At 38.5% G+C, this 144,179-nt stretch overlaps 3 protein-coding genes across 7 annotated transcripts; 2 read left to right on the plus strand and 1 right to left on the minus strand.

The window, feature by feature from the left end:
• Positions 1–34,947: 34,947 nt before the first annotated feature.
• RASA1 (RAS p21 protein activator 1) lies at positions 34,948–86,134 on the plus strand. Its single transcript, XM_027656936.1, has 25 exons — positions 34,948–35,346; positions 50,061–50,210; positions 52,581–52,716; positions 53,472–53,542; positions 56,307–56,424; positions 57,297–57,328; positions 59,567–59,619; positions 60,309–60,459; positions 64,964–65,042; positions 67,425–67,545; positions 68,708–68,864; positions 70,247–70,334; positions 72,650–72,727; positions 73,779–73,936; positions 74,233–74,309; positions 76,363–76,535; positions 76,730–76,889; positions 77,067–77,209; positions 77,802–77,917; positions 78,822–78,908; positions 81,140–81,207; positions 82,316–82,404; positions 83,218–83,295; positions 84,444–84,578; positions 85,152–86,134. The coding sequence occupies exons 1-25, from the start codon at positions 34,967–34,969 to the stop codon at positions 85,233–85,235; spliced, it is 2,982 nt and encodes a 993-aa protein (XP_027512737.1). The 5' UTR covers positions 34,948–34,966; the 3' UTR covers positions 85,236–86,134.
• A 469-nt stretch (positions 86,135–86,603) lies between these two features.
• CCNH (cyclin H) lies at positions 86,604–97,009 on the minus strand. 5 transcript variants are annotated; one of them, XM_027656939.1, is made up of 9 exons: positions 96,875–97,006; positions 96,633–96,755; positions 95,401–95,474; positions 94,946–95,156; positions 94,476–94,639; positions 92,604–92,674; positions 90,065–90,176; positions 89,442–89,502; positions 86,604–87,593 (listed from the first exon to the last, which is right to left on the minus strand). In XM_027656939.1, exons 1-9 carry the CDS (start codon positions 96,989–96,991, stop codon positions 87,549–87,551), a joined length of 978 nt encoding a protein of 325 aa, XP_027512740.1. In that variant the 5' UTR covers positions 96,992–97,006; the 3' UTR covers positions 86,604–87,548. The 5 variants fall into 5 exon arrangements, with proteins under 5 accessions (XP_027512740.1, XP_027512739.1, XP_027512738.1 ...); XM_027656938.1 differs by lacking the exon at positions 89,442–89,502 and having other exon boundaries at positions 96,633–96,746; positions 96,875–97,009; XM_027656937.1 differs by lacking the exon at positions 89,442–89,502 and having other exon boundaries at positions 96,875–97,007.
• A 9,405-nt stretch (positions 97,010–106,414) lies between these two features.
• LOC113953618 lies at positions 106,415–107,637 on the plus strand. Its single transcript, XM_027656943.1, has one exon. The coding sequence runs from the start codon at positions 106,523–106,525 to the stop codon at positions 107,579–107,581; it is 1,059 nt and encodes a 352-aa protein (XP_027512744.1). The 5' UTR covers positions 106,415–106,522; the 3' UTR covers positions 107,582–107,637.
• The last annotated feature ends 36,542 nt before the right edge of the window (positions 107,638–144,179 follow it).

Genomic DNA, 144,179 nt, shown 5'->3' on the forward strand with positions numbered 1-144,179 from the left:
AAGAACTGACATTCAGATAGGTGAGATATGGTAAACTTCAGCTTGTTCCTGCTGCTCTACTTTTTGAAAATAATGGAAAACTACAAACATAAATAAATTTCCTGGAATTTCCTGGAATTTCCTGGAATCTCCTATACTTACTAGGTAATTTCACAGTAACTATAAAGTCTGCATCATCCACTTTGTTGATGTTGATGTCAGACAGTGGAATAAAGGGATTTTTTAAAAATAATTTGTAAGTAGAAGTCTGTTGAAACTATCAGCTCTTCCTTTCCATTTTCTTCCTACATGACATTTTCCTCTCTTTTTTTCCCATCTTTTAGTCACTGCTAGAAGGCACATATAAGGGAGACACTTACCAACCCTGTCACCGTAGAAGTTTTTTATCAGGATAGTGAGCAAGTAATGCTTTGCCTGGTCACCTAGGAAATCCTAGCTCTCTTTTGCATGTGCCTCATACTTTCAAAATGCGTACACATCTTGCATGCAGAGTTCTCTTGCACACAGGTAAAGCTAATTGAGAAAAGTGACCCAAAAAGGAAGGGTTAAACATAGTCTTAGATTTTTTACACAAAGCAGAAGTCTTCAGAACAGTCTCAGATCTTTAAGGCTGAACAGAAGATATTTTAACTGAGCTGAAAAGAGTCACATGAGATGAAAACACAGATGGGGATAATCATATATGTGGACTTATCATATAATTAGGAACTGTAAGACTGATACATTAAGTCTATAAATAGTAAACCCACCATCTCTCAGGACAGGTCTGCCAACTGGAGAATCAGGGGAGAAATGTTTTTCTAACTGGCCTTCAGAGCTCTAAATACAAGGATTTGCATCACTTCCCTTTTCTACAGCTAAAAGAAATATTACCAGTTAGGCTTTATTTCTACATTTCATCCATTAACCTTAGGTATTCATCTATGCAAAAGACTAAGCACTCAATTTCAACTGATTCCATCCCTATTTATTTCCATATTACGTATTAGCTGTTAGCTATTTCTTTCATGGTTCTGGTAACTCCCATTGCATTTTTCAGCAGTTTGCCAACTTTGCTAGCTTAACCCTTTTTCTTACCTCATAAACCTTTCCTTATAATGGCCTTATCACTTCAGATTTTTTCTGGAAGTAAGTTTATTTCTAATATTCTAGTAATAAACATTGAACAGAATGTTCCAGACATTATCAAGAAGGTGGTTCAAAAAGTGATCTTATATAACACATTATCTCCTTGCTTTATTTTGTGAATTAAATGACCATAAAATTGTATTGAATGTTCTTACTGACACAACTGGTTTGTGTCAGCATTAAGGCAAGCCTACAGCTTGCGTCTGCGTGACCATGTTAAAAATTACTTCTGCCTCTTTCTTCTGCAGTAAATTCTGCCTACATTGCAGATGAACCACATATTTTGAAGCCTTCTTTTCAATGTCTATGACATGAAAAGTCATTTTGGTTGTAAGTACTAGGAAATATGACTGGACATAATTAATTATGTCTTTGAAAACTCATTTCTTGTATGATGCTTAGTAGCTGAAGTCATGTTTCGCAGCGTCACAGCCTCATGCTTCAAACTCATCTTAAAATGTAGTGGGGTTTATTTTTATTAGTTGAAACACCAGTATGTATTTTGAGGTTTTTATTCCTTCTAGGTTCCTTTGTGGTACTCCTCTTTTTAAAAAGCTCACAACTCCTCCTGGCTTAGAAAAAAATCTGCATATTTCCTCAATGTGGTGCTTGTTCTCCTTTCTGGAAAACTAATGAAATCACTGAATAAGATCATACCTATTGCCAATTACTAGTCTCCCACAGCTTGCCTATCTGCAGAAATCATTGTGCTGTAAACATAGGTGTTAATTAACTTCTTGATAATTGTTTTATATCTTTCCCTAGATAGATGCCCTTGATACAAAATAAGGATATATCATACTGATTTCTAACTCAGGGCTTAGGTGTTATTCTGAACATATCCCCTCTTACATGCTCCACAGCTGGTATTTGACAGGAGTAGGTTTGTATAGCAGGCCTTATAACAGAGCAAAAAGCATTTCTGAACTACAGCTATCATACTTTACAGCCTGAATTTTTTATTTTTTTTTAAATACCAAAAAGTGTTAATAGACTGGGCTAGACAGAAGTGAAGATACATTTCATTTTGTCCCTTCAGTTATGAAAGTGGTAACACGCAGCAAAGGAGTGAAGTAGAGAGACGGATGGGTAATATCTGAAACTCCCTCTGCTAAATGAGGCAGATCTTGAGCAAAGGCTGAGGTTGAGCCTAGATCTGGCATTTAAGAGTAATTGTAGCCATAAGTAAATAAAAAATTAATAAGTACCCTTCTCTGATGTCTTCATTAGGCAGAGTTAGGTCAGTCTACTCTATAGGCCCACATTCCAATCGGAAAAGCTACAGTAGTGTTTAATAATCAGAATTAAATTTGAACTGCCAAGGAATCAGTTGACTTCATTGATTTGGGTTACTATTGTGTCTACATAAATAGGATAAGATTAGGCTAAGAACAGGCAAGGATTGTGATAAAAGTGAAAGGCAACACTAGCTTAAAAGACACAGTTAAGCTTCAGGGTCAAGGTAGCAAGTTTGTTAACTCAGCAGACCACTTAGGGCTGGTAAAAGTAACCAGGCGAATTTTAAGGCCGTGGTTGGTTTTAGGATCCTCAGCAGATGTCAGTGAGCAGACACAGCTTTTGTGCCAGACGGTGTTTTAGAATTGGTGCTGCCAGGGATTGCACTGCACAGGTATTGATAGCTTATAAATTCACTTCCAACCATTAGCAGTAAAACAGCTACCAGTGTGTTTTTTTACCTGTTTACCACATTTCCAAAATTGTAGGCTTGGAATGAGACAGATTCACACATTACCTCTCATATGACTAAGGGTAGCAGCATTAACAGCTAAGTGAGATATTTGACAAGGTTCTGGACTTCAATGAATAGAGAGAAATTGTCTCTAAAAATATATGAAAATACCAAAGAAACAATTTTTAAATTCTAGATTGGAATCTTTACAGTTTATCTGAACATATTTTATATATAAAATGATGCAAAGTGTAAAAATGTGACTTGATCACAAAAGCTGGGTAGTCTGAGTGGATCTGCAAACATCAGGTCACAGCAGATTCTTGAAAAATACTTGGTGTGCTCCCTTGACCACTCACTTCGCGTTCTAGGTAATGGTGGCATTTTAAATTCTGAGTCCTAGCCCATGTGAACAGGATTTGCTAAGAAACTGAAAATATTCTGCTATTAGAGCTGAACTCCAAATGGCTCTGCGTGGCTCCAGTCCTCATCCAGTTAACACTTGCTGACACCCAGTGGAAGGGCTGCTCAATTCTAGTTGTGGAGGATCAGGCTATTTGGTGCCTTGAGATCAGGCCCATCCACATATGGTGAGTGTTTGCTTACTGAAGGCTCTGTCTCACAGCAGAATTTTTCGTTATCTAACACTGGTCTCAGTGATCTCAGGATGGGCTCTACCAAAGAGGTGAAACTGGCAGAATTAGAATTAGACTATTGGAATAAGTCTCAGCCTGTGGGAGAAGGACACTGTATGACTCTTCCCAACTGATAGTCTCTTACCTATATTGTTGTTGTCAGTTATACACCTCAGGTATATAACTATCTTTCTGCTACTAAAAGTATCTTTAAGTGATTGGATTTTCCATTTATTACATGATTCTTTTGGGACAATCACACCTCAGAGGCATTGTTCGCAGTGGGTGTGGGATTGTGAGTGGGACTTCAAAAAAAGAACCATCTCATCATACAGGAAAGCAGCTCTTCCCACCTACTCAAGTGAGACCCATTGATGTCAATATCTTTTAGGTTCAGAGTTGCTCATTTGACTTACAACTAGTATTGCATCATTCTGTGGTCTGAGGTTTGGAAGAATGTTTAACAAAGGAAATGTGCACTGTGACCAAAGCTGTTCAGCAAATTTGATCCAAATTTATGAATATTTTCCATCATCCTGAACAAACAAACTGAAAGAGCAATAGTGAGAAACAAAAAATTACACAGTTCTCTCATCAAGCCACAGCTCTTTAGAACTAAGAAGACAAGTATCACATGCTGGTACAAGACAGTATTATTTTTCCAATTTATTAGGCTGACAGCAACCACAGTCCAAGAGCACTTTGCTCTCTCAAATTAAATTAGAAGTTCAGTAGTGAAAGCCCTTGGAGACTATACACTAGGAAAGGTCATGACACAATACAATGCACACATCCACAGTGCAGCAACATAGAACCTTTCACCTAGAAATACACTAGTTATAGGCTATAAATCCCAGGAGTGGTATTTTTCTTTCCTTGCTCTGCTGTGGGAAGAACAGAGTTTGAATAGGGAAGGGGGAAGGGAATCAACTAGCTTTACAAAAAGTCTAGCCAGCAAGGCCGCATTCCTAGCTAATGGCCCATCAAAAGCTGGAGTGAGGGGGAGTGAAGGAGTTTCGGATTTCGGTAGCTGGCCTGGCTCACAGGGGGAGTTGCTGGCCGCCTTCACACAGGACAGGTCAGACTGCTGAGCTCTCTCTCTGGGATGGATACGGGGGTCTGCGTGGGTGCATTTAGAGAAAATGCCTAGAAGCCTGTCTTTCTGGCTTCTCGCCCTGGTGAAGCCGGAATCACTGGTCTCGGCTGGCTTTGCACACTGCCTTGAGGCTCCTACTGTATTTTCATTGTAGGCTCTGTGCTCACTGAGGGAGAGAGAAGAGGAGCCTTGAGACACCGTCATCTGGGAACAACAGTGAGTTTCATGGGAGTGGACTGTTTTCCTTTCCGCCTTCTCCCATTGGGGGAAGGGTCCCCATTTTCTTTTTGGCTTCTCCCGTGACCCGAGACCCCCCCCAGACCCCTCCCTGTGTGGTGACCGCCAGAGCCCAACAACGCCCCCTGCAGGCCAACACAGAGAACTGCAGGCTCTGTACCTCCAGTGACCCAACAGTGCCCCCTGCAGGCCACGATTAGGACTGCGCTAAAGGACAGAGAAGTATTCAGACTTTTTTTCTTTTGTTTGAAGGGGACTTCTGGGTACAGGACTGTTGTTTAGTTGTTTTTATGTTCTGTTACTGTTCTTGCCAATATACATATATCTTTTAATAAAGGCTTGTTATTTCTTCTTTTTTTCCATACTTCCTTGATTAAAGCCCCTAATTTTTGAATTTACAATTGCTGAGAGAGAGGAGTTTGGTCTGTCTCATAACTCATCCTCTTTAGCAAACATTCAAGTCTCTTCAAACTGAGACAACACTTCAACAGGAAACACAGAGGATTTTTTTGCCAGGTGATAGCAACATCACATCATTGAAAACAGCTTGGAAAATATCAAATAATTGCCTATATTACTTCCCCTTGAACAGAAATTCTATCAAACCTAATGCATAACTTTTGGTACTTGCAAGACTGCTAATATTTTGTCACTTCCAGGATTTTTTTTTTGCACTTGAAAAGAAGGTAAAATATTAGCAGGGTAAAATATTAGCAGTAGCTGCTGAAACAGCCACAGTAAGCTTGTGTAAAAGTATTCTTAAAACCAAATATAAAGTCTTCCTTGGGGGTGGTTCACCACTTCCTTTGGCTGTCCTGCAGGAACTCATTTAAGCAGAGAAGATAAAAACAACAGCTACGTGCAGAATAGTTTAATGTTAATAATTACTCTGGAAGGGGATTTCTTGACACTGTGTACTGGAGAATGACATTGTCAGTTGTTTGTGATGCATATATAGGATAGTCCACATTTGCTGTAATTCATTGTGGATTATTTATTTCTCTGTAGTATAATTTTGGTTTTATGATGTGCAATGACGGTTTCCACTTAGGACATATATAAACTGCAGCATAAAGAGAATATTTAAATAGAAGATCACCCAAATAGAAGTAAAACTCATAAATCTTTGGCCTATCTGCAAGAGGCATATTTATGGTGATTATTTCTCAAAAAAACCCTTTGTATTTGCATCACACCCAAACAAAACAGTAGAACTTAGAATGCTAATCATAAATGTCTTCACTATCTTTTCTGTTATTTTCATATTAATGAATTTCCTCTTCATGCTAGAAGCATAATTGAGGACCACAGACAAAGAGCCATTGAAATGGCATTCCTTTTCAGGTAAAAACTGTGACATAATGTTTATTTTGAAGGCAGCCTAAGGTGGTTGTAGAGTTTTCAGTCTAGACACTCAACCAGAATGAAAATTGTCTGGTTCTCTTAAAAAGAATTCACTCAAATCCTATGAAAGGCCATAAAACCAGGTGAAATAATTACTCTTTGAGGAACTAAAATGAAACCTGGCCCATGAAATAGGTAGAAATCACTGTGCTAACATAAGGTCTGAATACCTTTGAAGTGAAAAATCAGAACCACAACTAGGAGTTAAATCCCAGTAAAGAAAGGGCTGCTTGTTACCATAAATTCTATAGAGAATATTTAAACTAAGGGAGTTTGAATACCACTCGGTGTGATGCTCAGAGAACATTTACTGATGGGAAGTTTAGACAGAGCCTAAATGAGAACATCACTCAATGTAATTTTCAGAATACACTTTAAGAAGTCTCCTTGAAAGGCTTGAAAACAATTTCCCATTCAGGAATTTTAAGAGAATTTCTTTTCTGAAATACATGTTACCTGAAGGAGGGATATAAAGTTTTGGTTGGTAATATATGTAACTCTTCAACCTCATACAGCACTGATGTAAAATTGCCGCCATTCAAACTTACAAGCTATTTTAAATTTAAATGTTATAATTTATCATCCCATGACCTTCCATTGTCTTCATGGATGCTCAAATCCAGTTTAGATACATGACCTTTGGGGAGAAAAAAAATAAAGAAATGGTTATTTTGGGCACATTTCCCACAATCACAGTCGGTAGATAAACATTTGAGGGCATATCAAACCTCCACCACAAGTACACTAACACTAACACTAGCACTTCAAAAGGGCACTAAATAGCCTGATCCTCCACAACCAGAATTGAGCAGCCCTTCCACTGGGTGTCAGCAAGTGTTAACTGGATGAGGACTGGAGCCACACACAGCCATTTGGAGTTCAGCTCTAATAGCAGAATATTTTCAGTTTCTTAGCAAATCCTATGAACCAAAACCACACTAATTTTAACAGTTTTTGAGTCTTAATACCAGGGCAGCTGTGCTAACTCCTTAAGTCCCAGACCACCTGCCCTCTCGGAGGAAACACTGTGAATTGTTATTGCCACCTGGTATCTATCTAGATGTCCTCCTTGAATACCACATGTACAGCAGGTGCTTTAAAGTTGCTGCTGGAATGCACCACACCAAGCACATCAGGTTTGTATTCTTTTAAATCTGAACTCTGTGAACACAGAAATTCCAAAAGCAATCTCCAACAAACTGTTCTGAAACAAAACCAACTGAGCCAAAAATATTGCAATGCCCCACAAGAGATTTGGTGTTATTTAATAGAATTAAACAGAGAACAACATTGACACTACCATCACGGTAGTACAAGAGGCTTCTCTGTAATCATTTCCACCTTTATAAAGGTCACTAGGAAGAAGGAAGATGGCTACAGGCATCTTGAAAACACTGCTCCACTCAACATGTTACTAAGGATCACAGAACGGCTCCTGCTGGAAAGGTCCTCAAGAGATCACCTGGTCCAACCTTTCATGGAAAAGGGAGCCTAGATGTGATTATCTAGCACCCTTTCATTCACATCTGGAAAATCTGTTGTGATGGGGAATCTTCAGTCTTTTCTCATTCTCCAGCCCTTTGATACATCATGGCTTAGGTCGTATGCATCAAGCAGAGCAGTAAAGACAAGCTTAGCATGTGTTACCATGGTGGCTGAAGGCAGTACAGTCCTTCTGGAAAAACAAATGTCATCCCTGGATGCAAACCTGGGCATTTAGATACAAATCTTTGAAAAGTAAATGTAAGTAATCTTCCATGTTTTGATGCCTATAAAATTACTGACACATACTGTATATACAGCTTTAAAGTTTTCACTTTTCACCCTCAAAATATGTTTCTAGAGTTGTTACTACATGGCTCTAATGATTCTGTTCAGTGTACGGATGTCCAGAGGCTGCAAATATTCAATGCAAATTTTTTCAGCAGTAACTTTTAATATTGTAGGCACATCCTACCTGTCAGCTGGTTGAGGCTTCAGAAATGCACAAGGAAAAATGAAGGAATGCATTTCAAAGATGTGTGCAGAAGATAAAAAACTCACATCTCGTTTTTTAATGAAACTAAGCAGATATTTGTGCATTCCTTGCAGATTACTTTGTTAATCCAACTCTTATCATGTGAGTGGATTCAATACTTACACTAGCATTGCTGTGTTCACATAACTCTGAGACCAAGTCCTACTGCACAGTTGCACTGTAATACTCAATAAAGCATCAGAAACCACATTATTTCCTCTTCTTATGGAAAGAACTCCATTTATTTTTTAATTTTTTTTTTTTTTTACTTTTGCATCTTGTGAGGTAATTTGTATGTTTCCAAAAAGAGTCAGAGTTTTCTATACTGAATTCAGACTTCAGTTCTTCATCTCTCTTAAAAACAGCTTTGTAAATTGGGAAAGATCTTTCTGCCCACATCTTAAACAAAACAAACAACAGATTATTTCTCAATTATTGCAATTTGTTGTAGCAGCAAGAACTGAGATTGTGAATATTTAAATATACATGTGAATGGATTTAACTTCAAAATTCCATTTTATTAGAAATTTACTAGCAAAACAAACAGCCATGCTCTTAACAGGATAACAAACATGGATATAAAATGGTGTAATAATCTTTCATAGATGCTAACTTTGTCAGTTCTTAGAAGAAATAAAAGATTTTATAACTTTTCTTCTCTTAAAGGCTATATTGACTTCATCCTTACAGTAAGCAAACAGTAGGACAAAAAAAAAGGACATAGAATCTGTTGGGTTTTTTCCTCAGATTTTCACAGGGTTCTAGATAGAATCAAACAAGGACCCAAAACTCTAAAAATTTAAAATATCCAACTCCTTCAAGCAAGGAAAAGTGTAGGTTCAGATTTGAAAATCTACAGGTTGAATTAATAGTCATTAACAGTATCAACTGTTTGAGTAGCAATGTTCTGTGATGATTTATTCAGGTTATTCCACTTTTAGTGTTTCCTTCTCCTGACTTGAAAATAAGTTCAACATCAACTCTTGTATTCACCTGGATTTTTCTCATTTTAAAAAACAGATAATTTCAGATTTTTTTTTTTAATGAGCTCTATTTGTATTAAACTAGTGCTGGTATATGAAATACCACATTGTACATTGGGAGTTTGAAGTGGCTTTCAGATCTTATACTTAAACTTTTCTTTATTTTCCATTCTCTTGAACCCAATTCTTCAAGTTTCTGACACTCGGCACTGAAACATGCTTACCGTATACTGAGAAGCCATAGTGTTGCTAGCTGGAATAAACTTACATGTATATATAACTTAAGTAAAGCTGAATCAGATGGATTTTAATGAAAGTTTAAAATTTTAAACATAAATTGTCCCCAGGTCAGCAATCAGGAGGTTGTTACAAAATCTTTCAACTGTGACAGACACAGTCAGCTGGGAGGGGACACAGCCAGGTCAGCTGACCCAAAGCAACCAAAGTGATACCCCCTGCCATATGACATCATGATAGCATTAAACTCGGGCAAGAAAGAACACTTTGTGAGAGAGTTGCAAGTCTGAAAAGACTTAGGACTGATCCAAATGATCAGTTAGTTTTACTGATCCCCTTGAAGCAAACATTTTGTAGAAGAGAAGACAGAGGGTAACAGACACTTGGGTCTACCAATTAATTATTCCACTGATTTATTTTTCTTAATATTCCCATGGCTATACTATACTATATAAATAAATATAAAAGGGAGTAAGCTAAATACAGTCTTACACTGAAAAGCATTAAGATATGGGGAATAATGTCCTTCCGCCAGCATTTTGGGTCTCCTCTTAAGAAGAATAACACAATGTTAAGTGTAAGAATTTAGTTTTAACTGGTAGCTGTGTGATAGCCTCATGAATGTTTTCAGTGGCATCCCTAGAGGACAAGGACTGCATCAGAGAAACCACTAGAAGAGCCAGATATTTCTATAAAAAGTGGAAGCTAAAACCTGAGAGAAAATGATTGCTGAAATATCAGGAAAGCAAAGATCATCTTGTTCCAAGATGATCCCACTGTCATTGGCAGGGACACCTTCCACCAGGTGTATACTTACTTTCAGTGAGTATAAAATAAATAAAATCAGAATCATATAATAATTGTACGTTGTAGAAGACACTGAATATGATAGAATGAAATTAACAGCAGTACTAAAAGGTATGTAAGGCTGCATGTCATGCTTGGAGCAAACAAAAATACTTTCACTTTAGAAAAAGATGAAACGAATTTGAAGAAATTGGGCTGCATTCCTATGGGGATGTTTGCTTCTGTTTCTTGACTTTGATTCTCTTTCAAATATATGTATTTCTGATACTTTTACAAAACAAATGAATGAAGGATGATCTGCTTTACGTTTATTACTGTACTGCACCCAGACAGCTCCTTGGTGACTAACACAGACACGAGTTGATTTACCCTCACCGAGAGCAATATTTTCTCATTTGCTGTAATATGACATTCTAATGTTCCAGCAACCTAACAATCCTCAAAACATAAGGTCTCAAAGACAAATGATCTTATGAGATGAAGCTTTGACCAATTTTGTATAGCAAGCGCTAGTACTTGACACCATCGATGAATCTATTTACATGGTCTCTTGCTAACATTTGAAGGCAAGATTCAAAGCCTGCTAAAGTCAATGTACACCTTTTCTTTTTCTGCATTTCACTGCAGCTATAAAATCCTAATTCACACTTCATTATAAAAAAAAGTGTTTTCTCTCTTTTGCTCTCATCAAAACATCATGACAATAAGTAGTTTAATAATAGAAAAGAAATAAAGTTCATATTAGGTCAAATGACATATTTTACTTTAACATCACTTCATGTTGCCTCCACGGGAATGAGATAAAACACATTTCCCACTATATCAGTGCAAGACAATTCTAATACATAGCTGTATCAGCAGAAAAATCTGATTTCTACCAGCATGGTGAGTCTGAATGCATCAAAAATAATTACAAATTCTCTGACAGCATTTTGTAAAGGTGGTGCAAATGACATGTCAATTCTAATGACTCACTATTAGGTACAGGGTAAAGCCATTATCATTGAAATGCATCATAATCTGAGGAAAAACTAGGTATTTTTGAAAGTTACTCAGAAATAGCTAGCACCTCTTGACTAAAAACCAATACTATAACCCCCCAATGAAATGGGCTCTCAAGTTTTAGATACATTTCTTTCTTCATTTAACTGAATTTTGTTCCTTTGCCATGAACTCTGTCTTTCCTGTTAATATCGAAGAGTATTAAAGTGTGGCAATTGCTGTGGCCATATCCAGGTGTCGGGCAACTTTTTCCTTCTGATACAGAAACAGCCCACCCCTACCCTCACGTGAACATGAGCAAACACCCAGGTGTGCTTCACCCAATTTCCAGAGAAAGCCAAATGCATCTTCCTGCCTTTGCCACAGAGTGCTGGGCTGTTACTACACGTCTGCGTGGGTGGCAAACAAGGCTGTCAGCTGACATGTCACCCCAATTTCCTGCTGGTTTTGGGAGCCACCATCCCTGGCCTTCAGTAGCCAGACTTGCTGGTCACGACAGATGAATAATCCTAAGTGGACTTTCCAGAACACAGCTGTAAAATGAAAAATGTACTGTGATTCCTGGGTGTTTAAACAAGAAAATGTAAATTGGGAAGAATATGGTAACATTTTGTTTGGTGGCGGTGGCACTGGTGCTGTGTGTGTTCTGAAAAAAGCGAGAGACCTCAATGAAGAGTGATATGCAGCAAAGTTCTCATGGTTGATATTTCTCTGATATCTTTTATTTAGCTGTTTCTATTTACATATTTTACATGACCGAAGTCCAAATGCACAATGCATACTGAAAGATTTAAAAGTATATAATTAGTTTAAAACTTGCAAGATCAGCTACAAAACTATTTGCTTCACAGTGGCCAGAGTAACATTCCCATAAACTACTTGAGGGCTGTATCTAAGTTTTGTTCATCTCATATGCTACATCAGAATGCCCAATTTTCAAGCATACCTTACTCTCTGAAGCAAAGATCAAATATTGTCATACATAAAATGTAACAATACAGATAGTAACGTAATTGAATTACAGAAAAGAGAAGACTGCTACAAAGCAGAAAAGGATGAACAGCAATAAACAATTTGACTGTCATTGCCAAATCCACGCCAAGCAACGAAGGGTGGTTGCACAGCAAACATTTCTCCACAAGAATGTATTACCTTGAGTAACATAGAAAGTGGCACTATTTTAGCCTTCCACTGTGTTGCCTAGAAGAAATTCAGGGAGAAAAAACTCCGAGACAACTTAGTTTTGAAGGTGAGATGTTGCCGTGGGATTTAGGTGCTGAAAAAATCTCCGGAGCAGTTAATTAGGGGTGAGATAAGAAAGGGTTTATTTGCCAAGGCAGAAGATGTTACAAGACGCGCGCGTATACCTGTGCCCGAGAGGTTACATTTTATAATGCCATCCATCCAATCCCAGATGTGTCCACCCTGTGGCCTTTACTCTGGACCGCCCCGGGGTCCACCCCCTTAAAATGGGTCTGGGGTGCATTTCGGGACCACCTACTTCATCATCTTCACCATCATCAGAGCACAAAGGGTACATAGTTACCTAATTCTTGACCTATTCTGTGGTTTAGGCCCTGATATGCTGTTCTGTCAACCATCTAGGCCTTGCCTTGACAAAAGACTAAACATTTCTGCTGTATTCAGAAGTAGGATTGATATGGGGAGCATAGAATGGGGTAAGAGGGTTAAGGAATGTATAAACAAGGGTGCTGGAGGGAAAGGGAAAGGAATGAGGGACAAAGGAGGGAGGGTTGCTGCTTTTAGAATCTACTTATAAAACTTACAAGGCTTACAAATATTAGAAAAATAAAAAACCCCATTAGGGGCTTAAGGCATCAGTGATAAGGAAAGGATTTAATTTGTGCGTACGCATAAAGTTACAAGGTGCACGCTCTCTATCTCAGATGTTACAATTTTATAAGACTCTCCATCCAGTCAATGATTTTATCCACCCCCCGGCCTTTGCCCCGATCCACCCCCATCCTGCCCCCTGGGAATTAGGGCCGGGGGCTTTTTGAGACCTTCTCTTCATCAATCTTCATCTTCTTCGGAGTACAGAGGGTACACAGTGACTCAGTTTCTGACCATGTTCTGTGGTTTAGGCTAAGATACAAACAGAATGGCCTATCTTAGAGTGAGACTAAACATGTTCTAATGGAATCTAGGGGTAGAATTGATATGGGGAGCGTAGAATGGGGTTAGAGGGTAGTTTTTGTGCTAAGGGTAAGGGAATAAGTCCTGCTTCTCAGTCTACTTCTACTATATATAATTACTTATAAAACTTATAAAAATTAGAAAAATCAAAAAACCAGATGGACCTTAAGGCATCAACTGTGACATAACTGAGGTTGATCAGCATGGTGTGAGATATTGTACAGAAACTGGGGAATTGTACAGAAATTGTACAGATATTGGGGAAAAAAATCTTCTTGGTCCTGTTGCTGTGGAATCTCAAAAAAAAATTAGTATCTTTAAGCATAGGATTGCCTCAATCTTTATCCTCTTCCAGATAATATTCTTAGTTATGAACATCCATTTTTTTCAGATCTACCTTGGTACTTACATAGCAATTAAACACTGGGTATTATTGAGTCATGTATCTAATGGTCTGTAACACAATTTATTACCTTGCTTGTTAGGCTTAGATAAGAAAGCACACTTTTTTTTTTTTCCCACATGGGTGCATTTTTTTTCCCCAGGTACTCATTCTGAGTAGCTTTTTGAAGACCTAAAAATGAAATGAAGAAGTAATTTTTAAGAACTAGGTTCTATGTCCTCAGTGCATTTTTAATTATTAACCTGCTCTATCAGCCTTTTAATGTATATCAGTCTTTCTAGAGCACTGCTATATCATATAATCACAGAATCACAGAATGCTCTGGGTTGGAAGTGATCTCAAAGGTCATCTAGTTCCAACACCCCTGGATGGGTAGGAACACCATCCACTAGACTGAGTTGCTCCAAACCTCATCCAACCTGGTCTTGAACACTTCCAATATATCTCAATACACTACTAATGCAAAATACTATGTCTGTAAAAAGGAGAAAGAAAAACATCAGTTATTGTACTCTTTTCACATAGGCTGGGGACATATCTAATTGCTTTACTCTTTTTAGCTATGCACTCAAAACTCTGAATAGTATAGCCCAGGAGATGCTACTGATTACTGATGTTATGCATTATAAAAGCTTAAAGTTTTGAGTTAGTAAATATTTTTGTTTCTTATGTCACAGCTGAACTGAAGCTCCAAATGAGCTGAGAATATTTAGAGCTGAAGGCATCTGAAAGAAACTCAGGCAGATGCCCAGCTCACTGGAATTTGAATAAAAACAGCAAAACTTCCTTTTATCTGTAAAAAAGAAAGAGACACTACCACTGAAGTATATGAGGAAAAAGAGGGGGTGGAGGGTGCCACATACAGCCCTGAAATAACTAACTAAAAAAAAAAAAAGGCAGGACTTCCAGATTATTTAACACAAATAAAAAGGATAAACTAACTTCAATTCAGCACAAGTGGCAGGAAGAAATTATTTCTTTGTTCTTCTTTATCTTTTCTGTTTCAGAAACATTAAATGAACTGAGAGCAAGTTCTTTAGGCTTCAAGCTCTAACTCATTACCTGCAACAAAAAAAATCTCAGATAATGGAAAATTAAAAATAAATAAATAGAACCAGATGAATGTTACTTTTATAGATCTTAACCTGACAGTGGCAAGAAGGTGAACAATTAAATTAAATTTTTTGTTTATGTAGTATATTTGGTCCCATTAATAAAGTAGCTTCACAGGAAAGGCTAAATATGAATGCCATAAATTATATCTATATACAATCTCAGACTTCACATTGCACTAAACACTACTTTGGTATTTACTAAAATGTAAAAGTAATATTTCTTTGACTCAAAAAAATCTCCCCAGAACAAAAACAAATTAACAAAAATACCCCACAAAACTCCACAACACCAAACTCTATTAATTTCAGGGAGTTATTGCTGATTATTTTTACACAACATAATCAAATCCTATGCAAGGTCTTTTTTTTCTTCTCTCTGAATGCCATGCATAGGAATTGAAATATATTTTCATTGTGCAGCAACTGTATCAGCATGATTCGGGAACTGAAAAGTCTGGTGTAGATAACTCACATGTTAAGCAAATCACAGAAACAGCATCACGGCGGAAATTACATTCTGAGACGGACCCTTAATGACTCAGATATTCTGAATTACCTTTCAAAAGGAAGTGGTTATTTCTGTAGGGGAGGAAAGGATATCAACTGACACATGACACTTCACCATATTTATACTCAGGGCTCTAATGAAATCACTTGTGGTTGCAAAAAAACTGCACAAAGTACTTAGCACATTTCTCAAAATTGCCATTGCAGGAGCAGGAGAAAAGAAATTTGTACCTTATCTTAGTTCTTCTGCAACAAAAAATTATCTTTTCCCTTCTTTGCCTGGAACTAGCCTTCACAGCGAGAAAGTTCTGGCTTTAAAGGAGAAGTTGCAGACTCTTCTGATGAGACTTGATTCCTTCCCCTAACCATTTGCTTGAATAAACACAGGATCAATGGAAACAGCAATGGGTCATAGCTTATGTTGTTTTGTTGAACCTCCAGCCTGGTGGGTTTCAAATGTTAGAGCTCACAGCTTTCATATGGATGGAGGACTTGCTGAATTCTGTCTTGCACATAGACTTGCAGAAGAAAAGTCAGACATTCATTCTCTATCATTTAGAAAGGCATTGGACTCTGGAGGAAGACCCTAGTAAGCTAACAATATTATAGAATTTTGTATGATACAAACCTCTTAATTTAACCTCAAAATCAAATGACAAACCAGCCAGTTATTATTGATCTTGTAAGATTGCACTTTTATACCTGAATTCTTACAAGAAGAGGTAAATAACTCATTAATTCAGTGCTTGCCCACTCTCAAGTCACACGAAAGGAGTTAAGATCTCTGTAAATGATCTGTGTGGTGGGAGAGAGTGCACCTTCAACTTGCTGCTGCTACTACACTGGGAGGGTTGGCTGATATTCGGAGAAGTGCCTTATATTCCAAGGGGTTGTTTTGTCATCCAGAGGGATGGAGAAATGGGCTGACAGAAAGACTGTGTAGTTCAACAAATGCAAAATCCTGCACCTGAGAACAACAGCCCCAGGCACCAGTATGTACTGAGAAACACCTAGCTGGAAAGCAGCTCTGCAGTGAAGGACCCAGGGGTCCTGTTGGACTAGAAGTTGACCATCAGTGAGGTTGTTAAAGCAAGCACCCCAGAGTCATAAAATGGCAGAACTGAGAATAATGGTCCAAACATTATTTTTTTCTTTTTTTTTTTTTCTTTTTAATGTGTATATATGTTATGAAGTTGGTTATTAACTACTTTGTACATTTTCTTCCCTGTTCCTTCTGGGATTTTACATATAAAAATTACATTGGAGCATTTTGCTTCATTTTGTAAAATCTGCTAGTGACACTTAATACAAGGAAAAGTTTTTAATGATTAATTATAAATATATAGCTCAGTATACAAGAAATAGTAGACTTATTCTTATAAACCGAATTAACATAACCTCCTTTAATGCTACAGCACTTCATTTTTAATGTCCTTGACAGCTTTTTCTCTTTCAGGTTAATCTCCCGAGAGCCAGAAAAATAGGTTCTCTGTATTCCACTAGAAGCATTAGGTGTTCCCTTGCATTTGTTAAAAGCTGGGTATATTTCACTCAGAACGGCTAGATTTGCTCTTTGTAGGAACTGATATTTCAATATTTCAATATTGTAAAACAAAACTAAAGGTTAAAAGACATACTTAGGAAAATAAATGTTATCCACATAATAAAGAACTTCAAGCGAGAAGAGAGGACCTTTATTTCCACTTCTTTTTTGCTTTTCCTTTAAAGAGCAATGTGATAGACCAAACTAAACCCATGAAAGACAACAAATGGAAAGAGAAATCACTATCTTGTTTGATTAGCAATCAAACAGTTATTTTAAGAAGGATGTGTGTGAACAAACATCTCCCTTTTCTATAATGCTAGCTCTTATTGGACAAATGGAACACTAAAAAATGACAATATACCTGTACTGCAGTAAATGTAAAATATAAACAAATAAACATGTAAAAGCTACAGTCTTTCACCTGCAAATGTAAAACCTTTACTGTTACCTTTAAAACTGAGTGGGAGAGAAAATATAAAGAACAGTAATTCTCTCATCAGTGAGACACAGTGGCATTCTTCTGGAAGATAAGTATAACAAAAAAAAAGTTACTGAGGTTTTCAGTGAAAAATAATGCCTTTGTTCAATGGCACAGTAGCTGATTAATGAAGGCTTTGGGTTTTTACTAAGAATTGCAAAGCTGATTTAAGAATATTCCCAAATAAAGGAATCAGTTAACACAGTGTCTTTAGTCATGGCTTCCTCTAAAACTACAGATGGACAGTGAGGGATATGGTTCTGTCAGACAAATGACAGACAGACAGCTGAAAAGAAATCTTAAAACAAATACTATACACAAGTCTGCTATTTTTTACTATCAGTCCATCCACCTTCTGAACATGAAAGCTTCACCTGCCTCCCCCTTTTTACTCCAATGGGACAGCTGTATTGAAGTACGGCCAAGTATAACCAAATATATGAAGTGTGTATTTGAATATACACATATATATAAAGTATAGCCAAGATCTCAAGAGAAGCAAATACACTCTTCCTTTGGTGGACCGTGATTTTGCCTGAGTGAGAATGCTTAAAATTAAATTTCACATGTCAGTTATAATGTATATTAAATAATTGCAGTAACATTTATTAATTTGAAAAAAAATATTCCCACATTTCACATTGATTAAACATGAAGTATGGTTTTTTTAATAAAACCAGAATTAAGTTGTAACTGCCACAAGCAGAAAAATAACTCGACATCAGTCATCTAAGATATATAAGATCTTTTTTGTGTTGTTGTCCTAATAGCAGCATATAGATTTAAAGCAGTTTATCCAGTCTCCTCTTAGTCTTTCTCAGTTATCTCCTTTTCATGTACTTTCTCATCTCCTGTGCTTCAAATGTACTCACAACTATTCAAATAACCATACTTATTCAAGACCTATTACGTATTGGTTTTAGGGAATCTAACCTGCTCCTAGATGCACACTTCAATAGATTTTAGTGTTGTGTTTCGCTGTAAAGGATTTGAATGTTTTAATATAAATTGTTTTGCTATTTTTGTAGTTCAGATATACCTCTATCCAGTAAGGGACTACAGATGTACAGATGCTTGCACTCAAAGAATTGAAGAAAAGGCTGCGATATAGTACTTCAGATGGAACATTTGTACATTTTTTCTTTCAGACAATATTTTGGATTATTTCAATCCCTGCTCTCACAACCACCTTTTCTTTTGTTTCCATGTAAATGTCAGCCAATTTGACATGTGTCAAACTGGCATACTTCCAAGCAGTTTGTGTTATCTGCATAAGAGACAAGCTGAGGAGAGGCTATGATGCCGTTTTTATCTATATTGAGTGAAAATCTAAAAAGGTTGAAATATTTCTTAAAATACAGAGGCTTTGACAGTTGGCTTTGCTTGAAGTCAGAATGAAAATCTGGCTCTATCAAATTCTCTGAGAAAGAAAATTCAACAGACTGATCAAAACTTTTCATTATGATAATATATTGTATTTGCTATGCAATATGAAAATCAAAACAGAACCAAACTATTTCAAATGAACACAAACATTTCTTTTCAAAAGCAACAGAATCGTGAGCAGTCAAAACCAGGGTGAGTCAATATCCATCCTTGGTTCCAGAGCTTAAAGATTTGAAAGTGATCCCAGAGGCTTTCAAAATGTTTCAGTATTACCCATTTTGCATAACTCTGATGTTCCACTGAAATGACTCTTCTAAATTGAATGGGTCTGTACTGGAACACTGTTAGAAGGCTTTGTTCCTTATCTTACCTAATAGGTTTTAAGGAATGACACATCCCACCTGGATCTCTTGGTCACCCTTTATCTTGCATTTTTATGAATGATGTGAAACAGTTCTAGAAAAAAGAGATTGCTTAGAATAGGTTAAAAAATTACATCTTAAAATTGCTGAGACAGTCTTGAAGTGTCTTTAAATTGAAACATCTATTGTTTAATCCCACATCAAGTATATGATTTTAGTGAACTGTTTTTTCATAGCTGATTTGCCATCATCCCACATGAATTTCTTATACACATTACCATGCCTTTTATCTTTGGCACTGAATGGCATATGGTGGTGACAGAACTGAGTAAGGCAACACTTTATATGTTTTACTAGTTTGTGTACATGTAAAGTATTGGTTATATCAGTGAAAAAATAAACCACATTTAAAAAATAAGACATGAAAAGTATAAATAGCTTTTAAAAGTTACTATATGCTCATATCACTTTGTATTAGCTCATGCTCAAAATTAATCTATTCCAATTTGCTGTGTATTAGCATCTGAGAAATATTATATATAGTATTATAAGAATTGTCTCTTGGTCATTAAGTAATTTATACACAAACTTCTAAGTTAGAGGAACCAAATTATTCAAACTCTAAGAATTGCACTATAGTTCTTTAACAATGATTGCTTCTCCTGTTGTGGAAGGAGTTATACGGGTTTACATGTGACTTGAGAAAGTGACATTTTTTGTACATTTTTCTGTACTTTCAAGAGACTGGAAAAACAGTTGAGACTGGTGGTCTGTGCATTATTTGAATCAGTCCATTTACACATGGAGAGAGCTTTACTGAAAGCATTGTGCATAAACCTGAAGCATTGCACAGATTTTTAGGTAATTCTGTGAATTCTGCCTACATACTCAGCTTTATATATAATCCACAGTGAAGAGATCTTAATACTGTATCCAACTGCATGGCAGTGAAATTACTTTAATTGTCTATTTTCCAATCTGACAATTAAAAAGAGATTATAGGCATATACTAACTGAACCAACACATTTACAATATTTCTATGCAGTAAAAACTTCAATTTTTTTTCCCTTTTTTTTCTCCCCATTTTTTCTTCCACTGGAGGTCTTACTATACTTGGAGGAATATTTAAAAATACGAACACTAACACCAGCCTTTGATCCTAGCTGTCCCAGTCCAACCAAAGAGCTGAGTTTATATATGAACTCTTTTATACTAAGGTACTATTCTTCAGCGTCTTCTAAAGCCTCATTGCTTTTAGAAGTTCCATTAGCATTATTGCTCGTCAGCCTAAAAGCTGAAATTTCACAGCATTCTCACCTATTTACCATAATGGAAAAAGACTGAGTTGTCAGCAGAAGTTGTACTTTGGAAACAAATGGTGTTGGCATCCTTTCACTATTCCAGAGCTCTTTGCCTGTCCTCCAGCAGTATGACAGATGGAACCTTTTAATCAGATTAGAAAAGAATTAACTGTCACAAAATGAGATGCAGTATGACAGAGGGGTATGCTCTTGGGAAACTGATGGGTAAACAGTAAGCGTGATCAGGAATCTCAAGGCAGCAAGCAATACCTGCTTTGAAAAATGAGAATGTGCATCATCAATCCCACGTGACACCTGAGAAGAAAAGGAGAAAATTTTGCAGAGCTGAAATCTGTTTTCTATGGCAGTTCTCTCTTGGCTAGGAGCATGTCTGTGTTCCTGCTTCAGAAAATAAGCACTTTTTTTCAAACGTATTCACAATTTTACTCTGTGATGTGCATTTATGGCATTTATTTCCTATAACATTTTTCTGTAAAGTTAACATGCCTATCAGGCTGCTGTGACTGAATCAGAATTCCAGTGACGAAAATGGTGGAATGTGGCCCCATGGACCACAAACACCAAAACCAGTATTTACTTGCATGTCACCAGTACCCCCTGCTAACATAGTCAGCATAGCTAACAATTTTATGAGACAAGCCGACACTTTCTGTGACTGAGTAGGTCACATATTTTTTCCCTTCCCCTCATTATCAAGGCCTGAGAGTCTTGTGCACCAATCAGACAAAGCCCTCATCACCAGCCTTTGACTCCCTACTCTGCTCTGGCAAGACCCCACCTGCAGTACTGTGTCCAGCTCTGAGGTCTCCTTTTTAAAAATGATGTGGGCCTGTTGGAGCTAGTCCAGAGGAGACCACAAAGATGGTCAGAGTCTGGAGCTCCTCTGCTACGGAGACAGGCTGAGACAGTTAGGATTGTAAAGCCCGAAGAAGAGAAGGCTCTGGAGAGACTTTAGAGCCAAAAGGGGCTCCAAAAGAGCTGGAGAGAGGTTTTTGACAAGTGCATGGAGTGACAGGACAAGGGGAAATGGCTTTAAATTGTCAGTGAACAGGTTTAGATTAAATATTAAGAAAAATTTTTACCCTGTGAGGCTGGTGAGGCACTGGAACGGGTTGCCCAGGGAAGCTGTGGTTGCTTCATCCTTGGAAGTTTTCAAGGCCAGGTTGGACAGGGCAACCAGGTCTAGTGGAAGGTGTCCCTCCCCCATGGCGAGGAGTTGGAATGAGATGGTCTTTGAGTTCCCTTTTAATCCTAACCATTCTGTGGGTCCATGATTCTATGAATTACTGAGCTAACTTTTCACATTCTTCTAAGTTTTCAGTAGTTCTATTAGCCTTTATTATGCTGTTGCCTTTTTAAAACAAATGAGCTGCAGCTAACATTAGTGCTTTTCAGGATTTGGACAACAGTCCGCAATATTAAATTTCCATAACACTAAAGACTGAAGAATGTTAGCACAACTTTTGTCTTCCCAGAACTTTGCTTGTGTTGCTTGGTTCTTTTGTTTGTTTCATTTGTTTGTTTTTAAATAATGGAGGTAAATTCCTCTCTACCTCTCTTTCTGTGTACTTTAAAAGCATGCTGTGAAATCACCTATCTCGGGGATATTGCCATTAGCTGAGTACAGCCTATATGTCATATTGGACACATTTGATTACAGATGTGCTGTTGTCATGGTTTGAGAACCCCAAAATCCAATTCCCTAGTCCAAACCCCCTCCCACATCTCAACCCAGTGTGAGATGGGTTTTCCAGACACCACACGAGACTCAGAATGGGGGAAAGGGAATATATATTACAATAACTGTACAAATAAATACTACAATACATTATATACAATCTTAGCTATCTCTACCATGACATAAGTATTTACAATGGATCAAATCTCTTCTCCCCTCCAAATAAAAGTCCAGGAGGGAAGAAGGAAAGATCCCTTTCCACTCTCAGAACAGCAGTCTCTCTAGGGCAGCAGCTTATCTTCTTTTCATGCAGGAACTGTAGCTGGATCTCTGCCAGTACACACGAGGGGGTATCCAAGGCCCCTCGGCCACTTGTTTCCAAGTGAGGGTCTTCTTCCGTGGGCTACGTTCACCTGGACAAGGTCGTCTCACCACGGTCATATCATGAAGCTCAGGGGTCTTTGTGACGGTCTGTATCTTCAGGGGATTCAAGTCCCTTTGCAGAGCTCTGTGTTCTGTCTCAAGCAGCGGGGGGGGCCAAGGTCACCCTCTGCATTCTTCTCGGAGCTTTTCAGCTCCTCTCTGTAGTGCATGTTGCATCTTAGGACTTCCATCCAGTAGGACTCCACCACCCCAACTTAAGAGGGGTCTCAAAAGAGTTTGGGGGGTCTGGTTCAGTTCTTACCCCCAAAAACTATGTGTAGAGCTAAGTCCTGCTCTCTCTCTCTCTCTCTTCATTAGACATTTCCGTGTCTTCTTGCCTGTCTGCAAGCCGCCTCTGCTGCTTTCTTATCTCTTGGCTCTTAGCCACAATCTCTGGACGCTGCTGCTGCTCTGTCTCTGCTCACTCACGGTGGAGAAAACTTCTTTAGCTTTCAGCTACAGGAACTTAGCCCAGCTTTATGCTGTTCCAAGTCCCTGCAGCCCCCCCCAGCCGGGGCTGGGGGACCAGAGCCCCCCCAGGGGTGCTCCTGCTCTCACTCCTTGTGGCTCCTACAACATGGCTACTACTTCCACAACAACTACCACTAACCTTCTCTCACATTCTGCTTGTGATATGTTTATATTTTGCAGAAGCACTCATTGGGTAAAACCTCAAAACTTCAAGGGTCACCACCCCCTGGGGTTTTACCATTTTGTAACTGCAGGGGGAAAACTGTTTTCCCCTCCCACTGTTGTTCTGCATTTAAAATAATGATAACAACAAAGGTGGCACAGATCTTGGGTGCCATCTTTCAATTCAAAAGTAATTAGAGCATGGCATCAAGTTAAGGGTAGTTTTCCTTCCGAGGCTTGTTTTTTTAATCATTCTACATGATTCTTAATGTTGAGATATTTTGCTAATCCATGCAATGAAACAGTAAAGGAAATAAATCACTCTTTATGAAGGCTAAGGAAGACATGACAAAAAAATACAAGCAAGGGTAGAAAAATAAAACTCAGAAAAATATGGTTCCCATCTCCCTACTTTCCCCTCTGTTGACAATAAAAAAAGTGTTAATGGATTTCATGACACAGCTAAGCAACACTCCTTCCATGTGTGGGCCCATATTGGCCCTTTGTACGAATTGCTATCACCCAACAGAATGCTTATATTCTGGGTTGCTGGAAGGCATATTTGCATATTTAGGAACATGGAGATAGGCAGTTCCTACAGCTTTAATATGGCATTTTTTACACCTAAAATATGATGTCTTGTACCCTGTGACTGGCTTAAAGTGTATGTTACCAGGATTGTTGTTTTTCAGTGAGTTGCAGCAATTTAGGATCTTAAGCCATTGTTAACATTTAAAATTCTCCATGTGACACAACATTGATATGAATTTTTCATATTGCTCTGAAAGCTTTTTAGTAAGCTAAACAAATACAGATGGGAATTTCTTTTGATTAAAATACCCTAAAATTGATGTTACTAAAAGGTAACTTACTAAGATTTTACTTACTGATAAAATGTTTTGGGTAAGTTACAGCAAATAACTGGAGTAATTCCTTCCATGATTAAAACCTGCAGGTACTGCATAAGCCAATAATACTACCTATAACATTTGACAGGCAATCATTTTTAGCCTTGCTCCCTAAGAATATATGACCATGCTGTATGTGTTTGTGAAAACATATGACTTCTTCAATAGCTTTCAAACCTAATGGCCCAACGCTGACCCAACCTTCATCAGGACTTGGAAGTAATCACTTTTCCACAAGTTACAGAGAAGCTAAGGCAAGGTGAAAGGACTCCTAAAAGCCAATTCTCCTTCCTCCTGCCCCTGAGAGAAAAGACTCAAGTCCACATAAGGCTTTCAAACAGTTCACTAGTAGTCCAGAATTCCCTACATCTTATCCCTTCTCCTTTGCAGTCAGTATTTAGAGAAGAACAAAAGAGATGGTGATCTTGTGGAAGTTGCAGGAGGTACAGATGCATATGGTAGAGATTCATAAGAAATCTCTGTTTAAGGAATTGCTGGTACACTACTTTCACTATAGCACTGCATAGCAATTCATCTGAGGCCTTGCTCCTCTGCGGACATGCTACTACTCTCAAATATGCCCTATTTTCTGTACCTGCAGGATTTGATTTAATTTCTTCCTAGACTCTGATATGATCTATGGTCTTAACTTAGGTCAAGAGGTATAGTAAAGGTCTAATGAAAGTAGTTTATTTTCTAGCTATGCTGGTATCGAAACTGAGGGATAGAAAAAGGCAGAATATGGCCAGATTCTGGCATTCAGACAAGGAGGTCATGTCAGGCATTCCTGTTGTTCTGGTACTCCGTTCCCTGGGAAACAGAGGTGATGTTAATAGGTGGACTGGCTGGTTAGGACAGTAAAGTGGTTGAAAGGGTGAGAAAGTAAAGGTGGAAGACAAATGCAGAATTGCTAGAAAGTTTGGCACAGCTGTAACTAAACAAGTTTATGTCGATGCAAATTACTTTTCATTCCCACAGGAATAAATTATCCATAGGAAATCTGAGTTACAGAAATGTGAGTTCAGTTGTAGAGTGGAACAGTAGCTTTTGCACTGCCCATAACTTTTTCAATTATCATTTGCTTTAATTGAGGCATGGAATATCCAGACATTCAAAGGCAAGAGAATTAAGGGTAGGAGGCTACTGTAGTAGGTGATCTGCCAGTCCACAACTCCCCTATTCATACACAAAACCTCAGAAGCACCAATGTTAAAAAGCATTCTTTGTCAGTGAGAAGGGACACTTTGACTTCTTGTGCAGATATAACACAAGCTGATCTGCTGCTAGAGAGAGATCTCTCCCTGCAGGAAAAATCAGATTTTAAATGACAGGGCAGTAGTCACAAAATCCTACATAGATATGTATGCATCCCTGTTTCACAAACTTCTTTTTACCATGTACACTGAAATTTCTCATTAGTTAGGAGGATACTGGCATTTACGTAATTTTTTATTCACTGTGCTAAACCCTGCTACTGTTATAAATTCTATGTATATACTGCTGTTTACACAGCACGACTTCCGGAATAGAGCCAAAGCCTTGTGTATTCATATCATACACTCTGTGACTGAAGTACCTCTCCAAGCAATTCACCTTCCACTGTTTCACGTAAATACAAATAGAAAAATGAATGTGTCATTGCTTATTTTGAGGAAATGGTTATCCTTGCAAATTGTGCCATATCAATTAAGGTCGCAAAGCTATTCACGGGAGCTTAAAAAGCAGCAAATGAACTAACTACATAGAGTACATTTTGGAAAATCTTAATTTTTTTTTTAATTCTTTAAACTTTTTGCATAAACTATCATTTAAATGTCAAGTGAAACTAGTATTATTTATAATTAACTGATAAGTGCTGCTACAATAATTGCCCTCATGTAGCAGATGCCATACATCAGATGCAATATTCAAACCTCCCATTTTCCTAATCATCCTGAATGTCATGCTGAAGCACATGTATCAGACTTCTTCCTCTTTCAAAGAAATTAGGTTCAGCAGTGGTTTCACTATCAACATTAAATCCTCAGGTATCTCTGACTTAAACAGAATAGTGAGATGACACCTAATAATTTCTTGTTTAATACCTTTCAGAATTTGATCCACAGTAAATTAAAATTGAGTAGTCACTGTGTGAGTATGTTTAAGTTATTCTAGAATGAGTTCCAGCATCCGTTAAAACTACAGTGAACTACAAATGTTCCTATTCCTAGTATTTTCTTTCTTTGGAACGGATGTCAAAGTCAACAATAAAGATACAACTAGCTTAAACAAATTGCTTCATACAAGTAAATTCTATCATAAAGTAATGGAAAGAGTAATAAGTGGACTATCTGAGAAGTATATGTTTAGATTAACATGTTAAAAGGTCAAGAAGTTTAGGAGTCTGGGCAACCACATAATATAAACCATAGCACTTCACTATTAAATTTTGCAGTTAGATTAATTCACTGTGTATTAAGTCATAGAATCCTATAACAAAAAATAGCTAAGAATTGGTTTTAGCATATTGGATTTTAAAAATTTCCTTCTTGTTTCTTATTGAGAAACATATTAATGGAAAAATTCGTTCTAGGATGGAGAATGTATAGGAACTAACCTGTAAGTAGAAGAATATGACACCTAAACTATCCCACTGTGACACCCGAAGGAACTTCTTCCATGGGAGTATATACCTAAGGAAATAGGAATCTTCTTACATAGAATGGATGCTTTACATGCGTAAATATGACCTCACACACAATTACTATTTGGAAATTTGGAAATATATTTTATATGTCTCTCATGCAAATACTAGTTTCTGTACAGTCAGCAGGTGTATATGGAAATTTTATTGGCACTGTGTGAGCAGACATTTTAAAACATCACTGGCTTCACACAGGTCTGATGTTGATGAAATCAGATTCAGCTACATCTTAGATAAACAAACATCTGTTGCATGACACAGTATTTTCTTTCCTGACTCTTCAGTTTTCAATGGCACAATTTGTAAAGATGTTAATTTAAAAATATAGGTAAAAAAGAGTTGATTGTTTTTTTCTAGTAACTGGAAACTTACATGAAATTTTAAAATTCAAAATAATTTCCATTGTTATTATTTTATGAGCTCCATTACATAAATATTAATTGAGAAGACCATTATATAGCTATATATATTACCTATATATAATACCTATATTACAGCTACATCTAGAAATAGTCTTTAAATTTTACTCTTTAATTGTTCTGTTAAGTGAGGACATCAGTTTTACTATCAATGCAGATTATGAGCCTGCTGAGTAATATACGCATTATGGATTTTTGTGGATTTTTATAGGTTATACATATGGCTATGCCTGACAGAAATATCCCTTATTTAAATACAAGATAATGTGGCTTATATTATGTGGCTTATATTATGTGGTGTATATTAAGTCATTGGAACTAATAACCACAAACAGAGAAATTATTTTATTGAAATCAGTGAGAATTATGTATACCTCAACAGTGTGATTAACTGTTTGTTTAAAAATTTCAAAGTAAACAGAACAAAAAATTACTCAAGGTTGAAATGAAAGACAGTCCTCCATGCAATGGCTGAGATTATCCTGCACAGGTTACATCATGGGTCTCAGAGGAAGTTCTGTAGGTATTAAGAGTGTAATCACATTTTCCTGTTTGTTCATTCTTATTAGGTTTTTTTCCTTTCCATAGTTCCTGTAGAGCACCTATATAAATACCCAAACGACACCTAAACAGCTGAAAAAATACAAAGATGTTTGTCAACATGTAAATTTTTGTCCATCAACAGCTACAGAAGCCCATGGTCCTTCATTACTGAGAACCCTTATGGAAGTCAGCAGTAATTACCTAAGAGAATCATTACATGTGCAACATTTTCAAATTCAGAATTAAAAAAAAAAAAGTGGTTAATTCTTTGTAACTCATTTTTTCATTTCTTCTTCTGAAAAAAACTCAATAACTAACAAATCAGCTTCCAAAAATGAAGACACTTTTGCTGTTGCTTAAAAAGTAACATAATTTTCAGTGTATCTATACATGGAATCAATATTTACAGGCTCAGGGGAGAATCCAAAGGTGCTTTTTGTGAAGGTATAAACTACAAATATAGGTAAGTATAAATAGTCAGGTTTCTCTCACATTTAAATATAGGCAATCATATAGAATTTTAATACAAGGATCACAGTCTTTAAGTAAGACATACAGAGTAATCACCCAGCACTTGTTTCCATGCTACTGAAGTTAAAGGGGTGTTGGCCTGACAGGGTCTCATGGTTCAACCAAGCCCTACAGAGCCCCTTTCTCACTTTTCCAGTAAGGAGATTATGGAGAGAACCAAAAGGGTAAAAGCTGGAAAACTAGTGGGTTGAGATACAGATGGTTTAATAAGGAGAGCAAAAGCCATCAACATAAGCAAAGCAAAATGAGGAATTCATTCACTGCTTCCCATGGGCAGGCAGGTGTTCAGCTATCTCCAGCAGAGCAGGGCCCCATCCCATGTAATGGTGACTTGGGAAGACAAGCACCATCACTTCAAATGTCCCCCCCTTCCTCCTTCTTTCCCCCACTTTATGTACTAAGCATGATGTCATATGGTCTGGAATATCCCTTTGGTCAGTTGGGATAACCTGTCTGGAATGTGTCTCCTCCCAGGCTCCCATGCACTCCCAACTTCTTGCCAGCAAGGCAGTACGAAGGCCTTGTCTCTGTGTAAGTGCTCCTCGGCACTTACAAAACATCTCTATATGCTCAGCACAAATGCAAAACATAGCCTCATATCAGCCATTGTGAAGAAAATTAACTCTACCCCAGCTGATACCAGCACACAGCAACATAAACTTCAGCTCTCATAAAAAAGGAAAAATGCTAGTGCTGCTTAATTAATGACTATGTACTAAAAAAGGCAGTAAATATGTCAGATAAGACACTGATAAGAACAAAGTCATCTGTGAAAAATCGCGTAAGAGAAAATCACAAGCAAATAGAATAAATATTCTTATGTGTGTTCCCACTTGCCTCCTGTGCGCTAAGATAGCATGTTACCACCCCTGTGATTGAAACTTACCTCTTTATTGTTTTGGGTTTTTTTTAATTGTCATGGTTTGAGATAGCTCCAAAATCTAATTCCCTAGCTCCATTCCCCCCTCCCACATCTCAACCTAATGTGAGATGGGTTTTTCCAGACAAAACACAACCAGACTCAGAATGGGGGAAAGGGAATATATTACAATGACTGTACAAATAAATACTATAACACATTATACACACGATCACGACTATCTCTACCATGACATATAGTATTTACAATGGATCAGATCTCTTCTCCCCTCCAAATAAAAGTCCAGGAGGGAAAGAAGGACAGATCCCTTCCAGTCTCTCAGGGCAGCAGCTTCTTCAGAGTAGCAGAAGTAGTCTATCTCTCTCATGCATGCAGCTGTTGCTGGATCTCTGCCAGCACTCACGAGGGAGGTATCCAAGCTCCCTCGGCCCCGTCACCAACCATCCAAGGGGTCTTCCGTGGACTTCATTACCGCAGACAAGGTCGTTCCACCAAGTCATATCACGAAGACGCAGGGGGTCTTCTTGACAGTCTGGTATCTCCAGGAGATTCAAGCTCCTTGCAGGGCCTCTGTGCCCTGCTTCAGGCTGCGAGCTTCTTTGTAGCTTGCAGCAAGGGAGGGCCCCCAAGGCCAACTTCCCACACTGTCCTGGCTCAGCTCTCAGGACGACCGAGCTTCTCAGCTCTCTCTCTCTCTCTCGCTCTCTCTGGTGCTGCATGTCTCTGTTGCTCCGTCTTATCTCTTCTGGCTCTCTGCCACCTCTTCTCCGGTCAGTGCCGGCTGCTGCCTTCTCCGGCTGCTGCCCAGTTTGGAGAAAACATCTCCCATCTCCCAGCTACAGACACATAGTCCAGCTTAACAGTGTTCCAAGTCTCTGTAGCCCCCAACTGGGGCTGGGGGGCCCCAGAGGCCCCGAGGGGCTCCGGGCCCCTTTCCTCGTGGCTCCTACAACATGGCCACTTCTTCTAACAACTCAAACTACAACTCTTCTCTTCCGGTCAGCTTGTGGTATGTTTACATTTCTGCAGGAGCGCCCATTGGACAGAACTTCAAAACTTCCAGGGGTTTCCACCCCTTGAGGGTTACCACTTTTCTTAGCCTCTGGGGGAAAACAAGGTTCAAACCACTACATTAATCTACAACACTCTAAAAGTTTATGGGTGGCAACCTGCAGTACCTTCCTCTGGAATGCTAGATCTATGAACTGCAGTTCCACTTTACTGACAAGTTTCATCGACTCTCTACACTAGATTTTGAATTTTTAGGTTTGTCTGTAAACTAATGTAATAAGTAAGCAAAGGTAAAATTTACTTGTCAAAATATATATTGTATTTTCTGTATATTATAGCTAATGCTTGGTTGGGACTAGGGAGTTTTAAGATGCGGAATAGTTAATTGCTGTGTTACTATTATAAGTTGACTGTCCTGCAACTGGCAGTTCCCTACCTAGTTGGCAAAGATAAAGTATCTTGTTTTACTGAGCACGTATACCATATCCTGCTTTTCTAAAAATACTGTTTAAGTATACTTATTAGAAAAGAAGAAGAGAACAAGGATCAGAGGGTCAAGGATGAAAATGATAAAGAAGAGCCAAGGAGAACATCTGGACACCATAATTCATACCCAACTCCAAGGACATTGAGTTAATTAAAGATACTGATGGAAAGTCCCTGGCAATCAAAATGGGCCTGCAACAGAACCAACCAGAACGAAGCCCGCGAACTCAAGCCCAATCAAGAGCTAACAAGTGACTATGGGAGGGGGTTGAAAAGAGTATAAAAGTAGCTGTTTATTTGTATTGCGCTTGTGGGCTGGTGGAGAGCAGGGGTCTCTCCAGGCCACCCAGCGCGCTGATTTGCTTATCTGCACTTTATATAAATCTTACAATAAAATTTTGCTGCTAAATTTTGATTTGGTTCATTTACCTATAACACTAAGACATAACATTGCCAACTCCAAGTTAGCACCAACCCAGGGCTGTGCAAGACCATATATTTTTGCAACTGCTTAAGAGACAAAAATAAAGGTACTGATCCATCAGCATTTTCTTAGTGAATTTCAAATTTATAAACATACTGATTCTCAAGGTAGGATCTATTAGTATAGTCTTTTATTTGTGCTTAACTCATCTCCAGCTTAAATATTTATTTGACAGGATACAAACTATGCAGGAGCAAAATGAATAGGGACAAAAGGTTATGGAAGAGTTTGGAGTTTGAGAGTGATGATTTCTCGTGTGACAAAAACGTTCTTGAAAACCAAAAATAATAACAAAGTCACTGACCAAAAATACCATTTGAAAATGGTTTAACTTTTAAAATGAAGGCTAATATACTAAAAGTAAGTTATTGTTGCTAATCTATTCAGAGATGCAATGTAAACAAAATATACAATACAAACAAAAATTTCTAATTCTAACAAGCATGGGAGAACTGACAGCACAGACACAAAACTAAATATGCAGACAGTGATGATGATTGTTCTATTATTACCTTATAATAATCTGTCTGGGAACACAGCCAGATTTATTCAATAAAAAGAAAATATAAACATGATGGAAGTAAATAATTTGAGTCACAGGAAATAAAAATATCAGTATTCAAGTTCTTGCCCAAATTCTGCCCACCTTTCCACCTCTTCAGCAATACACATGGCATGACAGCTATGCAGGCAGGAAGAAACATCTCTCACTGTAACTGTTTATTATATAGCTGTGGGAGTATAAGGGGAAGAACTGGAATAATTGGAGCATTCCAGGTTCTCCATTACAGGAAGGCTGCTTTTGTATCACTCCACCCTAGAAAAGAGAGATTTAAAATTCCTCTGTTGCTATTTATTTCTGAGATAGGATAACACTTTGGAAAAGTGGAAATAAACAGTGCTCAGGTAGAGGAGAGATGTGGGTTTTTTAATAACTGAAATACTGGGTCACACTTAATGTGGCTTTTATCCTAATAAGCATTGATGTTTAATGGTTTTCAAATGTTTTAAAAAACCTAATTAATCCTCTGACACATCTGTGAAATAGCTTCTTACTCCACTGATGGAGAAAGTGTAACCTTGCTCAAATGACTTGCCTCAGGCCATGCACATCAGCGACAAACCCAGCCTAAAAACTTGAGTTCCTAATCATGTATTTATCTGCCTGAAATGTCTCACCACTGTCAGCGTTCCCATGGTATGTAGTATTATATTAGCCTCAAACTAGGGAACATGCAAATAGACTTTTCAGAGAATCTAGGCTGACACCATTCACACAGAAGGGATGAAGAACTATCATTTATACCAGGGATTTCAGAAAAAGACACATTTGCAAATGTCCAAGAAGCATCAAGAAAAACATCGTTATGCTTGCTCCTTTGTCCAAATACATTTATGTAAATAAGTCCCTCAAAGGCTGTAGTTTTGGATAGTCCTGAGAGGAGCAGGCAGTTGGACTAGATCCTTATTGATCCCTTCCAACCCGAGATACTCTATGATTCTAAAAAAGGAGTCAACTTTCAAGACTTAAGAGGTGACGCAGGGTGATGTTTACAACCTGAGTGTCAAGCGACTCAGGATGGCAACTTTGCCTGAAAAGTGAACAGAAATGGTGTGTCAGGGGCAGAAAGGCAACAGCTTGGCTGATCTTACCAGGAGCTCTCTTTCTGTGGAATCCTTGCAAAATTTAAAATTGTTCTCCCCCAAAAAAACCTCCTGAAGAAGTGCTGAAGCCACATCACCCCCTCCTGTGTGAAATTCTTAGCACAGTTGTATTTCTAGTCTGCACGTCCTAATCCACACGCTGCTGCCCTGAAAGGCACTTAGAAAAGCTTGCCTCATAAAGGGAGTCTTATAAATATTTACACTGCACTTCTATATTTAGGCATATTGCTACTACAACAGTGACAAGGCTGTGTTAAAATTATTTTGTTTAGAAATCTGTAAGGGAAAGCAAACAGCAGTAAAGAGGAACCCACAGAGAGAGCAGGCTACAACATTCTTTGAAATTACAATTTCTTTAAACAGAAAAGCAGCAGCAAATGGATGTGTTTTGATTCCATAAACTTAGGGCTAGAGTCAACTTCTCGTTTCACTGGCCCTGGGCACAAACCCAGCATAATTCCACAGATCTCAGTAGCGTAACTGGAAGCGGAGCTTGTCTTTAGAAGGCAAGATATGAAAAAATTTCAGCAGATAAAAAGAGGTTGGCTGGAGAGCTGTGAAAGTGGGAGCAGTAGTTTGTTTTAGTGGCCTCAGGAAAAATTCACTTAATGCTTTTGGGTAATGCAAAGCTTTGAAAACCTGAATGTTTAGATGCCTTCTGAGAACTCTAGAGAGACATGCAAGTGTCAACATGCTGCTATTTGTCAGTTCTTTTAACAGTGGGAAAAAAAATAAAATCAAAATATATATACATATTGTATTAGCTGGTAATGGCAATCACATGATGTCTTCTTGACCCAAGAGGTACTTAGATATGAAGTGAAGCTGATACACAAAGCCACTTAAGGGAGAAAAATTACTGATGACGAAAATACATCTGAGGGAAGAAAGTGTGTAATGAGAGCTTGCAGGCTTCAGTAACATGAAAAAAATTACAATTTCAGGAGAGTAAGTACCATTTAATAGCAATGGAGTCACAGCTCTTACAAGGTAAACAGTACCTTGTGGACTCCAGGACGGAATTTTTTTTTTCACTCTTACTGTTATAATAGCATAATAGAATCAATTAAGGTGGAAAGTACCACCAAGACCATGGGAGTCCAACCATTAACCTAACACTGACAAGTCCAGTACTAAAAGATGTCCCCAGGCACCACATTGACATGGTTTTTGAACACTTCTAGGGATGGTGACTCCATCATTACCCTCGGCAGCTTGTTCCAGTGCTTGACCATGTTTTCAATGATGAAATTTTTCCTAATGCCTGCCTGATACTCCCCTGGTGCAAGCAGAGGCCGTTCCCTCTTGTCACATCAACACCTGAACGGAGGCTGTGGTGAGGTGGGGGCCAGTCTCTCCTGCCGTGCCTGCAGTGAAGGGACCAGAGGAAATGGCCTCAAGATGAAACAAGGTAGATTAAGATTATTAAGATTAAATATTAAATTTTTTCTGTTAGTGAGGTCAGGCATTGGAATAGGTTGCCCAGGTAGAGTCACTGGACTGGAGTCCTGGAGGTGTTCAGGAGGAGTCTGGATCTGGCGCTGGGTGATGCGGTTCAGTGGTTTAGGGGTTGCACTAGCAGTGCTGGGCTGACGTTGGGCGTGATGATCTCAAAGGTCTCTTCCAGCCTTGATTATTCTGCGATCCTTTTTAAGACCCCGAGCAGCTTGGCCCCCACACGCAGGCAGCCGCTGCGCTGGTGAATCTCTCCACAGCCCCGTGCGTTCCCGCCCCTCAGCGGCGAGTGGCTCCCTTTGTTACCGGATGGCCCCGCGGCTCCCTCCGCTCCAGCTCCCGATCCCTCACGGCCCCGCCGGCACCGCAGCCCGCGCGCAGGCGCGGAGGGGCCGCGCAGGCGCGGAGCTCCGGGGCACGCGGGCGGCGCTTCCCCGGGGTGGGCGCGGGCCGAGGCACCGCGCGGGGCGCTCGGAGCGGCCCAGCCCCCGCCCAGCCGGGCATTGTTCCCGGCCCGACTCCGCCGGGAAGTTTCGGCCGCGTCCCGGCTCCGCTCCCCGCCGGGGCGGGGCGCGGGGCGGGGGCAGGGGGCCGGGGCCCCTTTGTCGCCTCCTCCCCGGCGTGCGGCGGCCGGCGCGGGGGGCGAGGCTCACCATGATGGCGGCCGAGGCCGCGGGGGAGGAAGGCGGCTCTGGCGCTTCGGCCGGGACGGCGGTGGCCGGGGGGCCCGGGGAGCCGGGGCAGTGCCTCGCTGTGTGCCGGGGCAAGGCGCCGGGGCCGCAGGGCCCGTTCCCGGCCGGCGGCGGCCCCCCGGGCGGGCCGGCTTTGTGCTCCGTGCTGGGGCTGCTGGAGCTGGGCGCGGGGCCTGCCCCTACGGCCGCCGATCCCGGCACCGCCGGCTTCCCCCCACTGCCGCCGCCGCCGCCCCCCTTGGCCGGGGGGCTGGGGACAGTGGACGAAGGGGACTCGCTGGACGGGCCGGAGTACGAGGAGGAGGAGGTGGCCATCCCGCTCAACGCGCCCCCCACCAATCAGTGAGTACCCGCCGGGCCTGGGGAGCGGGGGCCGCGCCGGGGAAAGTGTGTCAAACGGCTGGAAGTCCCATAGTAGTTCTGCGTCCCACCCCCTTCGCCTTCCCTCCCTCTCTCTCTCGGTTCCGCTTCAGCAGGAAGGCTGGTGCACCGGGACACTGCCCGGGGAGCCCCATCCCGGGCGAGGGACACCCGCTGTCCGCAACCCGGGGGGTGAACGGCGGCAGGAGAGGTCGGATTCCTTCCCCTTCACCGAGAGTTGATGTTCCAGTGGTGATTGGGATCAGCTCCTAGGAAATAGGGCGCTCGAGTTAGTTTTTTGCAAGTTTTCATTGCGATAGTGCAGGCTGCCAGGAAGAGTGAGTTATTCCGGTTGTGGATTAAACTACCTATCGGGGAAACTTTTCCAGTCTCTGGTAGCGCCTTCTCCATAGAGCCATAAACTTCATTTTTTTTTTAATAAAAGGAAGAAAAGCTAAACATGGCATAGAATACTCAATATATCATGTAATCATGTTGTATTGCATTGCCTTCTACTCAAAAAAGTAACGCTTTTCTTTTCCATTTCATATACGCACACAGCCAAAGTAATGCGCACGTTTGGTCTTTTTAACAGTTCATACAGTCTGGGACAGTGGATTTAAAATGGATTAAATTCAGTTCCGTATTTTAAAGTGTTGACAGGGGATATTTTTATAAATGGTGTCTAACTGTCTTGATGCTCAACTAATTTAAAATAAAGTTGTTTGCAATTAGGTGATGTTTGGTGAGAGGAGACAGTTGGAATAAATTGTAAACCTGTAGTTAGGTTTTATTGTATTTATCCATACATTAGCTTAATCAGGATTCCTGCAGTTCTGATAATAGAAGGGATCTTGCACTAGAGGCAGACTATTTCTTTGTTTATATTGTGTGAAATATAAGATCAGCTAATGTTATGTAGAGTCCATGTAATTAGTAAGTACTCTAAAAGCAGTCTTTGGGTTTCACTATAGAAAATCTGCAGGTTTACACGAAGTACTTGTAGGGCTTGTATCAGAACAAAAAACAACTATTTTCTTCGATATTCTTACCATATTCTCCCCAGAATGAAATTGCTTCAAAGGCTTCCATTCTTTCGTCAGTGTCTAAATATGTTGTTCCTGAAACTATGGCAAGTATATTGAATAATGTGGGGAGTTAAGATACATGGGGTTTATATATATATATATATATATATATATACAGGTCAGAAAGATAATTTAAAAACCCATCTGAATTTTGGGGTCTTTCTTAAGTTCTCTCATAACTCCACTGTCACTTATCTTCTGCATTGTCACATACTTTCATGATTTCAGGAGCTAGTGTCTTTGTATGTAGAACATAAACTGTAACACTGTAGTATTTTTTTTTTTTAAATTAATCTCTCTAGCCTTGATAGGCTTTCTGGCAGTCCATTATTCTTTTAATTCCTGGATTTGTGGAAGTTTGTAGATATTAAGGCCTTGCTTTGTGAAGACAGTCTTTGAATAGTCTTAAACTTGTAGAATTCCTTAGTGAGCTAGAAATAGGACTAGGCAGATTTGACAGAAATGTGGGAAATAGAAGCATGTAAAAAGCAAATGCTTTTCAGTCTTGTGTACCAAGCTGGTGAAGTACAGGATTCTGCTTTTCTGGTTTTCTCTGAAAGTTCAGACTGCTTTTGTCAGACCTGGCTAAGTTCCTCAGCGAACTGAGGAAAAAGCCAAAAAGCAAGGAAAGCAGGGTAATTATTTATGAGCAATCACTTGTTTGATGCTAAATAATTGTTACCACACTGACAATTTTGAATGGGTTTTGCAGTTAGATTATTGTCTTATAAGTCATATGCAAGCATGATGGTTTAACTTTCACAAAAGAGGACGTCAGGTTTCTGACAAGAAGGACAGGCTAGGGGAACACTGCAGCCCTGATTTTGTCTTGCCTCAGAAGGCTACTTACCTTATTTAAGGGGGCATTGATGTTTATAGAGCACCAGGGCTTAGCTCTGTGGCTCTAAATATTTTTCTCTTGAAGATTCTTAAGTACAGAAACAGACAAGAAGTAAAATACACTTAAAAATTGATTCAGAAGTTTGTGCCTCCAAATATTTAGCCTTTTCCTTTATAGTTTTTATCCTTGATGTGTGACTTTTCCGTAAAAAAATTAAATTGGCTGATTATTTAGAAGCTTTTTTCCCTTTCATTCATCTCTTATTTATTCTATGCAGTGTCAGTTTTTACCGTTCTCAGTTAAGTCATACAACTGGCATATGTCAATAGTAAATTCTGTCCTTTCAGTCCTGCTTTTTTATTTTGGAATTTCCATTTCTTTGTAGTTATACCATCTGCTTCTGTGGAGTTGAACTCTTGATTTATTACCAAAGCCACAGATCAGTATTATCCATCATTGCATACAAGGAAAGCTCCAATGTAAGTCTTTAAGAATGGAAATGGATCTTGAAATTTAAACTTGTGTTCAATTTCTCTAGTTGAATGTGACTGCAAACTGCTGTTCCATTTGTTTAAATATGACTGCCGGCTCCACCCTTTCCCACTTCCTCCTAATTCATTCAGTTTTTATAGGAGGAGTGCAGGGTGGCTTGATGGATAATTCCATGATTCTGTCACGTGGTTTTGTCTTAGTTGCTTATAATATGTTATGGGTACATCAGAAAATTAAGAGTGCTCTTCACTCCTGGCCTTGCTCTGTGTGATGCAAAATTACTGTTCTCCTCTATAGGAATGAGAAGGTGTTAATTCTTTTATAATTGTGAGGACTCACTAGGCTTCTTTTCCTTCCCATAGATGTGCATCATGTTTCAGGATTTGCTGAATGATTGGTTACTGACTGCAGGGAGAACTATCTGGTAAATGTTGCTGCTGTTTTTTTCAGGTTCATACTACAATCTTAGATTAGACTTTTAAGTTTAAATAAAAAAAATTAAAGCATTCTTCACAAACTTAGACACAGCTTTATCACTTCTTCTTCTCCTAGCTTGTTTTACAATTTAAAAGAAAACCCAAAGCAAACAAAAATGCCTAAACACAAAACAAAATATGAGCTCCCAGTCTCCAAGTTCTAGGCCATAAAGATGTTATAGACAAATGCTTTTTTAAACATGAAAAAGCTTTTAAGTACTGTAAAGTTGACATTCTATCTTTCACAATAAGTAACGTGAAGAGATGGGAAGCGAAGCAGATGCAAGTTCTGCACTTCCCATCAGGATGCTGTAAATATAGTTTGTTGTGGGAGGTCAGGATATGTCCATCTTTGCTAGCAAGCACCTAATGTGCTTAATTTCCTCTTGTCTTTTTCATGTACCTAAGGAACATGTTAGTGTTAGCATTTTCTTTAATTTTGGAGCAGTGGGAGAATGTGTTACATATGTTAGTGTGTAACACATCCTCTTTACGCATGAACTCAAAATCTCCCAGTAGGGTTGATTTTTTTTTTTTTTTTTTAATCTTTTATCTGGAGTGAAACTGATTTAAGTGTCTATGTGTGTGTTTTCATATTTTTCTGGAGCACAGCAGTGGTGTGTTTATGTTGCAGCTTAATGCTAGGTGGGAGGCATAGGATGCTAGGAAATAAAATGAGCAGCTTTGTGCTTGTTTAGGTCCCCTGCCTTCTATCCCATTTGCAAAGCTCAGTGACAGGCTGAACTAGTGTAAGGAAATGCCTTCAGATTTAGTGAATGAACGCTGGTTCAGTTATTTATATATTTGATTTAAAATCTTAGTTGACAATATTGATTTAGATCCTAGTGTAACATTAAGATGCTAGGAACAGTTCCAGTATTCTAGGAAAAATGGCATTTTCATGTGATGGTTTTAAGCAGTGTTTATCAGTTTGAAATGGAAATCAGTTGAACTGTGAAAGTGGTCAATCACATAAAATAAAATAGGCTGTCAAAATACCTGGTTAAAACAAATCTTGCCCAAAGCAGATGTACTCTTACAATCACTCTTGGTGCCTGTTGAGGCAAGATAATGAGAAAAAGAGCTGAAGATAGAGGTGGGTAGAGAAATATAAATAAGCATGGATTGCATGAAAGTAGAACATTTTTCCATCTGAACATAGAGTGAAGTTCTAGTATCTTCACATGAGTGTTGGAAGTGTCAAGTCCAGAGTTCTGCACCATTTGTTTGTTTCGGAAGATCATGGAAAGAGATTTTGTTCCGAATAATGGTGAAAGGCCCTTTTACAGACTGATGAATGAATCTGTTGCACTGGAAACTGAGGGGAAATAATGTTGGCATGTTCAGTTAGGTACTGTATTAAAAAAAAAATGAAATGTGATATAAATTGATTTTGGCGTACAAGGTTTCTTCTCTTTTTAGCACTTAATGTAGTTAGCAGTGGATATTTTCCTTTTTAGGTAATGAGTTTCTTTATTAATTCCTGTTCTCTCTGGCAGAGAAACACCTTATTTTTCTCAAGTTGGTGGATAATGTACTGTTGGGGCTACTTACAGAACAGACCTGAATATAAATCTGTTTCTAGTTCTGACTGAATGTGTGGTATTAGAAGTGTGATCTTCACTGAGTGGTTAAACACAGTGGGGCAGCATCGTACCTAACCCCATACAGGAAGTGAAGCTGTAAGTGAACCGAGCTACATAGGTAAATGAAAGCTTCAGATAAAGAAAACCAGAAGAGGGACAGCATTTGAAGCCAGAAAAAGTTTGAGGAGGATTTTTGAGTAGTCTGTATTTCTAGTTAACTTCAGATGATGTTATTTCATTTAAACAGTGACGAGAGTCTCTTGACCTGCTCTTTATATATGTTTTATTTTGTGTCATAGAGTGACTCCCAGAATATCAGTGTGGGACTTCCACACTTCATCAATTGGCCTGCCCTATTGAGAAGCATAACATCATGCTGTATTTCTTGATCTTTTTTTTCTAAATGTTTTATGGCTGTGGAAGAAGGAGGAACACAAATTTTACAGTGGGGGAGTGGGTCTCTTCAGCAAAGGACTCCATTTTCTTACATACCTATCTTTCTACCTTAACAAAACCAAAAAAAAAGTCTTGATATTTGTCTTGCTGGTAGACACAATAGGAGAGAGGAGAAGAGATCTTAACATGATCTTAGTGCTGCACTGAAGTATTGCAGTATGGATTCCTCAGTGTCCCTCCAGAGTACAATCAGTACAAGTAAAATGTTATCAATGCTTGACAAGGTGTAGATGCTTGACCAGCTTTATATAATTTTATATACTATATAAAGACTGAAGGTAGTCTTTAACAGTTTTTGTTTTTAAGTAAAATACCTGCTTTATCACTCTGGATAGTGATAGAGCAGAAAAAAGTTTCTGTTATTACTTAAGTCTGTGTATAAATTTTGGTTTGTGCTGAGAGGATTTGTGAGGGGAAAATTGTGCTTAACCAACCTAAGAGCCTTCTGTGATGAGGTTATTGGCTTGGGAGAAAGGGAGAGAATTTAGCTTAACTTTAGTAAGGCTTTTGACACCTTCTTCCATAGCCTCCTCACAGACAAGCCCACAGTGTACAGGTTAGGTAAAAGGACAGGCATCTCACAGAAAACTTGTTGAATGCCTGGGAACAGAAGGTGGTGATTAGCAGCACAAAGTCCAGGTGGAGGCAAGTCACTGGTGGTATTCCCCAGGGTGCATCCAGGGGCCAATACTATATAAGACTTTGATTAATGAACTGGATGCCTGGACAGAGTGTTTGCACCCTTAGCAAGTTCACAGACAATGCAGAACAGAGAGCAGCTGCACCAGGTGGGTGTGCTGACATCCAGAATGATGTGGACAGGCTGGAGAATTGGGCTGCAAGAGTTCTTGTGAAGTTAGACAAAGGAACTGCAAAGCTCTGGCACTGGGGAGTAGTAACTCCAAGCACCTGGTGGGGCAGAGCATTTGGAAAGCAGCTCTGCAGAGAAGGCCAAGAGAGCTGGGACTGTTCTGGAGGAGTCTTGAGTGGGTCTTAAACATGAGTATAAAGATCTTATGGGATGGGATGAGATGAGAGAACCAGACTAACCTCAGTGGTTGCTGTGACAGGTCAAGAGGCAATGGAGACAAATTAAAAAACTTGAATTTCCATCTAAATACAAAAGAATTATTATTTTTTTTAATGGTGGAGGTTGTCAAACAGTGATAGAAATTGCTGAGAGTGGTCATGGAGTCTCTGTAGTTGGAAGATGTTCATAACCCAATGGAACATGTCCCTGAGCAACTGGATGTAGCTGATCCTACCTGTAGAGGGTGTGGGGGGGCAAGGTTGAACTGGATGATCCCCGTTGGTTACCTGTGGTGATTCTATCTAGATGTATAAAAATACTATTTATAGTTGAGGATCCATGTTACAGACCTATTTGATGAAAATCGTTCCTTGAAGTAGTCAGGCATAAAGTCAGGGCAGTAGCTAAGAGGGAAGATTTGTAATGAAAGTACAAGGAATATTTAGGTTGGCAAAAAGAGTATTTCATTACTTTCTATATAGGCATATGTCTTAATTTCTGCTGTAAAAGCTCAAGAATTTGCCTTTAAAAAAGGGTCTTTCTAAGCTACCTAACAGTGCTATTTAAATATTGATTAACTTGTTTCAGTTACCTACCATTTCCTTCTAAAGTATGTTTTGATTACAATTGGCTAGCATGTAGAAATTAATGTATACAAACGAATGTTGCTAGATTAACTTTAAAGCTCCAGTTGTATTTTAATAATGGAGTATTGAGGTCTCCAGGACACTTAGTGTATCCAGTGGGTGTTATGGTAAGTTAGCAGTCTGATTCTTATGATGATCAGACCCTAAAAAATTCATTTTCATGTTCAAATTTCAGTATTTTCAACTGCTTCTCAGGCCACCTTCACACCAAATCAGTTGTTTTTGTTAGTGTTTTGGTTTTTTGCCGAACTGAAATAGCAATAGTTTTTCATCCTCAAGTGGTAATTGTTTGGGTTTTTTTGTGAGTATAAAGTTTCATCAGGCTTGGAATATATAGAACCATAGAACCAAAAAATGGCCTAGATTAGGAGGGACCTTGGAAGATCCTGTGTCCCAACCTTTTGTGGGAAAGGGAGTATAGCTGAGATTATCTGTCATCCTGTCCAATCACATCCTGAAAACCTCCAGTGAGGTTTTTCTTCCTCCTGAGGGAGTTTAAATAAATAACTTTAACTACTGGAACACTGTGATGGGATGCCCCTGAGCCTTCTCTTGTTCAGAGAGAAGGGACCAAGCTCATTCTTTTGTCACAGGGCAGGTTTTCCAGCCCTTTGTTCATCTTTTTGGGCCCTCCTTTGGGCCCTCTCCAGTCTGTTCACATCTTTCTTGACTTGTGTGGAGCAGAACTGGACACAGTCCTCCAGTGGCAGCCTCACAGCTGGGTGGAGTGGGAGGCTGGTGAAGGGACTTGAACACAAGTCCTATGAGGAGAGGCTGAGGGAGCTGGGGTTGTTTAGCCTTGAGAAGAGGAGGTTCAGGGGAGACCTCATCACTCTCTACAACTGCCTGAGAGGAGGTTGTAGCCAGGTGGGGGTTGGTCTCTTCTCCCACACAACTATCAGTAAGACAAGAGGGCATGGTCTTAAGCTGTGCCAGGGGAGGTTTAGGTTAGATATTAGAAAGAAATTCTTTCCAGAGAGGGTAATCAGGCATTGGAATGGGCTGCCCAGGGAAGTGGTGGATTCTCCGTCCCTGGAGGTTTTTAAGATGAGGCTGGACGTGGCACTTAGTGCCATGGTCTGGCAACTGTGGTGGTATTGGATCAAGGGTTGGACTTGATGATCTCAGAGGTCTGATTCTATGATTCGATGATCACCATCTAGATTTACCCAACCTTTAATGATCAATTCAGGAATCATATGGTAATTATGTGTAGATTTGTGTAAGATGTTTCTATGAAATTTTGTTCTCCTTCTTTATTGTTACTATTTTTAGCCCACCTCTTGCTTTCCATAAAATTATGCATATGTATGTAAATATTCAGCCATGTATGGCACATGCACAATAGGATATTCTGTCTATGGCTGATTAGGTTTTCTGCAGTTATGTTATAGATAAATTGCATCATTTTTTGTATGTAAAATTTAAGAGTAACCATAAATCAATGAATTTCTTCTCAATATTGCTGTCTTAGAGTTAGCACCAGAGATGTTACAAGATTCAAGCTTGGATACTTACATAATTAAAAGGGATGGTAGAGAAGTGTCTTTATTGCTCTAGAAGCAAAATACTACCAAACCTCTGTAGTAATCATCTCAATTATTCAAATCTAGAAACAGGTTTTTTTTTCTTCTTAGTTGTATACACGATTTTATGTCATGCCGTTGTTGTGTATGGGTTGTACTCTCTAGGTTATATTCCCCCACTGTTGTTCCTAGTGCATGTGGGAAGTTTTGGACAATGCAGTTCAGGCATTGCACCCCTCTTTGATTTCTAGTATATAACTGTCAGGGTTTTCTCATTATAGAAGCAGTTATCTATCTGTGGGCGTGACACATCTCTCTAGAGAGGCAATCCAGCTTGCAGGAGGAGGTGAGAGTGAAACACAAAACCAAAACCTGTGCTTTGTTAGTGAGAGCGAGTTGGAAGGAGGAGAGAAAGGTGGAGGAACCTCTGGTAGATTTAATGAGGGTAATGGCTGACAAGTTGAACAACATCTTAGAATTTCCTTAATTATTGTAAAAAAGTATCTGCCTATTTGTGTAGTAGTATTAACAGTATTTCTGTAGTAGTTACTCCCAGTTCAAACAGAAAAAGGTGCATTTTTGACCTCAGGGCCCAGTTAACATAGCATGTAAAAATGGGAAGTTTCTAGCTAAAACCTTTAATGAATTCCAGAACTCATTTCCTAATCTGATCCTGCAGTAGGCAAAATGCAAGCTGTTTCAAGAGCTATTTTTCATCAGGTTTAGCTGTATTTCACTTGCTTATTGGTGGCTCTTGCAAAAAATGAGATAGTCTTTTCAGTGCTGGATATTATGCTGTTGTCACATCTCTGTCTCTTAAAGTTATAGCACTGTTTGCTACAGCAACTGAAACTTTTAGAACCTTTCTACCCTTTGTGAAGTTATTTAAATGTATTCGTCTTCTACTGTATGCTTATCTTACTCTTTCATCTTTGTGTAGTCTCTTTGTTAAGACATACTGAGGTTTTTGGTTGATCTGTTTTGTTCATCTCAGAACTCCTTTATCTTAGAGGTGCATCCATTTTAGCATATTTGCAGATCTTTTTCTGGTAGCAAGTTTTTTGTGATGTGGAGAGCTGCAAAGACTTGGTCAGAAATTGGTAACTACTGAATAGTAACTAACAAGACAGGAAGAGGAGGTGAATTTAGTAAAGTCTGACTGATATTTAGTTTAAGCTCTACAAATTATGTGCATAAAGGCAGTAATCAGCCTTACAAATCTGATGGAGATAGGGGATAAAGTGCTGAAAGGCAGAGTCTGGAAACAAATGGTAAAACTAAAAATGCATTTTAGGCTGAGAGAAGCTGTAAGACTGAAATGAAACTTGAACAGTGAATAGGAACATTGAATCTTCAGATGGAAGGCTTGAGGGGAGAATGGTTGATGTTAACAGAATATGACATTCAAGATGTTTTGTTGTGTAATTTTCTCCTTTGTCTTCATGAAATTGTACTTGAGACTTCTGTGTGCCTTTTGAAATTGAGGATTTTCACCAGTTCTAGGTAATCTTTGCTATTTTGCTTCTAATTGGAACAGAGCTAGTAGTCTCAGGAGGTGGTAACAAGAATCTCTAATGTGTGAAAGGCGCTAAGGCAGTGTCTGAATTGCTAAAAGGGTGGCTCTGACTGTGACTCCTTCAAGTTCTCTGTTGTTTTTAATGGGTTTTCTGGAAGCAGCAAGTTATGGCTGAGAAGAGCTGTGAGTGAAGTGAATATGACTTTTTTTTCTGTGCACCATAGCTTTTTCTAGATGGAAATAGAGAGGTCTGCAGCTGTTATCAACATCTGTATTTGTACTAAAATGCTGAAATTCACTTTTTCCCCCCTTCTGCAGTTTATCTTTTATTGTCTCATCACTAACCTACTGTGTTCCCAAGTAAAAATTGCAGTGTACTGTAAGAGCAGAATTCTTTAGTGGAACAGCAAAGCTTCATACTTGTGTTTCCCACATGTAAAAAGGAAATATGTAAATAAAAGGACTTGCTTGTACAATGTGACATGCTTCCACGCACAATAGCAACTGACTCCTTCCACATGGTAAATTCACCATCTGCTACCTCTTTGTGAGCAGCCTGTGCCTTGCATGGGCCTTGTGTGTCCATGTTGGGGCCAGGAGCCCTGTTGCTGTACTGTGGGCTTGCTAAAGGGGTGCAGTGTAGCTGCAGTCCTGCTCACAGCAGAGAGTGCTGGCTGGGCCAGATGGGACTGGTGTGGCTGGGTGTGTGGTACCCAGCATCTTCCTTGGAGCATACGAAAATTTAAGGATCTCTTGTTTGCATGCAGACCAAAGGTAACAGCTCTGACTGCAGTGCAGCTCATTCCATGAGGTTTATGATTTGGCATATGGCTGTCAACCACTGGATGTAGCTGTGACTGTAGTGTAGGGACCATTCTCTTCCACAGCTCTGTATTTCTTGGGTTGATGCATAAGCTGTTTGTGATATTATTGCTTCTGCGTTCTGTCTGCTTGCTGTCATTAAGATCCTGATATATAGGATTGGGGTTTTGAACATGCTGCTTTTGATTTAAACTGGCAGATGGAAGTATTTTCATGCACAGTTTTTGACTGGTTTGTGACACATGGAAGCCTATTATTAGTATTCTCTTAGAAACAAAATAAAAAACAATGATACAAGTTTATTAAAGCAGATAGTTAAACAGGTGGTCAGAGAAACAACCACTGGAATTGTGATTTGTAGTTGGTAGGACATTTTATAGTTGAATCATTTCATAACATTCTCTTACAAGGCTACTTATGTTTTCTCTTTCAGTCCTTGTTGTAAAATCAACTGTATTGTTAGAGCACTAGCTGTGATTCAGAATGTCATTGAATTGTTTGCTCAAAACACACTGAAAATAGTGGATTGTCAGCATGTAAGAAGTTGCAAAGTTAATGTTAGAAATACACAAGTGTTCCTAGATAGGACTAGGCAAGCAAGCCTGCCTAGTTTAATTTAAGGATCTCTCTTCCCTAGAAATTATAGGGATCTTGTCTTTTGCAGTGAGGGAGGATATACATCTAAGTGGTAGCGAATTATTGTTTTGAGTGCAGGCATTTGATAAGTCATAGCCACGTGGCAACTTCATGTTTGAAGAGCAAGGCAAATTTCTTAAGTGATACCTTCCAATCCAAATCGTAATTCCTTTCATGAGACTTACAGTGCACTGTACATAGCACTTCCTTTTGCATCTGTTAAGAACCTGTATGGTTAAGCATTGCTTCTGACTGTGAAAACATTAAACTTGAAGCTGTTTTGGTTGAAAAATACTGAAGTTGTTGGTCTTGACTTACAAAACTCAGAGGGAGAGGTGGTTTCTTTTGGTGTATTTTTGCAGAAATAATGAGCTCAAGCTTCGCTAATATACTTGATTGAAGGTTGAAACCAAAGAATCTGGGACTTCATTTCATTTCAGAAGTTATGGTAGTGTGGTCGTATCCTTCATCGTGTTTGCAGTCTATTCTCTGATGAAATTACGAATATGGCAGGTTCTTTAATTTACTCATTTCTGTTGTACTTTCTTTGGCACTGACTATTGAATGGATCTTTCTGTGTAACTGACAATACCGCATAAGTGTTCTTAACATTTTTCATCAGTGCTCGGTACATGCGTCAGTATTCACAGAAAAATTGATCTATGGATATATTTCAAAGCAAAAAAAAACCCCACAGCAGTTTAACAGAAGTATTAAGAAAATATATAATGCAACTCCTTAGCTGAGCACTTAATATCCTTAAATCAAATCAAATACTTCAGTTTTGTAAAACAGTCTTTACTGCTTGCATCATTACCTTCAAGAACTTTGATAGCATAGTTGCAGAGTGCATCTTTCTATAACACTGAAAACAGGCGATAAGTAGATGAATTATAAGACGTGCGCTTCTGACTATGAAGTCTTTCAGCACTCTTAGATTGTATATTGCTTGAATAAACTGTTTTTGTCTAGTGATAAAATTCTGCTCTCTGGAAAAATGTAGTTATTTCTTGACAAGCATTTTGCATACTCTAATGGTATCATACATACTTGCACTTGAGTGTGTATCCTGTTCTTTAAAGATGTGTACTATCTACAGAGGCTTCCTGAGGATGATGTCACTTGAACTGTTCTCTGTTATCATTGCTCAACACTGAGTGCTTTGCTGCAGTTTGTATTAAATTTAGGGTTAATATTTATCTCTGTGAGTAGTGCTATATAGACTAATTTGTACATTACACTAATGCACAGTGAGCTGTAAAATACGGTGTTTTTTCCATCAGAAGTTAATATTTCAAATACCGACTCAGTGACACTGATTTTAGTTGCACTCAGAAGTTAACTCGATATTTTTATTTCAGAAAACAAACTTTTTCCTAAATGGGGCAGCAAGTAATTTTTAACCTTGCTTTACCAGGTAATAAATGTTTTCTGGTAGGGTTGATATAAGACGGTTGAATGGGACAGAGTGCCTGTTCAGTGTTAGAGAAAGTGACCTCCCATATGTGGGCTATACTAATATATATATTGCTGTCACCAGCAAGGAGGGTGTTCTCCTTGTTCAAGGCTTCTGGACTGAAAATTGGAGCACCCAGGTTTGTGCTGTCATTCTTAGAAATCCCTGTCCCTTACACAAAAGTTGATTGTTTTGTTTGCATATTTTTTTTTTTCTCAGTAAATTTTTTATTGGTAATTTCTGTTCTTACTAAGATTTCCACCTTCCTCATTTTGAAACTGTGCCTTTTTTTTTTTTAGTTTGGCACTGTAATACAGGTGTTTCTCAAAAGAATTAAGATTATTTTTCTCATGTGGGTGATAAATAGGAACAAATAAAAGCTCAGTAAACCTATTGTTAATTTAAAATAGACTTTATGGAATGTTGGTTTCCTTGAATTTCTTGATCAGGAAAGCTTCTTAGATCTCTGGGCAGTTTCATACTTCACGAAAGTCAGGCTATCCAGGAAAGCAGAGCCCATCAGTGACATGTGCTGGGAACAAACTCACTCGAGTTTCACCTATGCTGTGCACACTGACAAGCAGAGTATTTTATCGTAGGTACTTCAAAATTGACAGTCTTGATTTTGTTTCATTTCCTAAAGGACTCTTCTGGGAGGGGAAGTATGATCCACTTTTTTGTGGACCATCTTTGAATGACAGGTTTCTGTTCACAAGGCTGCTGTGCCCTGGAATGGGATGACACAGGATCTCGGTAATGTAACTTGACCTGCAGCAGTCTTAAGTGCTGTGTATTGCACATACACAACAGTGCTCTTTCTGGTTGAACTTGTTTTGATCAGGATGAGGAAGAGAGGCAAATGAGACCTGTATTAGCAAGCACATGGCTTTGCCAGGGTAAACAGTATCTGTGCTGGTGCTGCTTCTACTGGTAAAATGATTTTTACTAGTTTAGTCTATCTGATTTTAATTTTGACAAAAGCTTTCAAAGCTTTGGCTTCAATTTTGTAGAAAAAAATGTATCTGGTCAGATTTTATCAACAGTTTAGCTATTAATTTTTTTTGGAACTGCAATCTATGACATATTTGGTATTCTTGTATATATTAGTTCAAAAGGTCATTTACATATCTCTTCCAAATTGCATTTTTGTGACTCTTGCAAGACATATGCAAAGTGTTAGAATTAAAAGGCACATTATCTGAAATAGTGAAGTATTTAAATTGTCTAAAACAGTGGCTGTTTGGAAGGTGATGTTTTCTTGAATGTAAAAATTAAAGTTTGAATTACTCAGAGTTAGTTGGTGGAGCTAATGAATTATTACAGTGTATAACTCTGGAACATGCTGTGGCTTTGTGAAGGTGGTGAGAGCAACGGTTGGCCCTATTTGAAAAGTACTCTCCATTGCTGCCTTTTTTTTTTTTTTTTTTTTTAAGGAAGTAATATTTGATCATTTTGGATAGAACGAGGGTTCTCACAAAGGCTTGTAAATAAACTGAGGTAAGGTGATTGAATGCTTGAATGATAACAGTAGGTTGAAGTATTCCCTTGTTGTACTGTGCAGTCTGTGATTTGCTGTGCATCAACACTCATTTTCAATTGATAGGGTACACATCGTGATTAGGAAAGATGGCTTTGGGGCTGGATGGTGGTCTGGTGACTGCTGTCCCATTCACAGGCTTGGCTGCAGTAGTATCTCTGTCAGCTGAGAAGCAGGCTGATACCATGCACTTCTCAGTTTGTGCTTTTGAAATATCCAGCCTGAACTAAAGCCTGTGTAGGCTTAAAATGCAGGAGTCTTTCAAGTCAGATCACTCACCTCTGTTCCTTTTAAAATAAGCAAATTAGGGAAGAGAAAAAAACTGAGGATACATATAGACCTTCCACCTCTTAGGGTGGTTCCTTGGGAGAAGCAGGTTATCTGAAAAACTTTGCTGTGTTAAAAGTCTTGTTTATTAGAAATAGGTAAACTTGGAGGTTAAACTTGTAGCAATCTAATAACTTCGAAACAAAGCTTTGAAGTTACATCACTTTTGACTGAAATCTTTTGTTAGTTTCATAGGTCTGCTGCGTGAGAATAAACAAAACCCTTAAGTTCTAAGGACACCCATTGTTACTCTTTTTCAGGTGGTATCATGGAAAACTTGACCGAACAATTGCAGAAGAACGTCTTCGACAAGCGGGAAAACCTGGAAGTTACCTTATTCGAGAGAGTGATCGGAGACCAGGTTCATTTGTGCTTTCATTCCTTAGTAAAACAAATGTCAATCATTTTAGGTGAGAATTAAATGTTTTATTTTGAATACTGTGATCCATTTATTTTTTGTTTCAGAACTCAGTAGGGTGCAAGCAGAAAACTATCATTGTATTATAATTCAGTATTTTTTACTCTTTATGCTTATGTCGTACAGCTTTTTACTTGTGTTTAATTGTTTTAAAATATGATGCTTAAAATTACTTTATAAAATAAAGAACAAAAGTGTCAGGAAACCGAAAATATCTGTATACAGAAGCTAGTCTAAAGTAGTTTTGAACAGACTTTAAGCAACATACAGGCTTCGTTAGTCAGTCAAGGAGATTGTTTTGAGTCTGTTCCATAGTAGTCATTGTAGCTCACATGGCATAGTTAAAGTGCTAGCACATCTGTTTGCTTCCTTAATTTGGAGGGGAAAAAATGAAAAAAAAAGAACCCAGGAGAAAAAAAAAGGAAGAAAAAGAAGAAACAAAGAGGTATTTAATAATAAAAACGTTTGCTGGAAACAGCTCTCAACATGTGTTAGAATTAGTTGTTTGTAATACAAGTAGCTCTTTATCCAGAGTGGTAGCTTGGATTACTTTACCATTGTCAAACAAGTCTGCATTAGTAAGTTCGTTTATTCCTTGGTGTAGATGAGGTGTATTCTTAGAGCAGCTTGAAGGTTAGTCAGCAAGTGGAGTGCTGCAGTGTAATGTTCCTCTTTACAGAATAGGAAGGCAAATGCATTTCTTCAGCAGTAAAAGAAGTATTTGTCAGTTGTCTAGGTCCTAACAAACAGGTCGGAAGCAAATACTTCTTATGAAGTTGGGAATTATCCAGAATACTGTCTTATGAACCACTGTGTGCATGGCTTGCAAATGTAGGGAGATTTTGGTTGCATCTACTGTGTGATGAAGTGTGATTCAGAGGTCCTGATGTACTATAGCCATGAAGGCATAATTCTACTAAGTGCAGACAATGTGACACGCAGATAGTACCTCATGTTTGCATCTTGCCATCTGAGCTCTCATTTTCAGCTTCTCAGCTGTACTGATACACATATGGGAACTGCTTCCTGTGTAGCAGTAGCAGAAAAGGAAACTCTGGCCATACTTGCCCTCTAGCGCTGTTTTGGAGTCTTGGATTATTTTTAAGATCTTCTCCATTCAAAGTCAGTGTCAGGCAATTGGCTCTTGGTTTATGCACCCTGTAAAAGTGGGTGCATCTCGTGTAGAAAATACTCAAATGATTTCCAATTCCCTAAGAAAAATATTTTCAATCCTTAAGGAATCTTTCTTTCAGTTCTTTTGGTGTCCCTTGAAAGTTGTATACAGTCATATATGCAGCATGTTTTTGGTGAGTCTGTGATAAAATATACTTTGAGAGAATATATTTATTTTTAATCTTTTCCTTCAGAGTTTTCGATGATTACAGAAGTCTTTCTGTATTTGCTAACTCAGTGTTCTGAAGAAAGGTTTCATTTAAGCTTGATGAAATAATAATCCAAAACACTAAATTTCATTTAGAACCTAATCCCTATTGAATAATTTGCCAAGGAATCTTAGAGAAAATCTGCTAAAACACCTAGCCTGTGTCCTTAGAGTTGCATTGTTTTCTGACTCCCCTTGCAGTGCTATATGCTTATAAACTTTAGATTTAATCTCTGAAGATTCATCTCTATGTACATTTTATGTCACTGTTTGGGAGAAATAATTTAGTTCAAACTATGCATTAAAGAATCTCTGCTTTAAGAAAAATCACCAACCTTAAATAATAATAAACAGTTCTGTAGGAAGTTAAATTACTGAAATGGTTGTGTAAGCTTTTTTCCATTAGTTATCAAATTTTTAATTTGAGTATAAAGTACATACTTTGATTATTCCGAAGTAATTTCTTAATGATTAATATGGATGCTAAGCTAACTGTAACGAAGGGACTAATGTTTGAAGGTGTTAGTTTTCTGTATTGTATAATCAAATGCAGTAATTTTTTGTTAAAATACTTTGCTACTTCATTAAATTTGTCTGTGATCATAAAAGGTGTATGTCCTGTATGATACAAATAATAATACTATTGTGTTTACCAGTGCATTGCTTCAGTTTTCCAGGACAGTCAACACATTTTTCTCCTTTTTTGTTTCAGTTAGTTCTTACAAATGTACTGCCTTTTCTGTAAATCAGCACTTTCTTTAGATAGAAGACTGGTGTATTATGCAATATATATCTGTAATTTTTGATTAAATATTTATTAGCTAAGGTTTAATTAAATGTTTATAGAGATCCTGTAATACTGCATTTTGCTGCATATAGGCACTGTTTTAAGAATCAAACATGATCCTAATCTCCTTTTCCTTAAAAAAATGGTAGCAAAAATTTTTCTAGTGTCAAACTTCTGTTTTTTTTAATTAACAGGATTATTGCCATGTGCGGGGATTATTACATTGGTGGACGTCGTTTTGCTTCACTCTCAGACTTGATCGGTTATTACAGTCACGTGTCCTGTTTACTGAAAGGGGAAAAGCTGCTATTTCCAGTAGCACCTCCAGAGGCAAGTAGTAACGTTTTATAGCAAAATTCTGAATTGTAACTTAACCTAAGTGTTCTTAACTTTAATCACCATTCATAGTTATCTTTGGGAAAACCACTTTAGAAAGTTTCCTGTAGTTCTGCAAAGGCATGTGTGGAACTATAGGGAATATAAAAATGCACTTTTACTGATACAAAGTAGTGATTTAAAAAAACCCCACTATTTATTGAAAATATATAATAAGGAAGCTAGAGGTGTTGCAGTTATCTCCAAATGTAGTAACAGGATTTTAAGTAGACAGAAATAAACAAGAAAGTGTGCAGATCTTGGCTAATAAAGAGTACTGTTGTAATGTAACCTTCACTGCTCTGTGGTATCAGGTGATGGTTTCAAGATATGCAGTCTGGAGATAACCAAGGTTTCTTTCACATGCCCATCCTTTAAACAATATAAGTAATTAAAATGAAACAAAACATTGCATAATATCCCACACAACAAAACCCAAAACCTAAATAACAGTGTTTCTAAATGTTAAACTTCTGGACATTTCTTCCAGTCTAAGTGAAAAAAAAGTTTAAAATGAGAGCTCTCTTAGCTAAGTGTATGAATTATGCATTTCCAGCTCTCAGTGGTTTTGAGCTTTGAAAGTTCAAAACTGGCAGGGGAGATATAAGTGATGTTACCAGTCCTTTGCCTCAGAATAGCATAATGCTGGGGAGAAGGATTCTACACTATAGAGAAGAGTATTATCTTTGATCTCTCCTCTTACATTGTAGCCTGTGGAGGACAGAAGGAGAGTTCGAGCAATTCTACCTTACACCAAAGTGCCAGAAACTGATGAAATAAGGTATGTTTGAATAATAGTAGTAGCTGCAAAATTCTCAAGAGTACTTACGAATACTGAGGATTTAAGTAGATGTTCATAGGCAAATACTGCCCAGCTGCATCTTTAAACTTAACACAGTTAGATTATGCCTCTCTGTTCTTTCTTTGGAAATAACAATAAGACTTTTTATTCTCAGTATTTGTTTGTATTAGTTGTAAGGGAAGGTACATTAAGTTTATAGAAATAAAATTAGTAATTTTATAGTTTTTAAAAGCCCTAGATTTTTACCAAAAAAGTAAGTTTGTGTGAAAGAATTCTGTGCAGAAATGCCTTACGTGAGTATGTGAAAGAAGTGAGCTAGGCTTTTTTCCTGAACTGCCACAGAACTGTTAGTAGATAAATAGTTCAAGGCAAACAATTCAAACCACTAGAAAGTGAACCTTGACTACTGATAAATTTAAGAAAAGGAAAAAAGGGCTTTTCAGTAGAAGAACATTTTCTGGTTACTTAGAATTGGTACTGCTTTCTTTAAATGGATTTTTTTTTCAGATAGAAAAATAGGAGTATTTGAAAGAGATTTGTAGTGATTTCTAATCTTATTAAGGAGTAGTTCTGGTTTCTTAAGTAGACGTAATACACCAGAATTGGGAATTGGCTTGGCTTTGGGACTATCAGCCTAAAATGTAGCGAAAGGTATGAGAGCTTTCTATCCTCTTTGGAAAGAAAATGTATCCCAGGGGTTGCAGTCCAGTCCTATGTGACCCTTTAAAAGATGATATGAGGATATTTGTTTTTGCGATTATGCTTTTTAAGAAGGTGGTAAGACAAGGAAGGGCCTTTCCAATGGCATATTGCAAATAAGGCTTCCTATTATGTGTGAGAATAAGAGAGACTGAGTCCATTAAGTGTCTTATTGCACCTACTAACTTAAGAGGAAAAAGCATTTTATTACTTTACTAATATAACAAAAATTGTAGAAAATTAAACCTTTTCTTCCTCTTTTAGGATAGAGCTGAAATGCAAAGTCTCTGTTTGGGTTTTGAGTTTATGTGGCATAGCTGGGACCAAAGTTCTCATTTTGTTCTAGATTGAATTAATATGCTCATGAAGACATTATGCATTTCAGAGGATCTTGACTTAGAATTTTAATATCATAGTTAGTATTTAGCAAGTTTGAAGTATTACTGAGTTAGTTTCAGCCTGTGTTCTATGTAATAACAGTACAGCTGATGGAATGTGTTCTTGTTGTCTGTCTTCTGTTAAGGTTCAAAAGCAGCTGAATTTATTCTTTGTTTTCAATAGCGGTTTGTTGCTTTTTGTTCTTTAATTCTTGCTGTGTGCTATTGTTGAAGTTAATGCCTTTTCTGTTAGCCTGTTTCAAATAACAGAAATGCCATAGACATTTGCTATGTAATTTTTGACTGAAATAGTAATTAATGAGCTTTGATCCTTTATTCCTTTTCCTGTACCCTAATGTGTCATGAAACTTGATTGAAAAATCGGTGCTGCAGTGAAAGGTTTTCATATGACCTGAGTTTGGGGTAACAGTTAAGGAGTGACCTACACTAACCTTCCAGAAATGAAACTCCCGTAGACTAGGTGCTGGGTCCTACAGTTTGAGCACAACAACACCATGCAGTGCTACTGGCAGGGGGAAGCAACATGAGCCAGCAGTGTGCCCAAGTGGCCAAGAAGGCCAGTGGCATCCTAGCTTGTATCAGGAACAGTGTGGCCAGCAGGACCAGGGAGATGATTCTCCCCCTGTACTCAGTGCTGGTGAGGCCACGTTGAGTACTGTGTCCAGCTCTGGGCCCCTCAGTTCAGGAAGGATATTGAGGTGCTGGAGCAGGTCCAGAGAAGAGTAACAAGGCTGCTGAAGGAACTCAAGCACAAGTCCTTTGAGGAGACGCTGAGGGAGCTGGGATTGTTTAGCCTGGAGAAGAGGAGGCTCAGGGGAGACCTCCCTGAAAGGAAGTTGTAGCCAGATGAGAGTCAAGCTGCTCTCCCAGGCAGCTAGTGACAAGATGAGGTTGGACATAAGGAGGAGTTTCTTCACAGAAAGGGTGATTAGACATTGGAATGGACTGCCTAGGGAGCTGGTGGAGTCACCATCCCTGAAGGCGTTTGAGAAAAGACTGGATATGGCACTTAGTGCCATAGTCTAGTTGACAAGGTGGTGTTCAGTCATAGGTTGGACTTGATGATCTCAGGTTTTTTCTAGTCTTGTTGATTTTGTGATTCTGTATGTTAATGCTTCCTATGCATTTCATGAAGTGAATTGTGCAGCTTCTCTGGTAGCTGTTCTACACTCTCTTTGTATCATTTGTCTTCATATGTAAGAACAGAAAGAACAGATACTCCACAGCTTCTGTTATGCAAGATTATTTTTCAATGAAAGGAATATTATTTTCTTATGGACTACTGAGGGTTATTTTACTTGTGTTTAGTATTTGACCTCTCTTGATAAAAGAACAATGTTACTGTCTTTTAATGTTGTTGTGGTGTTATTTTTGTTCTATACATCCTCAGCACACTTTGAAGTTGATAGCACTGAAGTATATATTAGATACCAAACATAAATAAAAAATACAAAAACTTGTATATAGCAACCTCTTATCTGTGAGGAAAAAGGTGCATGATATGCTTGGGGTTTGAACTCATGCATTTTTCACAAATAGGTTTTCCCAAATATTTTGTGGAAATTATACTCAAGAATTCACTGTGTTTATTAAACTTTATATTACGATTGTATCTCTGACTTAAATCTTGCTGTAACCTTCTTCAGTTTCCTTAAAGGAGACATGTTTATTGTCCATAATGAATTGGAAGATGGCTGGATGTGGGTTACAAACCTTCGGACAGATGAACAAGGTCTTATTGTAGAAGACCTGGTAGAAGAAGTGGTAAGTAATTTTTGTATTCAAATTTCTTAAATGAATGAGATGCTTTTTGTAAAACAATATTTGAATGAACAAAAACTAGTGACATTTAGTTGCTTGTTTTCTGGTTACGTACTTTTGTAAACCAAGTAATTTGATCTAGTAGCTCTAGAATACCGCAACAAACCTTTAAGCCTAATTCAGTATCAAAAATGCCTATTCATGTGTTGTCCAAATACAAGTAGAAACAAATGGTACTGTAAATTTGCTAAACACTTCCCTAAACTTGACTGTCCTGATGAAGAACCTGCTACTCATTTCAGTTACATTTCTTTCTTACCGTTGCTATGAAATGTCAAACTCCACAAAATGTAATTTTGCATCGTGGTAGGTCTTTCTCTTCATACAAGGGTGAAATTTGGCTTAAAAATTTATTGACGAGAGGAAATAAAAGAAAAATATACTTTTTATAATATTTTCCTGTACAGTACATGTATTTTGCTAATAGCAGTGTTACCTGAGATGCTTGTCTCAGACCTGTGTCAGGATGTGAATGACTAAATTGAAGTGGCAATACTAGACTTGATCTGTAGACTTGTAGGTCAGTGGCTAATTTAAGCTTAGGAAAGTTGAGATTTTAGAAGGTTACCACCTCTAAAAAAGGACTTGAAACATGAGAGAAACAGTCCTCCAAAAGAACATATTTTGGCTGAATTTCCACTTAATGAATGAAGAGGAAAACTTTTCACAGAATTGTAGTAAGCCCTTTAGTTCAAAAATGCCTCAGACTTCTAAGTGTTTTGTATATTTTCTACAGAAGGTCTTAACTTATGACATTTATTTTTTGAATTGAGCTGTACTGTTGTTATGCACTTAATATGTTAATTTTTTCATAGGGAAGAGAAGAAGATCCTCATGAAGGCAAAATGTAAGGATTTTTGTTTTGTTATTAAAAGCAATCATAACTGTTTGTAAACTTCAACTATGAAATTTCCAAGCTTTTTTTTTTTACCAAAGAGATTTGTTTTTTCATTTCAAGACATTTTTATGTATTACCTGCTGAAGATGCATGGATAATTAACATGAAAGGGTCCTGTGATAGGTGTGCCTACTGCTAATGGATATTGCAGTGTTGAATTCTTGGATGAGTCCATGTATAATCACTTTCAGCCAAAATATGCCCAATTGAGTATTTCTTGAACAGAGTTGCTGTAGAGTGCTCTAAGTACTGGAGAGAGAGCAAAGTACGCGAAATACTAAAATACTAGAAATAGTAGAGTGTTAGAAAAGTGTCTGTTAGCCTCGTGGGTGGTAGAGTTGATCTACTGGAGGATGGGAGGGTTCTGCAGGGGGATCTGGACAGTCTGGATTGATGGGTCGAGGCCAGTGGTAGGAGATTCCACAAGGTCAAGAGGTCGTTCCTGCCCTTGGATCACAACACCACCAGACAGCAATACAGTCTGGACGAAGAGTCTCTGGAAAGCTGCGTATGGGAAAAAGACATGGGGGTGCTGGTTGACAGTGGCTGAGCATAAGCCAGCGTGTGCCCAGGTGACCAAGAAGGCCAATGGCAACCTGGCTTGGATCAGCAGTAGTGTGGCCAGCAGGACCAAGGCAATGATTATCTCTCTGTACAGGGCCCTGGTGAGGCTACACCTCAAATCCTGTGTTCAGTTCTTGGCCACTCATGGCAAGAAAGACATTGAGGTGTTAGAGCAAGTCCAGAGAAGGGCAACAGAACAGGACAAGGGTCTGGAGCACAAGTGTGATGAGGAGTGGCAGAGGGAGTAAGGGGGGGCTCAGCCTGGAAAAAAGGAGGCTCAACTTCTCACTCTACAACTACCTGAAAGGAGGTTGTAGCCATGTGGGGATCTGTCTCTGCTCCTAACAAGTGATAGGACAGAAGAAACAGCCTCAGATTACACCAGGAGAAAATTAGATTGGGTATCAGGGAAAATGTCTTCACTGAAAGGGTTGTCAAACCTGGGAATACACTACTCAGGACAGTGGTGGAATCATCCTCCGTGGAGGGATTTAAAATGTGTGTAGATGTGGGATTTCTAGATGTGATTTAGTGATGGACTTCGCAGTGCAGGGTTAATGGTTGGACTTGATGAACTTAAAGGTCTCTTCCAACCCAAAGGATTCTAAGGTACTACAAAATGAAGATGAGTTGCAAATAAAAAATTGCTAGTGGCTTGGTTATTTAATCTGATGTCCTCATTTGTCAGTTTACACTTGCTGCTTTTTCACTGTTGCCCACTTTTCAGTCTCCAAGAGGCTGGTGGCTGAAGAAGGCATTTCGCTGGTATGTTTGTTGTGTACTGAGTTCTGCTAATCAATTTGGCAGTATGGAACCCTTCAAATGTGGAATTTTTTATTTGCTTTTTTGCAAAGTAGCTGGTAGCAGATATTTGGAACTTTTATACTGTCTTTCAACATTTGTTTGCCTTTCAGAGAAATACAAAGGTGATTGCCTTGAGCATACCCTCTAAAGGTAGTATAGGAAGAAAGAAATTGGGCTCTTTTCTGATGCATAAAGAAGCCATATTTTTAGCTTTCATTTGAATACAGAATATTAAGCTGCAGCATGTAGCAGTTGTAGCAACTGAATAGTGCTAAGTATCAGGCTAAGACTAGGCTGCTGAACTTTTATGGAATACTGCTCTGACACAGAACTCTGGGAAGGTACAAGGTGTGTGATCAAAGCAGTTTGTATTCATTAATCTAACAAAGCTAGGTTTTATTTCCACAGCTCTGGCAAATTTGAGTTTGTGGTTTTCTCTGCAATGTTTTAACTTCCTTGTCTGAGCTTTGGATTTCATGATTCGAGTAAACTGCTGTATGATACTGACTTCAGATAATGCCTATCAAATTGTCTACTCTTTAGACAATTCATTTTGATCTCTAAACAGAGTTGGATTTGGACATCAGCTCCAAGTGTTGGATATTTTTATTGAAATTATTTATATACCTGTTAATGTTACTTTTTTCATGCTATTGGTAGAACAGAATCTTTAAGTAGCATATTCATTGTCTCAGCTATATATATTAGGTCTGTTTAAATAAAGATTAATTCATAGGTACTAGAGCCTTGAATGTCACCACAAGCAAAACAGAGAGCTGGTAGTCTTGCTTTCTGATTTTTCTCTTCATCTTTGTTAAGATGGTTCCACGGGAAGATCTCCAAACAAGAGGCTTACAATTTGCTGATGACAGGTACATGTATTTCTGATTGAAATAGTGATAGTAAAATGGCACAAAAGGGATCCTTTTAATATTAGAGTGTGGCAAAACTTGCTTTTATGTCAGAACATATGTAAGTATCTTAAGAGTCTCAAATCCCTGTGGTTGTTACTTCAGTAGAAAACTACACTGGAGGAAAACTGTTGTGGCTATTAGTACTGTTAATGTAATAATTTTTTATTTAAATAATTTTTAAATAAATAAATGTGTAATCAATTATTTCACTTTTTGATGTCTTCTTCAAAATGCTGTGGAGACTAGGCTTTTATATACCTAAAAGAAAATATATTATAAACATTCTTTGCACTTTCTGAAAGCAAATATTTCTTTAAATGAAAACATCAGTATTTTTCAACCATATTGTTTAATAGCTTACTTTAAATATTGGAACAGAAATTCTTATTTTTTGAAAACATTATCAAACCTTTTTAGTGCTTTTTTAAAGACGTGGAAAAGATGATGTGAGCTACAACTAAACCATTTTTCATTAATTTTGGTGGCTTAGTCCTAGTTCACCTACTTGGACATCACTGCTGGAATTTACCTTACAGGCTTTGTATTTCTTCAAGTGTGCAATTCTTCCTAATTTAGGTGGAAATGGATTTAATAGGGGTTTGTAGAGAACACTTAAGAAAATTAACACTGTTACGATATCTTTTCAGTTGGTCAGGTGTGCAGTTTTCTTGTGAGGCCTTCAGATAATACCCCTGGGGATTATTCACTTTATTTTCGGACCAGTGAAAATATTCAGCGTTTTAAAATATGTCCAACATCAAACAATCAGTTTATGATGGGAGGCAGATACTATAATAGGTAAGTTTTTGATGGCAAAAGGAATTGTTTGTATTTTATACTTGTATAACTTGATTCTGTTTATAATTACTGCTATGCTTTTAAGACTATGGTTTTCTTTATAGAAACTATTTTCCCTAACTTCCTTAGTAGTTACCTGTAACTGAGCAAGTTCTTAAAGCTTAAAGAGCCCCAGTGTACCTTTTTTCTCTTGAAGTATTAGTCCTTCTGCAGACCAGTTCATTCACACTGTAAATTGTAGATTGTAAGGGTCATGTGGATCCATAGACTGTGGATCTGTAATTAGGAGAATGCTCTGTTGGAAGTAGCTTGGAAACTACTCAGTGTGTTCTTGGCTATTTGAAAAGGGATAATAGAAATGTTAATTTTATCTGAGACAATCAGTAGAGTTTTCAAATGATAGAAATGGGTATTCACAAGAAAGGGGAAAAACATCTTCATTGTTAGAAAAAGTTATTAAATTGGATTTTAACATGTGTGTTATACCTGGAACAGAAATACAGATCAGTTCAGAGAGCAAATTTGAGATGTACTTGTTCTGCCGTTGGTGCAAAAATATAGTAATTTGTACAAAAAGAAAGAGAAATAATGAGATAGCTTCTTCCACAAAAGGGGATATCAGTACACCTCCATCCTTAGTAGTCTTGTTTTTAGAGTTCCTGTAGGTGGAAGACTTCTCAGTAGAGAAAACTTGCCTTTCTCTTTTGACGGAGGTCATTGCCTGCCTCAAAAAATCAGCATTTTTCCAGTCTTGGTCACTTAGAACCAGGGCATTCTTCATCCCAGTAGAGAATTTCTCTCACTTCCAGCTTGGCTTCTGAGTGGGTAGACATCCAGCAGCTGGTGTGTCTGAGAAAATGTCAAGGTCTCCTCACTAAGAAGTTCAGTGGACTTTGTCATATGACTTCACATGGACGATGGTTTGAGGCTAAACAATTGGACCCTTATGAACCTATGCCTGTGCCACACCTAGGCTGCTTGAATACCTTCTTCATTAATCAGTCTGGCCTCCAGACATCCTCATTGAAAACCAGGCGAGCTGCAGTGTCAGCCTTTTGTGAAGGTAAATGCTCTTTTGCACATTTTCTAATTACGTGGCTTATTAGGAGGACGATAGGCCAGGACCCCTAACCCTAGGTGATGTCAAATTTGTCAGCAAGTTAGTGGAACTCTTATTAGTCTCAAATGGTTTTGCAGCATTAAATAGTGTTACTTCAGAAAGTTACTATATGAAGTTACTACAATTCTGCTGGATTTACTTAAGGAATGGATTACATTTGTCTGAAGGAGATTCTATGGTGTTGAACAGAAAACTAAATTGTGAAGTTTAGTAGCAGTAAGTTATGACAATGCTTTAAGCATTTTTTTTTTATTATTTTTTTATTTTTTTTTTTTAGTATTTTGGTACTTAGTTTCCAGAGATCTTCCTCACTGTGAAAGAGAATCTGATTCAGTTTTGTTGCATGTTTTGGAGGATTACTACTGTAATCACATTCAGTCCAACTTAGTATGTGTGGCAGGTTAGTAAATTTGCTGGAAATTCAAACATGATGAAGAATGCAGTGCAAGATAAGGCCCCAAAGTGAAGATGCTAACTTGCCCAAATTCTGTGATGTAAGATCTACTGCAGATGGCATGAATTAAGGAGCAGGAAAAAGTGAATAACTCTGTGGGATTTTAAATTCTTGTACTAGTTCAATAATTGGACACTGTAAGAAGTATTTTAACATGGGAAGACTAACGTGGTTTTGTTGTATTGACTAATTAGAAGAGTCTGAAAAATGATAGGTATTGAACAATAGGTATTGAATCCAGAACAGAAATATGAAAAGCATGGATTTATGTGCAAGGTAATGAGACTACAAGCATTTCTTGGTGCAGTGAGTTCGTCGTGGATTCTGTAAAAATGTAGTGTTTTTCTTCAAGGTGAAAATTTTGGCTCTGAGAAGTGCTGCTTCTTGGTTACCTGCATCTGTTTGACAGTGTCCATTAACTATAAGCTTTTTTATATTAAGCTGTTTCATAAGTGCTCTCAAAGTATGTCCTTTGAAATCTGATTAGATCTTTACAAAATCATCCTTGATAGTATTTTTCATATTCTCTTACAGTTTGGCGATTGTAATTGGGACAAAAGATAAAATGAAAACAACCTGCTCTTTGTTTGCAGAGTACTGATTACAGTTATAGTATCAATAAATGGTAGACTAAGATTTTCCATATAAAAGTAAAAAGTAAGTATAGTAAGGAAACACAAACCAAAAGAAGTTGTTTTATTTATTGGATATTTTGTATGTCAGAATGTGGGACTGGAATCACAATAACCTATACAAGCAACAGTATGTCTGCTTGTATTCCAGAAGAATTTATCTTGGGTGATCATCTCATATTCTTTACTGCGTAGGCTGACTTAATTTTTTCCAGTAACCTACTCCTTTTGTGTGTGCTCCCACCATTCTTTATGTAAATTGCTTTGTAGAAGACAAGCATTTATTAGTGTTCCAATAATTTTTCTAATTTTAGAACATGTGGTTAGGAAAAGCATACCAGGCCCATTTTCTGTCCTTTCATTTCCTCTATCTGCCTTTTTCCAAAATTTAACCTGTGTAACAGGTGTCATTCAGAAAAAGCTATAAAATTAGAGATGATTCTTTGTTTCTAGAGATTCTGTGTCAAAGGAAAACTTAAAAAACATTGACTCAATAGTTTATAGAGTGAACAAGCTTTCAAGTTACCTTGAATTTTGATAGACAGCACAATTTGAAAGTTTAATAGATAACTGGAAGATAATTTTGATTCAACTGGTGGATTGATTGTATTGTGATCAGCTGAGTGATATGGGTTTAATGTTTTTTGTCTTTGTAATTTAACAGTGTATAGAATTGGTATCACTTAGTACTGCTTTCTGTATTCTTTGTTATTTGAAATGTTTGCTGTTGTAATAATTTTCAAATCATACTTAAAAAAACCCATACTGTTCACGATGGTGAGATACTTTTCAGATCATGCAAGTAGCTGAGACCTGGGGAATGTAACAAGCCCTATGCTGAGCATTTTAAAATTACCAAAGTAACTGTTATGTAGTATTGAGATCCATTTCTGTTTATGTCTTATAAAACCAAGTCTAGCAGTTTTGTTGATTTTTTTGTTTGGGTTTTTTTTGTGGGTTTTTTGTTTGTTTTGTTTGTTTGTTTGTGGGTTTTTTTGGTTGTTTTTTTTTAATCCAGGGTTATTTATGCCTTCCTTTACGTGGTTTGTATAAGTAGGATTTCTGTTCCTGTCAAATGCGGAAGGCGGCTATGATTCATTTTCCCCTAGATAAGTTTTGTGGTCAGTGTGATTTTATGCTTGCTGTTTCACACGTTAGATAGCTCTGATCACTTGCAGATTCACATTCAGTAGTGTACATGTCTGGAGATACCTGGTATCTTTGTTTCAGCATTCAGGCATTTGAGCTGTTGTAGTGGTAAGGTGGGTGACCATCTGAGCTGAGTGGGAGCAGAGGCTGCAGAGCCTCTATCAAGGCATGGAGTCTTAGTCTATATGGTACTCTTAACTAGAAAAGGAGTTTTAAAATACAACTGAGTTTGTCCTTCAACCCATATTAAAAAGTAGGAAGAAATTAGGCACCTGCTCCTTACACTGGCATTTTTAATCAAGGACAGAGAGGATGCATTGATGGTCACGGCAGTCCTGATTAAATGAGATAAAAGTTATGCAATGCTGTTTTATTGATTACAAAATGTTGGCAGTAGCTATTGTTAAAAAAAATGATGAAGTCATTATTTTATGTCATGTTACACATTTTAAATTCTTATGCAGAAAATGGCTTATGCAGCTCAGATATAATTGAAATTAATTATTTGATTTCACTGAAACTGAAACAGAAATTCATGTCCTTCTATATACCTGAAAACTAAAAGTACATGTGGGAAGATTGTTATATCAAGCTTGCACTAGTTCATAGCTTCAGAAAGAAAAGTGAACTAAAATGCCTTGATATAGCTTTATTTAGAAGTTTTTGAGGTTACTTTTACAGTATCAGCTGTTGTTCCTGTGTTGAACACATGCCTTGTTTGTTATCTTTGCACACACAGCCTAGGAGATTGCACTTCGAGTATCTCCTGTTCTCCTTCCCTAGTTACTCTAGGACCTGGAAAATTATTGCCAATGAAATAGCAATTTTCAACTTAGTTGGAAAGTGGGTAATGCACGTGTGCTACTTAAACGTGGAAAGTGCAGTGGCCTCATTTGGCATTTTAAGCAACTCATTAAAATATTTTGCAGAGTTTAGAATTAATATGTGCTGAATACGGTTTTGTGAACTTTCTTGACTTCAGTATATTAGCAAATTCTCATTGCTACAAGGAAGATTATGATGATTAACACTTGATTTTATTAAAACTCTGTGAGAAAGTTTTGTATGGTTGTATGGAAAAGCAGACTGTCAAACAGAGGAAAAATTAATGAGTTTAACATTTCAATCTTCTTTTTCTTATTGAAACAGTATTGCTGACATCATTGAGCACTATAGAAAAGAACAGATTGTTGAAGGATATTACCTAAAAGATCCTGTTCCAATGCAGGTGAGATTTCATCTCTGAGTGTTTATGTTGAAGTTACATACTGAATCATTATCAAATCAGTTTATGAACTGCATTACAGCAGAGATACAGGTAGTTAAACAGCTTCATCTCCAGTTTTAATGTTTTCAGCTGGTCTGTTTCTTTTTATTTTATCCTCAAATGCATTCGCATACCAAAGGTTGGCTTGTAGTCAACAGAAAATATGGTAAGCTCACTCTGTCCTGTTAGGTGTTCAGCCTCTGCTCTGTGACCCTTGCTCTGGTCCGTGGCTCAACCGTGCTGTGACTTAGTCCCACATTAGGGACTAAGGGAACCAGTCTGCCCTCCTTTCTTCTGTGTCTGGGTTTTTTCTCCTGTCAGAGGAAACCTGTACCCACAGAAAAGCTTCAGGGATGATTTCAGGGCTGGGATTGCAACATTTGTTCTGGAGCACCCTTGCCCCATAGCAGATGTTGATTCTGAGAGACCACTAGTATTAAGCACACCACGTCATGTAGGTTTTCACGAGCTTATATTTAGTCGTAACATTTACATGCATATTTTATTCCTCCTTTGTTCCCAAGCTTTCCTATTTCAATGGTTAGAAATTTGCCTTCTGTCCTCCCTAAATAGAGTTACAGTCAGTTCATATCCCTTTGGGAGCTCTTTCATATTAATACGAGAACATTTCTTCTGTTCACCAAGCTAAGCACACCAAAACTGATCCTGTCACTTTCTGTAATGTTCTTGTAGCTGCCCTGCTGCCACCAGTTTTGGTGTGAACTTGCCTTTCTTGAACACAGTGGACCAGAATAGTTTTGAGTACCATGTCATGGGTAATTCCCTTTCTTGTTGAGGAAAGTACTCAACAAATATCCTAGAATACTTGTAGTTTTCTCTGGTGGGTTGACCCTGGTGAGCAACCAAGGACCCGCACCTTAGTTTGCTCACTCCCTATTCCTGTGGGACAGGGGCAAAAGGAGAAGAACTCCTGGGTTGAGATAAATACAGTTTATAAGCAAAGGAAGGGGTGGTGGGGTGATGCAAAGGCCATCGCTCCCCACCTCCCACAAGCAAACTGTGTTGTGTCCTCAGTGCTTCCCTATTGTTTGCTGCTGTTAACTCATGCTTATTAATGTGGTTGGAACAGAAAGCAAATATGAATTCCAATACTGCTCCTTGAAAAACTTTACTAGTAACTTTCCTCATGCTCTATCATTCCTCTTGAATCACAGCAGTAACTCTTCATTTTAGCTTTTTGCAAATGCACTTACAGTTCTTGTATTAATAAACTTTGCACTGACTAATTCTCCATGTGAGAGTACTTCAGATCCTTTTAAACTAGCCAGATACACTTGTTTCAAAATTTAGTTGTCAGTGGTGCAGTTAATGTTCTGCTTTGTCTTACCTCCCTTTCACATACCACTACGCTCCATTTTGAGGGGAAAAAAATTCTCAAGTTTTGCTTTCTTTTAGGGTCAGTCTGATTCACTTCCCGTGTCTAATATGAAATTTACTTAAAAATATGTGTTGCTAGATTTGTTGTTTTGTGCACTGCTCCTTGTGTAGTTATGTTATGGACATTATCTCGAGCTCATAACATTTGGATGTTGCTTCCATTGTAGGTCCTGTAATTCCTGTTAGTATTACTAGATTATTTTTCATGTTGCTTTTGTTGTTTCCTTCTAAACATAGTTATTGTGTATATATACTGGCAGGGAGAAAAGTAGAGTATATGTATATTAAGAATCAGTTCATATGTCTCTTTTCATCTCAGTTCTGTTCTCACTGCTTGACAGTCTGGCTTTTCATGTTTTCTTATGGATAAAGAACTTTTGCTGATCACCTTACTTGGTAAGGTCAGACTAAGCTTTGGTTTTGGCTATTCTTGTTTATTACTTGCATTTCCAGATCCTGCCATTTTCTGTGTGAATTTATCCTTTTTCTGTTTCCTGTTTCTGTTTTCTTCTCTTGTCTTGAGTTCTGCTCAGTTAAGACATGTGAGTTCTAATGAGTTTAATGAAGGACTGTGCCACTTTAAGTGAGTTGGTTCTGCACCATTTTTGTTGCTTCAGAGTTTATCCATGATTACTTGGGTCCATGACTAGACATCTAGCTAGAAGCTAGATATATCTTTAAAGACTTGCATAAATAAATTTAACAGAAATCAGAGGGAAAGATCCTGCTTTTTTCTGTCCATTCTGGAAATATGGAAATAGTTATATTACATTTCTAACAAGTGTTTTGTATGAAATATTTTATTGCTTTGCTAAAATACATGAGAGAACAATAGTACTGAGTTGGTAGCATTCAGTAAGATGATCCTGGTTGCAACTTCATAGTATACATTTTTTTAATGGTAGTTTCCAAGCTTAAAGTATGTTTTTCTTACGTGTTTTCCAGCACCAAGAACAAGTGCTTAATGATACAGTGGAAGGAAGAGAAATCTACAATACAATTCGTCGGAAAACAAAGGATGCATTTTACAAAAATATTGTCAAAAAAGGTTATCTTCTGAAAAAAAGTGAGTTATGTTTGCTTCTGTTACTTTTTTATTCTTAAAAAAAATCAGATAAGGATCACAAAATCATAGAGTATTTTAAATGGGAAAGGACCCATAAGGATCATGCTCCTCATGGGTCTACTGAAAGCAAAACCACATGACTAAGAGCATTGTCCAGATGCTCCTTGAACCCTGACAGGCATGTCTCTGCAAGGATTTCCTTGAGGAACCTGTTCCAAGGATGAGCTGCCTTCTCAGTGAAGAACTTTTTCCAGCCTGAACTTCCCGTGCTGCAGCTTCATTCTGTTTCCTTGTGCCCTATTGCTGGTCACCAGAGGGTGGAGATCAGCACCTCCTAGTTGAACATGCATACTTAGTGAGGTTAGTGTAGTAATGGTACTAGAAAGAGCAAAATTGAAGTGGACAAAAGGTTCTAGAAAGTGTGTGAGGAGGATAAAAGATCTTTCCTGAAGTAGTTTGAGAATAGAAGTACATGATACCTGAAATTACATACAGTATGAAAATATTGGTTGGCAGTTCTGAAAAAAATCAGACCATAGCACAAAAACTAGGCATCCTTATCAAGGTAGCGTTCAAACTCACTAAATAAAGTATATTTTCATAAAGTGTTTGTGTTTGTATTTGTATATGTGGAACCAGCTAAATTCTTAAATATGGTTGTGTTTGAGGCTTGATTCTGATTTAAGTTTGCATACAATATATTTCCATTTCTGTTCTTCAGCCATACTGCTTTAAGATACTGTAATGCAATCTGTTAAACATCGATCAGAGTTTAGGAGTAACTTTCTCATATCAAGAGTCTATTTTGTAATAAAAATATAATAAATTTGATCTACACTTATTATTTGCAATCTGTGTAGATACAGTCAGAACAGTGACAGGAACTCACTGTTCAGGCAGGTCATAGGCACTTGCTTAATCCTGAAAATGTGTAAGGAACCTTTTGCAACTCTACCTGCATCTGCAAAGAGGGTCTGGTTTTCGTCACATGTTGTGTAAAATTGAGTATGTATGCTGATTTATAACTCGTGTGATTACCTGTACATTGTTCTTCTGTTTGGAATTCGGCAAAAACTGTACTGCCCTCTTCTCTTTTCTTCATTTACAAAATTCACATGTTCTTTTAAAAAGTACTATAACTTTTTTCTTGACTCTTGTACAGGTAAAGGAAAAAGATGGAAAAACTTGTACTTTATATTAGAGGGGAATGATGCTCAGCTTATTTATTTTGAAAGTGAAAAACGAGCCACAAAACCCAAAGGACTAATAGACCTTAGTGTATGTTCCGTCTATGGAGTACATGACAGTTTGTTTGGCAGGTAGGACACTGGCTTTTTTTAATCGTATTGAACAAAGAATTGATAAAGAATTTTGTCAGTTCAAAAAGTTCTACATTCTTTTGGTAGATGTGAAGATTATTTCCTGTAATATTTTGATGTTCAAAATATGCTGAGAATCAAAAGTATTTCAGATATTATTAGTAATTACAAAGAAAGAGTTTACATATTTGTTCATTGGTAGTTACAAAACAACTCCACTGACCTGTATGATAGTATTTTATAGAAGAAATAAGTGCATTTACTTATATAATAAATGATAGAAATTAGAAATTCTGGCTATCCTAAGGATCTCAGTATTTATTAAAAATTATACCTACTCAGCTTCTGTTTATTTTTGTGAAAAAACTTCAAGACATGCTTAAAATTAGTGGCATTTCCTAAACTGCAAAGACTGGTGGGTTTTTTTATCTGTTTCAGTTCTTTTAAAATCTTTTCAATAATTTTGAAAAAACCCTCCATCTAACTACTGGAATGAGGAGCATGTATGTAGATAAAGAGTATCTAAAAAAATTACTGATACGTTCCTGATGTAGGTTGACAGTTATGCAGGAAGCTTTGGTGTATATTGTAATAAAGGAACATTTTGGTTATGTTTCTTGAACAGTTTTCAAGAAACCCTGTCTTGTGGCTTAGAGTGTAGTTGGGCAGTAGGTGGTACTACAGGTGTGTAGGAGACCTGTGATAGCAGCAACTTAGGAAGCTGTTAGTGACGAACTGCAGCTGAGACAAAGTTCCTCCTGCACTTCAGGTAACTGATAAAAAACTGCCTTTGCTGTTTCCTCAGCAGTACAGTGAAGTCAGTATTTCTGTGACATTTAAGGTTGTATAGTTTTGTGCCACATACACTAATGTTTGGTGTGTGGTCCAGTACATACTGCATTCGTCATGAGAGCTATGGGACACATTCAGATAGGGGATTTTCTAAGTTAATATTGTTTCCTGAAAGAAAAAATCCTTAATGTATGATTAACTGCTTGTGAACTAATGCTGAACCTCTGCTGCTTTTAAACTCTCTAGGAATAGTCCTTGTTGATAAGTTTTTTCAGATGACTGGGTTTTTTTCCCCTGACAAAGTCAGCATACATGCCTGTTCAGTACAGAACATTCTAAAAATTTATCAATACTCTGAAGGAGTTTTGAAGGGCCTGAGGAATCTTTTCATTGGAGTTCTTTCTCTTTTCGTGTTGTGATGATGACATGTAGACCAACAAAAATTGATGGAATATGCAGTGTTCCTTACAGACAAACAGCAGAAATCTGTTAATTCGGTGTAAACTTTATTTTGGCACAGATCAAGGGAAGATGTCCATTAATATGTGAAGATTAATAAAACTTACGTTTTTGTTTTGTTTATTTTTAAGGCCAAACTGTTTTCAGATAGTAGTTCAGCACTTTAGTGAAGAGCATTACATCTTTTACTTTGCAGGCGAAACTCCAGAACAAGCACAGGTGAGAGCTTTTGTTGCTAAGTGTAAAAAAGTAACTTTTTGTCTTGTGTTGTTTAATGATGTTGCCCTTCTGAAACAGGAAGCTTATCACAAGTACTTAGTGGTTATATTAGGAGGTGCTAACATGGAGTAGTAGCAGACTTGTCAGGGAAGAGGTTGGTGCTGAGAATCCAGCATCTATATTACGTGCTCTTTTAGGGTTTTGGGCTGGACAAATTCTAGTCAGGTCCTGTGGACTGAACTTCTATTATTTTCCATTCTGTGTTTTTGAAGAACATATACATTTCTTGACATAGTTCAATTCAGAAGAAAAATTTACTCTCTAGGACTTTTCCAGCATAGTAAGTAAGACTTTTACTTTAGACTGAAATAAATAAAGTGAAATGAAATGCTAATGCATGCATGTGTGCTCAGTGATCAAAGTATATTGAACAGCTGTCTTTTGCAGTTGTTCATCCTGTTTATAAATTGGTAGTTGTTCATAATCTTGGGCCCTGATGGTGCATAAAACAAAGTTTTCTGGTTTTATATGGTATCCTTTTGTTACTTGCTCTCTTAACAGTTATGTTCACCGATTAAGAATTGTGAGATAGGAGCCTACTTCTCTGAAACTCATTTTCCAGCAGGAGAGGATATCTAAAATGACACAATGTTCTTATTTATTAAGTTTTAAGCTCTGAAAGCCCTCAGATCTGAAGTATACCTGTTGCATCAGAAGTTTAAGCTTTGCATTTGATTTGAATGGAATTAAAACTGTTTAGAGCACTTATAATAGACTGCTATTCACCAGAGCATGAAGCCTATATAAATACAGTATTTTTCTTGTGCTGTATATAAAGCATAAATTTTCCTGTTAAATGAATGCAAATTTGTGGAATTAGATGAGATGCCATCGGAATTGTGTAGTCACATTTGTCACACAGCTTTCACTGTACTGTCTTTGAGATGCAGTGTTTTGTATAGTAATTGAGAATATATAAATTAATGTCCATGCCCCTTACTGCACATTAATTTTGTCACATCTGTAAAATCTTTTGTGTTCTAAAAAGTAGAAGAATTAAGAATGTGTTGAAGACAGAATATCCTGTCTTGTTTCCTGGACATTTAGTATAATCCTCTTTTGGTTTTGATCTTCTTAACAGGCTGTTTCACTGTATTTATACAAAATGCAATTGTTTCAGGTTTCTTTATAACATGGCTTTGGCCCAGAAAAGTTTACAGATATTTCTTTCAAGAAAGCTCAGCTTTCTTTACTGTGTAACATTTCATAGAAGAATAGAAACTTCTTGGTGTGTAGCTGAAAGCTTTTCCTTCCGTGGAAGGATTTGAAAGCAGAAGCTTGACTCACAAAGTAGTCTAGCTGAGAATAGCTGCAGTACATATTGCTGTAATTTTAAAATGTGAAGGGTATTGTGAGGGGTAAGATTGAAGCAGGGTTGTGGGGGTTTTAATGACATTGTTAAATTGGGCGGATCTTTGAGATACAGACTTAAGAATTAAGGCTATTGCTCAAAACCTGAATTTTATGCTTCACAAGAAATATACAAAATTTAATGGTTGGGGAACAAAAACTAGAGAATGAAGCTATAACATATCTTCCACCTTCCAAAGGCCCCTTCTAAAGTTTCCCTGTTAGCTTTTTCACACTGGGGTGACTTTTTCAGAGGTGGCCTGGCAAGTTGACAGTGCCTCTTAGTAGCTTATTTGTTTTAAAAAAATAAATATATAGACAAAGGTTCTGCAGGCAGTTTGGTGTTAGACAAACTGTTTATTTCTATGACCAGAATGGAATCCATCTGTCCATCCACTCTGCTGTATGCATTTGTGAGCAAACTGGGGAATGTTGGATATATGCTCTGTGTTTCTCTGTTAATGTATTAGTTTTTGTTTGAAGTATACATAGTGTTATGACTGCCATACAGGAGTACTGGAGAGAATAATCAGACCAGTTTGACTTGTTAAATGTAATTTGCTCAGAAGCAAAAAAGTTTTGTTTAATTTTTTATACAATTTGTAATTTCATGTAGTATCACTAGATTGGAAGATTGGTAAAGGTCACACTGTATGTCCATTAGTAATGCTTGATAGTTATAAAAGAGAAAGTGGTTCAGATTTGCAAATCCTTTAGGAGGTTTTGCTCAGTAAAGATAAGAAATTTGCTTTAATATTCAAATGTGTACTTTGGAATTACAGGAAGCCTAGGTTTTGCTAAGCTAAAGTGAAATTTCAGATACTCTTTTTAAATATGTCTGTTCCACTGCAAGAAGCTGTGTCTGACTTGGTTCCATTTCATGATTCTGTGTCCTTCTATTTTAGGACTGGATGAAAGCTCTGCAGATGTTTTGCAGTTTAAGAAAAACCAGTCCAGGAACATCAAATAAGCGCCTGCGTCAGGTGAAGCTGATGTTGTGGGGTTGGTGGTGTATGTGGAGGAGTGTTTTGCCTCTTCGTTGCAAAATGATATGGATAAATCTCAGACTTTTCCTTTCAGTAGAAGTAAATCCTGAATAAAAGTGAAAAGATGTCAGCAACTTCAAAAATGTGCCTCATATGGGAAACTTCGAAAATCTATATGGCATGTGAACAAATTTTATAAAAATGTATATGACATGTAAATAAAGTACTCCTTTAAATAATGATTTAATTTTCAATAACATGTACATGCCTGAACATTCTTGAGCCTTAATTTCTCTCAGCCTTTGAAAGTGCTGGAATTTCCTCAGAGACAGAGGACAGTCAGTCTTATACATTTAAGTCTGTAATGATTGCAGAATAATGGGGAAATACTTCAAGAATTCCTCATATTTTTAAATCTTAGGAACATTGAATGTAGTTGTTTTTTATAGGTAGTAGAGAAAAGAATAAAATGTGGAATAAAGAAAATAAATAAAAAGGAATAAAATACAACATTTAGTTGTGAACATTAAAAATGTTTGGATACTTCTAATAAATAAACTAAACTAGGTGAATTAACAGATGAAGTGGCAGGTGAAATTGGAATCTTCAGACTGCAAAAGCAAAGCAAAAGGACAGTTTTTTAATTCAAAACTCATCTACATAAAGGAGTACAATGTAATGGGTTGCACAAGAGAATTTTACATAATCTGTTAGGAAAGCACCAAATAATAACCATTGTGTTTGGAATTGTCCATGGCTCTTACTCAAGGTGCCAGTCCTTGATTTCAGTAAAATCTTCTGTGCCTAGAAAAGTTATTTGAAAATCCTAATGCCCCAAAGATAATTTTAAAAGAACACATGACGCCTTAAAAATATGATATTTGTTTTCAGAACTTTAGTTACTCTAATTTTGTCACTGGTGCCTCTTAAAAATGTTCAGTATTCACATATTAACATTACCTCTGCACAGAGGATAAAAAATTCATTAATATGCTTTGTTTTTGTACTTTAGCAACAAAAAATAAATTCTGTTTATTTTTTTTTTCAGGTCAGCAGTCTCATTTTGCATGTAGAAGAAGCTCATACGCTCCCAGTAAAGCATTTTACAAATCCATATTGTAACATCTACCTGAACAGTGTCCAGGTAGCAAAAACACACATCAGGGAAGGGCAGAACCCTGTGTGGTCAGAAGAATTTGTCTTTGAGTAAGTCTTAATCATCTTGAATTATTGAATTTCACTTGTAATTTGCATTGCATTTAAGATTCTTAACACTCGATATTATTTTACTGTATTTTTAAAAATACTGTCTATGTCTTTATACAGCACCAACCTTTCAGCCAAATTCTGCATGGGCAGAATTTTTTATAGGCATCTAACTACCTTTGTTAATATAAGTGTCTTTGGCTGATAGGGATAATTGAGGATTGAAATGAAATTAGGAAAAGTGTAAATGCCAGCCAAGTATAGTACTAATTGAGGTTCTCTGTCTTTTCTCCTAGTGATCTTTCATCTGATATTAATAGATTTGAGATAAGTCTTAGTAACAAAACAAAGAAAAGCAAAGATCCAGATATATGTAAGTATTTTTTCTGAAAAGATGCTTATATGTTTCAGCAATGGATACTCTGTGTGGGTTTTCTTTACTTTTGTCAAGCACTGTCACAAGAAATTTAGGCTGGTTTTTATGCTCACCATACCTCTGTCTTTGTATATTTTGGATGTCTGAAGAAGTTTTCCATTAATGGTTTTATAATGACAATCTGCATGGTGTTTAGTGATAAAATGCACAGTAATCCAGTCCTGTATACGTGGCACCTTTCCTAGCTCTGCTCTAGAGTAACCATTGTCAGACAATGACTGTGCTTACCAAAAAGCAAGAGGAAAGAGAAACTTTCAGTACTAATCTACTCCATAAAATGGAGTTCCATGGAGTTTTAAGTCTGACTACATGGAATTCCTTTTCAGGTTTTTGGTTGCTTCCAGTGAGAAAGGGAAAAATATGATTCTTTATTAAAAAAATAATCTTGGTTGTTTCTGAAGAAAATTTCCTTGTTGTTCTTTCTTTTTTACCTCATCTGTCTGCTTCCCTTGTTACCACTCAGGCTTAAACCTGAAGTTACCTTAGTATTACCTTGATTAGGACAGGATCCATACTTTCTTCTGCCTTTTACACAAGTTTCCAATAATTTCTTTTCCTCATGTTACCCAAACAGCTACTTCTTTAACTGTGGTTTTGTTTCTGTTCCACCAAATTAAGAGCAAGGTGGTAAAATCTTTCAGTTTCCTTGAAAAGAAGGGGTTTGAAGAATGTGAATTTGAAGATAGAAAAAAATATATTTTTTTTTTAAGTTCAGGTCTCTACCACACAACATGTTTTTAGTTTTGTTTTTTTCTGTTTAGTTTTGGTTTTTTCCTACCATACTTGTTCTTGAGCAGCTTCAGCCCTGTGCTTCCTCTTTGGTGCCTGCAGGATGGCTTCTCTGTCCCCTTCAAATTTATTCCAAGATTTTTTTCTTTTCTGTTGTGTTCAGAGCTGTCTGTTCTAAAGCCTGTCAGAGTTGTTTTCAGTTTGGGTATATTTTGTAACTTGTGCCGCAGTGCTGATTTATTGGTGGGGGGTTTATTTGGCGTTGGGGTTTTTTGGTTTTGTTTGGGTTTTTTTGTAAAATCTGTAGGGAAACTTTGAGCAAAATAGATCATTTACAACTCATTTTGAATGGTCTTGCAGAACCTGATTCAATTTGTGGGTTTTTTTGTTTGCTTTTCATGTGAGGAAATTAAAAGCAGATCTCATTGAGAGTCATGGAAAGAGAGAATGTTTACTTGAGAGATGCAGACTAACAGGCTAAACTATTAGTAAAACTAACTGTGGGTTCCTCTTGGAGGATGATGGGTGTTTCACAAGCACAGTGTTGCCTGTGAAAGTAGTCTGTGCAAAAAAGAACTTCCATTCAGGAACACATGTACCTGCTCCAGGTGAGCCCATGCTCCCAGCTGGTGTATCTTGCTTGGCAATTTCAAGTTACCAGCACCACTGAGAGGCCATTTACTGATTTGGCCATTCTGGAGCTGACTTTCATTATCAGGCAGCAAGTGCTTGAGACCAATTTTTTATGTAATATGCATAAAGTGTTACTTAGCCTGGGAGTTAGTATATAGGAAATAGATATGTAAATGTTTGGGAAGGCCATACAACACTGTAATAATAAACAGTAAGAAGTAATAAAGTGATGGAGGAGCAGACCTGATGGTGGTGTCAGCCAGAGGCTGGAAAGGCAATAGTCAGTTCTAGACATCACCTATTTTTATTTTCAGGCTGCTACCTGGATTTGCAGGGTAGCACTTTTTTACCTACTTACTTGGGTGTTACAAGGGAAGCCATGTCAATAGTCGTGTGACATTTTTGAATTTATACATTCTCTACAGAATGCCTTATTTCTTCAATTTACAGGACTCTGTTAAGCCACTGAAGTGAATCTATTAATATATTGATGGCAAACTTGTTTACTCTTACTAGTATTTTTTTACTGAAATAAGATGACTTGCTGAAAATAAAATGGGCTTTTTATTCAACAGTAACACTGTTTTGGTGGAAATAACATACTTGAACGATGCTTTTTTTTCTTAAGTGTTTATGCGTTGCCAATTAAGCCGATTACAAAAAGGACATGCAACAGATGAGTGGTTTCAACTCAGTTCCCATGTACCATTAAAGGGTATTGAGCCAGGATCTTTGCGTGTTCGAGCACGATATTCCATGGAGAAGATCATGCCAGAAGAGGAATACAGTGAATTTAAAGAGGTATGAATTTGTTTAACTTTCCTTGGTTTATCTGTCAAAACTCAGTTTGTTGGTAGAGATGGATCTCAGTAACACTGGTTGACATAATTAAATAATATTTACAGTAACACATATATATATATATGATATAATTTTTTTCCAAAGCTGTTATATGTTAGGAGAAGCTTCTGAATATTTTTTTTTTTTTCTTTCAGCTTATACTCCAGAAAGAACTTCATGTAGTCTATGCCTTATCACATGTTTGTGGACAGGACAGAACACTGTTGGCCGGCATTTTATTGAAGATTTTTCTTCACGAAAAGCTTGAGTCCCTGTTGTTACGAACACTAAATGACAGGGAGATAAGCATGGAAGGTATTGCACTAAATCACACTAAAGTTTACTGGAATTCTGGGCAGGTGGGGAAGGAAGGGCTCCAGTATCTTCCTTTTTTCTCCTTAGTTACAATTTATGTTGAATAGCTAATACGTTTTTCCTCTCATTTCGTTACCTCCTTTTCTTAACTTTTCTCTTTCCTGTCTCTTTTTTCAGATGAAGCTACTACCTTGTTCCGTGCCACCACTTTAGCAAGCACACTTATGGAGCAGTATATGAAAGCCACAGCAACGAGTTTTGTTCATCACGCACTGAAAGACTCCATATTAAAGATAATGGAGAGCAAGCAGTCCTGTGAGGTGATACCTTAAACTGTTTCTAAACATCTTGGTTTGTTGACACAATTATCTACTGGTTGCTAACATTAAATATTAGTTTTAGAAACAGTTATTTATCTCTCAGAACTAAAGTGTGTTTACGTTAGAAATGTAGGAACTGAATTCATTAAGACATTTTTTTCCCTGGATTATGGCTTCAAACAATATTCATAGTAGAACTTTTAATTGAAAAGTTCCTGATATTAAATAATGGTTATTTATCCTGAAACCCTTTTGAAAATGGCTCTCCTAACTTCTGTGTTTCACTTCAGCTTCATTGTGGAAAGGATGGTAGTCATCAGAAATTTGGATTAAGAGAGACAAAAAGGTCACACAGATGGATAGTGCTGAATATCTGAGCTGTTAAAAGTCAGATATGTGTATTAGAACTTAAAACTTTTGCTTCTTCACATTTCCTGACCAGTCATTGAAACAGGCTAGTGAGTTCTATAAGAGATGTTGTACAGCAGCAAATACTTAATTTACTTTGAAGTAGTATTCAGTGCATAATATTATGAAACTATTTATGTAGTTCTTGAGGAGAAGAAACCTAATATTTTTCTCTTTGTTTTAGTTAAATCCCTCAAAGTTAGAAAAAAATGAAGATGTAAACACTAATTTGGCACATCTACTCAGTATACTTTCAGAACTGGTGGAGAAAATTTTCATGGCTGCAGAGATATTGCCCCCGTAAGTGTGCACTTTTCTGTTCAGATTTATACTTGAAAATTCCTGTTTCTGTGAATTACATTGCACATTAAAATGATGTTCTTACTGATTTATATTAGGATTGCTGTATGGATACATAGGAATATAGATGAAGGGGAAAAAATAACACTTCCAGCAGTGCTTTTTACAAAAGCCTCTTGCACATTTGCTTATCTTTTAAGGAAAAGCTACTAGACACAAGATGTCAGGGAAAAACAAGAATAATGAAAATAATCAATCTCATATTTTCACAAAAAGTGAAACATTACACAGGGTTTTTCTTCCAGTGTGTCGTTAGCTTTTAAGGTATAAAAAATCCTCAATTTTGAGACGTCAGTGTAGCATGGAAGTTTTGTGTTGCTGCTGGCAAGGTTAGCATTGAAAGGTGCACTGCTTTTAAGTGTTTGGTGCAGCACTCAATATTTTCTGAAATACGCCACAAATTGTTGTATTTTTTTTAATGGGAGAGGACTATTGCAGTGGTTGCTTAACTTCTAAACACTATCCCTCATTTATGGAAAGAATGGTTATTTAGTTAAGAGAAAAAAAATTAAAGCATCAAAATTGTCTTTTCTTTAAAAAGACAGGAACATGAAACAGATAATTATAAAACATTTAAAGCACATCTGAATGGTCATTGAATGGCACATACAATGTGTTTTGCCTGTAATTTATAAATTTACTTTCTAATATAAACTTTAGAAAACGTATAAATTTGTTAACTTATAAATTAACTCTTAGGTAAAGGTAACTTAAAGCTTATGTCTAAGTTAGTAGTGTAAAGTTGGTAATAGTTCTGCATGAAGTAGGAAGTTGCTCTAGGTCCTTTCTCACCAGCATTTTTAATTCTGTAAGTTTGATGAATAATTACCTACTGCTTCTACAGGACATTGAGGTATATTTATGGGTGCCTACAGAAGTCTGTTCAAAACAAGTGGCCAGCTAATACCACCATGAGAACCAGAGTTGTTAGGTAAGTTACTTGTCAACTTTATTCTGAAAATAAGCAGTGTTAAAGACATACTGCAGTGTGCTTATCTGCGTTTCTTTCAGTGACAAAACTATACATGCCTGCACATTTGAGATATTTAAGATACTGAGGCACAATGTCCCAGTTAAGGATTATGAGCTTGCTAGGTTCTTAGTCATGTTCTTAGAGGCTTGCCAGAATAAAACGATGTAGTGTAGAGGTCAGTATAGCTGGACTTAATGGTTTTAACTTTGAATTTGTGGTGGTCCTGTCCAGTCATGTTGAAACATTCCAGAACTCCTCTAAAAATGTTTCAGGAGGTTACTGAACCTGGCTCTTCTGAACTCACACCAGCATCAAAACTCCAATCTACGTTATTAAACCAATGCAACACACAAGTTCTTCTCTGTTCATTGCCAGGGCAGATCAAACAAAAATCTTTGCTGGTGTCAGGCAGTTAAATTATTGGCAGAGGTTTATCTCCCGTGGAGGGATCTTTCAGAGGATTTGTCTTTGGCTTGTATTTATCATTTTGTGTTCCATACTGCTAAGGGGCATTGCCTTCAAATGGAGACTGCTCTTACTGTGAGAACCCTTCATATTTTGAGGGTCTAACCTCTGCTGGAAGGCTGTAAAGGTCAGCAGTGAATTCCATATCTCTTTCTGTTCATCCCCAGCAACAAAGAGGACCATGTGTCTTTCCTTAGTGGATACACAGGGTTTGCCCGAAGGCCTCCTCTGGATGCTAAAAATACTGGATTGCTTGCTTTTGTGGTGTTCTGTTTTCACAAGTGGATACTAGTGATTTCTCTCTAGAGTACAAAGTTTCACAGCCTTCAGTGATCCTGTTATCTTTTATTGCACTACTTTTTGTTTAAAAATGATTACATATTCAGAGGTAGCTGGACAGTTTTTTGATGTCTTGGTATCTTCCCTACTGTATCAGTCAGAAGGTGCTGCCATTTCTCTCTGGTCATAAAACCCCCATGTAGATATTTGCTCATTCTTCATTTAGGCAGGTTGACCAAGGTAAGAAGTGTCAGATATTGCCTATCAGCAGAGTCCCTCCTAGATTTGTACCTCGTTGGCCCTCAACTTCGGGCACTTTAAAAGAGGGATTGATGTATATGCCATGGCTTCAAAATTAATTACTTCTTCATAGCTTTAAATTCATACCACAGAAAATACTTTAGCTTAACCTATGGCCAGGAACTGTTTTCTTACCAGCCCTTAGTTTGTGTTTTTTATAGATGTAAAAGAACATCTATAACAGAATATACTAGGTGTCTTGGACATATGGAAGATACATTAGCCTCACTACCGTGTTTGTCATTTTCAAGTAATGAGGACATTTCCATCACTGCGTACTTATCAATAGGCAAGGTAGTGTAAGGTCCCTTCCTCCTTTGTCAGGAACTGGTCAGGGTCTGGTATTGCTGTAGTGAAAACCAGCCTGCTGGTGGTGCCCAAAGACAAAGTTACGGATATTATAGATTTACTCAGTTGGCTTGTATGTCCCTTCATTGTACAGCAGTTAGCTGGAGTTGAGGTTGAGTGCATGGTTTTCACTTTTTTATTAGCAGAAGTTAGGTTTTTCTCATGCTGCTGAAGGCTATTCTGGCTTCAGCAAAACAAATGGAACTAGTTCTGCAGTTAAAACAGAGCACTTTTTTTTTTCCAGCTTTCTAGATAGCAGCAATTATTTCATGGAGGAAAGTAGCATATCCCTTATTATTTTTCTACTGGAGTGTATTGCCATCAGGATATGGACCAGCCTAAGCTGACCTAAGGCTGTGTTGTGCCAAAAGAGACGTTCCCTTTGCCCACCTGCTCCTGCACTCCTCCTTATGATAGCTTGGGGGAGTCAGTGGCTGTGGAATGGATGACACCCAGTAGCAGATAATGGAGAACTTTTGGTAGGTCAGAGACTAGGGACTCCTCCTTTTTGAAGCCAGCATGTTTTGGGATTGGCTTCATTATCACTTCACAATTAAGTTCTTCCCACATGATTTCAACAGTTCACTTGAAATCTGAGTGCCTATTCTTTCAGCTTTGTAGTTCATAGAACCATAGCATGATGATCTTAATTTGTTAATATTTTCACAGAGCACATTCTGGTTGCTTGGTGTTTGTCTCAGCAAGATTCCATGTTAACTTGAATCCTTGAAGACTACCCAATTTTACATTAATTCTCTAATGCTATGGAACAAAATGCAATTTTCTTTCCATTTCAGTGGCTTTGTTTTTCTTCGATTGATTTGTCCTGCTATCCTGAACCCAAGGATGTTTAATATCATCTCAGGTGACTAAATGCTTCAGATTGAATCTATACTTTATACAGCAGGAGGCATGAAATCACTTGTAATGTCTAATGCAGCAAAATATGAAGTTTCTTCAAATACTGTGTTCAAAGTCATGTTATCCATGTCACTTGGCTCACTTCTCCTTAAGACAGCCAGTGTATGCTTTTCTCCCTAAAGGTTTGATTGTAGTTATCTCCAATGTAATTTTGAAGTCCAGAGAAACATGCATTGTTGATATTTAATAATAACATTTTGAATTAAAGTCTAGCATTGCTTAATGTATTTAGCAATGTAAAAAATGGAATTTTGGGGTCTTCAGATGTCACTTTCAATACAGTGCAGTGCCAAAGTTAATGGCTGAATTCAATGGTGTCTCTGAAATGAGCAAGATTTATAAAGCTCCTATGTTCCTGCAGAGCTTGGAATACATTTGTGGACCTAGAAAATCATTCTTGAACAACTTGTTTGAATGTCCTGCCTACATGGCTTCCAGCCATTGGAGAGGTCTTTTGACTCATTAAATATAGTAAAATCTCAAATACAGAATCTTAAAGATGAGAGAGAGGGGCAGCATTCAGAAAGGGTGAAAAATAGGAGGAAATAAAAAATCTGGTTCAGAAAAGCTTGTTTTCTTTATTCATAGACAGTTTTTAAGACAATGCAGCATGTTTTCTATCATCAGTCTTTAAGCTGTATTAAATTATAAGAACTGTGTTGAACAGAGTTTCTTTCTTTCTCTCACACAGTAATAATTTCTGTACATGCTTTGGAGAAAGCATTTGAGAAACACGTCCTGGATCCTTTTTTTAGCATTTTATTATCTTTGAGTAGTTTGCAAGTTAGGTACCTCCTAATTTGGGTTGCACTGTGACTGCAGGTGTAAAAAGTCAGATTAACAAGTTTTTTTTGGACATCATTAAAGTAACTTGTTTTATTTCATCAAGTGACATCTTTCACATGATGTTATACTATTAAAATTACTTTATATTTATATAATGTTAAAGATACATCATTAAAAATATGAATGGGAAAAGAACTCTTTTTATATGTGACTGCTATTAATTTTAAATGAATGGCCAGTAACTCTCTATTTTGCAATCCTGCCAGATTCTCCTTCCCCCACTGCTGCAAGAACGCTGACGCTGGTCGCCAAGTCTGTGCAGAATTTAGCAAATCTCGTTGAATTTGGAGCTAAGGTGAGTATAATTTTACACAAAGAGGACAATGTGGAACTATGTTTCCAGTAAATTTTTTACATGTACTTGTGTAATGCATGCAAAAATCTGTTGCTATTTTCTCATGCTGAACCTCTGACTTTTTCTTCTACCCCACACTCTGACCTCAGATTTATCACTCCTTAGTTAGGTATTTTCTGTGGAAGAGCACCTCAAACTCTATCTGTATTCATTGTCATACTGCTAGACATAATTAATGCTGTAAGTCAAGTGTATATATTGCACTAAAAAGCCCAAGCTTTCAATAAAGTTTCAATTATAAGACTAAGAGAATGCTGGCATTAACTGGTCTGTCTCAGTTCCCAGGCTGAAACATTGCTAAAAAGAAATTTTTTGATGCATGCATAATTAACATGAATTCAGGCTGGCATTATAGTTATTTCTCTGACACACAGAACTTGGAATGTAAGAGTTAATGAAAAAAAAAGAAGGGGGACACTTATTCCTGATCATGCCTCTGAAAGTAGAGCATCTGTTCATTGCAACCAGGTATTGAGAGACACTCATCTTAATGGAAATTCATATTGGTATCCATGTGTAAGAAAAATTCTGAATCGGAGATTCTCAATCTTCTGGATACAAGAAAATACTGAATTCTGTATTCTTTTGTCTGGTTGCACACCAGACATTAGAAATTCTCTTGAAAAAAGATAACATTATTCCAGTTTACATACTTGTTTTGCAGTGTCATTTGCCTGACTGCACTGTGTTCCCTTCAGATGTGACAATTATCTTGGCATTACTTTGTTAATGAATGCTCTTTAAAATTACCAGGAGCCATATATGGAAGGGGTAAATCCATTCATCAAGAGCAACAAACATCGCATGATCATGTTCTTGGATGAACTTGGGGTAAGTGGTTAAAAAAATATTTATTGAAGTTACATAGCAGCATTATAAATTAAAATTCTTTACACTTCTTATTAACTAGCTCAAAAGTGCATCAATTTTGAATGCTTATAACTGAATACATTTTTTATGCACGTTTAGAGACTACAGATTACTTGTCTGTTATAGGAATTAAAACCATCAAATATCTTCCTAGACTTTATTAATTTAGTGCCTCTGTAAATGTGAGAAGCTCAAAATAGATTTTATAGCCATGAGACTAGAAATTTTGGCCAGCAATACAAACCTTTAAAAACATGTTTTAGACCAAAAATTTTTATGTCTAATTTGTCACATGTTTTTGACCAGAGATGGAAATTAATTTTTTGGTTTAAAAATTACTAGGTTGAATCTTGGTTAGCATTGCCAGAAGTGTCACTGCATGCATTCTGGATATTGTAGTTCACCACTCTGGGTGAAGAACCTCTTCTACTATCCAGCCTAATCCTCCTGACACAACTTCAGACCATTCCCTCAGGTCCTGTCACTGGTCACGACAGAGAAGAGATCAGTGCCTGCCCCTCCTATTCCACTCACGAGGAAGTTGTAACTGCAGTCAGGTCTCCCCTCAGTCTCCTCTTCTCCAGGCTGAACAGACCAAGTGACCTCAGCCGCTCCTCATACGGCTTCCCCTCAAGGCCCTTCACCATCTTCGGTGCCCTCCTTTGGACACTCTCTAATACCTTAATATCTTTCCTGTATTGAGGTACCCAAAACTGCCACAATATTCAAGGTGAGGCTGCCCCAGTGCAGAGCAGAGCAGGACAGTCCCCTCCCTCACCCAGCTGGCGATGCTGTGCCCGATGCCCCCCAGGACATAGTTGGCTCCTGTCTGCCAGGGCACTGCTGACTCATATGTAACTTGTTATCGACCAGGACCCTCAGGTCCCTTTCCATGGCACTGCTTTCCTGCATCTCATTCCCTATTCTTTACCTACATCCATGGCTGCCCCATCCCAGGTGCAGAATCCAGCACTTCCCCTTGTTGAACTTCATATGGTTGGTGATTGCCCAGTGCTCTATAATACACAACAGAAAGATGGACTGGAGATTTAGCTGGAAAGACCAAAATTGGTCTTGGCATCCTAAATCTGTGTTTTGTTCTGTTGAAGAATGTTCCCGAGCTCCCAGACACTACAGAGCACTCTCGGACTGACCTGTCCCGGGATCTGGCAGCCCTGCACGAGATCTGTGTGGCACATTCGGACGAGCTCCGGACGCTCAGCAATGAGCGAGGTGTGATGCAGGTAAGGTAACACCAGGCAGGGTTAGTAAGCACATCACAGGTACAGGTGGCATGTCCAGAGTTACTCCTCAGTACTGGGATTCTTTTGTAGTATTTCTGTAGCAGTGTGACTGATAAACATTTTAAAATATTGGCATTTCACCAGGAGGTTATTAGCTGTGAAGATAAATACTTAGTCCATAGTTTTGTTTCTTCATGCAGCAAAACCAAATTGGGGTATTTTTTTGAGTTTTCAGAGGAAGTTTTAGTTTCTGGCCTTAAACACACAAAATTACTATATCCCGACAGGCTCTCTGGGTCATTGGTTTTCAGATCTTGGGTTTTTTTCAGTTGAGAACTAAATTAGCTTTCTTTTCATACCTCATTTATCCTCGCTAGTTTGCCAGTACACTTGTACACCTGTAAACTTAGCAAACACCTGTATGCTTTCTCTGCCTCTCTTTTTTTTAATTATTTTTAATATATTTAAACTACCTACTCATAGGTCTGATGGGCAGATGCTGAAAACACTGCTCAGGGAGAACAGTTCTGTTTCCAGTAGCTAATGTGTGGTTTACTGACTCTCTCTCTGCAGCATGTTCTTAAGAAGCTTTTGGCCATTACTGAACTGCTACAACAAAAACAAAATCAGTATTCAGTGTCTAACAACATCAGGTAGCAGCCCTCTACCTGCATTCTGCATGGATCCAGCATGCCTGACATGGCAACTCAGACCAGTACCACTTTCTTCTTGCTCTTGCCAAAAACAGCACACCCTGTCACGTTCCCAGTGATGTGTGAACTATGCAAAAAGAAAACAAAGATCCTGCTGGTGAATAATTGTACCAGCAGATTTTTTAAGCTATCTGTGCAGGACATTTGCACTTTTTTTTTCCACTTGGAAACAGTTTTCACAACCTCTGAGCCTTGGTGTAGAGTTCACCCTCCGCAGTGAAAATGCTGTGACTGTGTCTTGGACTTTGAAAATTATTTTCAGCACCTCTGATTGCCAAAGTTTTTGCTGTCTGGTTGGAAAACAATTATCAACTGACATGAGAAGAAATGTGTCATTCTGACAACCACCTATAAACTGGATAACATTTCTTACTGTAATTTCTAAGTGGTGACAATAATTATGACTTTTGACTGTTTCAACCACTTTTAACTTGTATTTACAGTTTTCAGAATCTGATGTTATGGTAGGAACAATCTTTACTGTACACTTTTTATACCATACTGTTTCTCTCGCTGGAATTATGTGGAAAGAGAATATGCAGAATGGGTCTTGTCAGCTTTATTTTTTTGATGTGCCACTGATTCAGTCTGAATAGTTCTTCCATCAAGAACTGTATATCCGGATAAATCACAATGCTTTTGTAAAATGTTTACAACAGTAAATAATTTGAATCCAGTAAATTTATTGATCATTGTATCAGACATGCATGCGTTCATTAAACCATTTTATAAAATAGGTATCGTTTGGTCTTTTGTGTACTGTAAGTCTAGCATAAATATTATTTTTATAAGTGAAAAATGAGTTTTTAAAATAAATCAAGCTGCATATCAACTGTATGGAAACTTGCTAACTTTGGCTGCTGTGGAAATTTTTTAGTGTCTCTACATGTGGTGTACTTTAAAATGTTCACACTGTCACTTTTTCAGCATAAATCCCCCAAACAGCATTACCTTGTCCATACACCTTAATTTGTACATGACAAGGTGAGAAAGTAGATGTTAAAACATCCTTGGTGGGTTGAGATTTAATAAAAAGAAATGCTTCCCTCTGAGTTGTGGTGATGCACGGGCACAGTGCCAGGGAAGCTGGGGATGCCCTATCCCTGGAAGCCTTTAAGGCCAAGCTGGATGGGGCTTGGAGCAGCCTGATCTAGTGGAAGGTGTCCTTGCCCATGGCACTGCCACAGAGTGTTTAAAAAAATGAACAGTAAAATGTGCTGTTGATTCAGAGGGCATTGCAGCATCACCATGTACTACTTTTCTACACAGTGGTCTAATAATAGGGCATAACAGGATGCTGAGATTCAATTACAAGATTGAGATAATCAAGTAATTTTATCACATGAATGTTGTTGATACACCATTAGAACACCTACACTGCTGCTTCTCCTGTCTATCAGAACTGCTTTTTCAATTCACTGTCACATGAAATCAGAGACTTTACTTTTAGGTCTTTGCTGTAGTATTATAGTGGCTCTGCTGTGCTGACCCTGGTGTCCAGCTGAACTGCTTCCTTGAAATGAGAGTCCAGTGCTACAGCTGAGAGCTCCCAAGTGTCGCAAGTACTGCACTCAGCAGGCACAGATGATGCTCTCCATAGTGACAACAAACCTGTTTGCAAGACCTTGGTACCACAGAAGTCTTTTTTTAGATTGTCCCATAACCCTGGGAAGTCTGTATTAAACTGCATCTGAGAAGAGTAAGTAATTAACAATCTCTCATTCTGCCATACTTAGATCTTAACAGAGTGTATAAAATGGATTATTTTGTGGATTGAGGTGGCTGGCTGTAGGCAGTACAACATGGTAAAAAAAAATTGTTGAGCACAGAGATGCCTGGTTAATCTACCTGTTACATACAAAATGCAGCAAAGAAAATGAAATTGGGCAATGCCCAAAGCTGCATTTAAGTGTGTGTATTGTAGAACTGTTATGTTTCAATGGGGTATATGAAAATGAAACAAATTAGTGGCTGCCATGCTGTAACACTACACTTCACACACAGCAAACTGTTCCCAAACCAGAAATGAGTGCCAGATTTCTAAAAGCAAGTATTTCTTGCTAATATTTGAGCTTTCATGGATGAGGGTTTAAAGGAACTACCACTAATTTTATTTTAAGAAAGTAACAGGCTTTTTTGCCAAGATAAAACACTGAAAGCATAAAAACTGTATGACACAGAATATAAAGAACCTGTGGCAGGTAGGATCACACCTGGCACCAAATTCGTTCCTGGAGTGGTAGGAGTCCATCTTCCTTTAAGGTAATGCAGAATCCACAAGATCATCATCAGTCCACTCTTCCTAATGGAAGGGAAAAACACAACACCTTGAGCAATGTGTGCATGTAGTGTCCTAATTTAAGAACTCGCAGAAGGATTCCATGAACAGAGGAAAGACTAAAAAAATATTAAAAGTTGTGGCAAGTCAGGCCTATAAACTTAAAGCTAGTTATCCATACCTACTCTTACATAGAGACAGTCATGGAGCAGCCCCTTGCAGCACCAGTCTGAGGTTTAGCTCATGCTTCTTACAGCTATGTAGAGATTTCCACCACAGCTCATACTGCAACCTCTTACTAGTATCTTGTTTTATGGCCTCATCACCTTGGAAGCTGAGTCACCTGTGCTTAACTACCTTGTCTGTTTCCTCTGTCTTTAATCTGATGAGCCCTCCATACCAGTTCTGGCCTTCCTACTGATACTAACCTTCAGCTGCAAATAAATCATTTGAAACAATGTCTAGATGTAGAGTAAAACTGACTGTGCACTTGTATACTACAGTCTAACGACAGGATTAATGAAGCCTCGAGGTCTGAGCAGTTTGCACCCAGTATATGCTTTCAAAAAGTTAAGCACATTTTCTCTTTTAGGTCCTGGCCAGCTCAGATCTGCTCTTGCATGTGACAATTACTCAGAACTGAAACTACACAAGTACAAACCCTTGGCAGTTCAGATATGTCAGTAATGAAAAGTCCTGAGTTTAGGACCTGCAAGAGCCTATCATGAAATGCTGTAGGCTACATGAATTTATCCAATCAGGTTACTCCTTTGGAAAAAGAATTATGAATTAATAACAAGCTCCAAAAATCAAAAATGCCTCAAACCTTAGAGCATAATTAATTCAAATTAAACTGGGGCAGGGAACCAGTGAAATCTCCAGAGCTCATTTAGAGCTGTTCTCTATGTCACTCTGTCAGAAAGTGAAAAGTTTTGCCAGTGCCTGGCAAAATGGAGTTGCCTGTTTCAATATGCTTTTTAAGACTGGCATTTGGAGTAAACACTAGTCAAAGGTTTTATGGCATAGTTAGAAAATATGTTCAAGGTTCCATATTTTCTTAGAACATACCTTCAATGCTGGTTTTATTATAATCTTGTTTAAATAATTTTTTAGATTCTAGTTTGACACTGTAGCATCAACCTACTATGATAATCTATAATAGCAAGACTCCTTGAATTATAGAAAGACACAAATTTTGCATTTTATCCTCAGATTTTGGCAGACAACCCTCTTCAGCCTTTAGCACATTTTTCTAAATGTCATACTCAGAGTACTTTTGACTGTCAGGATGTAGTGTCTTTAGTAACAAGAGGTGTCCAGTTAAACACAGTTCTTCACCCCTTCCAGAATGGACTCTCTACAATTTTCAGTCCGTGTTACAAACAAAAGCTCTGGAAGGTGGTCAGATCAGATGTGAAGGACTACCTTAATTCTGTTTTCATTTGCTGAGTCACCCTCATCAGTTTATCTCCACCTTTTTTACACTTGGTCTTATAACCCAAAGTAGTAGCTACCAATCTGTAATTCATGCAAGCAAAGTGGCTGATGTAGAAATTTAGTCCAGAATCTGACTTCTGCTTTGAGCAAGAAGCCAAATAAAATAACTAAAAATTTTCAGAGCACAAGAAACAGCAAAAAGGATGGCCTGCATGTTCTTCCCCCTCCCCACAAAAGACTGAGATATATAAGAACACTTGCAAGCACAGGCTAGTAGGAAATCTGGCTCACTTGAAAAAAAAAAAAAAGTTGAAAAAGACTTGGTTTGAGCAACAAGAGTAGTACAGATGCATAAGTTTATCTCAGTAGCTGTGTCACTTTCGTCTTGGCAGTTAAGAGTGGAAAAACAAGTACCTGTACAAAAGGTTTACTGACCTCATCCATTTTGGATTTCTTAGCAACATATTCATCATTTTCATAACCTTTCCTCTTCTTCCTAACCCAGATGAGAAGGGAAATGTTCAGGTATTTTTATAAGTTAAGACTCTTTCTATTTGACCACAAGATTAGATTATGGGCACACTTGTCACATAAAAAAAACTACCAAAGCCTCAACAAGCAGCTTGCTCCAAGTCCAGTGTCTACTGAAGTGAAAAGGGCAGAAAAGAAAAATCAGCAAGTTCTTTGCCCTCCACATAATTCTTAAGAAAACATTAATCCTTTACACAATTCTTGTTTTAATCATGTGGTTTTAAAGGCCTTAGTTCTCATCGCATACAACATCAAGTCACCAGACCTTAGAAGCCACCCAGGAGGATTCCAGTTTTTTTTAATCAGCCTGCAGTGCAAATCAGCACAAAAGAATGTATTTATGTATTACTGAAAGCACTATGCTGAGTTTTGGTTCTCAGCTCCCAGCAGACACTAACATAGCAAGCATGTGAACATTGTGTGCACATTTAGAGGTTTTCAATTTTCAATCACTCATATAGATAAAAAATTAATGTTACTATACCAATAAAATCAGCAGAATTTTAACACATTGAAGATCTACTTACGGGTTTGTATTAAGTGCAAGCTCAAAGGTATGACACTTCTCTAATTTCTGTTTCAGAGCAGCAACCTCTTCAGCCCTTGGCAGTTCATATTTCTTGATGAGATTTTTCATGCCTACAATGGCAACAACACAGCTCTAAGCACATAAGTAATTTCTGCTCTGCCTTGTTGTGTTGGGTCTGCATGGCCAGGTGCTGGTAGTGGGGGGGGCTACAGAGGTGGCTTCTGTGAGAAGACGCTGGAAGCTTCCCCTGTGTACAACAGAGCCAGTGCCAACCAGCTCCAGGAGGTACCTACAACTGACCAAGGCTGAGCCCATCAGCAATGGGCTAATAGATTTAAGGGAAGGGGTGAAAACCCACCTGTGCAACAGTAAGTGCTGCTGGAAAGAGGAATGAGAATATGTGAGAAGAACAGCCCTGCAGGCAGCAGGGTCGGTGAGGAAGGAGGGGAAGAGGTACTCCAGGCACCAAAAGGGATTACCCTGCTGATGAAGCTCCTGATGAAGCCTATGGTGAGACAGCTGTGCCCCTGCAGCTCATGGAAGTCAACAGTATGGAGATCCACCTGCAGCCTGTGGAGGAGTCCACTCTGGAGCAGGTGGATGTGCCTAAAGGAGGCCGTGATCCTCTAGAAATACTATGCTACAGCAGGCTTCTGGCAGGGACCTGTAGACCCATGGATAGAGGAGGTTTGCTGGCATTTCCGAAGGACTGCATCCCATGAAATAGTCCCATGCTGGAGCAGTTCATGAAGAACTGCAGCACATGGGAAGGACCATTAGATAAGTTCATGAATGACTGTCTCCTACAGAGGGACGCCACACCAGAGCAAGGGAAGAGTGTAAGGAGTCCTCTCCCTGAGGAGGAAGGAGTGGCAGAAACAAGCTGACTACAGTCCTCCTGTGGTGGAGGGAGAGAATTCAGGAGTGAAGCTTAGCCCGGGAAAAAGGGAGTGGTAGGGGAAAGGTCTTTGAAAATTTGGTTTTCATTTCTCATTATCATACTCTGACTGGCAGTTAATTAACTTTCCCCAGCTGTGTCTGTTTTGCACACAACTGTGACTGGTCAGTGACCTCTCCCTGCCCTTATCTCAGCACCCAAGCTTTTTATTATATTTTTTCTCCCCTGCCCAGCTATGGAGGTCACTGATAGAGTGGCTTTGGTGGGTACCTGGTGTCCAGCTGGGGTCAGACTATGACAAGCTTATCAGCAGCATAGCTGCTGCTGCTGCTTATCCCTCATAGCCAGGATTGAGCCACCAGTTTTTCCTATCTTCCCTAATTATAACTCTACTGAAACCAGTTACTAGCATCACTTCACTCTGGATTTCCTCAAGGTAAACTCTAATAATGTAGAGTTCATGTTACTGTGCTAACAAGCTTCAAAATACACAGGAGTTTTTTGCATTCAGCACTGTACCTCTGTCTTAAAAAAAGACTGGTTTCTGTCTTGTTAATAATGCAAGTAACATTTACAGCTACCTTTCAAGAAACAAGATTTTTTTCTCTATGACCAGCTTTTTGTAAAAGTCATTTACAAATGCTTCACAAATTCCCTTCCAACCATCATATGTTTATGGAAGAGCTGCCTTTGGGCTAAAGCTACCTTCCAGAATAATGGAAGAGAAGACTAAGTGATCCAAGTGTTCCCTTTGATCTCAGCAATGGAAACCTGAAGACTGAATTTGTTAGAAGAGAAAGGGAAGGGCACCTTAAGTTCTGTAAATTCAATTTAAATTGAATTTGTAGACCCTGATGACTCCTATGGTGCATTCACTACTCAAGTAAGCCTTGCCAAAGACTGAAGCTTCAATGCTACTAATCTCATTTAAATGCATGCATTAGCCTAAAGCATCAAATAACTGATTACTTACTGGGAATTTCATATCCTAGCCTTTTCACTTAATTAAAAAAAGGTAATAATCAGCAGACTATATTCCCTATTAGCTAAACTATGGTAGTAGTATTGATATTTGTAAAATATATACATACACACACACACATATATGTCACACTAGTGAAGCTAAGCATCTTTTGAAATATGTTGATAGCTGCAAAACAGAAGTACAGTAGAAATCCTGGCATATCACTTCACATCAGTCATTCAGCTTACAAAAGGTACCCTCTGGTGGTAGTAGTAGTAATGTGCAGGCTTTGCCTGAAGCTGCAATTTTTAAGACACAGTGACTTGAAAAGTCATTTAATCCTGTCTTACAAAAACCATTATCTAGTTCCCAAAATAGATTTCTCACTTTTAAGTCAGCTGCTAGTCTGAAAGCATCAGGTAGGCCACTTCTCTTTTCATTTATTTCACTTATTCATTTTCATTTGTTTAATTTGTTCATTGTGTCTCAGTGTTTTCTCCCCTTCCATCCACATGATCCATCCACACTGCCCATGTTTTACTTACCTTATGCATGCCCTGAGGTGAAGAAAACCACTTGAAGCACACCCTTCTGCCTAAAGCTTTTGTTATTTGGAAAAACTTGGTTTTTTCTTCTTTAGATACTCTTTATCATACTTTTCCGATGTTTACTTACATTTCATGTCATCTAGTAGTCTGGATAAGGTTGATCTGTTCTCTTTCAGCATAAGACTCTCTGATAAATAGCTTCAAAGAGACATAGAAGAATAAATTTTTAAAGTGCCATAATTATTTGTGGCAGTTACTATCTGTTAATAAAAGTGTATTATTTATTATTTATGTCTGCTAGAGCTTTATGATTAGACTAAGTAAGAACACTTCGGTTATGTAAGTGCTATAAAGTGATAAAAAAGCAAATCTGTCACTGTAAGAACTTGACAAAAGTATTCCCCAGCCATCTGAGAAACTGAAGTTCCAACACTGCAGAATTCAACATTTCTAAATAAGCCTCACAGAGCTAAGACAAATTAGGTTTAAGATTCTATGGTAACATCACACTATGGCACAGTATGACTAGGGGACAAGCCAAAACTACAGAAGAGTGTTTTTCAGACTGACCAACAGACAACAGAGCTTGCAAGATGGGCCTGCTTCTTTTGGCAGCTAAAAGCCATTTCTAAATGCTGTCTTGTAAGAGCCTGTGGGTCCCTTCTTCTTCCTACTGAGATTCAAACTTCCTTTCAGTAAGAACACTAATACGTGCACACACTGCCTGGGTAAAACCCCAACACTCCTCACCAAGACTCACAACAACCAAGCAGTTTTATCCCTTCCATCATGGGAACAACAGGCTTTCAAAACCCTCCAGTGTTCTGTCCCACCTGCTGACAGGTCCACAGACCCAGCACTTGCTTCCCTCGTCCAGCAGCAAAAACTCAAGTAAAATAATAAATAACTAGGTTATAACAACTGCATAGTGCAGACAGGTCACAAAGACTTGAGTTCTTCCTGAACATGCAAACGAAGTTCAGATACCTCATTTCCCATGTTATCTACAAATTATTTTAGTACTTTTAGTATTTTTGCAAACACGCTTTATTGAATTTTTGCACTAGCAGTAGAGAATTGCAGATCTAGGAAGGAGATCAAGTTCAAGTTCAAGTAAGCACCTGAATGTTTTTATAAAATTTTGAAAGGACAGTGAACCCTGTAGATAATACTCTTTCTTTTTGAACAAGAGAGATCTGAGATTCATTTAGAGGAGGTTTATTTAAAAGTAACTAGTTTATTTAAAAATAACTGTTTGCATTTTGCCTGCAGGTGTTACACTCCAGATGCAAAATGGTCACAGGCATGTGATTATAACATGCCAGGTACAGCTCCTTACAGGAACCACCTGAGCTGTTTTTCTGAAGAAAAGCATATGTTTTGTCCTTAAGAGAACCAAACCAAACAAACTACACATTTCAGCAAAGGTACGGAAGTGTTTGATAATGCCTGTGCAAACACCAGTGGCTAGGGCACAGAAAGAAAAGTGGGGACTGATTTAAAACAGCACCTTAGCATTAGTTTGTTTCCATGGAAAATGAACAGTTGTACCAGCCAAATACAGCACTTAAGTTTCAGCATGCCTAGTAGCTGTCAGTTCAGTGTCATTTCAGTTGACTCTGGAACCTTAAAAATCTTACTTTTTCTTTAAGTGATTCTTAAGAAACTCAGTTGCTCCTGTATTTCCACTTTCTTCACCATAATCTTTGAGTCTGAAAATCCTATACTGTTCTAACTGAGGCAAAGTCATCAGGTTTCTTTTTTTTTTGTTCTTCCAAAGGCATATAATAACCAGACACCAACTAACTGCATTTATCACCTACTTTTTGAAAGTGAAACCAACAGTACCACTACAATTCTGAAACACACCTAAAGAACATAACAGTGCTAACAATCAGTAAATACACAATTCTACTAGTTAAGAATGCCTGGAGCAAAATAATTTTATACAGGAACCAAAAAAACTGTTTAAATCATATCTATACAAAGAAAATACTACCTTTCCATATTAATTCCTGCTCTTGAACCACTAGATAATATGGCAGTGAGAGCTATCAGTGAGGGAGTAAAGAGCAGATATGCATCTGTCAGAGCCACTCGACTGAGGAAGTCATCAGCTGTTTTCCTCAAAACTTCAGGATTTTCCAGCACTGGGTATCGAGTCTAAAAAGTAATCATTTAGGAAAGTAAGTGGCTGCTCCTCCTTCTTGTTTGTGAGCTCAGAACACACAAAACAACACTTTACAAAGCTAAAAAGTAGCAGGCCTTCCTCTTTTTCCAAAAATAGCCTAAAAAGCTTAAAGACCAAAAATAAACAACCACCTTTAAGGTATTTGTTTATCACTTTAGTAATTAGATCTTTTAAGATCACAGGTACAAAAGGAAATAAAGTTTTCTAACAGAACACATGACAGACTTGTATTACTTTACTACACAGAGCATGAAGCACATCAAACAGTTTTTTATTACCTTCAAATCGATTAGAAATCCCTCAAATGGCCGGTATGGATTGTGGACAATGAGGTGGAAGTTCAGTTGCTGAATAAGCAGCAGTTCATATTCCAGTATTTGTTCAAGAGCTTTTTCCTGTCCAAGAGGGCTTTCTCGAAGGTTACCAACGAACTGTGCACTGGATACATTAAATTCATCTACTTTACAGGCCAAAAATGCACACGTTAGCCTTGAGGAGGGGAAAAAAACAAATTAGTGAACAATTGACTTATGGAGTATCGATTCTTTTATCAAGAGTTCTGTTCACAAAATTTGTATCTACAAAACACCATGTTCTGACCATACTTTGTCTTTATGGCTATTTAAGCTCTCAGATTTCCTTTCTCCTTTTTTTTCAGGTCTTCACAAATATAAAAGATTATACTTCCAATGTTCCACTTGGCAGAATAACTCAAGAAGTGTTGATAACTCACATTATTATCCGAGGATGATACTCCATCACTGAGTTATTGAGGTAAAATCGTTTAAAATACATGCAAGCTGTTCCCTAAATTGAAAAAAATGGGAAGAGAAGAAACAAAAATGGATAAAGAAAAAATAAATACATTAGAAAAACGTCACAGATCAGGCAAGTCTGAATATATACTACAGGCATACAGGATACGCTAAGGCATTAAGACACACACAAAGCCATGTCATTAAATATTTCATTTATGCCAGCAATATGACAGCCTTACAAAATCTTCTCTTTTATTTTTAGACATATTTTGCAAGACAATGCTCAAAAACCCTAAAGTCTCTTCATGAGAAAAATCTGGTATTCAAATGAAATTTAAAAAACAAAGACTGAAAAAATATTATACCAGAAGTTGCAAGCAATCCTAACCATTTGAATTTTTAGATCAGTAATTTCTGGAACATATTTATCAACATGAAAACAGGTGTTTTCCAAAATCACTGCTTGACGAGACTCTACAGGGGCCACTTCTCAAATATAAGTCCAGCTTCACAGAATGTGCCATGGCAGCTACTGCCACCTTTCAAAGGCATCCTCAAGTAGGGCACTCTTCACCACACCTGCCAGAAGAAGGGAGGACTAGCAGGGCACAAATACAAGCCGTTCATCTTAATGGCTCGGCTTCGGCTGCAGGTCCCCAACGCTCCCTTCTGAAACACTCGCCTACATTCAAGGCAAGTCAGTTCAACGTAATTTTCTTTCTCCTTCGTAGGTTAGTTAACTACCAGTACAAACGCTGATCCAGCTTATTCTGTGGTCAGACAAGCAGCAGTGCTTGAGAACGACAGCCCAAACGACTGCCTTCTTGAGCTACTGTGAGACTGCTTCACTGTATCATCGCCGTTTTATTGTAACATCAATCGTTACCATCGACCACCGACCATTACTTTGTTTCTGCCCTTTGCTAAAGTGTACAAACCACAACAGTTCAGTCAAACAAAGCAGTCCAATCACCCACGCAAGGGTAGGAGCCACAAGTAGAAGATCACGCCGAGAAACAACTCGTTTTGAAATGGCTGCACGGCTCAGAAAACAAAAAAAAGTACAAGAAGCAGGCACAGACTGCAATGCTGGAAGAGAGAAATTAGCTCTAAAGACATCCGCGGTCTCAAGAACAAGCCAAGCAAACAGCAGCAGGCGAAAGAAGGAGGGGGCCGAGGTGGACCGGTCCCAGCGCCGCTCACTCACCACCACGGACCGCGGCATCGCGGGCTTGAATACGGCGCAGAAGTCCAACAACCGCTTCTCGTAGTACTTGCATATTGCCAGCTCTTCGTGCGGCTCCAGGAGCACCAACTCGCCCTGTGGTACCTGGAGAGAGGCAGAGCGGCGCCTCACTCGGGCTGCCCCGCCCGTTCAGCTCTCGCCCCGCGGTCCTGCTCCTCCGCCCCGCTCCCGCGTTCCCCGCCCGCCCCGCGGGCCCCGCGCACCTTCCCGGTGGCCACGGCCCTGCCCCGGGCCCGGCGGTTCGCCTCGGCCCGGCGCCGAGACAGCTCCTCCTCTCCGCGAAAGGTCCAGTGCCGGCGCTGAGTGCTGCTGTGGAACATGGCTGCACAACATGGCTGCGCCCGCGCGCGGCCCGCCGGGAGTCGCCTCAGCGCCCGCCGAGGGAGGCGGGACGGGGAGAGCTCCTGCGGGAATGATAAGAAGCCTGGCAAAAAATCCAAACCAAACCAAATCAAAACAAAACCAAAAGTAAAACAAACAAAAAAGCCCCCCTCAACGTGATAAACTTCTGCGGAATAGCAGCTTTCTCTATTTTTCTTTCGGTTTTAGCTTTATAAACTTGCTCCCTTAGATTCCTCCACTAGTCATTTACTTTCTCCCAAAGAACCATTGCGTATAAGATCCAATTATGATTTAAGGAAGCAGCATTTCATAGCCTCTTCTTTGTGCTTCAGCCAACAAATTTTAGATATTACTGCGCTTGTACTTGAAGTGTGTGAAAAAAGTATGTAGAGCACATGTGGACTGTCAGGATTTGTAATTAAAATGGTTCCTGGTGAGTGGACATGTAAAAGGTTCTTTTCTTAAACTACACAGAAAGTAATTTTATTGTCTGTGTAGCCTAAATCTATCATTTCTTTGCCTTAAATTACAGGAATTTAACATATCCAGCTTGAAATCAGACTAAACTCCAGTTTCAAGAACCACAGATACAAAAATACCAGAATGGGGTTGTTGTCCATCTAATACTAACAGTTCCATCACGAATTAGAAATGATAAAAACCACATGTTAGAATAATGAGTGACAACGTGTCACTTCACATCATCAGTCTTAGGGTACAACATGTAAGAATAGGAATGACAATTCCTGAAAAGGACAAGAGCAGTATACGAGATAAAGCAGGATTTTTTCTTTTTAAGTCTCCACTGATTTTATACCTTTCACTATTCAGAATCTCTACTTCAAAGGCTTATGAGTTTAAGTTTTATGGATACCAACCAACTACTGACTTCACTGATTTTTAGTCCTATATTAACTGGTATCATGCACCATTAGTGATTCCAAAATTCAATCTGAAAATGGAGAAAGGCAGATTTAGATAACACATTTGGAAATGTAATCATAAAATGCTTATGGCAGACTTTGGCAAGTCTGTGACCCAGTTATGTGCAGAACCAAGAACTTACTGTTTCTAGTGTTTCTATTGTTTTTCTCACAGTAGCACTTTTCATCTCTTTACCCACAACACAATATTATCTCATAACCAAAGCAGTTAATAAAAAGTACAAATACTGAGTGTGATTTTTGTGCAAATAACAAAATCTACAAAGAATGGTATAGAATACGTTATTAAGGGGCAGAGTAAGTATAATTTTTTTTTTCTAAAATCAGAAAGATAACTACAAGAACTGAAAGGTTTTTGGAAAACTGAAGTCTGAACCTTTAAAACACATCAACTTAATTGTGAAATATAGAACTGTATTGGGCGAGGTATCCATAGGCAGCCATGAAATTAGAGATACTCTCTGATTTTGCATGAGTAGCTATATGAGTTATTAGCCAGTTGCTCAGTTCAGTCAAATGTGCATATTTGCAGTCTGTCTTTTGTTCTGATTTTAAACATGACATGTGCAGGGATATTTGTTCAGAATTATACAAGTAACAAGGTAACAGAGCAAACCTTAAGATCTAATAAAAGCTATCCAGTTGCCTAGGCATTTTAAAATTTAGCCATTTCTCAGAAAAATTGTCTGAAAGTGTAAATAATATCCACCACCTAAATATGATAAACAGAGCATACTTTGCCTACTTGTGCCACAGAAGTCTTTTTCTTAATGTTTTTGTGACAGCTGTGGCTGCTGTAAATGTTTTTTTTTCTCTGTTTGGGGAATACAGGGAACCAGAATCTCTTGGAACATCTAGAGGAGACCGAGAAGGGCCAAGAAGCACCGCACACACCACCTAAGAAGAGAAAGATAACTAAATCCCAGATGCTTCCCCTGTAGATTTTACTGTTGAAAACACTAGTAAACATTCATAAAATAATTCAACTTTGATATTGATAGTGCCCTTTTAAAAGAATATGGGGGTAAGAGGATTGTGAACACAAGTGCATAGCCCTCCAGTTGAGTTGTCATTCATTCAGCTAAATTAACATAATTATTTTCCTGATTTATATTATTATTAAAATCATCATTATCATTATTATTAAGCCTAACTGCAAGCTGCAGATACTAACTAGCCTAAAACATGGTAGTTTTAGAGAAGCAGTCACCCTTGTTGAAGATCCTGGAGAGAACTAAAAGCTTTAGAGGAGAAAACACATCAATTTATTACCCCATGATGTTCATATTTGCTGTATTTAATGCTACTGAGAATTTATCAGTAGTCCTAAATTCAGTGTTTTAAGTATTATGTTTTAGTCCTCACTTTTTGAATGTTTTAATATCCTAGGACTTCTTGATTTTGCAGTGTTTGATTATCAATTTTCCTAACATTGAAACTAGTTTAAATCAATTCTGACCTTTCTGGATTGTGCTAACTCGTACTTTATTTTTATTTCGTCTCACTAACACCAGTGAGATTATTTCATCTAAGGAGCCTTTTTCTCTAGTCCCAAAATGTGCTTGCCTTTCCAAGCAGTACAAAAATATATACATATATAGCTATAATTCACTTATATTGAATATGCAATACAAAGACATAAACTTTAAGATTCTCAGCAGAAACACAGACTTTAAATAAGCAAAAAAGGACCAAAACCCATCAGATTAGAATTTCCGACCTTTGCATTTTTAAATATTAAGGAAAACCTTTTGTATTTAATACTGTATAACTTCAAAAGCACATTAAGTATACAGTCTCAAAAAACCAACAAATCATAGCAGCAAAACTGAAATATGCTAAGGCAGAGATGTTTGTTTATTCTTAAATTCAGGCATCCAATTCATTCAGCAGGGAGGGCTGAATTCCTGCTGGGCAATCAGAATTGGATGTTCCTTTTGATACCATGCGGGATGTCTATTGGAATCAGCACAAGATTTGCTTAAAGCCTAAGAACCAAAGCTGGCTTTTGTGTAGGACAGTGGTTATTTTTGCCATTTTTCACTGATGTGTCCTGAATCATTCACCAAGAAAGTTTTGTTGCTTCCATCCCTTGTTTCTTGCTTTTCCTTCTCTATTTCTCCCTTCCCGACTTTGCTTTGGTGTTCTTTGTTTTTGATTTCTTCACAACTTCATTCTTGCCATCCCTCTTCACTCCCAACATGTCATCCCATAAGAATATAATTAAATTATTGATACTGATGCTGAAAAGTCATCACTGGATTTTTGGATGGATGATACCCTGGAGTTAAGAAGAAACTGAGAATGTGGACTTCTGTGTCATTCATGCAACTGTATTCATAATCAGAAATTGCAGCTGTGGCATGTTTGCAGAGATTTCTTTGGAATCAAGTGTTCCTGAAGTGTACTTTAAAGTGAGAGCACTTAGCCACTGAGGAATAAGAAAATAGCTTGAAGACCACTTCCAACCTAGATGTGTGTTGAAACATCTGGTTTAGGTTTTTGAGCACTTCGAACACTCTCTTAAAGGTGTTAAGGAAACTTTCCTGCCCAACCATCCAGAGGAGCCACTCTAGCAGTCACTCTCACACTACCTGAGCTGGGACTGAGGCCCCTTCACAGCTACACGTCCCATACTCACACTGACAGAGAGGGTTTCCTCACTGGCTCAATATCAGGTTTCCTATAGCAATCTCAGTTGTCCAGATCTTTAAAATAATGTAGTTGCAGTGCAATAACTACATAACAAAATAACAGCTTGAGCTGATGCCTCCAAGGAGGAACCCCGAACAAAGGACCCCTGAGCTTTTATACCCTTACAGTCTAAGGGCAGGAAGGTCTGGGAATTGTCGGCTGCTGCTGTGTCTCTGAGTGTCCAGTCCCCTGGCTGAGCCACATGTCCCCATGCCATTTGTTGTGCAAAGAGTCAGCAGTGATCCGATTATTAGAATTATTAGAGAGATGCCTCTACTCAAATTAAGGTGCAAATAAGACCATATACCAAAGTCATTAGTATGGATTTTATTTAACAGTAAATGTGAGATGGAGAGAGATAGAAAGAAATAGGAAAAAGACAGTGGGGAGTGGGGGGCGGGAGGAGAAAGAGAGTGAAAGAGACACAGAGTAAATAGAAAGATATCACCACTCGTGGATCCTGATGGTGTCCCGTTGGTCCTCTTTTTCTGGTCTTCTTGATGGTAGGGGTCTCGCAAAACACAGAGTTCAATGGATGAATATATGTTCAGGTACACGTGAGAATGCTTAAGCACCTCCCCTGCAGGGGGGAATTTTACAGTGTCTTTTGCAACACTGTGGATCTGTTGCAACACTGTGGATCACATGCAGTCATCTGGTGGAAGGCCCCAGAAATGAGTCTGGGAGCTACAGCCGCCCCCCACTGGACCCAGTCAGAGCTGATTTTCAGCACAGCTGCTGGGTTGGCTTGCCTTGTGGATACGTTCTTCTCCCCCAGCCTGATTTACTTCTTCTTAGACCTGAGATAACTGGCAATAGTTATCTTTATCTTATCTTGATTCCCATCAGCTGGCTTAGCTCATGGTACAAATTCCTGGAATCTGGGAGGCATATTTGGAGGGGTGGGCTTTGGTGGTCTCAGCTTCTTTATATAGTTTGCGAGAGTGGACAAAGTCCTTCAGCGATCTTAACAGTTATGACAATTATGACATTTAAGTGTCTTACAAAAGGCTTATGATCATGAAAAACCAAAGTAACATGTAAACAAATCTGAGATGCAATTTGAGATGCAGGTCTGGACCTGAATTTTACCAGAATGTAGTGCTCAGATCTGGGGTTTTAGTTCACTTTAACATAAAGAAAAAAGGTTCTTGCAAAGGTAAGGTTTGATGTGAATCCCCCAAAATTTCAGGGTTATTTGCAGCTGGACCTTACTTCAAATTGCTACGTCATTGCACAGTGATTGGAAAGTATGAAGATGAGCTGCTTTTACTAAAGATTTCTCAGTCGCATTGACTCTGTACGTACAGCCTCCATGAGCTCTCTCTCCTGTCCTAAGACATGCAAATACTGAAAATTAAAGTTACTTTGTGTGATTACAGTATGTGCATTTGGCTATGGCATACTAAGAAGCCTTTACATGTGAGCACTGCACATATGAAAGTGTGGTGTGCCAATCCTTTCTCTCATGTGACTTTTCGTCCTCTGGTCTAAATGCTGCAGATAATGGAGTTTGATGCTATGCATCTGATTCTGAATCTTTAGTACCTGATAGAATTGCAGCAAGCCATGGCAACTGGAGACATCCAAAAATTGAAAAGTGGGTCTTAGACCATAATAAGAAAAGTTCTCTTTTTTGTATGAAGAAGTTGCTGTTTTCACTAAGCTGTTGGTACAAAGTGAACTTAGAGACAGGGATAGGAATTCATCATCTCTTCCACTAGCAATTATTACAGAGGAAAGTGATTCTTTATAATTTTAAATAAATGAAATAAAATTATGTACAGTTAAGAAAGTTCTCTGTGCTGACTGTGGACCCAGGAGAATCGAAACTCCTTTCTTAAATGCATACAGTTTGGCAGTCAGTATTTCGTAGTTTGTGAAATTTACTCTTTCTACGTTGTTCCTTATTACCTAGGTCATCTGTGTGTTGTGTGGGAATTACATTGTTTCTGTTCTGCTCTGTGGCACTGTGGAACTTGTTCTTCGCTGGATTTATGGAAGTAGCTCTTCAAAGAGTTCAGTGTTGTATAAATGTGTTTAGCTATGGGTTTTTTTCTTACGTTTAGACTTCTTCATTGCATTAAATTTGACAGAACATTTTCTTCTTTCTTGTCTGTAGGATATACTGAAAAGAAGGAACTAGATCTCTGTTAAACTAAAATGCCTGAAATAAGTACAACATGAAAGAATCTGAAGAAGGCTGGCAAATGCTTTTATAGCTTCATTGTAAAGATATGAAGAAAATGAATGAGAAATTTGAGAAATAGATGCACCAAAATTGTCAGGCAAATTGGATGATATGAAATCTCTCATGAAGAGGATGGTTCTGATCCATTAGTCAGAATACACTGTTATTTTTGCCTATCAGGGAGTAATTTTCTGATGGTTAAATAACTACTAGCTGTGCATACAAGATTTCCTGACCTAACCACTGACCTGAGAACATAGGAGGCTGCAAGAAATGGAATAGATCTTCCTTCTTGTTACTCAAAAGTATCTTTCATGATGGAAAGAGGGGTTGTGTCGCAGAAAGACTGCCTTATGAAAATGCCTTTGCAAATCTTGAAATTGAACTGTGCTGCCTCATGTTCGCTGTCACTTTTTGTAATGCTAAGCTCTTCTTTGGTGACAAGGAGGAGGAGAAGTTTAGAGGGGCAAGCAGGGCAAAGGGCTTCAGCAGCCTGTACCATGACATTCCTAGAGAACTCTTGGATTGCAATGAATATTGTGGAATAGATTCTCCTCATTCTAGAGTTTTCGTAGGAAAGAAATCCTTATCAGTCCCAACAGAGTGGTTGAGAAGAAATATTATCAGAAATATAAATGGTTCCCAAGAGGATTTGCAGTTTTCTTTTGGCCTTGGGGAAAGAGATAAGTTGTCTGTGACTCTCCATGTCTGAAGGGCCCTGAATTGCTAGCAGTGCATTCTCAGGACCATGACATTAGTCTCTTAAGTATTTTCTCTTCTTCTTAACATCAAATAATTAACAGTTTCAGAATTATTTCTAAAAAACATCAAACGTATACTGTAAGTTCAGAAAAGACAGAGTAAAATTAGTTGTGCCATATCTTCTTGAGCATAGGCCTTAACATGTGACACAGGAATACTTTGTAATATGTGGAGAGCTGGCTTTCCACTTGGCATTAACTACGTTTACTCTTGTTGTATTATTAAACCAGGAACAATGAAATTATTGTAAATTTCACAATAATGATTAAATAATTAGAAAATCACAGATCGATTTCTAAATCAATGCTTCATGCTTTGCATGGTTCCTTCTCACTTCTTCCAATAAATCCTGGGTACTCCTTATATATTAAGTCATGGCATGGACATGGCATTAACTGCTGACCTTCTTCAATAAATTCGCAGGTCACTGGCTGCTTCGTACCAACATACATGGGCATTTTGATTAGACCTGTTCTTTAGAGACTAATACAAAGCAAATACTACTGCATGTTTAAATGAATACAGTGGCTAAACGTATCAATTGCTATTGATAGAAATCTACGTGGTCTAGTAATGAGAGTGAACTAAGATAAAGCCATCTGAGGTAACATGGCAGTAAACACAGCAGACGGTCACAGCACTGCAGCTCAGCTTTTTAAACAATGCAAAATATTCAGCTAATCTCAAGAGTCTGGACATTTCTCCATCATATCCAGAACTGGTAAAAACCTGGGAAAAAAATTGAAAGTGCATCTACAACTTCTCTGGATTTAGGCTGATGCTTAGCATTTGGAGATCTGCAGTCCTCTTAGTGATTTTATACAACAAAATCTGAATCCTTATAGATCACTAGTAAAACCTTTTTTTATTTAATAATTTAAAAAATAAGACAAAAATATTTTTGGCTTTGAATTCACACATGAAGAGGGAAAAGCCACTTCTCAAAAAAGATCTCTGAACAACCTTAGCATCAAATACTTCAGATTAGAGAGCAAGTTTTCTTTAATTTCAGTGAAGTTTGAAATGTGTCATGTTATGTTAGAAATGCCTCTGAACCTCTTTATTCATAATCTCCGACGACAGTGAGGATGAGTGTTCATAGCCTTGCATGAGCCTCCTGGACTCCTACAAAGAGTACCTATGGGGTCTGGATGATTGATCAAGTGCATGGTGCACTGGGGGCTACTGTCAGCTACCAGTGCCCATCCCAGAGCCTTCGCCTCTGTTTCCCCATTAATGTTTTCCCCTAGTTCAGGCAGCCAGCTACCACAGGATGCTTGTAGCAGCACAGATGAGCTGTGCAAAGAAATAACTCCATGGGGATTGACATGGGGTGAATTTGGGTCTCCAGGAGCCAGGATGGTGTCCTTCTAAGAGTTTGGACATTTCTTGCACGTGTGACACCAGCAAGGAGGAGCAGCTCTTCACTCTCAACTCTCCCCAGTGTGCCACAACAAACAGGAGTGGAACCACCCCATCTGCCATAATTCTCCACATCATGGATTGCTTCTGAGAAAGAACTGGGGTGATGCTTAGAGAGGGGTCATGAGTGAAAGGCTGACGAGCAAGAAAAGGAAGCCTCAAGCAAGAAAAGGAAAGCCCTGGCAATACCTTACACCATTTCTGCCCAATGCCTTAAGGAAAAATGTGCAGTTTACTGCTGTTAGTAACTAGGGAGAATCACGTTCCTTATCTGGCTGAGGACCCTTCTTTTTGTAAGGGCCAGGGTACAGAGTGGCTACTGAGATCCCCTGCACAGGCGGGGGAATCATTTGCACCCTCATTTCTGCAGCTCTGCATCTTGTCTGCTGATGAATGAGGGTTATTTTATGTGTGTAAGTTGATTATCTCTTTTAGTCACAGACTGGGAGGATCCACTACATAAGAAGGTATGTGGTGCTCTTGCATCCAAATAATGAGCTTGGAATATAAAAACGCATTGACCATTCTTTAAAAAATGTGCTTTCTAAATAAATAGGAGTAATTGTTTATTATTTGGTCTGTCCCTTTAGAGAAGCTCTTTTTATATTGAAGTAGAAAAGTTGAGGGATGAGAAGTTCAGAGAATTCTTATCCTTGCTGAAGGCTGGGCTAAACACAAGAAGCTTCATAGATGTCGTTTCTGAGGAGGGCCAGCAGCAGATAACATGAGACAGGTCAGTATTGCTGGAGAGCCAGGCTTTGGAGTGTCACAATCCACCACGCTGTGACACCACCCTCCTCCACTCAGTGATGTCATGAAGAGGTGTCTGTCCCTGCATTCTGTCGTGCCTCTGCACACATGTCTGGGGCTTTCCACTCTCTCTTCTCTCTCAGCACCACTTCCCACTCTCTCTTCTCACTCTTGTCTTCTACTTGACGTTGGTATATCATGACAATCACCAAAGGCCTTGGCTCTGTCTTTCTTTTCTGTCCCAGATGTCTTTACACTTCACTTTCTTCAGTCCTGCATCCAATGAAAACAAACAGCTCCACTCCAATGGCCCTTTTCCTCACAGTCATTCCTCAGCCATTCCTCACGGTGCTGTCTGAAACTTTTCTTGTTTCCTGCACTCTCATGTGCTGAATTTCTGATGTTTGGTGATGAAGCAACTTGCAACCTTGCTATTTTTCCACAGCCATGTATCCATTAGCTCAGATCTCATAGTTTGGTAGTGCCTTTCTCTCTGGGGGGGGAACAGAGACTCCTGTAGAGGACAGCCTCCACTTGCAGTGTTTTCCCAAGAGCTGCAGGGGATGGACATCCCACTGTGACATCACTGAGTGGTGGAGGTGATAGCAATCCTAGTAATCCTAGTAATAATCATAATCCTGGCAGTGGTTACGGAGTTACTGGGAGATGGATTGTGACCTCACATCCCTCAGTCTATAAACTCAGATGCTGTCAGAGCCTGGGCCAGCCTGTGGGAACAAGCAGACATGGCCACAGGGAAGGAGTGGAGCTGCCCCATCTGCTGTGATGCTCCAGATGATCTTGCTCACGCGATGCCCTGTGGCCACCGTTTCTGCCTGGGCTGCATCCTGCGCTGGGCAGAAAGAAATCCTGCCTGCCCACTCTGCAGAAGATCCATCTTGACTGTCAAGTTTTCTGACCATGGCGGAGACAACTACCTACACTGTGTCATCACGCCTCCAAGAGGGTCACCAGCAACCAACAGCCAGGCAGGAGAAGCTCCTGGAGGCCTGGCTGAAAACAACCCCCATGGCTCTCCAGCATCCCCTGCCTCTTCTCCACATGGTATAACAGCCCCCACTGAGCAGGAGGCTGCAGGGCCAGAAGCCGTGGGTGGCATCCTGCCTGAGCTCTGGGCAGAACTTTTCCGAAGGCGACGGAACCTCCTGGACCCTGTGCGGCCCTGGCTGTGCCAGGGGCTGGAGATGATATATGGGGGCGAGTGGTGGCAGGTAAAGAGTGCAGAGAGTGGCATCCTGCTCGCCCTCTGTGTCTATGGTCCAGACAGGGAGGTTTTGATCCAAAGACTGGAGCCTCGCCTCCAGCAATACACTGCACCACTGGTCCATGGCATCCTCAATATCATTGCGACCCAGTGCAGTGAGGAGGTCCGGAGGCTACGGCACTCCCGCTCTGCCAGGGAGGAGGATGAGATCCCTGTGGCCATCTCTGGCCCCACGGCTTCCCAGGGGGCTAATCCCACCCTCAACCAGGCCCCCACCAGTGGCATCACAGATTCCGGTATGGAGGAGGAAGCCGGCACACTGGAAGCTGCCACTGAGGGGCAACCCAGCTGCCCCCCATCTGAGTCCATTCCTGCACAGCAGCCGCAGCCCCAGGAGGAGCAGGGGGAGATGACAGCAGCCACAGGTCCCTCTGCCCAGGAGAGCAGCCAGAGCCCCTCTACTTCTGGCCAGGGCAGGGACCACTTACCCACAACGTCCCGGCATCTCCGAAAGAGGAGGAGCCCTGGGTCCCCAGATAGCACCCACTGCGGCAAGAGACCTCACCACAATCAGCAGTAACAGGGCTGCAGCAAGTCTTCATGCAAGGAAAAGAAAATAAATTTCTATTTTCTTGACACAGTCTCTGGGTGCTGCTTCCTCCCCCTTCTCCTGGGGTATTTCCCTTTCTCAAAATGCCAAAGTGTCAGCCAAGGGCCCCTGGAGCCCCAGGGCCATCTTGATAGTGCTGCCTTCCCCAGGTAATGCTGCTGCAGCCATGATGATGGAAAAACTTCTGAGAAAGTACTGGGATGATGCTTAGAGAGGACTCACGAGTGAAAGGCTGACCAGGCATTACTCAAGCAAGAAAGGGTAAGTCTTTTTATCATATTTTCAGAAGAAAAAAATGTGAAAAACCTAGTCAGCGTCTTGCATATCCTCCATGTCTGTCACAAGGAGGATTTAAAAAAGATGTGTGTTGTAATGGTTTTATTACAGAATTTATGTTTTACTGGTCCTGTGAATAAAGCACAGCTTAATGGAATTTAAGTTCTATGTAACAAAAGTGTTGGCTGATACAAACCTAATTCAAATCAAAGGTGTGATTTCTGCTGCCATGCAATCATTCTGTGTTTTAATGTGATTGACATAACTGCTGACATAGTGTTTTGGTAATTAAGTATGCTAAAAACACTTTCTTTAGATACAATGAACTCAGCCATGCCTGGAGCTTTTTCCAGGAGCATTTCTATTACTGCACTGTGGACTGCAGTAATTATTCCCAGACTCCCCAGATTGTAAGATTTCCTTACGGATTCACAATACATGACCAGATTTTATCCCCACCCCTCCTTGAAGGGATCTCAGGAGCAACTCTGTCCCATCCAGAGACAAGAAGGATGAAACAGGTTTCCCTAGCACCTGCCACCGGATTCCATCTGCTGGGTTGGGATAACCCACAGCATCTTATATGGGACTGGACACCAATATTCAGCAGATTTCAACCAAATCCATGTCAAATTTGTTTGACCCGTCCATGCCAGTTCTGTCATTTGGAGTGGCTGTAGTTAGGAGTATTGATATTGTTAATCAGTATCACATTTCTATTAAAATGCTGTTTGAAAACAAATGGACAAAACACCCTTCAAAATCAATGAGACAAGAAAAGGGAAGCAATTATTTCTCCTTGGATTGAAGTAACATTGTCTGAATTGTGGTTATGGTATTGCAGATTGCTTCTATTGAAGCTACTGTTCTTTATCCCCAAATTAATGTGAACGGAAGGCACAAGGTTACCTCTTATATGTTGAAAGATAGGAGAGCAGTGTTCTTGGTCATTCCACTCCTCCAGGTACAGTTGTGTGCATGTTAATAAAGTACTCATATTCAGGAGATACTGTAAGGAATAACATTCTTTAATAGAGAGGTGTGATAGATGCCATCTCTGTATTCAAAATTAATCCCTGAAACATGGAATTGTGAAGACTCATTGTCAAAGTAGGTAGTATTCTATATAATCCAGGAGGAATAAATTATAGTTTTCAAAATTATATTTAGTTTATCCCTGAGGAAAAAGCATATGTCCTTAAAGCACTGTTGTGATCCTCTGGCTGAAAATGACTGTGTTCCCTAATTTTTGCTGGGCTCCTGCATAACACCGTTGCCTAAAGACTACCTCTTTCATCATCAGCAGTGGTGGTTGTGGCAGCCAGAAGGGCATAGCTATGCTTGTTAAGTTTGTCCTTCCCCCTCAAAGGACCACAAAAACTTTTCTTGCTTCATGCTTGCTGCTTTTGTCCCTGTCGATACAAAACGAGACTGTGAATATTTAGCAGCTGGGACACCTGAGTCATTTACTTGGGGAAATTAGGAAGATTTGGCCCTGGCAAAATCTAGAAGTAGCTTTTTAATTTTTTTTGTATTCGCAGTTCTCCCATCCATCTTGACTATTGCTAGAAGCAGAATTATTGATCTCTGTAGTCTCAGTTCTATATGCCAATACTAACACTTCTTTGCTGTCAAATATAAGCCAACAAATATCATCTAGTATCCACATTGCGTCCAGATCCACATAACACATTGCGTCTCAGATTTCTGTGCCCATAGTATCCAGGATCATGCTCTCGTTTAGTCTGTTTTGTTTATCTCCCTGGAAATACCTAGTTGTTCTGAATTTAACTTAGCAATCATAGAATAATTTTATTTTAAAAGTTAAATTTTGTATGTTTTTCTTGATGTAGCATCAGTATTACTGCATCCAAGGATACTTTCCCAAATATGATTTGAAATAGTCAGTGTTTTGTAAAAAATATCATCAGATTTCAAACAGGATATTTCTGTACAGAAACCTGGAAGTGATTTCTTCACAGCATTTCAGTGCAGGCAGAGGCAGTTACTATGTTAATATTGTTTACATAACAAGATTCATGTACATATTGTTTGTTCAGAATATTAAGTCCCTGAAGACTTTTATCCTTTCACTGCACAATTTCTCATTCCCCAAAATCCTGGAAGTCTGATTGAAAATATGGGCTTCTTCACATCATAAACTGAAAACGTGTTCCTTTAGTTTATTTGATGAACTATTGTCTTGTGATCTTGAAGTTCGTAGTTCTAATCCCATTAAAAAGAAAACCAAGTACTTTTAGAATTTTACAATGAAAACATAACAGTTGCAATGCTGCCTTTGATCTATAAGTGGCAGCATTTATTTGCCAGAGCCAGTAAAATTTGTAGCAGGAATGTCTGATGTTTGTGAAGTCCTATGTTCAAGACTTCATTTCCATATCAGGACTTCATTGCTTTATTTCCAAATATGCTGTATAAAAATCATCTGCAGCTTCATGCCCATGGAAGCACAGTTTGCACAATATTTGCTGGCATTTTCCAGTAATTCCATTTTTATGTTACCACTTAGTATACATCTGAGAAAGATATTTTCATGAACAATCTCACAAATCACCTCTAACCACCCTGATAATTTTAGGTATTTTTGTCTTTCTCAGTGTTTAGAAACACCTTTTCATTGTTTTAGCATTCTTTCAGTCAATGGCAGTGCAGCAAGTGCATACATTGTTGTAGTGCCATTGCTCATGTGGTTTGACCTACCTACATCCTCCAATTTTGACTAAGCTATAGTATCTGGCTCTAACTCTCCCAAGTCTTATGGTAGAACTTGGAATATGAGCCCTAAACTGTCCTTCAGTTGCTGTCTCACCAAGTGTTTACTGACCACAACTTAAGTTGCAATGCAAGGTTTATGTCTGTACATGTAAGGGGGGTACTTTTGAATTAGATGATCAATGGAGCATAGAGGCGTGAGAAAGGAATCATATTAGGATGTGAAACCAGCTAGAGTATGGTACAATGTAACTTCATGGCACAGGCTAATTGTAAGGTCCGTTGTGCTTTTTAGCAAGTCAGCCTGATATCCCCTATTATCAGAGCTGAGTTCTTCCTTGGTTTTGCTATATACTGCAAGATGGATACATCTACCCTTGAAACACAATGGTAGAGGTCATACATAGGGGTGAGAAAGATGATGATGGGAGGAAGATTATGTGGGCAGGGGTTGCTCGCCCCTTGCCCTACAGTAGGGCATGTGCAGACTGTTGGCATTAGGTAATGAACAGGCGGTGTTTGGCTGCCACTCAAGCATCACCTTATACTACATACTGGCCCTATGTAGTGTAATGTGGAACTGATAAAATGGGGTGTCGGGGCTGCTGAGTTGAGCGATACTCATCCTACCATCGAGACTGTGTTGCTCCGCGGGGACGCCCGCTAAGTATGGGTACCGACCAGCTGCTGCAGATCCTGACAGCCCTGTTTCTGTCTCTGGTTTGTGTGGAATACCTCATTACTCAAGATACCCATGTTTTTGAAGGCATGCAGATTATATGAGGTGCATGTTGCAGATCTGCATTATTCCAAAAGGTGTTAGTTTTGTTATAATGCATTAAGGGAAAATTGCAATACAGATGAGGAAAACAATTTCTTGCTCACACTCAAAATGTAATTGTGCATCTGTAGTCAGTAAGTTAATCTCTGAGTTTAGGTCAAGCAGCAGTTTTATTTAAAGAATGAAAAGGACAATGATTTCACATAATGTAACATTCATTTAATGTATTATGTGTAAAATTCATTAATATTGCATAACATGTATAATACACAGCATGTAAGTAAGCTATATGTTTCAAAATAATGTAATGTAAAATTTAAACACATTAAAAGAAAGTTACTAAATTTTGTATGCAAATATTTGAATACGAGAGCATCAATTTATTTGTGCTATGTGTGCTTCTTAACTGCAGAGGGCTTCAGAGTCTACTTTGAAGTAGAAAGCTCTTTTACATAAATGCTCCTCCTCCTCTTTTCACTCATAATCTCTGAATGACATTAACATTTTAATCTTTGCCTGCATTTGAGTAATGAATGTGATCTTCCCTAAAATTCTTCCTTTTAGAAGATGGTATTTGTCCCTTGATAATAGCTAATGTAAATAGATGGAAAGAGCAGCCTTGACCTAGAAATGTGCCGTGTTTGTTGGAAAGAGTAGGTTTAAGATTTTTTTTCTATTTTTGTAAGTTTTCAAGTGACTGTTCCAGCATGTATCCCTCATGGAGTTTTAATGTATAATTTACGTAAAAGTAGGACTACCAGATCTTCCCAATACCCTTCTGAATAACTGAAAGGCTTACTTTATTTTGTATTTGTGTACTTGCTCCAATATAAATGTTGAAAAATGTGTCTGTCCTAGAAGACAGAAAGTATATTTATTTTCCATAGAGAATATGACATGCGACTGCACTCATTTTAACTAGGAGGTCTAGAAGGGACACATATATGTATATAGGTATGTCTACATGTGTATATCCCTGCTAAGGTACAATTTAAGTGGCGTATTTTTAACATCACTGTATTAGTTCTTATTCTGCTTTAGTATACTCTTCTGTCTTTTGGTAATTTAAATAAACATACATAGGATATGAATAATGCATAAGACATTTTAAATGCAAGGTTTCCAGCTCCCACAGTGCAGTAGTATATACAACAATTTGATTGGCTCTGCTCTGTTTTCATTACTGGCAATTTCTGGGAACACAATAGAGGTTGAAAAGGCTGACAGGAATGGGCGATATTTATTTTGTGAGAAATATTTGTAGCCTTTTCAAGGCAATTGTATGGTAAAGTTTTCTGTGTGATTGTCATTCCTTGATTTTATACTTCTTCCCTGGGAAGAATGCATTAAAAGCTCTGTGATTGTTCTTTTGTGGATTGAGTTGGATCTGTGGTTTGGATTTTTTGTTTTTATTTTTTGTTTTGATGTGTGGGGGTTTTTTTAAGGATACTGCTGGATTTTTTCCTCTGCCTAAGCTATAAATAAGTAAAGAACTATCAGATTTCTTAAAGTTTCTCAGTTAAGGTAACAAGGCAATGCTAAGAAACTTGAAGAAATTGAAATACCTTGAGTTAAAGCAGTTAAAATATAGAAGTTAAAATACAGAGATTTTAGTTTATACTATTTTAGGTTGAGGTTTTTTGGTTTGTTGTTTTTGGGGTTTTTTTCCCCCCAGGAGAATGAAATGGGTTCTAAAATGTACATTCATCTTTTTTTGTCAGCTCATGCTGTTATAGCATGTATGTTATTCTTACCTTAAATATGTATTTTTAATAGAGGGCAAAGATACAGTATTAATCAACCAAGATGCACAAAGGTTTTACTTTTATTTTAGCAATATCTTAGTCATGTCTTTATGCTTATGCAGAGGAAAATAGATTTTTTTCTCTTCCTCTCCACTCAAAGAACTATCATCTATCAAAAAATTGGGGGGATGCTGATCCTGTTTATGATTTGAACAGTATTTTTCCAAGTTTTTCAAGAGTTCACAAGAGTAAATAGTATTTTTCTTGAATAAAATGGTCAGTGTATCAGCCTGACTGTGCACCCATAATCATCATTCACTTTCAGACAGATGCAAAGAAAAAAAAAGGTTTGTTTTAGAAATTTTTATATCTGTACATTACTTGAATTTTTTTTTTTTTTTATTTCTTCCAATACAATGGCAGAATGTCTAAGGTTACTGTAACAGTTTCCCAACATGTGTAACTGGAGATATAGATGATTAAATCCTGTACAAGTCCTCACAGGTTTGATTAATATTTTTAATAGCTGAAGATACTGTCATTTAACCATCTGCTGCTTATATTAGTGATTCTGTAAATTAATTGGTTTTAGCTGCTGATAGCACAACTAAGCCATGCTGAATTGTCTTTTTTTTTTTTTTTAGTATCAACAGATGAACTTTGTCAAGAATTTAGTACTTCAAGTCCATGACAGCTCGTTTCTGATAGGTTACCTGAGCAATACTTTATTTTTCTTGCTCCTGTCCTGACCAAGACAGATGAATTAATAAATAAACACAACTTCTGAGCTCCCCTGTCTGCAAGGGAAGTAAGTGCTGGCTTAAACAAGTATGTTTTCTGTATAAGTTACTGCACTTTGCTACTATGAAAACCAATTCTAAAATATTGCTAATAAACAATTGGAAATATTTAAAAGGAAGGGCTCCTTTCTACTTCTCTGTAATATCCTTGTGCAGGGTCTTGTTTTGAATCTGTGATACCATCAGTTCTGTCATAAGCATACACAAATGTCTGTAAAAACTATTTACACAGCTGCTAAAATGTAAACCACCTTTCATGCTCTTAATCACCACAGAAGAGAACCTTTTTTCCAGAGACATGCAAATGTCTGGACAGAAATCCTAAACCCATGAAGTTGCCAGATTGCATGGTTTGCTACAATTCAAATATTCAGATAATTTTCTCTTACATTCACAACTCAGGCTCCCTTTTTAGTACACTTTGCACTAAATCAACTTTTGATGAGATTTTTTTTGTGATTAAACTTGGTGGAAAGGCAGAAAATTAACTTGTGGGATTTGGAGGGGAATCTCTTTGGGGTTTTTTTTGATTGGTTGTTTTTTGTTTGTTTGTTTATCTGTTGTTACTCATTTTGCTTTGTTATTTTGTGTTTGGGATTTTTTTTTTTTGGAGGGAGGAGGGGTTGTTTGGTTGGGTTTTGGATTTTTTTGGTGGTTTTTAATTTTAGGCTTTTTCCTGACTGAGGAGCAAAGGAAGGCAATTCCTGCGCATTGAATAATTCTAATTTAAAAACAAAAAAAGAAAACCTAAACAAGATAACTTTTTTGGTTCATTTGCCCCTGGTCTTCACACAACTACTGTAAATTTAATACAGTGGAATCCTAATGAAGATGCCCTGGTACATGGCCCTTTGTCTCCGTTAAGAAGAATACTTGATTACCTGAAGGCATAACTTGAATCATGATTTCTTTGAGAGCTTATACTGCCCATCAAACCACTGAGACGGTCTCAAGCCAGTTCCTCGGTGGGTGCAAGCCAGAAGGGCTCTCCTGGAGCCAGCAGAAATGTCCGAACCTGCGGTTCTTGCCACATTTGCAAACCAGCATATCTGAGCACAAACACAACTCCAGTCCTCAAAGGTATTTGGGCACCTGGGTCCTATTGGCGCAGTGCCAGGGTTTGGAAGTTGTTAACTCACTTGTCTACCATTGGTTTCTGTATTGCCATAGTTATTATACTGTCTCCTTGCATTGGCTAGCCAAATGGCCAATCCCCTCCTTGGCCCAGCAGCCCTTATAAGCTGCAGGAAATTTGAATAAACTCTCCTCTTCGCTGATGGATTCCCTGCGTGCTGTGTGGTCTCTGTCTCCGGGCTTAAGTACCTCCGCCGCCTGTCCCTGCCACGAGGGATGGGCACTGGGGGGGTGATTCCAGCCCTGAAAACCTTTACAGAGCGGCCAGCAGTGACCCCCTAGAAACCCCTCAAACTGCAACAGCACAGTAAAGTGCAAGTGGTTGGTCAGATCACTTGCTGAGTCAGGGTTCTGAGGATGGTTGAATTAGGTTATCCAGAGTGGATGTGAGATACCTTGCCAAGGTAACCAGTGATGTGTAGCTGAACCGAAGCAAACCACTGAGATGCAGTGCTGAATGTTGAACTGACTGTACACCAAAGACTAGTCAGTGAATGAAAACATTCATCAAGAAACCAAAAATAGGAGATGATGAAGTATGAGGACACCAAAAATTCACAGATACCACTGTATAATTATGTCATGCCTCTGATCTGTAGAGCAGTTGTCTTAATTTTGCAGTGATTGCTGAGAATAGGAATTTAATTTAAACTTACTCTTTTGTCATAAAAAAATAAGTATGATACAGTAAAGGCAAGCAATCTTAGTAAGACAGCTTTCCTTTAAAAAGAGTAGCAGGAGTGCTCAGCATCATACAAAAGAGTTCTCTCTCATCAGAAGTGGGTCATAACACTGTCCTCATCACTTCTACCTTTTGTATACATGATACTGACCTGTCGTCCTTTAGTTCCATCTTGTCAAGATACAATCAATCATGAAACAAAAAAACCGAAAACACCTCATTTTTATGTTGAGTACCTGAAACTATTTTTCCTCTTTTTCTATAATTGCAGGAATTTTGAATCTTGTGGTCCTTTCTTTTCTGAGTAGACTATTCAGTGTGTGCCATTTCAGCAGCTGTGCAATTATTGTGCATTGTTGGCTTATTATACTGGTTGTAAAGTGCTTCCTCACCATTAACATTAGTGCCAGTACTGAGGGCTGTTGGATCTGGAGCAGACCTGAATGCTGAACAGCTCTCTGATATCCTGTGTAGGGATGTAGGACTGTGGAACAGGGCAGAAGAATTTTCCATGCAGAAGAATAAGATACATCCAAGCTTCCAAAGGCTGGGAAAACTCATGCCATTGCAAAACCTCCCACTCAGAAAGGTCTTTACAGGAGGACACTGGTCCCAATCCCACTCAGTAAAACTCTAACATTACTAACATTGAAGGATAGTTATATCACTGAAGTTGAATGCTAATCCTGAATGTCTCAGATATGCAACAATCTTTATGAAGTCCTCAGTGAATTTTGCCAGTGGTTAAGTGGTAGCTTGCAGCCATTTCCTTCATGGCAGTTCTCCATGAGGGGCATGTGATGTTCTTAATTTCTGAGTTTTTCTCCTGGTTTTCTTGTAGATAGTTTGACTTCCTGTAATTACTAAAATGTCAACCTCAGTAGAAGTGATGGCAACTGTTTTATAATGCATGCACATGCGTATGCCTTTCCCACACCTTAAATCAAGCCAAAGAGTGGTCTGGATTAGATTCAGGAAAGCCAATACCCCAGAAAATCTGATCTGATATCATGGTTTGGGCACTGTTCAACACTACAGTTTTTAATTGGGAACTGGGTTGCTCAAGTACTACATTACAGTGTGTGAGATGCCTTTTGAAGTTCAGTTTTGCCATAGGTTTACTTGTTCTAAAAAAAAAAACATCTTGGAATTATTTTTCCCCTGTGAAAGAAAGGTGTTGAACGAGGGAAGGGGAGGGGGATTCACACACACAAAAGAACTAGCCAGCAGAGCCACATTCCAAGCTAATGGACCTCAGAACACCGGCAGGGAGAGGTAAGTTTTTCTCCTTGGGAAATGGCATCCTCAGTTAATGCCCTGACTCAGGGAAGGTATCTGTGTGTGGAGTGGGGGCTCTGGAATTCATTTTGGTTTTGGCCAGATCATCTGGCTGCCTTTGGACCCAGTCTGCCTTCGTTCTCCCATGCCCTGTTCTGCCCACAGTCCAGACCTGCCTCGGATTTCCTCAGAGAAGCCAGGGCCATCTGCAGAGGAACCTTTGAGGGAAGAGGCCACCCCCCCTCCTCCGTTCCCATGTTGGCAACAGCTTGTACTCATCGACAAGGGGGGGGGGGGGCGAAATCTGAGTCAGAGCCAGCTGCCAACACAGTAAGTCCATATGAAGAACCTCCTTTCCCCTTTTCTCCTTCCCCTTTTGGTGTGTGTGTGTGGAATCTCCGTTTGGCTTCTCCCACACCCTGGGGCTCCCATGCTGCAATTGCCACAGCCCAACAGCGCCCCCTGCTGGCCACCACGGAGCAACTGCAGGCTCTGCTCCGGGCATCCAACGGCGCCCCTTGCTGGTCGTGGTTAGAATTGCACAGAAAGGCAGAAAGTACTGAACGGTTTTTGATGGGAACCTTGGGTGCAGGATTGTTGTTTGGGGGTTTTTTGTGTTCTTTTGTTGTGCTGCCTATACATATATATCCTTTAATAAAGGACTGTTATCTTTTCTTTCTCCATATTTCCTCAATATGGAGGGAGGAGCTTGGTCTTCCTCATAGCTCATCCTCCTTAGCAAACACTTCAGTGTTTAAACAGACACGTTTGAGTTGATGTCAGTATGAGCAGGGTTTTTAAACTGTGTTATTGTTCTAAGCCTAGCCTGTTTCATGAAGAAAAACAGATAAATTTAAGGTACTACTTGTTCAACTGTAAACAGTGACACAGTGTTTATATGAAAGACACTCTTCTTCAAATCAGTTGAAGATGCATTCACTAGTTAGCCTGTTCACACAAGGAGGACTGCATTACTTGTGGTGAGCACGAGAAAGGTTACCTGACACAGCCAGAGAGCACTGGTTCCTTTCTTCTGCTATGAAAAAATTGCTTTGCCACCTAGCTCAGCAAAATGATGTAAATCTTAATGAAAGATTCTGAAATGTCTGAGTAAATCAAGGCATTTGGCCACCCTGATGCTTTTTAATCTATCTCACTGTCTTTTTTTCCTTGTACTTTTTATTTTTTTTTGTAAGTAGTAGGGGGAAACACAGTTTGGTTATAGAGCAGTAGCTACCTCAACCACCTCTCTTTCAGCTTGGGAAGAACTTGATTATTATTCTTATCATCTTTATATTGATTATTATTATTACCCTTATCTTGATTATCATCCTTATCTTGATTATTATTACCTTTATCTTGATTATTATTATTATCTTTATCAGACTCCTGTCCTTGTTGGAATTGTAGCAAAATTTTAACATTTTGAAAATTATTCGTATCAATTCCTGTTTTAGTCTTCTGCATCTGAGTTCTTAAGCCTTGATACAATCCTTAGTCAGTGAACACTTGCACTGCACATGTTTGACTGATTAAGGAGATTTTCTGGATCTGCAGGAATGACATGACAGTTATTTCCAATACTGAGCTGTTGAGGAATATATTTAGTCAGGGTACCTCAATGTGCAGCTGCAGGCTGAGCTCAGGGAAGTGACAGGAGCCCAAGGCAAGAGGCTGTGACATGGTGCCACACCTTTGTACAGCAAAGGGCACAGGATCTGTGGCATGAATCATGTGACCAAACAGTTGGAGACACAGCAGAAGAGGATGACTCTTCATAAAGATTCCAGACTATTGTGCGCACGGATATAAAAGAAGTTACTTTGTTGGTCCTCCAAGGATCTGTCCTTGGAGTCAACAGCTTGAGCTATTTCCATGTTACTGCACCGCAAATAAATTTCTTTAAAGATACAGACATCTGAGGGTCTTCTCTGTACTGGTGTGGCCTCACCTTGAATAATTTGTGCACTTTTGGGCACAGTAATATAAGAAAGATATTAAGCTCTTGGAGAGCATCCAAAGGAGGATGGTGAAGGGCCTTGAGGGTAAGCTGTCTAAGGAGAGGCAGGGGGCTCTTGGTCTGTTCAACCTGGAGAAGAGAAGACTGAGGGGAGACCTCATTGCAGTTACAACCTCCTTGTGAGGGGAAGAGGAGAGGCGGACACTGATCTCTTTTCTGTGGTGACCAGTGGCAGGACCTGCGGGAATGGTCTGAAGTTGTGTCAGGGGAGGTTTAGGTTGGATATTAAGAAGAGGTTCTTCAACTAGAGGGTGGTTGGGCACTGGAACAGAGCTCCCAGGGAAGTCGTCACAGCACCAAGCCTGACAGAGCTCAAGAAACATTTGGATGATATTCTCAGGCACATAGTGTGACTCTTGGGAATGGTCCTATGCAGGACTGTGGCTGGAGCAGAGAGATTTCTGTGAGCAATTTTTTCTGCATTTTGTAGGCCTTGCTTGACATGACTTTAGAAGCTTCAAGCTGTGTGAAACTATGCAATGTTTATATTCGTTAGCTGTGTGTTTATAGTTATAAGGAATGAGAAAATAGTATGTTTATAGTAAGAAAGCCTTGAGAAACCAGAGATAAAGGTACATCTGCAGAGACTCGGAAAACCCCTAGAGGCGAATCAGTAGAAGGGACTTTACATGCCAAAAATGATCTCAGGCTGCGTGGACAGAGCACCAGATCCAATAAACTGAAAGCATGAGGTGCATGCACAGACTGAGCTATCCAATCACCTTGTTGTAAGCATATACCCGGAACAAACTAAACTGTATAAAAGTTAACTCATTTAAATAATAAATTGGACATCGCTGATCATATTGATTGTCTGTGTTGTTTCTGAACTCCTGCAATCCACACAGGACTAAGAGTTGTATTCTATGATCCTTGTGGGTCACTTCCAACTCAGCATATTCTGTGATTCTGTGACTCTGCTATGGGAAACCTGAGGTAGAACGAGTAAGAAAGCCTTCTCTGACTGTGTGTGAGTGGTGTGTGTGGAGCCAAGCAGGGTTCCCCTTAGCTCACTGGAGTTGCCAAATGTGAAGGGACTTTGCTCCCAGCAGTGACAATCTCAGGTGGTAGGAGTGTGAAGGCCAGAGTGGCTCCTGTATGGGCAGACAGAAAAGTTTCCTTAATAGAGTCTGCTATCTATTCTCCTGTGCTATAAGAAAAGTTTCTTTTTTCTCCTATTAGGGAAAAAAATCCCAAACACTTTTATATATTACAGTACATCAAAGTTTTCTAGCTGTTTTTCAGAATGATGGGAGACAGATATTTAGTTGGTGAACCTGACTTCAATGGAATTGTATGGTTTTTACCTTTGCTGATTTTATGCCCTTAGTTTTATTGAAGAGTTACAAATATTTTCTGCTAATTCATGCTTGCATTTACCTCAAAAGATGTGGCATCCTAGATTTCCTCCCTTGTCTTGCTAACCAAAACCTAAGTGGATGAGGTGTTATAGCTGCATGCAAGAGAGGCTATCCTTACAGGTTTATCCATCATCCAATTAAAATTCCCAAATTCGTTCAATTAACCCCCAGTTGCCTCAACTTTCTGAGGTTTCAACTTTTTCTCTTATTTTTATTTACAAGAAATTTTCATCTGATAACATATTGATTAGTCATTAGAGACTTCAGTGAAAGAGTTGGCATTTTCTTGAATATGTCCCTGTCGATAAAGTATACTTTGTAAATCCTTTCAGAACCTTAGTATAAGAGCCAGCATTTCTTGGTTGGTTCATCATTGCCATGTGTATGCCAAGTAATGGATGGCATATTTTCAAATTTAAATTATTTCCTGATACTTGTTACTGCTTTAGAAAGAAACTGTGGATGAATTATCAAATTCCCAGAACCCCTATGCCCAGGAAAGTATAACTTGGATTTGCATTATTTCTCTCTTTCAGCTAATTTTTTGGGTTTAGCATTTAGATCTGAAACATAAAAAATGTGAATGACACTCAAGAAATACATATCCAATAGAAGTCTGAACTCTGTTTGGCGACACCTGTACATCAGATTTCTATCTATCATCTCAGTAACTGTGTGGTCAAGTAAATATAAGGGTTTCATTGACACTGTAGTCAGAGGGATTACTGTGCATGAAGACTGCCTGAGCTCTGCTACACTTTTTGCTGTGGTTTTTTTGGTCTGTTTTTCCCCACTGCTTGCATTGGGCTTGTGACAGCCTTTGAACTACATAACATGTGAAAGCTTATATCTGTTTTACTTATTGCAGTGGGTTGGATTGGTTTGCCCCAGCCATCTCCATGAATTTCATCTGTCCTTCTGCTAATCTGAGGAGGTGACACGAACTTTCCTTGATGGAGCCTGACTTTGTTGGTATTAACTTGAGAATTATGAAATGCAGCAAAACAAAGCTGAAAATGTAACCAATACTTTAAAGCAGTATGCTACTTTAAATTTAAAAATGAAGACAAGCATGGAAAATCCTATACTCATAGAATGGTATGGGCCATAGTTATATCCAGGAGAACATGATCCATAATTCCTGAGACCTTATTTTCCAGCTACATTGGCTGAAGCTCACCATTTTCATGACTGACCCATTTTCATGACTGCTGCAATCCGAACCAGCCAGACTGTGTTAGCTCTCTATGTGCTGCATAAACATTTTCTTGTTCTGAATATGATTTCCCATAAGGAGATGATGATAAGGGAATTCCTTTTGATTTTAAAATCTCTTTATCTACAGAAGGCCATTTCCTCATAAACATGCATATTTTTCCCATTTGGACAGGAGCTATGGCTGAGAAACTTTGAGTAATCTTCACCATTCCCATGGTTGCTAAGTTTTGACACATCTGATGCAATTATTTGCATTCAGACCCCACATAACTTGTAGCGCACTGACACAAAGCTGTGTTTGAATGTGTGTTCTTTATGTACTCATGTGAAGGCCCTGCCTACTATGACCAGCAGTGCTTCTATTCATATGATAAACAGAAAGCTGCAGCCACTTCACATTATTATTTAGCCTGGTGGTTTTCATGTGGTGCCCTTGTTGGCTGGGACTGCTGTGGGAAAAGAAGCCTCATTACACAACAGCAATTGCAGGTTTTACATTAAAAAAATAAAAAGGAAAAATTAACAAAGCAGCTAAAGTGCATAAGAGGTAAAGAGAGTTTGAAGTGAAATTTTACGGTTACTCTGGACCGTTGGAAATACCAGAAGATAAATCTGATAGCTCAGTCTCCAGCCAGAGATTAGTGGAGGGTGTGAAGTGGGATTAAGATATCAGAGTTTTGTCACCTGCTGTGTTCCTGCAGTTCATGTCCAGTCTAACACCAGAACTTTGGGTTATGAACAAACTGAGTAGTCCAATCCTGTTAAAAAATGCAAAAAAAGAAGGTCTCATCATGATCATCATTATAATCCTACCTCCTTGGGCAGATGGGTAGTACAACTTGGGAAGAACCTAGGATCTGCTTAATGACTCACTGATTTGTTTGCTGTTTCTTAAGAAACTGCTGATGTGCTCAGACTCCCTCTTTTCCTCAGCAGAAGTGAAATTTGTTGATTATGAAGGCCCTTACATCATCCAAGTAGGAAGCTGAAAGATTATATGTTAAATCAAGTCTGTCTTGGCCTGTACTGTGCTTTCAAATATTTGTACCCTTTTTCTCCACCCTTTGTGCAAGAATGGGAAGAAGAATGTATTTTCCTCACATTTTATCTTACTGTGGCAGATGCCTTTGACATCCAGGCACATGTAAAATGTCATCAAAAAAGAATGGTACTTTCCCAGCATATTCCCAGATGAGGACTTGTCACATGTGTGTTGTGCTATTCACTGGGAGCTCCAACTGCTTTGCCAGTACTTGTACCATATCAATTCCTGTCCTCCCATTCTAAAAGATATTTCAATCACGTTACTGACTCCTGTCTTGTACAAAAATGCAGTTTCTTTCCTCTTTGGCATGGGATAGGCAAGATTATAGAAAGGTAGATGTTGTGGGGAGAATGGGAGCTTCAGACAAAGTTTATTAGAGAAGGCCTCCTGTTGAGTCACAAGGTGCAGAAAATACCCCCTTGCTTTCTAAAATCCTTCTCAGAGAGGAGCCCAGGTGTGGCTGGATCCAGTCTTTGTCAATGGTTTATATCTAAAGAATTATAGAGGTGTGATTGAACTTTTACACAATTTTGTCTCACAGGATCAAAGGTGGCAAACCACATATATTTATATGAATATTTATGATAATGATTTATTATGATAATGATTAGACAAAAAAACTTAATCAGATTTATTTAATACACAGCATAGGAGCTAGAACTACTAATATAGGATAGTGCACTATTTTGAAGCAAAATTGAAGCAATTATATTAAAGCAATTGTATTAAAGCTAGCAAAACCAATTATTAAATAGAGAATGATGTTACTCATCCATACCAACAACTGTGGGCAAAGCCTGGAGGAGTAACCTTGAGCAATGTCCACACAGGGAAGGAATCTCCACTCATACTTCAGGAAGGGATATGTTAGAAGACCTTGCCATTAAAATTTGGGACTGGGATTTTATAGTATAAAGTGATTGACTGTCAGTCAGATGTCTCCAGGCCAGCTGTGTCAGTTCAGCAGCTTTAGATAAGTTATTTCGTAGTTATTGGTTACTTGTTCCTTTATTGGGTACTTTACCGGGTCTACCACATCTTCATCTCACTCTCAGGATGTTTAACTTTGGGATTGATGAGTCAGACAGGTTTCAGCATTACTTAACACCAAAAGCAGCATGACACTCCCTTCTTCATTCACCACTGGTGAATGCCCTTAGCAAATAGGGCCTTGTTTGAGCTGTTTTACACTGTTGCAGTCAGAGCATCCTGCTACAGTATCTTATTAATTATTCCGAAGCTAGAATAAAATTGATCTATTTTTATTATTTTTTTTTCTCAAAAGTATTTCTTGGGCATAGCAATGCAGGTAAAGCTATCTTAATAGAAAATAAAGTTTCTTAGCTGAGCCAACAAAATCTTATCTTTTTATGCCAACAAAATAACTTGTTTATATTTTATACCAGTTTCTTGATTGAGACATTAAAATCTGTGATTTCTGACCATCAGGATTATGGTAATGCCAGGGTTTTTGCTGGACAACTGGGAGTCTTTATAATCATCATCTTTTTTGGTGGAGCACCAAAATCGGCCTTTCTTGATAGAGGTTCAAACAAGCCAAGAGTGCAGCAGCATTCTACAAGGTGGTGAGAGGTCCTGACTGCTGCCAAGCAAGGACTGGAGAAGCACAGTACTTAATGGGCTGTAGCCTTGTGCTAAGGTGAATTCAACACTACTGGTGTAATGGTGGACATGAAGTGAGTGGGAACAAAGAAACTAGAAAAAAAGAGATATTTTGAGAAACTAACTGCCCAGTAGTTTCTTCTGGGCACCTTGTGTAGTCACTACCAGCTGTGTGAAGTGTGTAGTGGAGGAAAACTGTATCAGCATGTTCCATTATCATTTTACACCACACTGGAAAGGGTTAAGCAAGGTGTAAAGTAATGGAGAATGAAGAGTTGTTTAATTGCAGTAAAAAACATATTCCATCTCAAACTTTGCATAATGGGTGTTAAAGGATTATAAGAAATTCTGGATCTCTTTCCCCTCATGGCGTGGGGCTGCCCAGTTCTAGTTCCATTTCCATCTGAGGAACCATTTCCAACGGCTTGAGTGGATGGGGGGGGGGGACTCCAGCACCAGGGGTTTCTTCAGGTCCTGAGCCTGGAGGGGAGAGGTGCTCTCCCCTCTCTCCACCCACGTGGCCCCATGGCAGGCACAGAGACAGCACACCAGCGTGAAGAGGAGGCAAGAGAGAGTTTATTGTTGGGGGGGTTACATTTATAGGTTTAGGAGGATTCACAGAGTAACCAATTACAGGTTGCAGGAAGGGGTTAACAACTACTAGGAAGGGGTTAAAAGGGGCCAATGAGAACACCTTAGGACATCTTCCCAGGACATTCCTGCATGGGAGACAATAGTCCTTCACAGGGGGTGTTGGGAAGAAGAAAGCATGAGTTAGCAAAGAGACTACAAAAAGCCATTTTGAAACATGTTTAAACCACAGTTTTCTCATATACTGCAGATTTCCTGCCACAAGAAATCTTTTTGACTTCAGAGTTTCAGATTAACATTATGGAAATAAAACCACCAGCCTATTTCACTGTACATATAAAATTGTATTTCTGTCCTTGTTGTTCTGGTATTAATCTACTTCAGATCTTGTTGCTGTTATCCTACCATTGTGTGCTCCCATGCTGTTAACAGTCCAGAGGAGTTAATGTTGGTAAATGTTCCAAAATAAATAATAGTTTACTATTAGGAGACTTGCAATTCAATGAATTACCTCTTGGAAAGAAGAAAAGGATAAGACTTTCAAGGCAATCTTTTAAGACTATGTTTCCTTTGTGCATCAAGGTCATCTTTGGAATTTTCTCTGTCCTTCAGCTAAGGCCATACATTGCCTCTGAAAGGTGGGCTATGGTCACTATGCCACACAGCAAACATCGGTTCAACAGTATAAAATCTTATGGAAGGTCTGAAAAGCTATTTTTTTCCTCCAAAAATTGCTCTGGGTTGAAAAAATCTGCATGTCATAATGGAAGAGAATTGTAAGTGCCTGAATGAAGAAGGTGGAGAACTTAGACCCAAATCTGCAAAGATACAGGTTTGTAGAACCATATTGAGGTTTTAGCTATTAAGCTTTATTTTTGCAGTAGGGACAGGGTGACTGTGTGCACCCAGCTGATTTCTGAGACTAATTTGACAGATGGTAATCTATGAAGTCAGTAAAACTCATATTTGTCCTTATTTTGAGAGTTGATTTTACATGTAAGAGCAGTTGTACCTATATTATCAATCTGACTCTTAGGAAAATTATACGTGTTTGATTGCACTGCCAATTTTCACTGCATGATTCTTAAACTTTTGACCAGTTTTGAAAGCCAGACAGAGAGCTCAGAGATGTTAACTTCTGAATACTGTAAAGAATTGACAGCTAGTCACAGAAAGGGACCTACATTCATCCATGACAAAAGTGAAGTGGGGATGTGAAGAACTTGGCCATCCTCTTCTTGCTGGCAGTAGCCAGAAAATTGGGGGCAGGATGGACAGTGCAAGTCCATATTAGTGCTCCCTGGTGAGGCAAATGCAGTTATAATTCAGATCATTATCCTTCTTGAGAGCCAGCTGGTAAAACAGCATGCACATGTTGTCTGATGCATCAGCACATCCATAATCATGGCATATGTTGCCAAGCATGGCAAATAGTGGGTAGGAAAGGGAGGTGGAAAAGTAGAAGGAAAAAATCAGGGGTGACAGGAAACAAGTCCTTTGGAAAGTGGTCATTCTCAGTTCATTTAGTACACAGTGAGTAACTATTTTCCTCTACAGTGACCCCATGTCTAACATGGAGAGACTGGCCAGTAGCATGAGAAGGAACATTTGAAAGAACTTTTGTGCTTGTCAGTGCTTCTCCTGTCATCAACTGCTTATCTATAACATGATCAGCCAGATATAGAAGGCAAAAACCATCACTGCAAAGGGTGGATTTTGGTAGGGTTTAGCGTTGTGAGACTGAAAAAAAATGTAATGAAAGCCATTGAAAACCCCATGAGTTTGTTAGAGTATGGCTATATCTCCACTTTAAAATTAATTATTGTGTTTAATTTGACTTACTCAGCCATATAAGTTTAATGAATTTGGTGACATTTAAAGAAAGGTCAGCCTTGTTTGTCAGATAGTTTTCTGCATTTGAAATGCGTAGTTATAACAAAAATTACAAAGAGTGTAGATTTTCCTCAAATTCAGTGGGAGACTGTTCTTCTATTCTTTGTCTTCAACAGTAACAGCTGAGGCCAGTAAACATGTGGTTTTACTAATATGCTTTGTTTTGGTAGGTGTATTTCATAATAAAGTAATATTTTTAGAATTATTCTTTTTGTGAGATGATAACCCAACATCTTTGGATGTCTTATTTCCCTTCTACAAGAACAGTAAACATGAACCTGAAGTTAGAGCTCTGATCCTTCTGCATTCACATTTCAGCAGCTGCTTTATTGATCTTTCAAGAGCTGCTTTGGACAGAAATAAACAAACAAGAAAGAATTTGATACTACTAGTATTTTCTTTAAAAAGAGAACAAAGAAAGAGGACTCCACTGCCTATTTCACCTGAATTATTTTCTGTTCCTCAAACAGAATGCAGTTAAAAGGGGTCCTACTCCTTCTGTACAGAGTAGATGCACCATTAGTACAATGCCAAGCAAATATACTTTCAAATACATTTTTTTAATCAGAGTAGCTAACTGCTCTGACTCTATATTCTGACTGTAGAGGTGGTTCAGGTCTTGGACATAGAGGTGGCTCTCCTCTTTCTTTAGGTGTGCATGGAGTAATTAGAGCTTGGGTCCAGCAGCTACCTTTTTTAACATCTTACAATTTACCTGAATGGAAATTTATAAGACGGGGTACAGCAAATCTTTGTCCCTCTGCATTATTGTGTCCTTTCCCTGATCTGTTCTCCCTTGGTCCATTGTGAGTCTGATTATTCCCTCCTGAGGACAATACCTTGCACTTGCATATCTTGAAGACCATCATATTCCTTCCTGTCATATGTCCAACTTATTAAGGTAATTTTGAATTCTAATCCTCTCTCCAATCAACCGGTAGTACCTCTCAGGTGGATGTTGCCTGGAGATGTTTCAGATGTTCCTTGTATTCTGTCAACCAAGTCCTTCATGAAAATTAAAAATCAAATGCTATCAGACCCCAGGCAGCAACTTCCAAGGTTTCACTGTTTTTTTTCTTCCTAGTTTGACAGGAGTACATTGATAGCTATTTGCTATTCAGCTATCTACCACCTTAGCTGTACTGACCATTCCTACTTGCTTAGAAGGATGTTAATGTTAATAGTTATTGTGCCAGTTATACAGGAAGAGGGAAAGACTTTCATAGTCAAATTGATAAAGCATAAGGTGGAAAAAAACCCTTAACTTGTTCACCTTGTATAAAAATACTTTCTTTGAACTGCTTTCTGAGAAACAGATTTGTTCTTTAAAAGCGGTGTTAAGGTGTACATTGAATGTGGTTTAATCTCTTGCACTTTGGCTTAATAACCTCATAATTGGAGTCTCAGACCTCTTTCACTGCTGTTTATCTTTCATATGGGCAACTTGCCTTCTGTTCTTGTTTTTAGCGAAAATAATCAAGATCTCAAATTCACATTTCTTCCTGTTTATTTAAATAAACATAAATTGATAAACAGATAAAAATAATAAACCTTAAAAAATTGTGGTGGTGGTAAACAGTTTTCCCCCGAAGTTATAAAATGGTAAAACCCCAGGGAGTGGTGACCCTTGAGGTTTTACCCAATGAGCACTTCTGCAAAATATAAACATATCAAAAACAGGACAGAAGAGAAGGTAGTTGTAGTTGTTGTCGGAGAGGTGGCCGTGTTCTGAGGCCACGAGGAGAAGGGGCCCCCAGCCCACAGGGGGCTGAGGCCCCCCCCAGCCCCCGGCTGAGGGGTTGCAGGGACTTGGAACAGTGTAAGACTGGGCTAAGTGTCTGTAGCTGAGCAGGGAGATGTTTCTCCACTGTGAGCTGCAGCAAGAGATACTGAAAAGTGGAGGCAGAACAGCAGTGGATGGAGAAAATGGCAGAGAGCCAGAAGAGATAAGACCAAGCAGCAACAACAGGTAGGCAACAACACAGAGAGAACTCCTGGAAGGAGAGAGGGAAAGAGAGCCAGCAGCAGAGAGAGAGAGAGTGTTTGGGTAAGAACTGAATCAAAAACCCCGAACTCCTTTTGTGACCTTTCCTAAGTGGAGAGGATGGACTCCTACTGAATGGAAGTCCTAAATGCAGCAGCACTGCAGAGAGGAGCTGAAAAGCTCAGACGTCCTGGAAAGCTGGACCAGGACGATTAAAGAATGCAGAGGGGGGTGACCTTGGCCCCCCTCACCGCTGCTGCCAAGCTAAGCTAGCAGCCTGAGATCAGAGCACAGGAGCTCTGATAGAACTCTTGAGGTAGAGGCCTTCAGCTGGAAGCTGCCCAAGATGTTCTGACTCAGGGGTGAACCCCTTGAGGAAGGGACCTTCATGGGATGTCTTACACCCCATGATATGACGTGGTGAAGCGAGTTTTGTCCCTGTTACACAGTCCACAGAAGAGAAGACCCTTGCTTGGAGACGAAGGGCCACGAGGGCTTGGATATACCCTTGTGTGTACTGGCAGAGATCCAGCTACAGCTGCTGCATGGAAGAGAGAGACAGAGAACCTGCTGCCTTAGAGACGTTGCTGCTCTGAGAGCGGAAAGGATCTTTCCATCTTCCCTCCTGGACTTTTATTTGGAGGGGAGAAGAGATTTGATCTATTGCAAATACTTTTATGTCATGGTAGAGATAGCTAAGATTGTATATAATGTATTGTGGTGTTTATTTTGTACAGTCATTGTAATATATAATCCCTTTCCCCCCATTTTGAATCTTACGTGGTGTCTGGAGAGCACATCTGACACTGAGTTGAGATGTGGGAGGGGGCTAGAACTAGGGAATTGAATTTTGGGGCTCTCAAACCATGACATATCCCCTGCCTTCCCTCAATTAAGCTAAAGTTTTCAGAGACAGAAGAGCAGCGCATAGGTTTTTTACCACTCAAGATTTAAATTTCTGCTAAAAGACATGTTGGCAATTCACAAGTTCAGGTTAAAACACTTAGGAGAGTCTTAGTCATTATTAATTCTGTTATAAAGTAAAATGGAAGACAGAAACATTGTTTTTTGTCTCTGAGAATGAGTATTGCAATAATAGAAGTCTTTTGCTCTAAAATTTTCCTCATCTAGAAGGACTATACAAATCCTTGGAAACTCTTTAGGCTCTCCCCGACTAGGTCATTCATCCTTAGCATCCTGAAGATACAGAATAGAAGCAAGAAAATAAGAAACTAAAAAGACAAACACTGGAATTTATTTTTTTTTAATTCCGGTTGCTGAAAATCACGTATATCACATTCGCTAAAGAAGTGGTATAAAATGCATATTGGATTGTTGATCCTTACTTCCAGCCCTGACAACTTTCATATACAGAATCTGGCAATTACTTTTCTATTTCAGTTCCTAAACAAAATTACATCTTCCACAGGGACCTCAACTCCAACCAAGGGAGGCAGTTTTCAGACTTTTAGGACTTTATTCATACCACGTAATCTGTACCTTCTTGTAACAGGAAAATGTTTCTGTAGTAGAATCAGATAACCTATTTTTCTCTCTCCTTTTTATCCCCTGAACACCTTTACCTGTGGAACCTTGTCTTTTACGTCACTTGAAAGTGAGATTTTTTAACCTATATTAGGTTGTGTGTCCATTCAAAGGGCCACCTGCAGGTGTAGTGATAAAAAAAAAAAAAAATTCCTCATAGACAAGATGTTTTTCAAAGCAACTGTTAACAGACCTCTTGGAACAGTAGAGTATCAGGGTATTGGAATTCAGAGGGGATTTTTGAAGGTCTTTTCTCTTTCTAGTATGTATTTTTCTTCTAGTCCTGGTTTCAAACATTGTTACTGCACCTCTTGGCTGTGGAAAGAGATGCAAGACCATTGCTATCCCATACTTTGATTTCCCACATCTATGTGACAGCACAATGTTTTGAAAAGACAGCAGGCTTTCAGGTACAGACACCCAATGTTTTGTTGGGTTTTTTGTTTGTTTGTTTGTTTTTTAAATTGCACAGGATGTTTATGCCTGCTGTGCTTTATTTTAAAATCCCATTATGTCATAAAAATATTTTCTCTTTCATTTCTCTTTCATCTTGTATCAGTTTCCATTAAAAAAAAAAATCTTCGACCGCAGCACAAATTCCCTCTTAAATTTATTTTTGTTTCATAGAAGCTAATGTCGCAGACACTCTAAAAGGTGATTCCGCCCTCGCTCACACTCCCACAGCACTCCCCACCTTTTAATCTTGCATTTGATGGTAATGCTTTTTCTTCAATCTCAGGATTCAATACTTTCCATTAGCAAGAAAACTTCACTTGTTGGTAGTTTTCTATTCAGCATGGATGAATCTTCTAGGTGTTTCTGTAACAGTTTACAGTATAATGGCTTTCTTTAAAACAGTCTTGGAATACTTTTGTGTATTATTTGAGTGCTCACTTCTCAGTCTTCTCTGCTTCAATAATATGGGAAAATTTCAAATGGGTTTTGATGCTGGTGGGAAGATCAGGGAAGTTACTAACTAGAAGTAAATAGTTGATTGTTGGAACAGCAGCTGAGAAGCAAGAGAAGGATAAAGAGAGAACTAAACAGGAAAGTATGAAAAGAAGTTTTCAGGAAATGCTACTGAAAGAAGGAAAAATTTTCAGATATGAGCCAATGCAGGGAGGTGAATCCCATGTAGACATGCTGCTTTGACAAGGAACAGAAAAAGTGTTGTTATGGAGACATTTTCAATATCACCTTTTCCAAAACGTAAGATGAATCCTTGAGAGTGTGGTAAGTCAGAAAAAGTTTGGATCATGCTTCAGTAGGGTATTGTGATGCAAGTTACTATTTTTCTTTGGAGATCCAGGAGATAAAGAGCATGTGGATGAGCTTATGAAGTGTTTTCTTCTGCATATCTTTTTGTCATTCATCTTTGAAAACAATGTGAAAGTTCTGTTCTCTCTTTACCTAAACGACTGTGAAACAGTGGTGGGATAGTCATTTCCATATGTGAGCTTCTTAAAAGTAGTTAAATGTCCAGCATTGTTAATCCAGAGGTTATAAAATGAAGTTCCATTGCTGCTTCGCTTAATGGCATTTGCTGCAGAAAAAAAAAAAAAAATGCAGGAGAGGAAAATGAGAAACATTATTACTATGCATTTTCCATTTTGCCATCCCATGAATTGAAATTGCCTAATTGTTCATCAGCTTCACAATAGAAATGCCTTTTATTTTTTTCCAGGCACTTAGGGATGACTTAAGTGTCAATTGGCAGAACAAAGAAGCCAATTTATGTATCAGGTTTTCTCTGTTTCTTTATTCTTTAAAATAATTTACTTTATTAGTTTAGTGTGCTTGAAAGGTGAGGGATTGACAGGACTACAGTGAAGAAATATCAGTTCACAGAATTAGGTCATATACATACATCTTTACGAATGATAGAGTTGAAAAGGTAGAATTTTGTCAGCTTCCACTTGTATTTAAATTACCCTAAAAAAAAAAAAAGAAGAAAAAAAATCCAGCTAGCTCCCTATCACACTCTGAATCACATTGTACCCAGTGCTAGAAGTAAATGCTTGTAAGTATATGAGAGTAAGACTAAAGACTGTTTGAAAAGCCAACAGCATCTCAACCTTCTTCACCCACAGCTGATTCCACCCCACTAAATCCAGTTGGAAACTTTGTGCTGGTACCCAGGACTAATGTTTACTGTGGTCAACACGAAGAAAATGAAGTTGTTTAAGGCCTCTCACAATTTCTTCATATTCTACTCTTATTTCTGCCTTGTGAATATGCCTGCTTGTTTGCATGCCCATGCATCGTATGAATGAGATGCTGTTTTGCTAAATCATTGCATCAACGTTCACATGCACATCCAGCTCAGTCAGTGGCTGAATATTTATGATGTCACAGCTGCTGCTGTGTCCAGTCTGGGAAAATTATTACTTCTTCTCTGGAGAAAAGAATTTTTTACACTTATATATTTCAAGAAGATATGGAAAAACTTGAGAGCACTTGAGTCCTGTAGTAGGACTCTCAGCACTGTATGGCTGCCTTGAAAATAGAAAAGTCTTTGTGTTACATAAATTTTATTCTATGGGTGATGTAAATGAAATCAGTGTATGCTTGTTGTCCCTATTAGCTTGGGATTTTTAAATACGCATAGTTATATTCACCGGTTGATTAATCTCCTTCTGGATATTTATTATAATTTCCTTCCAAGCAGGTCACCCTGTTTCCTTTGCCTGCTCTGAGCAACCTGACCATGCATGTGGGACCCTCTGCTTTGTACCTTCTGCCACTCACATGGTTCTTTGGTATCCCATGGCCAAAAGTCTCTTTGCCCTTGTTCAGGTACCAACAACACCTGGTGCCAAGAGGATGGAGCCAGGTTCTTCTCAGTGGTGTCAACACCTAGGATGAGAGGCAATGGCCAGAAACTAATGCACAGGAGGTTCTACCTGAACATGAGGATGAAGTTTTTTTCTGCAGTGACCTTACGCAAGAAAAGATTGCCCAGAGAGGCTGTGGAGTTTCCCTCAGTGAAGATATTCAAGAACTGCCAGGATGCACTCCTCTACCACGTGCTCTAGGACAACCCTGTTTCAGCAGGAGGTTGGACCAGATGACCCACCATAGTCCCTTCCAACCTGACCCATTCTTTGAGTTTGTGATTCTGTGACAACATACCTGCTAGTACCTTGCAGACAGTAAACCCCACAACAAGCAAGGACATCAACTCAGAAATCATAAGCTGCTATGGCAAAATCCCGAGTTCCCTCTAGGACTAGTGAAAACGTGGAATGGGATGGTTGGTCTTCAAAACCAAAACAAAACTGGCAGTGGAATCTCAACAGTCATGAAACCAATGGTATACCTCAATTTCCTGCTATGGCACCATCATTCCACTTTCTGGGAGAGTGCATTTGTTCTCAACTCATCAGGAAGGGGAGCGCATCAGCCTCTTACAAACCAGTGATCTCTGTTCATGCATACCCCTAGAGCAGCATTTGGGTTTTGTCCTGGTGGTTGTTCTTTGATTTCAGATGAAGAATAGTCTGCTAACAGCAGCCAATATATATCAGTGGAAATCACACAAAACAGCCAGATGTAATTCAAATGTTGTGTGTGAGATGGCTTCACCTGGTATTTCTTAAACCTTGAATTACAATGGCACTGTTTATAAATGGTTATCTACAAGTGGGAACCTCTCTTGAAAGTGTAATTTGTTTATGGAAGTAAATAGAAAAGACTAAAATATAACATACAGCATAAAAGTCGTTTCTACTTATGTATATTCTGTCTCATCAAGAAAATGGCAATGCTGATACACTGTATCATTCTGATTTTTAAATATCTCATGTAAAAAAGCACTATTGGATTTGGTGATTACCATATTAAGGACTTTGGACTGATATATTTGAATCTGATTTGAGAAATAACATTTCATATAAATTTCACATGCATTTTGATTTTTAATTATAAAAACCCATAGTCCTTTAAAAATTATTTTAGGCTAGGAACAAACCCAGTGCAATGGTATTATTAGCTCTATCACATATGAGCCTGCATCTGGAATGAAGCAGCTCCACAACAAACCTAAGATACCAAGGAGCTTTCTATCAGACTCCCACTGGCACACTCTACTTTCCACTATCATTTTCCTTGAGAAGAAAGCCTCATCTGGAAGACTAAATAAAGTGTGACACAAACTCATGGGTTTTGTTCTGAATGTATCACACCACAATTTTTGTTGTAATTATTTTTCACCTCCTTGATATGCTTAAGGACTCTGCTTATACAGTTACAGAACAAATATAGTTGACAAACATCAGTTATACCATCTTGTAGGATGGTGATAATTGCAGATTTGTACATTGTATAAAAATATCTGACAAGGTTAAAAATTGCATGATTAAATAAAGCTTTTGAAACCTTTAATGCATTGTAAGACTTTTATTATTTTGTTATACTCTTCATTCTCCTTTCCAGCTGTGAATTTTCAAGATTTATTTGTCACTATTCTGTTTTTCTGCTGTATACAGTGTTTGTGGGCTATGGCAACCAATCCTCTTGGGTTTTCTTTCCTTTAATTTGCATAAACACAGACATCATATGAATATTCAGTGAGTGGCTTTGCATTAAGTGCCTTTAATCAGATTTTCAGTTCAGTTTTATTGGTTGTCCACACAGTCAGCTATTTAACAGAAAATCTGAGGGCCCTACAAAGCTAACCAGATAAGGTTTGAATTATTTTAATGCATTTAATGAAGGAGAATTAGCATTTATTATATAGATTCTGGAGACGACTCAAATCTTGCTAGTTTGATCAGGGAGCAGCTATGGATGTATTTTTTTTAATCATTGTTATTGCTATTGTTTTTATTGTTGTTATTAACCCCAGATGGCCAGATTGGGAACATGCTTCTGCAATTTGCATAAAAATCAACTCTTAATGAATAATACATAAGGGTAATTTTAAACACTGGCCTCTGAGTGTGGCAGGCTGTGTGGCACCGCGGTTTGATTGGCTCTGCAACATTTTCATCACTGGCAAATATTCCTACAACATGAAAGCCATTAAATAACCTGAACTAATGTACAGTGCTTGTTCTTTGAAAATGTCGGCTATCTTTTCAAAGGGAATTGCATTTGTTTCCCCTCATGCCCTCCCAGGCTAGAGCACTTCTCACTTTCCATGAAAAACATGTTGCGAGCTTGATTGCACCTGCTGTTTGTAGCCTTGACCAGTGCCTGAGATTCCTGGGGAAGGTGATATCAGCCTCAGCTGTAAATGTCTTTAACTTGCATAAAGATGAGCAACATGTAAATAAGAAACCCTCACATTTATATGCAATATGCACCCTCCCATTCATACACTGGAGGTGTCTCCACTCGCTTCTGTTTAAGCTGGGATGCAATTTGAGAAAGGAATAGTCACACTCTAAATATGTTATTTATAAGGCTATTTTGATTTTTCTGCTATCTAAAATGTCATTTAAGGAAGGATAATTGGAGACATGGAAAACTAAGGGAAGGAGATAAGACAAGCATTAATTGAGGACTCAGCACTTGGGAAACAGGGTATAGAGAGCCAAAGCTGGTTTATGTATTTAAATTACTGGAGATAATTTGCTTCCCTCTCCTTATTCTTAGCTTAGTACTCAGCTTTTGTGAGTGTCTTGAAATGAGCCAGTGGAGGATAAAATAATCACATCTAAAGCTTTCTCGTTACAAAGGGGTCAGCTCATAGGTGTGCTGACCCCTAGAGAGGGTCAGTGTCCCGGGCAAAATATAACGTGTGTGAGCACCAAAGATACATGGAAAAGAAAAATTAATGAAACAGAGTTGTGATACACAGTAAGATTTAGAGTAAAAGTCGTATTAAATGGAATGTGCAGTCAGCACATCTATCCTTTAAACTGTATCAAGTACAACAACTATGCATGTGCTTCAAAAATGATAATGAGGAAAACTGAGTTGTCCATGGGTTTGGACTATAGATACAACCTATAAACCTGAACAGCTGGATTTTAACAGTACTGCATTGCTAAAATTACACATTAGATAGACTGTAGGTGACCTTGAGTAATGGGAGGCACATGGTGGTGTGTGAGGCAAGTTGGCATATTTCTATTATGTTGTAATCTCTGATGAGAAGATGCTGAGCGAAGAAAGCATTTTCACTGCTGGTATCAACTATTCCTGTAGATCTAGTGCAAACTAAAACTAAAAAAAAAAAAACAAAAAAACTGAAACAAAAAAATCAGGAGAATGAAGAAAAAGCAAAAATACCTCATTTTAATCAATAGTTTCTCATTTTTGGTAGTGTTATTTCTTCAAACAAATATTTATACCATTTCTTTTATGACATTAAAGGAAGGCCTACCAGGAGCATGTTTTTTTTATTTATTTTCAATTTTTTTTTTCCTTTAAATCAATGCCTGGTATTTTGAAGGGGAAACACAAAAGTAGATTAAAATTTAACATGTAAAAATAGGAAAAAATGTCTCTCATGATTAGATGCACTTAGTTTAAAAAGAGTTACATTTTGTGCGGAATTATTAAAACTAATTTTAAATTTACATCTCCTGCCAATTTGAATTATTTAATTCTTTCAGGTTTTAATAAGTTCACTGTGCATTTAATCATCAGTCATTAAATGTTTACATCTACCATAAACAGTAAGTGATCTTTAATGTGTTATAGGGATTGTAAGGCTGGTAGTTTTAAAAGAATATGCTTACCCTAGAACTAGATGACTTACAAAAGAAATTCTGTGAAGGAACATCTGTAGTAGTACACATATTGTTGCTGACATGTAGTACCTCCCTCTGTGCTAAGCCCACCCTCATTATCTTTTTTCACAATTAAATTTGTTAATATCCTGATGACATTGGTCTGATTTTAATGCTTTTATCATTGCCGCTCAGGTGAAATTTCTAGAGGAGGTGCAGGGATTTTACATACAGGAAGGACTTTAAAATTGAGCTTTTCACCCTTATTCATGAACAGTGGATGGTGCCCTTGTTGGCACAGCGGAAAGAAAGGGAGATTCTGCCTGAGGTATCTTCCGGGGGAAAAAAAAGGGGGCCAATGAGCACAATTTAGTTCTCCATATTCCGACAGGATGAAGTATCTGGTGGGAAGTGCTTCAGTGTCTTCTCTGAGCAAGGATGCTCCAAAAGTCAGAAACTCAACACTCCACCCTGGGTGCTTAGAGATAACCATGACAAACCTGTCCCTTCTGCACACATTTTGACTTGGCTGAGTAACCCACCTTGATACAACCCTGAGCACCTCTGAAATATGCACACCAGTCCCCATAAATATACAGCAGTTTCCACTTCATCTTCAAAACGAAACCATAATATCAGATGAGTCAGTCTCATCTGTTCTATGCAAGAGGAATCAAAAATGAAACAGTGCCTGGCCTCATAGTGCCTGCTGTTATTCTTTTATTTTTTTTTCTTCCCTAGGGTAAATAAATAATTACTTCAATAGCTATGATTGGAGAGTGAACATTGAACTTAATTCATCCTTATTTGCCCAACAATGGGGACCAGCAATGCATGGATTTTAACCCAGCTGTTTTGGAGTTTTTTAATTGAATTGGAATAAAAACAAGAAGGGAATCTGAATACAAAAGTTCCCACTTCTACTGTTTTTGGTCCTGCAGTCCTTGTGATGGTGCACTCCAGGCTGACCACAGCATGGAACAAAACCTGTGTTTCTGGTATTGTGGGGAGAAAAAGGGAGCAAACAGGCTTGCAGGCTTTCATTTACAGCTTTAAAAAGAAAAAGAAGAAAACTATTTTTCATTTTCCATTGTGAGTAACCTTTAGACAGGCACAGTATCACTGATTTTGGTTGCTGTTCTGGAGGACTGTAGGACTAAACCCTAAAAAGAAAAATGGCATGAAAGAGTAAATTAGGATGCTTATTCGCCTCTCTCTCACCCCAGTTTTACACCAGTGTAACACCATTGACATCAGTGGTAGTACTGCTGACTCACCTTAAGGAAAGGAAGGAGAAAATCAAGCTTGAATTTTTTACAGCTTTCTCAGTGACAAAAAAATCTGATGGATAGCTACTCTGACAGTGTCACTGTAGCCCTTGGTATAAACTACAGATTTAAAACATGTGCAGCTCGACTGTATTTTACGTTTATATATGCCAAAATAGTAACGCTATGCTGACACCCAGTAAACAGGTTTTTGCCCAACCATTTACCCATATACACGGCTTGCCTTAATGTATTTATATCCATTTAATCTTCCTCAAATTCTTCTCTCTTTCATAAACATAAAAGGTCTTTTGAAGATTTTTTGGTGCATACCACTGTTAATTAACATTTAGAATGAAAGGTCTGACAGTTTATTAAAAATAAAAAAACAACTATAAAGGAAGGAAGCATTTTTACATAATGAATGACTGGTTTGCATATCTAGAACTGTAAGGTGGATCATACTCATGGGGATTCCTGTTTCTTTACATATCAGCTGCTAGGGTTATTATTATTCTCAGGTGTAATGGAGAGCATATTAGAAAAACAAAGTCTTTCTAATATGTGTTGGCATGATGCTACAGGAACAAAAGGCTAATAGCTCTGAGTTCTGTACACCACATTTTTACAATTGTAGAATAAATGCATCTTCTACTTTCAATTCATGTGTTCTGTTTCGGTTTGAGATTTTTTCTCATGGATCTTTTTTTTTTCATGTTTGGGGGTTGAGGAGTGAGAAAAAAAGACCAGAGGAGGTGTTTTTCAAGTATAATTTTCAGAGATCAATTGAAAACACCATTACAATCAGGTTTCTGTTACAGGTAGTCAAACAGAAGTCTGCTGGGGTGAGTTTGACCCAATGAAAGAGAATAAATTTCCATGCAATTTAGCAAGTGCAATGTTTCATTCTCGGCTAGGTTTGGCTATAGTTTACCTAAAAAGTCTTGGAGAAGTCACTTCAGTGCCTATGCTCTTCTTCCCCAGTAGTCATGATGGGGTGAGCTGCACATTGTTTAGGTTTTGTCACTAGACACCTCGTGGTGAGGTTTAATTGCAGTTGTGGTTGTGTCTTTATGTCATGGAAGAGGGACACTGTTATTCTCTTGAGTCCAGTTCCTGGGAAAAGAGATGGAGAACAGGGACTGTGTGAAGAACAGTTGCCACCTGAGCTTGCTGCTCTCTGGCCTTTCAGGAATTATTAAGAAAAGACACTATGTCTTGTAATTCCATCCCGGGTACTAGCACACACTGATACAGAGAAGGTCTGGGGTGCAAAAGAAAGTTCCCACACATCTGCAGTCACTGTCCTCATCCCTCTGCAGAGAGAAATGTCATCCTTCTAGATCAGGATGTCCCTACAGGAAGATATCTGTTAGGGGGATCTTTCAATTTTTCTCACTCTGATGGCCCTTCACTGGTCTCCTCATCATCTTTGCATGAATGTTGCAAGATATTTTTGCTTTGGGTTTAGTCCTTGCACTTGTCAAATCAGGGTTATTTCAAGAGTGGACCACTGGGTAATATATCTCAAATCCTCAATTTTACAGCAGAGGAGTTCCTCTGGTGTACCCCAAAATCTGGTTGATCATTCTACTAGAGGTCGAATGAGTGTCTTTGAGACAATTTATTGTTATCTGAGATAGGTAACAATGATCAGAAATGAGGGGTAAGTCTTGTCCCCAGCACCTGGAGGAGAAGAAGACCAGAGGCATCTGTAGGTCCCCAAGCTCACATTTGGGGCATTTTCTAACACATGTGAAAGAATTAGAAGGATAAGAGCAAAATGCACACAGCTTTTGTTATTAGGCACATTTCGATAGGTTTATGATGCATGGGAAATGTTTGTCCCATATAAGGTACAGCATCTCTGGCAGTCCTCTAGTTTTATAATAATGTTGCCACTGTTGATGACAACAACATTTAGGTTTTTTGTTCCTGTCACCTTCTCTGGGAGCAGGACTGTTTTTCAGTGAGACACTGTCACTTTGCATAAACTGTGGATGGGGCTTTGTCCCTACATACTTATATACTCTCTTTGCACAAGGGGCTACAACATCTCTTTTAAAACCTAATGTGCATTGTGTGTGCATTCAAGTTGAAGACCTCTTTTTCAAAATGTTTTCCATAATATGTTGCGGTGTTTTGGGCTAGGCCTTCCTTGGTGACCAGTTTGTAACCAAGGAAGGGTCCAGATTTACCCAGTATTCCCCACGATTTTTACGTAAGCCAGACTATAAGAAGAAAGGAGGAGAGGCCTTCGCTCTCTTTCCTTCCGGCGGCTTGGAGGTGCAGGTTCCCTGCTGTTGAGTCTGCCGTGTTGGGGAGCGAGGCCTGGTAAGGCCTTGTCGACCTTGGGAGGCGGAGGTTGCCGGCGATCGTCCCGGAGCAGCTCTCGGTTGTCCCAAGGAGAGTGGTGGGATATTTGCTTTGCCAACTCTTTAGTTACTAGATCTCGGGCTACTGATTGGGATATATATATGTATATATTTCATTTTGGTTTTGTTCCCTTTCCCCTTCCCCTTCCCTTTCCCTTGTGAAATTGTATATATTTTAATTGTATATAACTGTAATATAAGTGTAAATATATTTATATATATTACTTTAGCTGTCTCTTTCTCGTTTCGGGTTTTTCTTGGTTGTTTTTCTCCCTCTTCTCCCTGAGGTTTGGGGTGGGGGGGACTTCTGGTGGTAAGGTTTGGAGACTTGGTAGGGAGCCAGCTTCAAACCATATATGTTTTCCATAATATTCCATACAATCCATCATGCATTTCAAAGGATTGGCAAATGCTGCTAGAAAATCCAGGAAAAAAACCCATTTAGAATATTTCTGTCACTGTGATCTGTGATTTAGGAGTTTCACTAATTGGTTTGTGCCACTTAATTTTAAGATGTTGTAAAGTTCCTATGAAGCCTTTAATTTGATTTTTTTTTTCAAATGAGTACAGGTTTTGTTCAAAAGTTTCTGATTATATAAAAAAATAAAAAAAATTGGTATGTGGCCATCGCCATTGATATATAGGCAGAGAAAAAGTGAAATCATCAGTGAAATTTGTCCTAAGCCGTAACACTCTAGAGTCCTAAACTTCTCTCACTCCTGACTTCAATATCTTCAGTGAGTAAGGGTTTTTTCCATGAAAAATATTAAAATTGGATCAAACCACACAGTGATTGCTGTAAGTGCAGCAACAACTTTCCATACTGTAAATAACTGATGCCCCATTGTCCTTCAGGCAGCGGTTTAACCTTCTATGAAAGAAAGATTTTTCTTGAAGCATGTCTTGCTGTTGAAGGGCTCTACCTCAAGCAAAACACCAGCAGCGTCCTGATGTCTGCATCTCACCTGCATGGTTCATGGGATGTTGCTGGGAAGTTAAAGCTTACGCCTTGGGAAGGCGATCTACTTTTGGTCATGCTGCCATCAGAAATAATAGCTCTGTTTGGGAAAAGGATCTTGAAATATGGTGGGTTTGATTCTGTGACAAACACAAAAGAGATTTTCACGCACTTTGGAGGATCATTTTGAGCAGAGGAAAAAAGGATGGGATGATGGGAGAGAACATCTGAAATAAATGCTTATCTCTAACATACATTCTGTCAAATCTTGATCAGCCTAAGCAAGTTCAGGCTTGTACTGGGGAGAGGGGGCAATAGTTTTACTCTTCACCTAGTACATTTAGTAGAATTTATTTAAAAAAAAAAAATCCCTGTTCCTTTATGGGGACAAACATCTCTTAGCTGCACACAGGCTTCCCCCTTAAATGTATCTTTACCTGAAATCCTGATCTGATATATTAAACTGTGGCACAGTAGCATTAGCTGTAAGCTTCAGTATGAAATTAATGTCTTCCAAGTCAAAAGGGTTTTTAAATATTATAAAACTACATTTAAATAATCCAAGTGTATGATTTAGACCACTTCAAACATCATCCCTCAGATATTCCTGGTCCTTTTTTTGCTCATATGATTATTCATTACTTCAGTGCATTATAATAACCTCTGAATAAGTCAGGGCTCCATTAATCTGGGCATCGTGCATGGAAAAAAGGAGGAGGAGAAAAGAAAAGAAGAGAAGGAAACCCAGCCCACATTCCTGAGATCACACCACATAGATGTGAGGACTCTACATTAAACAAACCTGAATAAAAGATTTACACAGATAGTTGTTTATAATAAGTCACATTTTTTTATTCATTTCCCATATTTATCACAACAAAATTCAATCGAAGTCAGTGAGAACTAGACCTGATAAAAGAGTCTCTGTGTGTAGTAGATCATTATCTTATCTGAACATATCATTAACAGTAAACAATTGAACCTGGTATTACTCACATCAGGAAGGTATTATTTGTCCTGCCTCCAATGAAAACTAGAAACAGACTATTAAAATGATCTCTCCAAGGAAATGGAGTATTTTGTAGCAGACAGAGAAATACAATATTTGTCTCCCAGTCATTTGCATTAAGAATCCAAAGATTTTTCCTCTGGTATGAACTTGCCTAATTTTAAAGGTTTTATTTATATAGATAAAAGAGATGGTAGTCTCAGCCACCAAAGCACTGAAGTGGTATTTCAGAAGGAAAGGTTCTACCACTGTGTTTTTTTCTTTGCTCATTCTTCCCTCAAACACATTATGTTATTTTCATAAAATGGGTCCCTACCCTTTCATGTCAAAAGCACACAGAATGTATGTGAGGAAATGAGAAAAGAGTTATAACTATGCCTTTTAAAGTCTTTAGATATTTGCTGTGTTTAATTGTTGCAGAGACAACCCCAAAGCTGCCAATACTGAAAATCAAAATCATTGCCTGTGGATTTTAATTGGCTGTCTCCCATTCAGGGTTCATGGTGAGTTTTGCCAGTTTCTGAGGAAAATTAAAAAAACCCAAAACACCCTACCATAAAAGTTTGGCATTTAAATTGAAAACTGAACAGTTTATGTGCAAAATGAAAACACTTGCTTCCAGAGAGTAGGGTAAATAATGAGAAATATAGAATCCCTTATGTAAGTGATGCTTACACAAATACATGCTGAAAAAAAATTGAAACAGAAAAAAACCCACCCAACTGAATAATATAATATAAAAAAGGAAAAGCAGAAGATAAGGGGAGGAAGATCAGAAAATAAGGTACTATTCCTTTCTGAATCTGCTGTGACAGATGGTCCAAGGGAAATTAACTCATCCTGCTTTCTGAAGGGAGCCTCACAATTGCAGGAGAAGAGTTTTCCTGATGCGATCTTATGATAAACTTTCTGGAACATGAAGATAATTTAAATCTATCAAACTACTGAAACACTTATAAAACTTAGAGTTAAGATACACTTAAAAATATAAATAAAACATTTCACTAATTTCTCCATGGTTGTAGAACTACATTATTTGGCATCAATTATAAACCAAATACTAATGCTGAGTGAATAATTCACAATTAATATTTTATTCTACAAAATTAGCTCTTTTTGCTTATTGTGGAATATTTTCCAGTTTGATTTGGTGTGACATCTTCACTAGTATTTCAACAGAGCTTATTGCCTTCTCTTCCTGAAGTATTCAAATATACATCTCTCTTCATTCTCATGTTATAATGTTTAGGTTCTTTGTGATTGGGCAGATTCATCTCCTGGTGTTGTGTAAATTACCTTAGATTAGATCATACATGGACTTTCCTTGCATTAATACACAGCTATGGATCTGCCGTTCATTTTCTTCAAATATTTGTGCATATGGGTATGAAGTTTGCCTTTTACAGATATTCATGTAAGTGAAATGTTATTGAATGACTGTTTCTGAAAAACAAATACTTGTAGAAGTTCATGATGACTACACCAAATTCTTCAAACAATTTACATTAATAATCTCAGGTTTTCTTGAGTTTTCAGTTTTTTAAAAAAAGTTTCTCAGACCAAAGTTCT

The sequence above is a fragment of the Corapipo altera genome, unplaced genomic scaffold (assembly GCF_003945725.1).
Source record: "Corapipo altera isolate COAL_440 unplaced genomic scaffold, ASM394572v1 61281, whole genome shotgun sequence".
Classification (NCBI taxonomy): Eukaryota; Metazoa; Chordata; class Aves; order Passeriformes; family Pipridae; genus Corapipo; species Corapipo altera.

Coding starts and splice junctions, on each gene's coding strand:
- RASA1 (XM_027656936.1), top strand. CDS start 34,967: ATGATGGCGGCCGAGGCCGCGGGGGAGGAAGGCGGCTCTGGCGCTTCG. Junction 72,728..73,778: donor CAAATAAGCGCCTGCGTCAG/GTGAAGCTGATG, acceptor TTTTTTTTTCAG/GTCAGCAGTCTCATTTTGCA. Junction 81,208..82,315: donor GATGTTTAATATCATCTCAG/GTGACTAAATGC, acceptor CAATCCTGCCAG/ATTCTCCTTCCCCCACTGCT.
- CCNH (XM_027656937.1), bottom strand. CDS start 96,991: ATGTTCCACAGCAGCACTCAGCGCCGGCACTGGACCTTTCGCGGAGAG. Junction 96,756..96,874: donor GGGCCGTGGCCACCGGGAAG/GTGCGCGGGGCC, acceptor GCCTCTCTCCAG/GTACCACAGGGCGAGTTGGT. Junction 94,640..94,945: donor GATTTCTAATCGATTTGAAG/GTAATAAAAAAC, acceptor ATTACTTTTTAG/ACTCGATACCCAGTGCTGGA.
- LOC113953618 (XM_027656943.1), top strand. CDS start 106,523: ATGGCCACAGGGAAGGAGTGGAGCTGCCCCATCTGCTGTGATGCTCCA.